Source organism: Megalops cyprinoides, chromosome 14, assembly GCF_013368585.1.
Source record: "Megalops cyprinoides isolate fMegCyp1 chromosome 14, fMegCyp1.pri, whole genome shotgun sequence".
NCBI lineage: Eukaryota > Metazoa > Chordata > Actinopteri > Elopiformes > Megalopidae > Megalops > Megalops cyprinoides.
This window is the reverse complement of record NC_050596.1, coordinates 5,094,449-5,238,627: the sequence shown is the minus strand read 5'-3', so window position 1 is coordinate 5,238,627 and position 144,179 is coordinate 5,094,449. Positions and strand designations below refer to the sequence as shown.

Sequence of the window (144,179 nt, the reverse complement as noted above, 5' to 3'; positions counted from 1 at the left end):
CAATGTCAAGTAATTAGTTCTACAAGCCTAAATTTCATAACAAAATCTGTGCAGATCTTACTGGCATCCTCAACTCGAATCCCTAACCAGTGGATTCATAAATCAGTACTGAATTGCAATCCTTAACCTCAACTGTGACGGTGTTTGGATGTGTGGGAGACTCTGGGTCCCACCACAGGGGGCCACACCGGAGCGTTCATGTCTTTTAAATGTGCTCCAGAAACAAATATGTGTTGGGGTTGCACGTTCCAATCATATCTCTTTGGACACTCTTGGTGTCTGCTGTGTAAGAGTGGGTGATGTACCGGAGGGCAGCTCTGTTTGAATTCGCCCAGCATGTCAGGCCCAGACACCAGCCAGCAGGAATTACTGGTCCGTTGTCTTACGCTGAAACAGGCAGCGTTGGATCGTCGAGAGCTCGCCGCGTGTGATGGATGGAGACAGAACGCTTTGCACATCTGAGGCAAATGGGGACCACGCCAATCACTTGCCGCACGCTTCCTCTCACACAGGATATCAGGCCTGGTTAACATCTCACTCACAAAATGAGCTGAGGTCTGGCTGGCTGGCTGTGCTCCCCCCCCGCCTCTGCCCCTTCCTCTCTCTCTGTATCCTGGGCTGATCCGAAGGGCACCACGGGTCCATGTGTTATTTCAAGGTGCGGCCCATGTCAGCCCAGCTCCCGTCACGGCCTTCTCCTTGGCAACCTGACAGCACCCCCCCAACCCCCCCACATATGGAATACATAAGCCCGGAATTAGAAACGGCAAACATTCCTCTTCACCCCCAACAGTTTCCTTGCTACTGCGCTGTACGCTGGCAACCTGCCACCTCCGAAGGGCAATTCATAACCGCGCGGAGAAATAAAACATTCGAGCAATACGCTGTCATGTACCGTGTCACGGCTGTTTTCTGAGGGAAAAAAGGGCGAGAGGGGAGGGCAGGAGGAAGGAACTCATTAACCCATCACACGTCAAGGAAAGTCATGAGGTCATACGATAACAAACAGCCCAGACGTCCTGGAGGCCCCTTGTGCCATGAACCGAAGGCCTGCCAGGACAAGCCCTGCCGGCGCTGTGGAAAGGTAGAGATCCTGCAGGACGTAAAAGAACACAGAGCAAACCCACTGGGATGGCTCAGGGGGGCATCACACCATTTGATCTGAAGAGGGTGTGAGGAGTTTTGGGGAAACCAACCACCAGGCAAATCCAGCCAGATTCATCTTAATACTGCTGATTGTAGTTGGCATTCTGAGCTCATAATCATAACCAAATAAACCTCTGTCTATCTTTGGAGTGTTGGAGAAGGTATCAAACTCATAATTTTATCAAATTTAAAACTGTACCTGCTCACACTGCCGTGGAAATGGTTGAATTAAATGGCTGTTAATTCAGCAACAAACCTTATTGCATTATACAGGATCTGGTTCCATTGTTCCGTGATTTCTAGCATTGGTAGTTCTCGTGGTGTTAGCATGCCTCTAAACTGTTCACAGACATATTCAAATGTGCTTGATAATAGCTTTCTTTTACAAAGAATGTAATGAGTATTGTAACATCATAACAAGCATGTTATACACATTTAATAACTGTTTTATGCATTTCATGTTGTGCGCTTGTATTTATGATTGGCCTGCAAGTCCCCCTGCGCAGGGTTTTCCACCAATGCACATAAAAAAGTATTAAATAATCAAATTTGGTATACACTCCGTGTCCGAGCGCCATGGGTATTCCTGGAGGAGGCCGTCACCGCTGGCGTATTGTCACGGCAATGTGGGGATGAGGAAGGGGACAGATAATGAGGAGGGACTGAGGGAAGGGGGACGCGGGTACGGCGAAGCTGTGAAGACATGCCCGGAATGTGCTTCCCCCGCCCCTTATTGACTCAGGACAAATATCCCAGCCAAGTCCATTATGTGAGGTGGAGCAGGAACAGGATGCTGGGATTGCACGCAGGAATGCGCCTGCTGAGCTCATTTTCACAACGGAGGTGGAGCTGTTTGTTTTGGGAGGGCCTGCGGAGCAGGGGACAGAGAGAAGGAGATAGGTCGTTACTGCCATTTTGAATTTTGGAAAGTCATTACATTTTACCATCCTGGGGGAAGGTGGTGGGGGGGTTACAACATTCACTGGTAAAAAAAAAAAAATCATTAAATGATGTTTTTATGATTTTCATAAAATGATGAAAAAAAACACAACAGCGTTCAGAATCCAGCATTACTCTTTGCGCCCAGCAACTAATATCAATATGTGATTGCATTAATATCGATATCTGATTGCATTAATGGTTATCTGTGCCAAGTCTGTGCTAATCTGTCTCACCAATCTTGGGTTTGAAGACACAAGGTTTATGTTCATTTTTATTCAGAGAACAGTTGGATTTGTTTGACTGAACTTCAATGGAGATGCTAAATAAAAAACATTGTGTATTGAATGTGTCCTGTAGTGCATGTTTTTATCCAATAAAAAGTGAGTAAATTTTGTTTCTTTTTATTTCTAAACTAGTTTTCCGGATTATATTCAATGCAATTGATTAAGACAAACTAGTTGATCAATTTATTGTGGTTCAGCCAAGAGCAATTATTCTTCTTGATGTTAGCTGCAACATCTGGCTATCATCTGTACAATTTTATAAAAATAAAGACACCCTTTCCTCTTCTCTCACTGCTTTTATCTTCTCATTGCAGTGTTTTCTCAGTTCTTCAGTATCATTTCACATCATTACATTTCCATATCCATCATTTTTGCTTCAAAACAAACAGAAAGAGTTTCTCATTGATTAAAGCTTTCTGAACTCCCATAATTCACACCCAAGAGTTCACTTAGCAGAGCAGGAAGTGTGTCACCCAGTGGTTACAGGCTGCAATTACATGCTGAGCATTTTCAATTTACACTACTTGCTCTGGTTTGTACAAGTCACTCTGGATAAGAGTGTCTGCTAGGCAAACACACTATAATGTTATGTGCCACCATTCAGTTTACTAATCCCAGACGCACAACATATGCTCTGTTTTTGAAAACAGAGCATATGTTGTGTGTCTACTACTACTGGTTCCATGGCATATATAAAATATTTATTGTAGAGTTCCTCTCTCTACATATACAGTATATGGTATACAAATACAGGGTATAAAATGGGAAAGACTGATAGATAGATAGATAGATAGATAGTTTACCTTTGAAATTACCACCATGATGTTTATGTGGCCAGCAATATCGCACCTCTCTCTTCCCATGCAAATTTTTCTGATGATGTTGAATAATGCAAACTATGAAAATGTTCAGAAGTAAAGTTCAGTCGTGTCGGTTTAATTTTCCTTTTGATGTCACGCTCTGGTTATGTTCTGTGTTCCCCTCCCAAACCCTGTTATTGGTAACCTCTTAAAAATGTATTTTGTGGCTTGTGATTACATCCCCTTCTACACTGAAATGAAGTGATTCATTTGTATCTTGCCTTTGAGTGGCTTTACTGTAATCAAATCTTTGAGTTCTAGGAAGGAGGCAACAGGCAAATGTTAAAATTCAAGAAAATGCAAAAGTTTTCTCAACATTAATGTACAAGGCCAGCGGCATCTCAAATCTCTCATCCTCCTGGATATCACACAGTGAATGTCAATGCTGGATAAAGATATCTGTATGAAAAGCTGAGCTGTGCTTTCCACCCGAAAGAGGCAATGACAGCTGCAACTCTTGAACCAAGTTCAAATCTTCCTCGCCACTTTGGGAACATGAGTACTTGGATTCTGGGGCAGTCTTTCTCCTGCCTATTCAGTTTGATTTATGTTGGATTTAAGTGGGAAGACAATGGCATTCCAAAAGGTTTGTTGAGTTTATACTCATTTGTGTGTAATGGTACTGGAGGAGCCTCCAAACTAGATGAAAGTACATTGGCTGTAAGTACTATGCAAGCATAAGGACCCAGGAAGCATATTCTTCCTTCTGGAATGAAAATGCCTCGTGTAAACACCTCAGTCGGAATGAATTATCCCAATCCGATCAAGAATTCAATCGGATTTAAAGAGGTGGTGTAGATTTCTGATAATCCGTTCGATAGGAAAATATTAGCCATGTAGATGCTCAATCGGATTGCCTTCTGCACTTGGAACTTTCTGCGCATGTTCATTACTCGAAGTAATGATGTATTGACGTTTTACTATGCATGACAGAGTTAAAAAAAATTAAAAAAAATGTGGTGACCAGAGCGAAAAATTGGTTGACGATGGAGACCATGCTTATGTTAAACATTCTCAAAGAATTAAGAATAGCCAAGTGACTAGATGGGCGCAAATCCTGCAACAATGAGCTGTTTAAGCAAGTTTGGCAGAAGTTTAATGAAGTGGGGGTAAACAGATCTAATGACCAAATTAAGAACCGCTGGAAGGGGCTGAAGAGTAGGTATTGTAAGGCAAAATCTGACCAAAACAAATGTGTAGCCCCTACCAACTTTCCATTTTTTGGCATAATGGAGGAAATTATGGGACAACAGCCGCTGGCTACCACAGTCCAACACAGTGTTGATGTTGGGCTCAGCTCGCCAAAGACACCAGAGGGTTCTGTCTCTGAGGAAAACATCTAAGTCACCTCTTCCTCCCACCTCACACACAGCACTTGTACATTTGAATTACGATTGTAGGCTAGATTTTTGTGTTCAATTTGCCGGCTATTTTTCAGGTTAAAGTCTAAAGAGATTGCTGTTTCTATTCAACATCCTATAAAGCAACCCGAGGTAGTAGGTATAGTGTAGCCACCAGTCTACTCTAGAAGTAACGTTAGTTGGCTAGCTAGAGTATCTATTCCAATTGTATGCTTGTGACATGTAAAAGCGCACAAACTATCCGATAGCTTTCATGTAAACAGTACGTTCCCGATCATCAATCGGAATGAATTCATTCCGAATGAAAAAAAAACGTGTACATGTGTAATGGGTGGAATCTTGCTGCGTTGTGTATTAGATGTTACAAGGGTCGGCGACCGAGCGAGTTTCAAACCGAGGTTCTCACTGCTCGCTGTCAACCCCTTTACCGCCAGCGTCATTGCCAGTTGAGCTAAAGGCAATTTGCCCTTAGCCTGTCGGCAACAACGCTACTTAATCAGGTCTCAGGGGAGTGACGTAGCTGCTGCAACCACTTGTTTACCTGCTACCCGCTACCTAAGGATTTACGCAGGACTCACACAAGCTAATCACTTGTTTTTCAAATTTATGTAATCTTATTTTTTTCCAAGAAATGAGTTGTTATTAACTCTATTAACTCTACTACACTCACCCCCCTTTGACCTCCTCTGACTCCTCAGCGACCACTGGCGGCCAAGCTGTGCTTTAGCCAGTGATCCGGGTCACGGCACTAATGTAACGGGTGGGAGTCAGCGAGCGAGCGAGTTTCGAACCGAGTTTCTCACTGGCCCACTGAAAACCTGCTCTGTTAGGCTCCTATACATTAGAACACTCGAAGGGGCCTGAGAATAGCAATCATGTGTTTTGACTGGAAGCCCCATGTTCGTTCGCGGGGTATTAATCACCAAAGGGATATCCAAGTCTTAAGAACACAAAAGACGCTGAGTCATTGTCTAGTCATCTCACAGTTGTCTGGCCAGCGTCCTCCCCTCCGACGCCGCTCTCCGGAATGAAAGAAGGGGAGCTCTAGGTATTACACAGAGAGGAGTCTCATCCAACACCTCTGTGGTTTCTCTCTCTTTTTCCTTTTCTTCAACTTTTTTGTGAGCTTAGGTCTGTTTCCATGGAAACCCTTTGGAAATGTCTGGAGGTTAGATTGCAGGCTTTTGAAGAAGAGAGACAGGACATATTTATGCTTTTTTTGGTTTCATGATCACCTCTGACCAGCAGGTGTGAGGGGGTAATGCTCATGTTAAGGGCAGTATAATCAAGTTTTGACTTAAGAAATGATTTTTAAAATTATTTACCACATTGATAGGGTTACTAGTAAGTTGCTGCAAACAATTAGCAGTGAATCCCCTCTTGTAAAATGGAGATGGTGAGCTGCACTTTGGAAACACGTGTAGCTCTCTTCAGTGACCCCCTGCCTTGCTCTTGTGTCATTACTGAGCATGGAGGCGCTATTACAGTAGAGTGAGAATTCATGATTCCTGTCCTGTTGGGCCTGCACTCCTGCAAGCCACCACCATCGCTCAGTATCAGGAGGGAGGTTGAATAGGATTCAAAGAAAACTCATTCATTGAGTCAGGTGGTCAAGTGTTTAGGGGAAGCCTGCAGTGTGGCCCTCCAGGACCAGGGCTGAGTAACCTCACCCATATCACCAGACATGACCAGGGTGCAGGGGGTGCACTGTGAACTCCAGGTGACCCCACATGCTTTCCCCCCAGTCTCAGATGGACAAGCCCCTTCCCTCCATCTGTTTGAAATGCCTGAAATGTGACTGGACAGTCTGGTCTGCCCAGCCTCCCCTGCCATTTCACACCCAAGATTTGATGTCCCCTTTTCCAAAAGCACTAAGTAGGGTAGTGGTTTAATGGCTGAACTTTTCATTACCCAAAACACACCAATGGCATCTCTCTCCAATGCCTGGACATAGTCATTCTGATCACTTGAAACCAATTCATCTGAGAAAACGGAAAGTTTGAATGAAATGAAACAGTTTGACAATTACTGCAGTCCTGCCCTAGGGGCGTTTTACCTATAACCTACAGCATTTTATGTGATTGTTATTTTGTTATTTGTTATTTTATGGTGTTATTTTGTGGTATGATTGCCTTTCAACAATACCTGGGCAGCCACTTGTGTTGTGATAGAACTGCCTCCTGCAAAAAGAGGTTCCTAAGAGGACTGCTTCAAGGGGGAGCATTCATGTGTCAATAGGGGCCTATTTCAGGGAGAGACCACCTCAAATCAACTTTGCTTAAGGTCCTAGCCATTTACAACTGTGACTTATTCCCCTCTCACAAAACAGAACCACTGAAGGGACCTACTGTCCATCACAACATACCAGAAAGCCCCTTAACCTCAATAAAACAGATGCTTATTTATTAAGCCTTTGATTGCAACTGACCTTAAAATGTCCCAGTGATCTGTAGTTTGTATATGACCTGCCAAATCTTGGCTTTGTGACCTCATAAACAAGACAACGGCAGACAAAGGTCTTTTGTTGCTGAAGAGTATTTTTAAGCATGTTTGGGGAAAAAGATCTGGGAGTTCCTCACTCAAGGATTTCTGTGACAGTAAATCATGTAAATACATCCAAGGATGGGAGATTCATGTCTTCATAATGATCCAGCCTGGATCAGATTATGCATCCATGCGTCCATTGTGCATCTTTCACATTCTGGGTTGTGACTGAAACTATTGTTGCATGCATACTTTAGTCAACAGTTTTGTTCCATAGTTTATTCAAACTAATAATCAGACTCAGAGTAGATAACAGATAATTAAATTTAAACTTGATGAGAGGGCCAGCGGATCTATTTGAAAGATGTTGAAAGATGTCAAAACAGTCTCCTAAGGGTCTTGAAATGCATTATACATGGATCATCATAGATCATCTCCAGGAAACAGCATGTGTAGCAGTGGTATTCATGCACAGACAGGCTGTCACATGTTGTAGTGCAACATAATGCATTCCAGACTACAAAGTACGGTGAAATCCTGTGGAGATGTAATTGGTATACTGGGTGGGGAAATTTGGATTGTGAGAATATGTACACACATCCCCACAAAATTGGCACCAAAGCCAGCTAGTGGTTGGAAGGCTTTAATTTGTCTTAGGTCAGGACCCGTGGTGAACAGATACATAGGATTATGGAAATGTATTCTTCTCTGCTCAAATGTTTAGCAGAAAACACACAACTGTCTTACTCTGAATACAACAAATCAGTTTGTCTGGAAAAAAATATGTTGAAGCAAAAAGCCTGTTTTTCAGAATCACGATTCAAGATTTTTTTTTTTTTTTAGTTAAATGTCTGCCAGCACATATTTGTCCTGTTACGAGAGGGCTGCGGCTGATCTTACAGAAAATGCCTACTCACTGGCTGCTCATCTGGATCAGTGCCGGTTCTGGGCTTTTCTGGGAACAGCCTTGTCCAAGGTTCAAACTGGCTCCAGGACTACAGCTTGACACGGGTCTCTCTTCCACAACTGGTTGTCTCGGTGAAATGAGCAACTTCTGGAGGAACCCTGAAAAACAAAGCAAAACACATTTTATGACTGAAAAAAAAATAAAAAAGAGAAAAAAGGAGAGAAGGTTAACGTTTCCTCCTTTTGTGTAATGCTGAGGCAAATCCAAAAACGTCTGTTTTTCAAATTTATGTAATCTCATTTTTTTCCAAGAAATGAAAGTTGTTATTAAATATTTTATCACTGCGTGTATTTGGCACCTTGAGTTTACTCAAGGAATTTACACAGGATAGAAATGAAAACATACAGCATCTGGAGGAAGAATGTAAAAGGGATGTTTCTGTGGAGCTGTATGCAGAGAGAGGGAGGGAGAGCTGTCAAGTAATGTTCACTTCAGGATGGTCAGTAACTGCACATGGACAGAAACTTCACACAATATGGCAGTCACTATCCAAAGTGAGATGCTACAGTGGTATCTATGAACAAGGTAAATGATAGCACAGTTTAGTGCACAGTTATGTAGTAACTGAACAACAAGATAGATAGCTTGGCCTTCCGCACAATAATATTGTAACTGCACAGTTACAAGAGAAAGATAGCACACTTGAGTGCACAGTTATATAGTAACTGTGCACAAAGGCAGAGGTAGCATGGTCTACAGCAAAGTTATATAATAACTGCACAAAAAGAGAAATAGCACAATCCAAAGGTACAATTATATCAGTAACTGTGCACGATAGGAGAGATAGCACAGTCTACTGCACAGTTATTGCAACTGCAACTGTACAGAGCAAGAGGGAGTAAGGTCTATGAATTGTTCACAGTGGGACAGTATGGAGGTACAGTAGCTGAACACAGAGAGAGGCAGTTGAATGGTTACTATGGATGAGAGACAATAACACGGTCATGCAACTGTGCATTGTAATATAGAGAGACCCTTCACACAGTAAGACAGATATGATAGCTGTACAGGCTATGACACAAACAGTCAAGACCGACAGTTTGGGCAGCCACTGGATACAGTATATGGTCTCCATACTAGGACCCTCGCCCCTGGAGTGTTTTGCCATTACGCTTTCAATATGTACATGCTTTGGACAGTAGGCATCAAACAAAATTTACTAGCAAACAAAATGGACATATAACAAAAAAATCCAGCCATTTCTTCTCTATATCCCTGCAGCTGAAGTCTCAACCAAAAAAAAAAAAAGGTTTTTAAACCAATTGCTAGCCCTTCAATCCCCTCATTTCTTCAATTACTGTCATCACCAGTAAAGATTTTTTAATATATTGTTTTTATTTTATGGATACTGGTTAACATCTAGCTGCTTTCATCCCCTTGGATGTGTGTAATCCATCATGACTGTTTTGTTGTCCAGGTACATTTGTGTGCATGTCTACTTCTCTATGGATGTGAGCAATGCCTCTTTGAATGCAGACACGAGAAGCCAGGCTGCGAGACTGATCTTTATTTAAAAGCTGTGTTTATTGACAGCTTGAGTGAGAAGCTATTGGCAATATCCATGGGGTAATTTACAGTAATCACACTCTGTGCCTCTTTAAAGTTCTCTGAAACCACAGCACTTAAGAAACACCTCATGAAAGCTCAGGAAATGAGCGTGGAATTTACAGCAGAGATGGTGTTCATTTCTCGAGGAACTGAGGATGATGTTAAGCAGAAACAGTTCTGCGGAGGATATAATACCCCATTTTATTTTTTTTTGCTGAAAGTTTATATTGTTATGTTCACACCAGGGCCTGGTTTGCAGATCCCCCCCCAGCAAGACTGTGGCTCATGGTTCAAACTTGCAAGCCCAGCATGCGTGCGGACGGGCGTTATAGCAACGCTGTTATTAGAACTGACCCTAAAAACAGGCCCAGAGTCACGTCTGGAAAAACCTTTGCATTTCACCCCCCACCCCCATCCCCAACCCATCCAGATGTGTGTTATTACAGTCTGTGGTTTAATACTGGAAGCCGGAGATGGACAACATAAAATAGGAATTAATACGTTTCGCGACGGGCAGTGAGGGATGTACCAGGCAAGGGCCATACTGGGACAGACAGAGCAAACAATTCCCATCATTCCTCCGACAACCAGAATAAACTGACACTCAGGCACATTCTGCTGCACACAGGAGAGACTGTCCACACGCAGCCGGTCTCAAAGTGCAGCACTCTGGACATTTAAAAGACATTTCAGTTCATTCTGGGATACACTTTAGTCCAGACACATTTCATTTAAAGGATGCACAAAACAAAACAAGGCACTTCTAAAATGCAATATTGACTCTGCACAGCTTGGGTTCAGGAACATTATGAGGAACAATGAATAGATTAAAGCCTTCATCAACAGGAAGCTTTCCTCAATCATTTGCAACAACAAGCCAATCTGATTTTATGTGACATGATAATTTGTTCAGTCAGAGCCAAAGCTAATATGGTAAAACAATAGTGTTAACTGAAAGCAAATTTTCACCATCCAGCTCAATGGATGGTGCTATATTCAGGCCAAAGGGTACCCATTTGGTCTGATGCTAAACATTCTGGAGATGTCTCAGGTTTTAGGTTAGTCATGCTGAAAAAGACATGATTTCCTTTTTGAATGACCAGTGCTGGTTAAAGGAACAGCCAGTGGGCCACAGTCTCTGAAATAAACACATGATGCTTGATGTATGAATTGTAACTGGTTGCAGTGAAGTAGCTACTGTGATGCTTATGTGATGGGCATATCCATCATATAAACATCACTTACATGATTAATTTCTCCAAAGTGGCGAGACACCAAAAAAAGGAAAGAAAAAAGAAAATGAAACAGCATACCAGTCTGTTAGTCTGTTGTTAGCCCATGCTGTGTCTCTGGGGAAGAATTCTTTCCCTTGGTCATTTGCAGAGTGTTGATTCATGGAGCCCAGCATGAGTCCTCCATCAGAACAGAGACTGAAAGTAAAGTTTTGACTGGCACACAGCATCAGAGTGTGTAATGAAGCACCAGGTACCCAGGAGTGTGAGCACACACACACACACACACACACACACACACACACACACAAGATGTTAAGTGAGGACACCATCCACCAGACGATGCGCAGACTCCCCACCATTCCCCATCAGACAGGGCAAACTCTGGACACTCTCCTCTCTCAGACAGCAAGCACAGGGCCCTTCACAGTGTCCGCGCTGCCCTTAAATATGCTCACTGCCACAGTGTCCGTTATTAAACAGCTGACTCTTCACACACCAAGTTCTTATGCTACTACTACATATTAAAATTAAGACTCAGGCCTGGATTCAAGCAACATTTTTACCTTTGACTATCAAAGAAAGGTAAGCAGTTACAGTTCTCTGCAAAAATGAATCTTTGACACTGATACATTCACTGAACACTAAATTGTGTGTCTGAAGAATGAAAGTGCCATTTTTATCTAATATTGATTTAATTGGTAGTCAAGGTTGAGGGAGAATGCTGTTAGAATACCAGCCACTGTGTAGGCGCATGGCTCAATGGTAAAGAAGAGTTTGTCTTTAGTGTTTGGACATTGCATGGATTAGATGGGGTATCAGTGCAACATCAGCACTTCTACAACAATACAAGTGCACATTATTTCTGTTGAGGCTGGTGGATGTGAACTACACGTTTAATTCATAATTTCGATAATCATCACTGGATGTCTGACCTCACTACAAATATATTTGTCTTTCCCCATGTCTGTACCAATGACACCCATGGCTTCCTTGAAAACAAACCAAAGACTGATTATATAAATTATTATTACAAATATACAAATACATTGTACAAATGAAACCCACTTGTAAAAGCATTCCACCTCAAAACCACTAAAGATACAGGAAATAGATACAGGAAAAACTGTACTTTGACAGTGTTAGGATTACCTCAGACACACATTATTAAAATCAGTACTAAAATCAATATTTCAGTCAGGGGATATTTAACAACATCAGAGCTACATAATAAATGAAGTAGTGGTCTAAACACAAAGTGGTCTAACAAAATAATTCTGTTAATGGTTTTACATTATATAGGTTGGTACAATTCATATTATATATTATAATGTATTTATTATGTATTGTAGTGTTTACTGTATATAATCCTAACCCTTTCCAAAGCAATACACAACTTATCTTTTACAACATCTATTTATACAGGAGGGTATTTAAGTGATCCCTTTCTCATGGGTGCAACAGCAAATCCCCATTATGAGATTGATTCTCCAAAACGCTCCATCACACCAATATACCGCTATGGAATGTAAATCATTTATTCAACCCCCACCTCCAACACAGCGGTTATACCCCCATGGAGCATAAATCATTTATTCCACCCCCCACCCCCACACCCCCACCTCCATTACACCAATATACCGCTATGAAGCATAAATCATTTGTGAGCCCACCCCTCCACCCCCTGCTTCAAATGTCAGGTTATGCAGCCAGCATTTCCAAGGGTTTATTTGAAAATACCAAACCCATGAGCACGTCAGTCTACATGTGATGCTCTGAGCTCCAGAGCCATTTCAGACACATATTATATAAATATTCCCAGGAGCTCTGAGCCAGTGTACACAGGGCCATGGCCTCCTCTGGCTCCTCCTGCCATGAATGCAGGATCGTTTTAACGAGACCATCAGGAATGTAAGAAGGGAATCTCTGCCCCCCCCCCCCCCCCAACTCCCATTAAAAGTAACCCCACATGAGGGGGAACTATGACCCTCTTTCGGGACATCCCCCCCGGCGCAGTGCCCCAACCGAATCGCACCTGTTAACATCTGCTCCTGACGATACTGGCATGCGTGCTCTCCATATGTATGGCATGAATGTGGCCTTTGTCCCTGTGCTCTGCTGTGAGTAAACCCCCTGCCACGCTTTAACTCAAGCATAATCCCGTTCCTCTTTTTAGGACATCCTTGATTTGTCAATTCTACTGGTTATTCTCAGACCGGCAAAAAATCTATGTGAACCACATGTTGTTGGTCACCAAGGAAACGCGGTCTACAAACATATAACCATCACATTTGTTAAAGTTCTGATTGGTCCTGGATGGCTGGTAGCCATGTGTTTCAAGGTGGCCTCACTCCAAGTAGTGGGTTGTTCTTATTTATTTAGAAAGGGCCCAGGTGAATATGGTGGGATATGTGCCTTTGTTAATTTCCCTTTGCATCTGAAAATGTAGCCACTGTCAAATTCTGACACTAAACTAATTAAGCTTATTAGCCAAAAAAGCAAAAAATCTACGAGGAGACGTGTCTAATGTTTTGTTTATCATTTTTCCAGTGGCCGTTACCAAGTCAATAGGCTTGAAAATCCAGCTTTCTTTTGCTACCTTAGAAACACCCAACCCTTGCCTGAGGTTCACATGTCTTTGCACTCAAAGCTGGAAGAATCCATGCTCTTAGGTACATTGCTGACCACATCCAGACCTCAGACCTGGAGGGAATCAATAAATCTGCAAGAATTTTGAGGTTATTTTCTCCAGAGAAAATAAGGACCTGCCTTCTTAAGGACCTGCCTTCCTTTTCAAAAATCTCTGTCTTTCACCATGCACATCAACAATCTACAGAATTTTGCAAGGTACTGTTTTCTTTTTTTGCAGTGGGCCTCATGCCTTTTGGGAAAATAATCAAAAGAAAGGTTTAGGACCTTGAAATATATAATCATTTCATTGTATCTTTACAGCAGCAGCTGGACTAACAGACTGGTTACCAGACATCACTGTCAACAAATTTACTTCCTTCAGATGAAATATGTGAGGTTTTGCTATTCTGTCAACAATATCTGATCTGTGATCCCATCTGATTAAATACTGTTATCTAGTGCTTAGTCTATAAAGAATTAACCTTCGAGAAGAATATTCTGTGGATGAGTGTAAAGTACTTATTTTCAGTTGACTAGGGGATCATATGTTTGATGTTATCTGCTCTCCTGCCCCCTTATTAATTTGTGGAACTTTACTTTTCAGCTTGAGTTGAATGCTGCCTGACTGAACAAAAATGGAGGACTGTTTGCACACTTAAGGGTTTTGAGCTGTGGAATTCTATGAAATTGGTCCATTAAGGAAGAAGTTTATGACTAAATGAGTCCCAGACAGATGAACGAGGGGAGAGAAAACAAAGTCTGAACATCAAGCCTCACTTCCACCAAATGAATTAGGGTGGATCTTAATGTAGGAGTCAGTCCAGACACCAGCTTCTGGAAGAAATCAGAAAGAATGACAAAAAAAAAAAAACACCATGCCAGAGTTGTACTAAACCCTACATGACAAGGTTCTGTTGCTCTCTTTCAGGTTCACTTCCTGTTTCCTCATTCACTTCCTGTGTCATGTCACCTTGCCTGAAAGGCCCTGGGCTGTTTTTCAGTGATAAAGTGCAGCTGTCTGACAGAACTGTATTTGTAATGATTCAGGGGAATGGCTCAAAGACGGGTGTGGTGAGGGAATATAAGGCTATACCAGTTCTATTGTGTAAAACCTGACCCATGTGTACTGAGGCTTAGGAATGACTAAGTGTGAATTACAGAAAATACTGCAATGAAAAAATCTTCTGTGAGACAAGGTGAGAAATGCAAGTGTTTTGTGAGGGGAGAACAGCTGTGCTGTTTTGTTATCCAGTAAATAAATACATGTGCCTTCAATTTTGATGTGGGGGAGCAGAGCCCCCCACACACATGTTGGAAAGCAAGCTTGTGTGCAGACAGAGTGTAAATGCTTATTCGGATGTTTTTTACTGTTATAGGTCTCTCCAGCATCATTGGCAGTGCTTAACTGAGCCTTTCGAATGCTGGGTTTACTGCTTCTCTCCTCCCTGAACTTATTGTTTCCAGAGGTCAGTTCTCATGAGAAGGCAAACAAATGCAGCGTGGTTCTCTTTGTATTTTCTGCTGGGTAACACAACCATCTCCAGTGTGCATTTTTCAGACAGCCTCAAAAAAGATTCACACCCGGAGAGGAACATGAAGAACTTTCTCATGTTAGTGTGTTTCAACATATTGGTCTTTTGTCTCTTGTGGGTAAGAAGCTTTCACCCCCAGTGTATTTGGATGAACTTTGATGTGCACTGAGTTACTGGGCTGAAAATCTGAAGAGTGTGATCACTTATTCACTCTCATTCACTCACACACACACTAAGTCTCTCATCACTCAGTAACTAACTTACTCACTAACATTCACTCACTAATTCACTCACACACTCACTCACTATGTCATTCGCGATTCACAAATTAGCTCACACACTTCAATCAATCAATCAATGAACCAATCACCAACAGGTCTGTCTATCTGTCTGGTTCCTTATTAAACACATGCATGTAGGTAATGAATCTACCTTTCTTTGTGTATGTTACAGTGAAGAGGAGAGGCATGTGATCTCAGTATGAACTTGAATGAGACATTGGGATAATGTGTGCTACCATTTGGATGATGTACTTCATATACAGTATATGTGCATTCCTGTGTTTTTTTAGTGATCCTATCAATTACATTTGGATGGAATTTCAGCAGTGAGTCAGAGCAGATGCTATGCATTCTCTGCAAATCATTCAACATTTATTAATAAAGAAAAAATGATAAGATCTGATCTGTAGCAAGTGATACAGTACAGATGGCATGTCTTTCAGTATACTGCTTTCCCATGACTTCTGAAATGAATCAGGCTGACCAATTACAGAGACCACAGGGCTTACAAAGAGACAGAAATAATAAGCATACAGTTCATTACGTATCATTACAACAGCATGGATTTATTGTAGTAGGCCCTGTGTCCTGCCTTGAAAGTAATGATCTGTTAGTTAGTGTTGTACGACTAAGATCTGCATATCAATAGCTGCTGCTCTTCCAGAGTTGCAAATGCCAGCCTTTGACCTCTGCCCTGTCTGATCATGATGCGATCAACTGAAATGTGCTGAATACATTCACATGGGATTCTAATAATTTTTCACTGCTATTAGTATCAGGTGGCAGGTATTTTGTATTCAACGAGGAAGAGTATTAGACAGTATTAAACAAACAGTATTTAGACTAAACAAAATACTGAGTTGTCATCTGAGCTCAGGTATGTTTTTTCAGAAGGGGGCTTGGAGGATGGAATGGTCAGTGCTGTACTCCCTGTCCCATTGTGGTGCTGATGAGCTCCCAGCATGCTCGCTGCTCCAGCCCTGTTAGCCTTGGCGCCGGTGCTGTCGCATGCGCCACAGTTTCGCGCTCGGCGGTTCGGCTCTGCTTTTGAGGCTGTATACTTTTATGAGGTTTCACTTGGCAGAAGGCGACATCTTTCAGCCACCTGTCCAAAACTAACAGGCTAACGTTACGCTTAGCAAGAGTGGAGGGGCTTTGCAGCAAAACGGCCGAAATGTGCTGGCCATTTCTCTCCCTCTCTCCCCCCCTCTCTCGCAGCACTATGCTCGGATGACCTATATTACCTTGCTGAAAGCAGGCGCCGGGCTCCCCACAGCTGTGCTCTACTGACACCTGGTGGGGGACACCAACAGCACACACACACTCGCTTTCTGTGTACACATGTGCCTGTGTGGGTGGGTGACATCACTGATTATTGGTACACATGATATCATTTATATTATAGTATGTCTAGCTTCTCAAGGAGTTTGATATTCAGTTTAATAGGTACAATCAAGGCAGAAAGGGTACAACTGTATTGCCCCATGTGGGAACGTACAGACTTCTGATTATAGGCCCAAGTCCTCAACTGTATCTGGAAGAGTCAGAGCTGGTAGCTGCAAGAGCACTGCACTGCAGCTGACCTGACCGAGGTCACCACACCAAAGAGCTGTCAGATCGCCCAGGAATTCCAGAGCTTCCAATGTCGCTCGCTCTCTGGTCAGAAAACAGGAATGTCTGCGAAATGCTGGGGAATTTCCCAGCGTCCACTGCTCTGCTCATTGGTCAAGTTACACAGTCTCGTCTCGACAGGCCTCCTCCTTCTAAGAAAGAACTTTAACAGAAATCTGTTACCTCAGATTCATTCTCACCCCGCTGGTTCAGCTCAGCACCAGAGTTTGGAGCGGTTGCCATATCAACAGACCCAATGAATTGAGAGAATAAACGGGGACTCAGCTGCAGCTTTATGTTGGATGTGTGTGCTTCATTTCAAACATTCCCTGCACACTGCACTGCAGGGCTGGGAGACATTCCCGCTGCCGTTCGCCGCAAATGCTACGTTTGCCCTCTCTGGATCCATCACAGTGGTCTGACTGCTGAGTTATGGTCGTTTTGCTTGGAGCGGGCAGCTAGACTTGTACGTCCACAGCAGGATTACATTAAAACACCCTCAAACCCCACCGGGCTTACAGCTGGAGGCATCTGTGTTGGTGCAAATCCCCTTAAAATTCAAATGAATTTGAATACCACGAAAAACTTCTCTTCCATCGTGGGGATGAGTTTTCACTGTTATGGCAAGAGGGCACTGTGACCCTCGACCAGTGCTGACAAGCCCGCTGCAGACACTGGGCAGTAACGTGGCTCTCAGTGGTGCAGCCTGGTTCTGGTTAAAACCAGCCATCAGATGCCTTTCCCTCATATGTGTTTCTGTCACACCACAGAATAACTCCCTCATTGACACCGGGCCTTGGAAAATGATGCAAGTAAAGTTTCCCTCTCTCATTGATGGTGCAGTGTGACAGACTGATATTGCACACAGTGAAGCATGATGGACACATTTTCATCAACTAGAAACTGTGTATAAACAACTTAAGTTGTCATGGTAATCATTTAAAACCTAGGAAGCCTCGTTTCTCTATCAAAAATATCTGTGTACTTCATTTAAAGCAGATCGATGTGTGTCACCTAGTCTGAAGAATGTCTTATTCAGAGCTTATTGTAAGGGGGAGAAAAAAATGTAGAACTTTTTATTAGTATTTATCTTATTATATATACATCTACCAGATATTTTTTAGGGTCTATATGGTTTTACCCCATTGATTATGTACTTTGGAGACCATTTAGCCTGAAGATTGCTATTGCAAATGCAATCCTGGACTTGAGAATTCAACAAATATTTTGGACGGGGAAGTAACGACTTCCTGACAAAACTGGCCGATAGTCCGACTGAGGGGGCGAAGCTGTCCAGAGGGGCGGCGGAGCTGTTAAACTAACCCGAGCTGAGGACACGCTGCTCCAGAGGCAGGCGCTAGGCTAATCCCTGACATCGACCAGTCAGGATCAGCAATACACCCAATCCATCAAAATAAGTGGGAACGCCCGCGGCACGGAAGGCACGCACTGTTCCGCGCGGCCGGACCGCGCGTCTGCTGCATTCCTCCTGCATGTTACGAGAGGCAGCCGATCAATCACGCCTCTCCGTTAGGAAGACAGATTATGCCAATTATAGGTGTTTACATTAGCCAGAATGCATATGATTGCTTGTGATTAATAGCCGTTCACATTAGAGACTCGTTTGGGCCGCTTAGCACTCTCCAAAATAAACTTGATTAATGTCAAGGGAAACAGCAGAAGAGACATTCTTTATTCTGAGAAAGGGTAACAGACACAATGACACAGGACCTGCCATGGACGTGGTTTCAGACAGTTGTGGACGAGTGTCCAAAAGACAGGAGACATTGTCTCCCGATGTTATAAAATGAAATACATTTTCCAGGTACAGTGCATTATTCAAACGTGTTTAGATGAAATTTCACCAGAAATAAAATTACTTTGACCACAGAGAGAGAGAGCAGAGGAATTCCTGTGTGTCTCACTACCCACAATGCTTTGGCTCTGGCCTTGCAATGTCTGCTTGGATGCAATCTCTGTTCAGGATTTTGTTTCTTCTGCCTATGTATTAGAGTTACTAATACATAATACTATGTATTATCTCTCCACATCGGACAAACACAAAAGCCAAAAATTCATACAAATACAAAATACAAAATTCATTCCAGGATTTGTTTTTGAAGATATAAATTATGAAATTCCTTCAAAAATGAAAAATGAATGAAAAATGAATGCTGGCTATGTACATGTATATACAGTATATAAATATGTGTGTGTACACAATACATATAATTGTAGATATACATGTATATGTCTTTATATTGTTTACAATATAGAAATGTTTATGTATAACAATGCTTCTTACAGGATGAAAGATGTTGGACCTCTACCATTCGTTATTGTGACTGGTCTTTTGTGGTAGAGGAGTTGCTAAATTTTAAAAGGGTCTATTTTTACTTTAACAGTGTCCTGTCAGTGCTTGTCCTCCTGTGTGGCATACAGAATGTAGCATTCAGAAGTGAAGGGAGGATAGTGCACTGTGCTCGTGCACTGTTATGGTATTGACGCAGTAAGTCATAATTTTTTCTATAGCAGTGGTAGCTTTGTCTTTCAAATTATTACCTCTTCTACAAAGAGGAAAGCATTTTCAGTTTGGATAGTTTCAGATTTCCTGCCAAGAAATCCAGAAAACAGTGATTTTTACACACACATGCACACATACACGTTCATGCGCACACACATAGAGCGGGACGGTAAGTTCAAATCCAGGTGTGTTCCTGCTTCCCCCTGCCAGTTCTTACCATGAATTCATTCCTTCATTCCATTGCATCGTATCTCAACACTGTTTTATTATGGCTGCCTCTAAGGAAACCATCTGGGACTCCTGAAGAATGCTGGCCCTCTGAAGCTTTATCTGGGCATAGGCCACTGAGCAGAGATCAGCCTGGGGGGAGGGCACGTCCTCTGACCAGGGTTCTCAGATTGGCCTGGGGATACGGCCAGTCCCCGCATGGCCGTCCGGCGAGGCCCTCGGCATGCAGAGCTGTCTAGTAAAGACGTCAAATGAAACACCAGGGGGGCGGCAAGGTTATCCAACATGCCTGATAATGTAGTGGCCATTCCCCGAGCCCCCAGAAAAAAAAGAAAGGAAAATTGTTGGTTTGAGAAGGAAACTGAATCCATGAGGATTGAAAGCTTATTGAGGCCGTGCTCCAGAGCAGAAGGAAATCAGATAGCCATCTAAACGGCGATGATTAGCTGTGAGAGGAAAGCAAAATATTATGGAGTCCTTGCGTGCTTTCGAAAATCGAGCACACTTCAAAGGGTGCCATCACTCACAGCTGAGCACAACCGGGCATTAAGGCAACCCACACACATACACACACACAAAAAATATTTCACCCCATAAATACAAAAGGGTGTCTTTCTTTTAGCTTCAAATTGATATTACATTTCTTGCGGTCAATAATAATCATATCCTTGAACTATCAATGAAAAAAAGTTGTCTAATGCTCACCAGTCCATCCTGCCAGATGCAGGGGTAAACCAGGTCATTTTATTATTAATGATGTGTAATTGTATATAATTGTATTGACCTCACATGAGCGAGTGAGATGGTCATGCACCCTTCTACCATCACCTTTTAGCACAGTGGGGAAACACACTGGCAGACTGCCTCCCAACTCCTCCAGGCAGAAATTCTTGCACTGTGCTCTCCAGACCAATCAGACACATTCTAATTGTGACTGCACTATTTCTGGAATTCATTCTTTGTGAAAAATACGACCATGCTCTGGGCATTGTAAATAAGATTAAATATAAGTGCAGAAAAATGTGATCCAATGCATGCATTTTAGAATGGCACATCTATACATGTATCTGTGCTGTCCCAACGAGATGCTGTAAGCTTGGTCTCCTGGGCAGACTGCTGGGCACTGTATGAGAAAGTGGATGCATGTATGATCTACAAGCATCAATACAATACAATAATCAAATCTAAAGGAGAGAGAGAGAAAGAAAGAGAGAGGGAGAGAGAGAGAGAGAGAGAGAGAGAGATGAAAACTGTAGAATGTTATAATGTGAAAAGTAGTATTAGTGAGTTATATATAAAAACTGACACTGAAATCCCCAAAATGAATCACCATTAGTTTGGACGAGTGATGCCATTGAAAATAATCACCCACATACTTTATGTGGCGAGTTCTGTTAACAACTGTGTTTTTCTTATTTTCAGTCTCCATTATTCAAGATACAGTATGATATTTGGGTATGTGCTGTGAGGGCTCTCTGTTTACTTTACCAGTCTCAATGAACCTATTCGTGATAGTAAAACAAACCCAAATACTCAACATCCATGGAGAAATGTTTCCTGTGCAAAACAGTTGAGTTTCTTTAAATGTATTAATACCAAACATGTGTCACATTTACTCCTACACACAACTGTTCCAGCATGACTATTAATTCTCCACATCCAAGTACTGCTGATGCTGAATTCCCAGCATGGAATATATAGAAATTATTTTATATATGTAATGCTTATTATAAATATAGAAATACGTCTTACTTGAACAGAAGTATAGCCTCATATAGAGCTGACTTGTATGATAGAGTTGTGTGCAAAAGCAGAAAAATACTGTGCTGAAACTGAAACAGAAAGAGAATTATGAGATGTTGAAATGCTTTTGATACATTTAACATTCAGACACTGTATTATTATGCTGCATTTTAATGTCATATACAGACTATCTTTGGCATGTGATGCACAGGGCATGTACTGCACAGGGCATGTACAGTAATATAGCAACACTTTCCTATGGCCTTTTCTTCATGAATTGCTTGTTTAAACCTTTACCGTGTATGCATTCAGGATCATCGCTAAATATTAAAAACCTTTTATTTGGATTTCCATTTTAACAGAGGAGAATGTGACATGTAAAGGTTAACAGTTGCCTTAAGAGCCCTCTGCAGATTCCGACAACCAGATGTAATTGGCTGCAAGTGTCAAACGCACCACTTATGTAAATAGTTTTCTTGGCTGCGTACTCCCAGCTTCTTCAGATGAATAAAAATGACCTGTTTTCCATACACAACTGCCTGTGACATGGCATGATTTTGACCGTGATGTCATCAAACAGTGACACACTCAATACAGCTTTGAACCAAAGTAAGCAAAAACCAAAACAACACAAAAAAAGTGGGGGAAAACACACCTTAAGTGTGAAACTGGCTAAAGGAATCCCTCTCATGATTGTGACAGCGGGACATTGATGATTTAAGACATGTTTCTTTAATGGCACTTTGAAGTCATGGCGCTGCACACATCTTCTCATGGTCTGTTAGCTCTTGTCTAGACTGTTGACTGCTGGGGGACAGGGAGAGAAGATTAACAAGATGTTAATGTTTGCCCAAAGGGACTGTTCGATGTGCTCATCTGTGGCAAATTTGTCCAGTGCTTCAGCTCGGGAATAAGGAAGTGTCCATCTGCCTGAAGGCAAACATTAAAGTTATCCTCATGGTACCTCACTCCAACATCATTTGGCCATCTCAATGACCAAGAAAGATTTGTCTTTGGGGTGTCGTGCATTCAGAAACTCCTTTTTCCATGGCGGAGAGCTTCCCAGGTCAGTCTTGAAAAGACTGTGTTGAAATTTGCCACAAAGCTCAAGCAAATCTCCCTTTTCAGTGTCACTCAACCTTTCACACCTGGAGTAAAACAGTTTCAAATCATTGTCTTATCACACATTTACTAGCTTCAGAGAGCAGTGAAATTGCACTAAAGTGAAAGATAGATACTTCACACAACTGATGTGTTAAAATGTCACATTATAAACATACACGACTGTTTATGACATCATAATGTATGTCAAAGAACAGTACACACTGAGGCAAAGAGGAAAAAAGGTCTTATAAAACCTAAGCCAAAACAAAGCTCTTGGAGTAAAACTAACTAAAAGTACTGAGGAGGATCTATTAATCAAAGATGAAAGAAGGAGTCAGAATAAGGACATACTGCGTGCCAGCGGATCAAAGTCAGTCTGGAAAGTATTTGTGATAATTTGAACACAAGATCTAAACCTACCGACCCACAATTATTACCAACTTCATTTTACTCCTGTGGCACTGAGAGATGTTGGCTTACTTCAAGGAAATGGAAGTGGTCTAGATATTATAAACTTGTTTTGTCTTTCTTGGAAGTCGCAGAAAGCTTGGCAAGATGGTAATCATTTTCTGGCCCCCTCATATCTCTCTTACCTCGACTGTCACCTCTCCAAAAATAACTCAAGATTCTTGGGGTGTTTGGGCCTCTCCACATTTCAGTGTCTCTGCGGAACATGATTGCCGTTGATTAAACGGGTGGGACTATCTGATCCAGGTGAATGCAGCTCATTTAATGGAATGGGACTAACACATAGATATGAGGAACCATTTCCTCACACAGATTGTGATTATCATGTGGGGAAACTTGCCAGATTTGTAGTACAGTTAGAAACCCTTGGACCATTCAAACCAGTGATACTTTTACTGATCTTGAGTTATATTAAGTGACATTTTCATTCTTTTGAGGCCGTTGTAAATATTAGTTTATTTTGTTTTGCATTAATTTTAATTTACATCCATGGGAAAATAATGAGCTGGACAGGCTAAACGACCTGTTCTCTTCATCACAAGGTTGTCATGTTGCTCAATATGCATGGAGACTCATGTGATGCTTATTCGAACATTTGAGTCAGGTCCACAACCAGGTTTCAGTCTCCGCCCTGGTGTGTAGCGTCATGTCATCTCGCTACATGTATGCCATCAGAGAGGTTCCCACTGCAGTCACAAGGTCAGATATTACGCTCCCATCAACCCACCTACCCCCATCCCGCCCACCAAGACCTGCATTTGATTTTTCATTACATTTACTCCATGAACGTTCACTGCTGGTTGACCGCGCTAATGAGACACAGTAAATAAGATTACAAGGACAGGGATGCAGGAAGAGATGTCCAGGATGTCTGTCCATTTTCTATTGAGTTTGAATAGATTAATCCCAGGCGGGTAATGGAGCATACATGAAGAATGCTGTATGGCACTGCAAGCATTCAGCTGACCGGTGAAATGTAATTCTTAAAAGGAACAAGTTTAACATTCAACAACCGCATTAACCATGTTGTTCAATGGAGTCTGCTCTCTGTCATGAATCTTCCACTGGCGTCATTACTGCTATGAACCAGCAACTGTATAAAATACATTTTCACAGGTGTGGAATAGGTCATTTGTCGTAAAATTTTGGAACAAAATTTGGAGGCACTAAACAAGCCATTGAAAAATAAGTAAGAGCGAGAAATAAACATGTGACTTCCCCCACCAGTGGCTCCATCCCCTTTCCAGCCCACACACCTTCTCCTCTGGGCAAACCTGATTGGGTTCATCATCAGATGTAATCAGAGTGGAAGTGTGGAGCAAAAGTTTACTGTGTATTCAGTAGTTCACTGTGTATTCGGTAGTTTTGTGTATGACCTTGTTTTGGAGTAGAACCTGGATTGTGTTTTTGACCTGTTCTCTGGACAGAACCAACCTTTTTGGATCTCCTTGGTTTCGCTTCATTTGCCCTTTCACATATTAAAAGGTTGTAATTGCTGTAGTTTGGATGATATTATGGTACACATTTTTGGCCGTCTTTCAGGTTATATGATATATATGTATTTCTTACTCTTAGAGCACACATACTCTCATAAGCATCCTTCCATTAGCTGTATCAATTATGTACAGTACCTGTGTACTTATAGTGAGGAGTAAAATTAATTTGTAGACAGACCATGGAAGTCTGCAGCACCAATTACTGCCACATTTCCTCTCCTCCACTAGATGGTGCTATTAGATGAGCTGTCATACAATGAACCTAAGCGCCCACCAGAGGGCTCCCAATGTCTCCCAACGGAAGGGGTAAGGCACTGTTTTGTTGCTGTTAAAATTTTGTGAAAGTGTCCCTAAACAATCATGTGTATCTGTGCGCTGCACTTTAATGTCTGGGTATGTAGTGGTTTGACATTTAGGTCTGGATCATTGTGAGGCACATTTGTCAGTTATTTTCTTTTAAATGATACCCCATCTTTACCCTTGGGAGCAGGTAGACTCCCCATGAGAAATGGTGCCCTGTGTTGGCTTTGCCTGAGTGCACTGACACATGCAGCACTAAGGTCAGTGGTAGAAGATCCTTGTGGTCCTTGCACTGATGTCTTTACTCTGTGTAATCCGTGCCATGTCCAAGTGAAGCAATAACACGGGTTCGACCTTGTGCTTTTCTACAACAGTACACACATGGACTCCGATTAAACTGTTTACATTGCTGGAATTCTGTTTTCTCCACTGGGTAAGAGATGTAAGCACAAAACAGTCTGCACTCTGTCCTAGGGCAATACAGAGAAAGACGCATCAAAGTCAAAGTTCAGTGTCTCCTGTGCTGCCGTCTCTCTCAGGAGCTGTAACCTAGGCCAGAGATAAACTTAACCCCACATCAGACATGAACACATTCACACTCACACAGCATTGCAGCCACAATCTCTCCATCTGTGTTCTTCTCCAATAATCCTCTTTAACTTGTTTATGCAAAATCATGTCAATCAAAAGCGATGGGTGAAGTGAGGTTATAAGCACTTCACACCAATGTCTCATGACGAGCATGGCACAGCCACACCCGCCTGCCCCCTGCTGTGCTAAGACCGTGTAAATGATGGAGTCTTGGGAGGTCTGATGTAACTGTCCGTGATGCGTTCACCTACTTGAAATGGCTTTCAATTTACAGGTTACATTGAAAAAGGAAGTGGGCTCACATGCTTTATCAAAACATACTTGATTGCAGCACTCCATCTTAGCTAGTCAACCTGAAAAGACTACGTATGTTTATGATATCTATACGTGAGGCAGTTCTGCCCTCCTTGCTCAGCGTACCAGGATGATCCCTGCTTCATGTGTCTGTGAGCCGAAAAGAACCAGTTACTCCACCAATCGAGAGAGAGAGACATGAAATATGTCTCTCAGCAGAAGGTTCAGGTGTGACAAGTTTTCTCTACGCTGGTTTAATACCTACTGACACCATAGTGATCGACAATTAAACTCAAGAGAAAAAAAAAACAAAAAACAACAACTGCATGGCTTACTTGTATCTCAGCTGTTTGAGGGAGGAGAACTCGAGAACCCGAGCTGTGCTGGTGTTAGCCCTGGTTATATATTCCATTAATAGCTGAGGGTGACACAAACATACAGCAGGGCCATGTCACAGCTGGGTGCTGTCGCACGGCAGCACTCTGATCCAAGCACTTCCTGTGACTCTTGTGATTCTGACAGCAACAGCAAACACTTTCCAAAGCTAGTGATATTTGTTCCTGCAGTGATTCCGTGGCAACCACGGGGGTGTGGGTGGTGGGGGGGTCTTTGTTGATTTTGTAAGCCCATGTAAGTGGGGAGGGGGGATTCTTTTCAAATATGAAGTCATCGGAGTGGTAGAATGAAAGAAATTAAAGGAGATGAGCTCTTAAAAAAGGATAAATACATATAGATGATCTTTCTCAGTTTGCATAACGTTGATTAACAACTCAACGTCATTCTGTTACACACAGCAGTTTTAAAATATCTTTATGACCAGTATTGAAGCATGGCAAACCCAACCAGTTATCTGTCAGTGACATGCCAAATTTCAGTAGCGGTTGGGCAAAATCTATTCATTTGGTCTGGAGGTTCTCTCTGTTCCTGACTCCCTCCTCTTGTTATCTGAACACTTCCCTCCTCAAATTCAAATGCTTTCAACAGAAGGGTTCAAACCCAAGATAGTGACCTACTTCATCAATATGGGTTAATGGTGTTACCTGTCACATTCTGTTAAATCTAAATCTGTACACACAAACAAAAGAGCACTGGTGGTTTAATAATTCCTCGGTACGATACCTCTGCACCGTTCAAAAACTCAAAATGCATATAATGCTGTCAAAATCCAGGTATATTGTGGTGATATTACAATGTTTGTTGTTCACAATGAAGAAATGGGTTTCTTCATTGTGAACCCTCTTAAACCCTCTTCACAGAAGAGGGTTTAACACAATTTAAAAAGAAAAAAAAACATCTAAAAATACATAATGAATTTTAAAACGTTCCACAAAATTGTGCGTTGCAGACTTCCGATGGAAGACGTAAAGTTGTCTAGTGAATGCTGTCTACTAATTCCAGGGAATCGGACTACAGCAGTGACAGTAACTGCCGCACTTTGGATCAGTTCTAAACATCGCTACGCTCATGTCTCTGTAGAGAACATCTGCGCATTCTAAGGTTTCCCACGTGCATGGATAAAGTATTACGAATCCACGATCCATCCACATCACACGACGCTAACTGACTCACCACGATGGCCACTGTGTTTGTTGCTGTTGGTTGCCAATGGTTAACCAGTTGCATCACCCTTGACTTTGTTTCACAGTGCAGCAATGGCAGGAATTCTGTCTTATAATAACAGAACCACCAATCCAGCAGCGTTTTTCCAATATCGCAGTCAAACGTAGGATCACGCTCCAAGGTATACTACTACTATCTTAGAGAGACTCAAGTCGCTCTTTTGTTTGCCGGCACACCTCAGGTCTATATAATTTAAAAATACCGAGGCAGGAAGCGAATTTATCTTTTTTTTGCGGTGCCCACACTCACCGGTCTCCCTCCGTTCGTGAGGTCCTGTTGCATTGTGGGAGCAGCGGAAGTCGAGGAAGTTGTACATTAGATTGGATGCGTTGAAGCTAAAAACTAGTGCAGAGCGAAAGGAGACGAGACGCCGAAAGCGTTAAATTCGGATCGGCGGAGAAATATCTCCCGAGGAAGAACTGATTTCAAAGCGGAGCGAAAAATCTGCGACTACTGACCTGCACGGAGTTTTATAACCCAAAATACTTCATTATGCAGTCGGACCGCAGGCTGGAATGGCCACTTTGGGGATGGTGAGAACGGGACCCAGCGGAGCCGGGGTGTTCTTCATTTCGACACTCACCATCATCATCATCTTCAACACGGGAGCCAGTCAAGCGCAAAAAGGTTGGTGCTTGCAGACCATAATCGAAGAACCTAATTAGCTAACTGCAGAGCAGAACCATACAGTGAAAGCGGCAGAAATTATGTGCGTTTTGCCTTGATCCATTTTGACACATTTTATACCGCTGTACCGTTAACATTAGTTACATGCATACGATGTTTCAGTTGTTTCGTAAAAAGTGTAACTAGCGAACTAGCTGTGGGTTCGATCGGAGAAACAATCACTTTTACAGTGTTGTCAGGGTTTGTTATTGCAGCCGAAATACCCGGGTTGCACAGAAGTATTTCCGAAACAGAGTTTACTAGCCAGGGTGATAGCAACACACCATTTGGCAAAGTTTTCGCAAACAGGGGGGAAGGGCCACATAAAGATAATTTATGATAGTGGCTGACTGTATTATGAACAAAATACCAGTTACATTAGTCTCAAGAGTATCCTGTGTAATCTGTTATTATAAGTGTTCATAGCACATCGTTTCTGGATGGATGCGTTTGATTGTACAATAAAGCCTCAACAGAGAAGTCTTAACTACACGTTGGGAATTTGGTTTTGCACGCCGTGTCTGTTATGTCAGGAGACCGGAGATTTGGGATATTCTCCGAAGCAGATCCGTGTAGAAATAACAGAAGGATGTCATGCAGATGATAGTGTTTTGTTCCGATTTGTCTGGAGCGATTTCGGTGTGTTATGTAATACCAAACTGACCGAGGAGTCATGTCGTGTCCAACGTATTACAGCATATGAAGTCGAACATGATCGTAACGTATTCGCAGCCTGTCGTTGTTGTAAAGTATTTGAGAATTCTGTTTTGTTCTCAGGGATATGCTGCTTGATGTCAGCTTATGTCTTTATTCTTTATCTCGTGCGTTAGTAAACCTGTTTTTCCCTTATTCATGCCTGCTAAGAAGGTCTATGTAAACTTAACAGACCCGCCTAATTCTCAAATCACAAAACAGGGAACAAGATTTCTGTTTGCATTGTTAGTTACATGTACCTGACCAAAACTGGCCTTTCAGTGAGTTTTGGCATATGTGTGATCTTAAGAGGACAAAGAGTGATGTTGGTGGTATGTAGTCCCAGATGGTCCTATTTTTTCTTAGAGCTTCTCTTTAAATCTTTAAAGTTATGATTTTTGCTCTCAGTCTTTTCTCCTAAGAGTGAATCACAAGTCTTAACATTCTTCCCTGGAAAGAAATGACAGCAAAAATCAAGAAGAAAATGAAGAGGTTGGAGAATCAACTTGATGAGATGAGCCACTGATTCTTTTCTGCAGTTTTCTTTTTTATAACTGTGTACTGAGAAGACTCTCCGTCAACAGAGAAGTTAATAGCTATGTGTGAGTGTTCTTTGGAAGTTTTACCCTTGTCCTGCTCAAGGCAGCTGTGTCTGTTGTGGTCGCCCTTGGATTAAATTATACGGAAAAACTCAGACCCTGTCTGTTCTCCAGAACACTTAAATAAATACAGGCAGTGGTCCGTCCATGGTCTGCACAGATAAGCTTGTATTCAGGAATGGTTTGCTAACCCACGCGGTGGCCTTGAGTTTGACTGCGTCTGCAGTGGAACGCTGTGGTCCTTTGCTCTGGTCATGTGCATCTCTTAGGACAACACAGCACACTGCCAGAAGTCTTAACAGGAGTCACTCCTCCACAGGTTATTATGGCGACGTCCGTGCAGCTCGGAGGAATGCGGGGTTGAGACCTCATTGTTGTTCAGCTGATTCCTTGTTTATGTGGCTCTGGTGAACATCCAGAGCACACCTGATATGGGGGCTGAGAGATGAAGAGAGGATATTGTGGGAGAAAGGGGGAGGGTTTGGCTGAGGCTGCAGGACTGGGGTTGAGTCTGCTGCAATTAGTGCACAAGAGGCCCTTCATGAATGTCCTGCAGCTTTGATTCATTCACTGTTCTTTTAAACACTTCTCTTGTTTGTGTTGCGTTGGTTTCATTTGACCACTCTGGTCTTGTAAACCTCAATTTTGAACAAAAATGCACTCTTCGACAAGCATAGAGTGTACAGAGTTTACAGAAATGTGGGAAAAAAAGTGTCCAACAGTTTAAGTGAAGGATTGTCTTTGTGTTTTTGTCGCTGAGAAGAGGAGTTGTTGGAAGTTGAGCCAAACAGCAACTGACAGTTCCATTCCACAGGGAGACTCTGCCAGTTTCTACATGGATGACAGAGAACCAAGTGGGATGTGTGTGCGTGTGCGTGTGCGTGCATGTGTATGGCCATGTGCATGTGCATATATGTATGTGTGTGTGTGTGTGTGTGTGTGTGAGTGTACATGTATGCGTGTGAGTGTGTGTTTGATTACTGCAGCCTTTCCACTGTGTGTCCCTTGCTTGTGGTCTTCACAGTCCAGCGCTGGCCAGGCATGCGGGAATCTCACACGTCACTAACCCCACAGCTGGGCCCCGGAACAAGGGGGGGGGGGGGGTCTGTTTTTCAGCAGAGAACATCAACAGGTGCAGAGGGCTCTGGCTGGAGCTGCAGCCCTGAGTGACACAACTCCACACCCTCTCCCCTAAATTGTCTACTGTTGTTGTTGCTCTGTGTCCACATGTCACTGTCCTGTGTAAAAAGACCTTTTGAGACATGTAATTCACATGTTCCTATATGCTTGTAGCGCATATTACAGTGAAGAATATGTTATAATAACAAGTAGTTTTTATGCTGGGATGGCTGTATAGCTAGTTGACTTAAATAAGGAAGGTTTTTAAAATCATTCTATGGGGGTTATGGGAGTTTCTTTAGGTAGCCCATCAGATGTGAAACATAATTTTTTCTAAAAAAAAAAAAAAAAAAGGCCTCTTGGATTTGAACTAGTGCCCCAGCATTGTAGCATTATGTTATATTATTATCGTTTAGCAGATGCTCTTATCCAGAACAACTTGTATGTTGCAACTTTTATGTGTTACTCACTTATACAGCTGGGCATTTACTAAGGCAAACCCAAGGGTACAGCAGCAGTGCCCCAGCAGTTGAACTAGAAAGCTTTCGGTTATGAGCGCTGCTCCTAATCACTATGCCACACTGCGGCTCATTGTAACCCCATAGTGGCCATGTCTTTGGGTTTCAGGGGATGGCTGTGGGAACACTGTCCTGGGCCCAAGCAGCGGCACCCTGTCCTCCATTAACTACCCCCAGACGTACCCCAACCACACGGTGTGCGAGTGGGAGATCCGCGTGGCCTCTGGGAGCAGGCTCCACTTCAAGTTCGGGGACTTCGACATCGAGGACTCAGACTGCCACTTCAACTACCTGAGGATCTACAATGGCATCGGGCCCAACAGGGCGGAGATCGGTGAGTGCCACGGGGGTGGGGTGTCTGTGAGTCCCTCCGCAGGGGCGCTGTGCCATCTGTCAGAGTGGAGGTGATGAAACACAGGCTGCACTGCAGTCAAATGGCCTGTGTCCCCTGGCCTGCAGACCTGCTGTTGCGTAACAGACTCATTGTGTCAGATAAAGCCAAAGCACTGCATGCATTCAGGGTGTTCAGAAGCAGACAAAAAATGACTGAAATTCTACTGGATAGCTGCCCTACAGCTGCTGTGTAGCATATCCAATGAACGCACGCATTTATTAGATTTACATTTACTTTTATTTACATTTATTCGTTTGGCAGACACTTTTATCCGAAGCGACTTACAAGTGAAGCAGAGTACAAGGAAGAAAACCATAAGGAGTCAAGAATATTAGAAGCGCTGCATGACCAGGTTTCAGTGGGTGGCCAGACAAGGTACAAGCTAGCTGGTAGAGATGATGAGTGCGTTAAAACATTAGATTACATTTTTGTTTATAGTTCAACAGGAAACAGTTTTGAGACATGAGAAATCCCTTTAGCTGGTAGTGTTTCAGGTGCTCAGGTGAGAGCAGAAGAGCTGTGTCTTCAGATGTTTCTTGAACACAGAGAGCGACTTGGTAGAATGGATGAAGTGTGGACGTTCATTCCACCATCGGGGGACAACTTCAGAGCAAGTTCTAGATAGTGATTTTGTGCCGTGATGTGATGGGACCACCAAACGCTGTTCGGTAGCAGAGCGTAGCATTCGGGAAGGAATCATAGATCATAGCTCCGCCCCAGATGTGAGCCAATCATTTATTAATGAGTAGGGGTGTAATGACACACTAATTTGTATTGATGCATCAATACAAAAGCAGAACTGTAGCTGTATCTATGTTGCAAGTGAGAATCGATCCATGTCATTGGTTTTTAAAATTTACTTTTACTCATATTAATGGAACAGCTTGAGTGAAACTTCGACAGTTCTTGTCTTTGAACGTTGAGTGTTATTTCAGTGGGCAGGGGCCCACCTACCTATTTCTTTAGATACATGCAAAACCCTATTTAGCGCCCTTGTTTAAATGTTGCGGTGTTTGAACAGCTACAGTAAATAGTGCTCCTGTGTTGTTGACTCATGTAGGTCTAAATTACATGTTTATGATGTACAATTTGCTATGTCACAAACTCACTCCATATTTAACACTTCAAAGTTAATCCAAAGTTAACATATATGTTAATATGTCCTATCTGCTGTGGCTGAATGAAAATGAGAAAGCAATTCTATTGATTCAGCTGGCCCAGTTTTATTTCATTTTCATAAGACAATCCCTTAACTGCCAGCCGTAGCATGGTCACTGGGTCCCACCAAAACAAAAAGCAGATTACTGTTCTCTCGAGTCATCCAAACAAATACAAATATAAAACAAACCTCACAACTCCACACACATTGTCATAGTTTATATGTTCATTATTAATACACATACTACACTATTTTCACACAATAGTTACAATATTAACAAGCAAAAGTCACAATAGACCTATTTATACACAACAATTGTAACAAACTACAGCACTTTTACAAACCTTGCTTTTGCACTAGACCATTGATCTAAAATTTCGTTGAAGGAGGTTGAACATACCACTTTGTTTTCAATTGATATTATTGAGAGATTCATTGAAGAGTGGAGGTAATTTTTAATAAGTTTCAATTTGCTGAAGGACCTCTCAGCTGAGGCCGCTGTCAGCAGCATTATCAAAAACACTCAAAAGCTGACAGTCAAATTTGTAAAACCAAGCTGAGATTTTTCTTGACAAGCAAGCTGAGCTTATCTCTGGCCTTGTTGACCTTTCAGAATGCGGCTTGCAGGGTAAAACCTTGTATAATATCCCTGCACTTGTCACTTGATTCAATTTCATACTGAGTGACACATTCTTCTAGTTCTTCCTTTGTCTTGTTATCCATGTCAGTAATAAAATGAATTTTTTTCTGAGAGATGCCTCAGATTTTGAAATCGGTTGCAAAGCTCACGGTTCAGTATATTAAGAATTACACTGAATACCGAGCACTTAAAATGTGTTTGAGGATCTTGATCTGATCGGTTGCTGTTGTCACTTTCATCGTGGAACCTTTTCTGTTTGCATCAGCACTTTTTAGTAAACTTTTTGACACAACTTTTTCAAACCCATATAGAAATTCTTTTAGGGAATCAATAAGCATAACAGCTATGTCTAACGATATTTGCACAGATTGCATTGAAATGCTTATGCGTGTGATCTCCTGTAAAAGGTCATATCAAACACTCAAATTCATCAGAAATTCCATGTGCACAATGTTGTTGGATAGTGCTTTTGCATCTGAAGGAATTTTGCCATCTTTGGACACACAATTTTTACAGGCATCAAGTATCCCCCCCAACTGATATTGCAAGGCTTTAACTTAGTCCAGCTTCGCCTCCCAACGTGTATCGCTCAGTGCTTTCAATGTAACGTCAACAAACTCGTTCAAAATGTCCCACCTCTTTACAGATGAAGATCGTGTACAGTCTTTGAATTTGAACACTCTCTGTTAGAGGATGCTGCACTAAACCGTAATAGATTAAGGCTGTGGTTACAATGAGGAATGAATAAGGTTTCTCGTTTTTCTGTTGTATTAATGCTTGTACATTGTGAATCCCTCTCATAAATCTGTCCACAACAAGTAACCTTGTTGTGGTTACAACAAGTCTAATCCCAAATTTTCAGTTTTATTGATCAATGTTTCTGCTAGGCCTTTGCCATCTTTACTTCATTTGCTTGCTAATGCAAATATAATCAAATATGACACTGCATGTTTGGAAGATGCAACTTTTAAAACATGTTCAGCCATTGTGATAATTGTCTTAATGAGTCAATAGCTCAATTAAACCAGGTAAATTGCCGCTTCTTGGGTCTTCTGATGCGGCTTTCTTGCCTCTTAGTGGCAAATTTATATGCAAATTTATACTCCAAATAATTTGCGAGAAGAATTAGCAAAAACAGTAAACTTTGTTTTTTGGAGTACATTAGCCAACAACGTTAAACTCTCTCCCCATTCAATAGGAGGTGATAGCAGTAAGCTTCAGAAAAGTGTCTATTACTCTTTTCTGATTTTGGATATGGACCTCCAGGGCATTCTAAAGGCCCTTTCTCAGCCATCATTTGCCTGAGTGAGTCTCTGATTTCATTGGGTGACGGCGAGTCTGATGGATTACAGTACAGTGCTGCACGTCTCCCCTCTCCTTCACTATTCTGGATGAGTCTGACAGAATCCCTGTGCTGGCTAGAATCCACTGCCCTGATGTCAGATGTCTAGATGGCCTTACTACCCTCCTTTCTAACACTGGAAATTTAGCAAGGCATATGTAGCTCGTCAGTGCCATACTCTACTTCAATCTGCTAGCTAGCGATCTTTGACGACGATGGAATTCTGCTGTGGTTGGATAACCCACACTACTCCCGGCCACTTGCGCTCCTTAATGAGTCTATGCTCATGACCGATAACACTCTGTGCTGGTACTGTACAAATCAAACAGTATATGCTATTTAACCGATTTTCATCAAAAAGGACTTTCCAAGCCCACTGAACATTGTGTGTTACAATGGTTACCATGTTTGTATTTCAAGCTTATTAATTTAACTTTTCTTTATGCTATTTAAAGCTTGCTTTGGTGCCCCCCTTCTGCGGTGCCCCCCTGCATTGCATGTGTTGCATACCCCCTTTTTGCACCTCTGTCAATGGGATACAGTGAACCAATGGTTTGATACACATTTTTTAAAAATATAAAATAAGTTTAAGATTATGTTGAATTATATTACATTGATGTTTGGTAACATGGCATCATATTGCATCATGTTAATGTGAAATCTCAGATATTTTACTTCAAATATATTGTTCTTGTACAGCATCTCAAGCTGTGTTGTTAAATGCCCTGTTTGCACATTGGAAATTGCTCTGGAAAAGAACATCTGCAAATATGTGGATGTATTGTAGTTTAAAGTCAGAGGTTTACACCCCTGTTAGGGAATGGGTGCTAACCCCTTGTCTCTCTGTGTTTGCTTCCAGTGAAGTACTGCGGACTGGGTCTGCAGGTTCCTGAGCTGATCCAGTCCAGCGGGAACGAGGTGACGGTCCAGTTCATGAGTGGGGTTCACAGGTCCGGCCGCGGCTTCGTCCTCTCCTACTCCACCACCGAGCGCCTAGGTACGAGGTGCCAGGCGCACCGCCGTTCCCCCTCCCCCACATCTGCCCACTTGTAAAAGCGGGCCCCGGGCGTGTCCGGTGAACATGCCTGGCGTTGTCCGGGGGCTTGTTTATTTGTAAGCCGGCAGCGGGAAAATCAATACAGATCGATGTGACCTCGGGGGTAAAGAGAGGCAGAGATGCTATCAGTGGAGAGACTGATGTTCCGCGGTGGGGTGAGGTAATTGGTCAATACCGCACTGGAATTATTCCAAATGCTTTTAAACTGAAGGAGGCCTGCATCTTTGTAGTGATAGACTGAAATTGTAGCTGAAGTGAAAAGCCTTTCTGAAGGATTGCGGTGAGGTAGATAATTTTTTCTGTTGCCCTTGAACATTCCGAACCCCGAAACAAGGACAGCGCGTATTCATCCAGGCTCTGGTCGGAAGCGGCTGAATCAGAAAAGGGCGAGTGGCTAGTCATTGTTGGCTGGGTTTCTTGTTTTTGTCCATCTGGGTTTACAAGCTCATGCGAATGTCATTAAAGGCGTCTTTTTTTTCACCTCCTCGTTGACTGGGCAATATGTGGGGCTATAGAGAGATGGGTTTTCGCTGTACACACAGAGGAGAAATAAACATCTCCAATAGACAGAAATTTCTCTCTTCTCAGAAGCGAAGGCTCCGGTAAGAGAAAGCCACTCTTACAGCACTCTGTACAAATCTAATAAGGATTCCTGCTGGGGAATTTCCTCCCATGTGAATTTCAAATGCCGTTTTGGGGGCAAAATGCATTTAATGGAGAGGTACAGATGAAGGAAGAGTCAGAAAGAATTTCTCTTTAATTTGACTTCTGTTACCATTTAAATGCAGAGGGGATTATCCATGTCTGATTTCCCAACTACAGCACATTAATATTGTTTTATCTTGACGTGCCTTCCTCCGAGAGGGAGATGGAAGGGTGATTGTGGACAAAGTGTTTGTGCTTGCAGAAAACCTGATCGGCTTTCTTTTTGTGAAAGAGAGTGGCATGCTGGGGAGAAGAATGGTGGAAATGAGGGAGTGGGAGGGATGATGTTGCTACAGAGTTCTGTCTTTCTCTCTGTATTTCTCCTTCCCTGCCCCTCCCTCTCCCTTCCCCCTCCCCCCACCTGCTCACTCATTAGCCTGTATCAGTTTATCACCCTGTGTCAGAGGGCTGAAGTGCCAGGTGATGGACAGGTGTTCCATTAGCTCAGGATCGATGCCCTGCTGGCCTTGACAAGGGGACGGGTTAATCAGAGGCTGAGAGTGCGCTGGAGGGTAGAAATTAGATCAGGGGGGTGGGGGAGGGAGGCGGGTTCAGCATGCAGGCACTGTTGCGCCGCTCGGTGCACATGCACCATTGGTTCACATGGGGGACAGTCACGCCATTCTTGTGTTCTCAGAGTGTAGCAGCGTGCTGTAGTGCTGTGGAGCAGGTTGCCACTAGAGTTCCAGGTGGGGCACTGCTGTAGTACTCTGGCCTCCATCCGATGATCCAGCTGTATAAACGGATGATGTGTGAAGCGCATAAGCCGCTCTGGGTAAGCAGCTAATGCAGTGTAATGTCCCGGCTCCGCTGTGTGGATGTGAGGAGAGGCCAGCAGCGGTGCGCTGGCTGTCCCGGGAGGGGAGGCGTTTCCAGATGGTGGTTATGGCAGAGACCGAGCTGGGGTAACCGCAGAGGCAGAGGGCGCCCGACCGCGTGCCGTTGTCAGGCAGCTGCGAGGAGAGGCCCAGAGAGCTGTTGCCTGGCTGGCGGGCCTCTCTGCGCGGGCGAAGTGCTGGGGTGGGGGTGTCAAACGGAGTTAGCACTGAGGCTTCTCTGAGGCGGTTTCTGCTGTCTGTGCAGCAGTAATATCACCCGCTGATGAGGCAAAGCAGTCTCTCACTGGAGCGGCTGAAGATCTGATCTGTGGGTGAAGGGTCATGTGGAAGGTCAGCCTAGTCAACACCTGCACTGGGGGGCAAAGGGCAAAGGTCAGTGACTGGGAGAGAGAAAGCACTCTGAGAAAAGGCTGTTTCCTGTGCAGGGGTGGTAGTAGATTGAATGGAGAGTAGTGTATTGGACAGTATCAAACCACAAATCAAACCATGATGCAAGCAACACAATTAAAAATACAAAAGAGTCAAGCAAAACCAGCTTGATTTCATTTCAAGGAGGATGTCTGTGGGGGGTTTGTGTTTGAATCTCTTCCTGTCTTGTTGGATTTCTCACTGGCTCGCTTGTGTCATGCTGAAAGACAACCGTGTATAAAATGCACAATACATTCTCCTCCAATGTCTGACGAATTGAAGAGACAGAGTGGGGACCATGTCAGCTTGCAGGTGGCGGGGGACATTTCGGGATGAGAGGGTGCTGTAACAGTGGAGGTTTTGCCCCCGTGCAGTTCCTAAAAGCAATACATAAGAGGCAGGCAGCTAATTGGATCCAGGCACATCTTAGAGAGCTGAGCTCCCCCTTACTCCTTAGCTTCAAACCCCAGGGAAATTTGGAAGAGACTTTTTCACCCTGTTATTAATCATTGGAGACAGGGGAAGCACCAGCTTTAACACACTCTCAAACCAAACACCGGTAAACCTGAAACAATGGGCTAAACCTCTAAACGAAGGCTGTTATCCTTGATTTTTGTTTGCAAAGCGAACAGGGTATGTGGTTTGGCAAATTACAGGTTCACACATACACACGCGCACACACACACACAATAGGAATATTATGTTTCATGAATTCCTAAATAAAATTTTCAAATCCTGCAGAAACTCAGTTGGTTGACTGTTTTGACAACATAACAGGGTTGTTGAGAGTTTTAGAGAAAGCTTAAAGTTAGCCTGGTTCTTGTTCATGTCTCTCACACACACGGTCTGCCTTGGCGGTATGGGGGGGGAGATACTGTGCACCAGGGCATCTGTTTGAAGTCCCCGCAGGGATTTGGGCGGCACTGGGGCTCGGGGCGTACCATGCGGTGGGAAGCACCCTGTTATCAGCCAGCGCAGGCATAACTCTTGCCTATGCGGGCTGGACCAGGACCAGCTCAGATTACAGCGCGGCAGACACTCCCACAGCTCAGTGCTGCAGAGGCACTGAGTAGGCACGCATCTGCTTCCCTCTCTTTCTGCAGGCTTTCACACTGCACTGCTGTTTCCAGGTTCATTAGCAGCCCTCCTGAATGTATCTACAGCCATTTCAGTCATCCATCTATAGCAATTTCATCTAGAGCAATATCAGTTGTGTGTCTAGAGCAGTTTCAGTCATGCTAGGCATTATCTAGCTTCTTGTTGTATGCTTGCTCTATTAAATGGATGGTAAGGATATGAACAATGTGTAGCTCATTCCGAAAGCCTCACTTTGTCCTGTGAACTGCACTGTATTCTCTGTTTTGGAAAGGATGATGTGGGTAGGGGTGGAGGTGGGGGTGGGGTTGAGAATGTCACTCATAACAGTATGACCACTGACACTGGAGCACTCACCCTTCATCAAAAGCTTTTATCCCCCTCCTAGGAGCAGAAGGTATCACATTACTGAGTCCCACGGGGGGCAGGGAGTTAGAGACCATCACTGAGGAGCTAGATAAGAAATGAACTGCCAGACTCAATCAAATCAGGATGTGATTTCTTTTAAAAGGGGAAGATAAAAGCATCAAATGAAATGGCGGGAGCTGAATGCTCTCTCTTAGCGGGCTGTAGGTTAGTGATTCCCTCTGACGCTGCTCTGCGGACTTGCTTTATGATTGTGTCTGTCAATGAAGAAGGGAAGCAGATGAGGTCATGATGCCCCCGTTTGAACGTATCCTTGCGGTTCAGGATTTTATTTAGCGTGTGGCGCAGTGCGATTGCTTATCAATGATGGCCATGCTCTCCATTTTTGTAAAGTATGGTCATTGTATACACTCTAAAGATAGGAGTGTATTATGTTGTGCTAAAAATACTGATATGCGGATGCAGAGTCCACTCTGAATGGCAAGCCCTGGCCAGAGTCATATAGGTAAGTGACTGTGTGGCAGCCCGCGTGATGTGAAGGCCGCCGTGACCGTGTGGAACGCAGGGGGCCAGATGCAGTGACTCACTGATTGCCCAGGCCTCCATCATCCCGGCAAGTTTGACTCACCAGAGGGCTAGCTGATGTGGAATTGCCCCTGAGGCTGCCGGCGAAGCCGCTGAATTCCTGCGCCATGATGGTCCTGTGGCGAAGTGGTCAGTTCAGGATGGCGTTGTGTTACCGGTCACTAAGCTGGGAGGCGATTTTTGGGCGGTTGTGTCATTCGTGGTGGGAGTCTCACCAAACGCCTCCGCTTTTGTCCGACTTCTAGCTACTCAGCAATGTGGGTTGCCGGTTTGAGACAGAGTGTTGGTTTTCATGAGGGAGAGTCAACAATGAGCTGATAGAGATGAAAGAGGAGCCCCCTGTTTGAGCTGTGAGGCCTTCCTCCTCCTGTTGTCTGATCCCCAGCTGTGCCAACAAGCCCTCCTGCTTTGTTTGCTGTGGACAGTAAAGTGAACGTGTCCAGGGCAAGGAACGCCAGCGTTCCACAGATGGCCATCGAGGGGGCGGGGGGGTGCGTAAAGCTGAATCCCCTGGGCAGCTGAAGCCATAAAGCCCCAGTTGTTTAGGCACGCAGAGTGCAGGCACTACCCTCATCCCTCATCAAGTGGGACAGGTCTTTAGCACTGTGCATTAATGTGTACTTACTCTTGTACTATTGGACTCTGTTCGCTTTTTAGATCTGATCACCTGTTTGGACAAAGGAATACATTTCACAGAGCCAGAGTTCAGGTAAGATTTTTTTTTTTTGGTCAACATTCATTTATAGGAACCAATCATACAAAGGATTATAGACATTATTCAGATCCCAGGGTTTTTGTTTTGTTTGATTGAGCAGTTCTGGAGCAGGAGAATTGTGTCATGCATGTTGTCACGCTTTCTGCTTGGATTAACATTAAGTGTTCTTACGTTTGCAGCAAATATTGTCCTGCAGGGTGTCTGACTGCCTTTGGGGAGATTTCAGGAACGATCCCCCATGGGTACAGAGATGTGAGTATGGCTTTGGTTCCAGTAAATCAGTGAAGAACCCTTTGTGTGTGTGCACCTCAGAGGGAATGCATGGGAGTGACAGAGCAGGCTATTAGTCAGCACTGGGGCCTCGGTCCGATAGGCACAGGCCTTGACTCCAGAGAGAGGGGGAGTTTTTTGGAGGGGGGGTTTCAGGTTCAATGACGCATACTTCAGCAGGGACTAGCTCAGCTCCCACCCTCCAGCCCCTGCCACTGTGGAATGTTCACAACACAGTACACCCACCCTGTGCTGCAGCCTTTAACCCAGTCCTCAAAGTGGAAACCGTGATACACAAGGGCTTCATTTTGGCTCTCAATTTAGTGCTGTCTTAATCAGGATCAACCAGCTACTAGGGAGCTTGCACCCAACTAATAAGGGTTGTTAGGTAACTGACTTAGTGGCCTTCTGCTTAGCTTCCATAGAGGAAAATGAACAGTGAAGCGAAAATATCAGTGTCGTGCCTCATGCCGTAAATTCCTGCACGGGCAAGAGATGTCTCTGCGTGTGGCGGGGCTGGCATGCTTCATGCACATCACTCACCTGTTGAGTCATTTGATCTGGTCTGCCTGTGTTTGAGTTTCTGGTTGGTTGACCCCGTGCAAACACAGCCCACGCCTCAGGCTGTGGGCCAGCCCCTCCTGCTGATGACCTCATGAAGGCCTGGCCCGTCCACGGCTCAAGCTTCAGGCTGTCAGTGGAGAGCCTCTGGAAGGTGACCTCATGCTTACTTAGCGAGTCACGGTCGGGTCACAGGGCTGGGCGGCCGATGACGAGACTCCCACAAGTCACTGTGGGGAGAGGTTAGCTAATTGTTTGGCCGGATACCTCGCTAATGTCGACCAGCTGTTGGATGCAGGCGAGTGGGCGCTGGCCAATCAAATCTAGGATTTAACCCCTTCCCTGCGGCATTCCTGCAGAACGGCTTGCATTGAGGGCCTGGCACACGGTTCTGTATTCATTTTTAGGATGGGAGAGCACAGGATCAGTGCATTTGCATTCTTCAATCCTAAATCAGTCCAGCACTGGACAGCCTGCTCCAGGCTGAACTCATCACCCTGTTTTCTTATGCAGACATGTAACTCAACATGGAAGAACAATATACTACACATCAACAATGACAGCATAACGTGGTCTTGGGCTTGACAATAAAGATGTAGCGGTTTTTTCCTAAGCGTTCATCCTGCATTTAACAAACACATTTTTGTGCAGCGGGGATGTGGTCCTTCATGGCTGGGAACACAATTGGAACCATCCTCACTCCAGGATGAAGTGGAATAATGTGATCGGAACATTCAACGTTCCGGCCACCCCCTAGTCCAGAGGGACCCCGCATGGCGTGGAAAAACGCGCGGTCTGCTGATGGGTGACTGGCAGACAAACGCGCGGGACATTTGGCCGACTGGCTCGGTGGTGGCAGGGGTTGTGGGGGGGGACCCGGGCCTTGCCAGACAAGGCCACACGTACTTGCTCACAGAACGGTTTCTCAGGGAGGCCCCGTCCTCTCTGGAGCAGGAGAGCCGTGGAAATGTTCCGCTGTGAGTTTCTTCTCTTTCTCAGCAGAGCATGGAAAGCGCGGTGCAGCAGAAGTGCCTGTTTATTTTGGTCTGTTAGCGCGGCGGTTGTGGGGGTGCTACTTTGCTAACCAGCAGGAAGTGGTGGCTGGCTGTGGGATGCCTGTACACTGAATGGGCCAGTGTTTCCGAGGGCCCCGGGTATGGAACCTCGCCTCTGTGGTCAGTCTGGCTCTAGGGTGTTAGCCACAGCCCTGCCAGCTGCTCTACCCTCCGGGGAGGAACCCAGGGAGCCATGGGGGGTGAGGTGGGACAGTGAGGAGGGGGAAGGGGGGATCCACTGGTCTTCCAGTAAAGCCTGAAGCCTCCCCCGTTCCCCCTGGCAGTTGACACTCATTGTGGAAACTGTGTCAGCTCTGATTTAAGCCGTGTCTAACCATTTACACCAAAGCCTCAACCCACATGCATCATCTCCCTCTTACTCTTCTGGAAGCTCACTGGCCTGCTCCCCTCAGCCTTCGCGTGTCACTGAGTTCCTGTGGTGAATCTTGTTGACTTTGAGCAGGTTAAATGACATCTGTGCGTTAAAAAGCGGTCGGTGGCTTATTATTCTTTCCAAACCTTGGCGGGGTTCGCCAGCTTGCGTCCTGCTGCAGGACGTGGTATTGTTCTGAGTCAGTGCTTTCTTCTCTCTCCCTTTGTGGCATGAGGTGAACCAGAGGCAGCTTTTGACAGGCAGGCTACAGAAATGAGCTATTTGCATGTATCCTCTTTGTGAGAAATGCCTGCATACTTTACCTCCATGTATTCTATGTACCTGTTCTGTCAGTACGCTTTACCTCTCCATAACCATGTAGCCACAAGTGACTAGCTAAAAAGCATAAGCAGCTGCTGTAAAACCTCTAGAGTGCCTAACAACAGGGTGTGAATAGGAGGCAGATTCATGCCCAGACTACATCTACAGCGAATGGAAGCAAGTCTGGAGAAATGCCTGTGCAATGCCTCCATTAAAATGAATGAAGCAGCTACGCTGGGTAGAGCCTTTAATGCCTGTCAAAATAATAGAACTGAGGTCAGTGCAAGTCTCCTTAATGATTGGAATGTCTCAGCAAATCTGCTGTTCTGGTTCCTATTGTAGCATCCTCTTGTGGAGGTGGGAAAATTGGTGAGGTTAGTTGTAGAATGCTAATGTAAAGCAGGAGGTATCTTTGTGTGTAATCATTATTGGGTTCAGTCAAGTGCGTTCTCTTTAGCAGTGGCAGTATTTTGGAACTTCCTGCTCACAGCTGGAGGAAGTGAAGCTCTGGGAGGTTCTGGGATGGTATCTGTGTGTTTTTGTGTGTACTTGCCTTAATGTGTGTGTGTATGTGTATTTGCCTGTGTGTGTGTATTTGTCTCTGTGGGTGTGTGTGTGTGTGTGTGTGTGTGTGTGTGTGTGTGTGTGTAAGAAGGGTCAAGTTGCAGGCCATGCTATTTCATTCTAGTGGCCATGCTGTTTTCCCCTGCATTCCCCTGCAGTGCATCAGAGAGAGTTTGAGATGTTTCTCTTTGTGGTGTTGTTGAAGACTCTCTGGCTTCCTGTGCTCTTACCTCACTGTAACCCCCTCTCTATTTCTGTCTCTCTCTGACCTCCTTATTACCCCTCCTGAAACCTTACCTCCATACCCTCCTCATGCCTCCACCCTCCTCCTTACCCATTTACCCTCTTCACCCCTTTACTCTCCTCCTTCCTCCTTTCTGTCCTTGTTACCCCTCAACCCTCCTCTCCCCCCTAACTGTCCTCCTCATCCCTCTACCCTCCTCCTTACCCCTATGACTTCATCCTTCCCCCTCTACCCTCCTCCTTCCCCTTCTAACCTCTTCCTTACCCCTATAAACTTCTCCTTACCAATCTACTCTCCTCCTTACCCTTCTGACTTCACCCCTCTGGTCCTGGCTTGGTCTCTCTCCCTCTCCTCTGCTGTCCTGCCCTGCAGTCCTCGTCCGTGTGCCTGGCCGGCATTCACGCCGGGGTAGTGTCTGATGCTCTGGGTGGCCAGATCAGCGTGGTCAGCAGCAAAGGCATCCCCTACTACGAGAGCACACTGGCCAACAATGTCACCTCCACCACGTGAGTGCTCTTACCTCACAGCCCCGCCCTGTCACAGCTCTGTGATGTGCCCGGCCATTTTGCAAGCCTCCACTTTCTCCTGCAGCTGGGAGAATCCATACACAATGCTGATAAAGCCTAGAACAGAGTTACAAAAGGAACATCTATAGATCTACAGATCGTCTCATAACAGATCATCTGATAACCACATACTCTCATAACAGATGATCTAATAACTAGATATTTGGCTCCAGCATTCCATCTGTCCTTGGTACTTCCTTGTTTAGGAGGTTCCACTTGGCGGGAGGTTCTGGTGCTGTCTGGGTTGCTATGCTAGTAGTCATGGACATTCTACATTAGGCCACCACTCAAGATATAAGAGCACTTACAGCTTTAACAGTGTGATGGACATTTTTTAAAAATTTAGTCAAGCTCTGTACCTGACACTTGCAGCTGTATATCTACTCTAGGCCATTTATACAGCTTCTTTTGACCTGGAATAATATATTTTATGTAATAAGTTACCTATCCTACAGGCTCATTTCTACACTGGTGCACTCCCTCAGAACCTCTGTCTCTTGGTTTCTGGGATCGTTATGTCCTGCCTGATTAGATTCTTCTCCTCCCTCAGCGGCCTTTTGTCCAACAGCCTCTTCACCTTCATAACCAGTGGTGAGTTTGACTCCTGCTTCATTATAAATGCAGCCTCGACGTATACTGTTTTACCTCTGTTGGATTATGTGCTCAACATAGTTCAACCCTGTCTTTGCTGTTGTCACAGCAAAAAGTCAGCGATCATATGGTACATTTTAAAATACTGATTCATTGAGCTGGATATTTCCTAAAACACTGTAGGTGAAGCACATTACTCAAGGGTGTACAGGTATAACAGCATAACAACAAAGCCCAACCAGTGGTTCAAACTCACAGTTTTGCGACTCTGACTTCAGGTCCCTTGCTACTAGTCCAACTGCTACCCACTATAAACTTCTGCACGCTTCCATACATATAATCCCTCCTCCCAAAGCAAGGTTGAATATGATCATATTACATATAATGAATTCCATATTTTGTGTTATTATATATCATATTATATAGATGATGTTTTTTTTTTCTTTTGACCTGGTTCTTCAGACATTTCTTCTCACTGTTTCTGGCTGTCCTGTAGGAACATGTAATGAGACATTCAAAAGTAGTGAGACACAGGAGTGCTTCATACATTGAAAAAACAGGCTGCCCACTAGTCCATCATTCACTTGCTTACTGAAGCCACGTATCCTGGGTATTTTATGAGGCTAACAGTTTTACATGTTAGCTGTTTGCACAGCTGAATGGTTCCTGAAGTAGTTTGGGCAAAACATCTCAACAAAGGGTTAAGCACCACATCACCCAGCCCTGCTCCCTTACCACAGAAACTCACACCAACATCTCCTTTCAGTTTGCAGTATTTTGTCCCTCCAGAAAGGGTTCTGTGCGGGCAGTTGTGAAGCACAGTAACTGTGTAGGTGCAGCAGATATGTATCAGCTCTCTGATCTTTCCCTCCCCGCCTCTCTCCCTTACACTGCAGGCTGCTATGGGACTCTGGGGCTGAAGGCGGGTGTGGTGCGCGAGTCCCAAATTTCCGCCTCCACCGTCTGGGAGTGGAGCGACGCTGATGGCCAGCCCAGCATGTGGGGGCCCTCGGGGGCCCGGCTGAAGAAGGCGGGACGCCCCTGGGCCGCTGCCCACAGCGACCAGCACCAGTGGATACAGGTTGACCTGAAGCGGGAGATGAGGATCACAGGTACACAGGAAGGGATGGGGGAGACAGGAAAAGATGCGTGGAGGAGTTGGAGAAAGCATGGCAGACAGTAGAGTCTTAACTATGTTTTTAAAGCAATTTTTACAGTAATTTATTATAGCTGTAAGTGTTGCTCTGATTGCTTTGTGTCAGTGCAGGATAAGAAGTGATAATTAAATGTATAGGCAAAATGATGAGTCAAGAGGGACTGAATGGCTTTCTCTTGTTAGTAGTGTGTTATGTTCAAAGTACAGTTTGATAAGGTACAAATGATGGATCAGTTTTTTTAGAAGCCAAACATAAACAAAATATCCCAACCTAATCTCTCTCCACCCCCAGGAATTACTACTACGGGCTCCACCCTCATCGAGTACCCCTTTTATGTGTCTGCTTACCGGGTTCTGTACAGCCAGGATGGTCAGCACTGGCAAACCTTCAGGGAGGCAGATATTGACCGAGACAAGGTAGCAGTCTGGGTCTTTGTGGTGTGTTGGTGCAGTTTGCTGTCATAATACATTATTTGCTTGACTTACTGATGCCCCTGGTGCCCATTTGAATGTATTTGGAGAGTAGCCCACAGGAAGACACAGGCAGTGGTTTCATTTTGTGTTTGTTGCCTTTTCTAAATGGCATTTTTATCTTTTCTGAGGCAATGAATTTTTATGACATAAAGACATGAATATAGAGGAGTCCCGATGAGCCTCACACCAAAGGAAATGTTCACAAATCCAGGCTATAAATTAAAGTCTCTGAATCACTTCAGTTCAGTCCGCAACAGCAAACAAAATGACATTGGAATCCAGGAGGGAGAAAAATAAGGAGAAAAACAGTTGTCAAAAAGCACTATCCCAAAAAAGGTCACCCAAAGAACTGAAAAACATTCAAAAAAGAGGTTCAGAACTACTTTTGCACACCAAATGATCTCTTACAATCCTGCTGCAATGGAAGCCTGAAATCCATCCTGCTCTGCACGGCTAGCTAGCTCTTGGAAAAACTGCACCACAGCCACAACAATACAAAGTGTCCCCTGTGGACTGGGAACACCCCAAACCATGGCCATACCTGCAGACTTAGAGGCACTTGCCCCAAAGGCAAGGAAAACATGTTTCCTTATAAAAGATCCTTTTTTTGGCAAGGAAAATATGTTTCCTTATAAGAGATCCTTTTTTCATTGTTATATTCATCATGATTTTATCTCATTTTCATTTCATTTCGTAAAACTCTCATATAATGCATGTTACAGCTGGACTTTTTCTGTTTCAATTTTTGTTGGTTAATTTTCAGGGGGTGAAAATGCCCCAAATGTGGCTCTCTGTTGGTTTGCTGTGTTGCGTTGAGTCTATGAAGCCCTGTGATAGCCCGGGAGACTGATGGCCACTTAAACTCCCCTGTGCCATGAGCTCACCCCTGTACGAGCTTGGAAGTATGAATCATTTAATGGGATCCTGCGAATGACGTGCTCAGCAACAACGCAGCACTTAACGCTCTCCACTGTGTCATCACGGCCGCCTATCTGCGAAAAACGAAAACATGCACAAATACATCGGGGGTGATGTAATCTCTCTCTCTCACACACACACACACGCACATGCACATGCACACAGACACACTCATACACACAATGGAAATGTTTGGTTGAGTTGTGTCCAGTCCACAACACCCTCTGACACCGTGTTTTCCTAAGAGCAGATGTGCAGTAGAGGGGAGCTGTACTTTTTCTCAAATGATCGGTAATGCGCTGGTAATGTTCAGGCCCCACTGCAATGGAATGTTCCAGCTTTTTTGTGATCAAGTGCTCGAGCTGTCTTGATTTAGAGTGTCCAGGCTCTCTTGATTTGAAACGTTAAGGCTCAGTTGCGTAGGCTCTGTTGTGTAATCTTGGGTGTAATTCTATCGTGGCCTCAAGAGGTCAGGGGTCGGTGTGCCTGTGATTCCCCACAGCTGCCTCTGCGATACTTACTTTGGCGTTTTAAACTTTACTACTATTTCACCAGCAAAACATAATTCAACTGAGGGCTGATCTCCCTACAGCATGCAACACAGTAACAATAGGACAGAGCACGGCATATACACACAGTAACAGTGAAAAGCACAGCATATACACACACAGTAACAGTACAACAAAACACAGCATATACACACAGTAACAGTGTGGAAAAGCACAGCATGCACACACACTAACAGTACAACAAAGCACAGCATATATGCACACACATGTGTAATGAACAGTACAGTTTAATGAGGATGACTGTTTATTTCTGTATATGTCATACCTTTCAGTGACAAAAGTTATTTGTGACTTTCTTGGCTATTCACTTGTTGTGTTTGTTTTACTGCCAGATTTTCCAAGGAAACATAGATTATCTCCATGAAGTGCGCAATAACTTCATCCCACCGATCGAGGCGCGATACGTGCGTGTGAGCCCCACCCAGTGGCAGCAGCGCATTGCCATGAAGCTGGAGCTGCTAGGCTGTCAGTCGCATACCAATGAGGGAACCTTCAGACGTGCTCCAGAGACAGGTACGATCCCCACACACCTCCAGGGGTACTTCAGAGCCAGGGACTATCTTCACGCAGGTGAGTTACCTGCCAGGTGAGGTTCCCACGCAGAGATGTGAACAGAAGCTGTAAAACCTGGACAGGTTCTTTTGCCTGCCTGTTTTGTCATCAGAATCAGATATTCCATTGAATTCTATTGACTGAATGTTCTTAAGCTGATTGGCCATTGTTGTGGGAATCACATGCATTTTCCATAGGTGTGTGTATCTTTTGGTGTGGGTTGGGTAGCAATGAATTCCATGGACTATCTAGTTTCAGTGCAAGTCTGAGTCGAATGCTCACTTCCTGTTCCTTCATTTGGTTCACCAGTGAGACCCCGAATCTTCCGTCCGTCGCCCCCAAAACTCAGCACCAACCCCCCACTCCAAAGCGACAAGACCACTCTCACCCCGGACATTCGCAACACCACCATGACTCCAAGCGACAGCAACAGTAAGAACACCCCCCTTGTGGTCATCCCCTATGGCTTTTCCTGTATCTCAGGGTCTAACCCCAACCTTAACCAGCCCAACTGTATGATTCCTCAGGTGTGATACAGCGTAATATACCATTTGAAAAAGAGACAATGAGAGCGGTAACTGTGCTTCTTGGGCAGTAGAGGGTATCAGTGGTCCTTTTTGAAAGACAGGCAGTGTGGGTTTACCCAGAAGTCACTGTGGTGGAGGCAGGAATAATGTCTCTGGTTGTGGCTGCTTCTAGGTGTGGCGCTGGCGGCGGTGTTGGTGCCCACGCTGGCCATGGCTCTGACTGCCCTTGTACTTGCCCTGGTTTGTGCCTGGCACTGGAGGAACAGGTGAGCGTCTCCTCAAGCGGGATTGTGTCAGTGTACACCTGCACAGGTGAACCCTAGTGTCACGCTCTCTCATCTCGTCCACAGGAAGAAGAGCACAGAGGCTGTATATGACCTTCCACAGTGGGACCGCACAGGTAACCTGTCCACGTTGATTCAGAATGCTGTTCTGTTCCAGAAGGGCCTCTTATAGGCACTCCTAGGTCACAGTTAGTATGTCACAGCAAAGGTTATCTGTGTGGCATTGTGGGAAGGAGCAGGGCTCATAACTGACAGGTTGCTGGTTTGATTCCCCGCTGGGACACTAATGTCCTTGGGCAAGGTACCCACAGTTGCCTAGTAAATATTCAGCTGTATAAATGGATAAAATTGAATCTATGTAAGTCACTCTGGATTAGAGAATCTACAAAATGACAGTAATGTAATGTAATCTGTTGTCCAATGGATCTGTCTTCTCTCTGTTTCTTGCTCAGGTTGGTGGAAGGGCATGAAGCAGCTTTTGCCCTCCAAGATGTCAGAGGGGGAGGAGTCAGTGGTGCGGTACAGCAGCTCTGAGGTGACCCGTTTAAGAGGGAGAGAGACCGCCCCTGTGCTGCTGGCTGAACCCGCAGGTACGTGTCCTTGCCTGGAGTCTTTACTATTTACCCTCAGTGCTTAACGTTGCAGTTATTTCAGGTAGTGGGTGTCACCATCTCCCCCTCACTCTGATCCCCCCTGCAGAGTATGCCCAGCCTTTGGTGGGCGGGGTGGCCGGAGCCCTGGGACAAAGGTATGCTGAGTCTGACCAATATGATGCCCCGCTGACGGACATATACCACGCTTACGCCCAGCCCCTGCCCACCTCGGGGCCGGAGTATGCCACGCCCATTGTTCTGGACATTGCCGGTCACCCGGTCTCAGGGCCTCTAGGACAGGTGTCCGTGTCCACATTCAAAGGGCATGGCCCTGCGCCCCTCCTCCCGCGGACAGACAGTGGCCGGTCAGGAACGCGCCCTCAGTATGACACGCCTAAAAACATGCCGGGACAGGCCCTGCCCACAGACGAGCTGGTCTACCAGGTCCCCCAGAATGGTGCCCAAAAAGAGACTGAAAACAGCTGAGGGAAGCTCACGATGGGGGTAAGGGGGACCGCGAGGGGGTGACCCCCAGCAGACCCCTGACTAGACGAGCGGGAAAACACCCACACTTGGAGTAGGGCCACAGGGGATGACCACACCCCTAAAGGTGGCGGCCTGCTTGGGTCCTGCACGCACACACTGCCTCTATTTATGGTTTGATATGGAATATGTATGCCCATATGTGCACAGAGTCCGCCTTTTACGATATAGTGCCATTCCAGTCCTATCACTGAATCATGATATGAATGTTCACCAGGAGAACTCTCACTGCTGTGTCACAGCACATACTAGACTATAATTATTGTGTGTTTTGTTGTTTTTTTGTGTACAATGTCAAACTGTGAGGACCTTTAAACACTTTGTTTCTTTCATCCTTTCATCCTCTCACACACCGAAATTGTTTGTCCACACCTGAGTGCATTGGACTCAGAGTGTGGTTCACGTTGGCTTTGGCAGCTTCTGTTCAGAGGGTGAATGCACACTCAACCTAACATGTTTTCCCAGACCGCCTTCATTTCTGATCTGTAGACTTATATTGCACCATTTCTTTTGGCCTGTCAAAGGTCAGAGGTCATGCTCATGAGAGGGGAATGGGTGCTCCTTGTTTCCTATCACTTGTACCATGGTACCATTTGTTTTGTATGTTGTTGGAAATTTAGCTGTATCATGGCTGACAGATGAAAGCATGTCAATTTGAAGATATTTTATGTCTTGGAAATTATAGTGTCTAATGCCAAAGTACAAAAAGTTAATGGCTCACTAATCCTTGTCACTCAATTTTTAAATGTTATTATTTTTTGAAAGCAAGACATTAGTTGTTTTCAAAAAATAACACTATTTAGTTTTATTCACTTTCATCTCTTGCTGATGAAAAATGAAAGAAGCATTTAACAATGTGTGTGAGGCCACCAATGAGGTGGATGCAAAATTTGATTCCCAGAGGCTGGTTGCCAGGGTGACAAATGGGGTTTCCAGGAAGCGATTGCACTCATTGTGAAGGATATTTCACCTAAAGTGACTGGTGCCAACGCCAAAAAATCACTCAAGCCTCATTTGTGTCAGGAGAAGATACAGTTATTAGTGTCCGTGCCAAACAAGATACATCATTTAATGACTGATAATTGACACAATTTTCAGTGTTTTATATCCTGAGAGACTGGTAGAGATGGACACATAACACTTAAATTCCAGTTTCACTTGCATAACGGCAGTTTGTATGCCAAAATTAACTGGCGTGTTAGGCAGTCTTGTTAAAAAAATTGTTGATTTTTTTGTATTAGATCAAATGTTGGCTAAAATTGTTTGTCTAATTATGCATGTAAGAATGCCTACCCAGTATGTGTTAGTGTTAATATGATATCCTTTCACATGTAGGTGCTAAATTAATGAAAATTGACATGCTAGTGATTCCACCAAAATGTGATATCTGTGGTTAGCACTGACAGGGGTTCTGCAGCTGTAGAAACACTCAAAAAGTCATGTTGGACTTAAACGTACGGTACATAGAAAAACTAGAGGATTGTTGTCACTGATAATGATGGTCTTGACAAGCCAAAACAAAAAAAAAGAAAAAAGCAAACACAAAAAACACAGCTAAGCAGGCTAGTGAATCTTTCCCTTTTTCCCTCTTGTCTTTACATCTACATTACACCTGGCCTTCTACCAGTGGCTGCACAGTTGGATCTCAGCAGGTGTTAGGCTGGGGTTTCCAGTAGAGCTTACTGGTGTGCCAGGTGTCAGTGGTGTTCTGTGTATGGGAGTGAGGAGGAACACAGAAAGGCCCCTGCTTCTGAGTGAATCCCTTCACGAATGTATCTCCTGTTACCTCGGCATGTGCTGTAGTCACTCTGTTTGTGTTTGCTGTTATAATGTGTAGAGTGTATAGAGAAAAACGCCATAGTCGGTTCAATTTTTTCTTGTTTTTATTTTTATGTACTAATAAAGTTTTAAGGAGATCAACAAGGTGTTTGTTTTTGCTGTTCTGTCAGAAACCTTGCAGAATTTCTGTAGTCAGTTTTGCAGTTCTCTGTGTTAGATTAGACCTTTGAAACTGGTTGCAGAAAATCTTTTTGCATGTGTTTGCATGATGTTTTTTATGAATTTAGCTGCAACACATGATTTGTGCATGTTGTCCTTTATGTAAACAGGCTTGGTGGGGCCATGAGGGGCCATGACCCTAACAGTGGGACTGCTGACATAAGTAGAAGTTTTCTGTTTGAAAATTTCTGTTGAATACTAAAAAGGCAATGAAAATAATCAGATAGCAGGAATGAGAATTTAATGAATGTACAACTGACATTTTATAAATGTATAAAATGTTGTTTTATTGTTTATAGTACATATTATAGAATCTGATGTCGTTTTATGTTTACAATGCTACTGCCATCATCTGGCTAAGTAAGGCAATGACAAGCTCACATTCTTTCTTCTGATGGCACATAAGAAAGCGTTAATTGGTATGGTTAGTATATAATACAGATGGTAAAAACCTCCAAAATATAGAATACCGGTCAATCAGAGTAACCAGCTATAGGATCTAAAAGCAAGAAGCCTGTGTGTTGATGAATTTTACATTTCAAACTACTGAATGAATAAACCCCTTTGCTGATATAATCTGGCAATAATTGAATGATGTGCTTTCATGACCTCAAAATGCTTAAGACCAGATACAGAATGCCATGCCTGCAGATACTGTGAGGGCTTCTGTAGCCATCCGATTCATAGCATATCTCTTTTTCCCGTGTTTTCTACACGTTTTCCAGAAATAGATCCCTCTGTCTTTTACTCTTCCATGTTTATGTCAGTGTTCACAGGATGTTAGGATGGATGTGACTTCCTGCTGGGAGAGCATACACATAACAGCACCCATCAGTGGGTGGGGCTTCCCTTTAACCAAACATAGCATGCGCAGAGATCCTATGATCCCCTCTTATTTGTGTTCATAAGCGTGTAGTCTTTGTTGGTTAAAAATGACTTAAAAGCAACCCACATACCATTCAGACAATGGATTATGATCAATGAAAATAGTACAGCACAAAAAAAAAACAGGAAAACAGAGTGTGTGCTAATGTGACTGTACCTCATTGATCTCTGGGGAGTGGGCGGGGCTTTTTTTTACAGAGGCGGCTCCATTGTCTCCCAGCAGATGGTGCACTACCTACATGGCTCTTTGTTCTCAGGTACCCACGGGAAGCATAAAAACTACTTTGGCCTCAATGTGGTCTGACGATAAATAGTTAGAGTTGCTATGGCCATTGCCCCTCCTCTGTATGTTGTAAACAGCAAATTCCTTCTTTTGTGTTAGCAGCTACTAAAAAGGTGATATGCTGAAATCAATGCCAGCTTGGTTTGCACATGCTAGTATGAGCGCTTATTTCCACATGCATTAGGTAACACTCAATAATGGTATTTTTGAGTGAAAGCAGAAAAGTGTAAAATTTCGCACACAACAGTCACACACTCCCAAACAGAGCGGTGTGCAGCCTACACAATCTGTCAAAGGACAAAGGAAGAGGAGACCCATGTAGTCAGCTCCCTCTCTAAAGTGTTTCATTTCATGGTGCTGGTTTCTGGCTGCTCCATGTTGTCATGTTTCACCTGGAAGAGAAGGGCTCTGCCATCAGCATTCACAAATCTTAACCTTGGCCAAACAAGGTGTACCTTGTGGTGCATTGGTCTGTTATTTATAGCATACATTGATGAATTTATGTTAGCATGGAGTTGACTGGCTGAAATTCTTGATAGCTTGTACCATTTTACACAGCTGTGGATTTGGCACACCATTTGACCGGTAAATCTATTAGTCTTCTCAAATCTGATGCCACCACGACAATTGAACCAATTTTAATTCTCTGCCTTGCTGAAAAAGAAAGCAGCTGTTGTTAGTTTTAAAGATGAATGAACTTTCAGAGAAGGCAAATGACAATGTTGGCAACTTTAACTGTAAATGACAAATAAAGCATGGCAACGTTGCCAAACATCTCTTTGTTTTTGACCACTGCCACTAAATTTTTCATTTTAAATTTCACTGGGCCACATTCTGTGCATGCTGGTGATTCATTCTTGAATTTATTGCTTGAATTGTGTACAACAGACAGAATGGATTTCAGAGGATCAAAGAGAATTTCAGTAACTACATTCATAAAAGATCTGCACTAAAATTCAAAGCATTCAGCATACTGAATCAAGAATCAACCAAGAAGTTCCTCTATTTTCAGAAAGGCTATTGATAAGATCTTAATTTGTGACAGCAAACCCAGAAAGAATAAACATTTTCAGTTAAAATGGATTGCACTCTAAATTCAACCTACAATTTAAAAACAGGTGTGAATATAAAGAGGATTTCAATAACTACATTCATGTTATTCATTGAAAATGGTGATGTTTTAGAGTTAGGTATACAGGACCGATATCAGAATAACACCCTTTTCACTGATGAAGTCAGCATGCTGAAATGTTTGAATTTTCAGTGTCATATTTCTGAAAAATGTTGGATTCTGCATTTAGGAACTTGAAGACATGAAACGGATAATTATTGTTATCCGCTGTTTCGAGCTGGCCATGCCATTGAGTTATTTGACAATGTATTGACAACACTTTTTTTCTGCAGCTGCTGTATAAAACTACAATGTCCATTCCATGTTTTCCCCAGCAGAGGGCAGCACCTTACTCAGGCACATCCACCCAGCCCCTGTGCTCAACCTACAGAATCACACAGTCTGTGATGGTCGGAGGAGAGGGGTCACTTACGAGGTGCTACACTGAACTGCACAGGGCCTGCTCTACCTTAGTAAACTGCAAGCATTGTGTGCGCTGTACTGGGAAGCAACTGTATCATTGCTTCAGAAGGTGAGGGCATCAGGATGAATGTAAATCCTGGTGTCATAAGCATTCCTTTGTAGTTGGTCAATCTTAAATATGGTCCACTGTGTGGAGAGTTGGAGATCTGTTTGCAGTATCGTGCTTATGATAGTATAGCACGCTTTTTGAATTCCCATAAGTTGATTTATAATTTAAATAAATTAAACCCAAATGTGCATTGTTAATGTCTAATGTTTAGAGCACAAGTAACTGCTAGAATCGTGAAATGGTAATATGTGACACCAAACTTAGTAAAATAGCAAATTGAGGGTGGTGGTTTAGATAAACTGCATTTTCACACTACACCTGCGGGTGATACTAACAATAGCAACGTACCAGCTCTTAAAGCTCTGCAACACTCTATACTATCCAACATAACATTGCTCCCCTTCCTGGGTTTTTCATCATCTCCATTATGTTTTATGTTTGCTATGATCAAAAACATTAGCTTCTTTTAGAAACCAAAATAAATAAGGACTAAGGAATTATACAGCATTTTAGGGGGTATTAGCAGTTTTGAGCAAAAAATGCAATCAAATTATTTTGTTCGGATAATATGAGTTTAGAAAACTGATTTACAGGTAGGTATCACTATCAAAAGGTAACAATACTTGATTTCTTGATATTGAATCCAGTTACCCTTTAAGGCCCAATGTGCACTCAAACATCAGTGCAAGAAAGAGGAAAATTAGCTATCAATGAAAGCTGAAGCTCTTCCTCTGCCTTAGCTGGTTTTTCTGTCACTCTCTTCTTTCCAGAATCTTCCTCTAGTCCTTTCTTTCACACCTCAACCGTCTGACATTATTACATAACGACAGCCTACACCACTGACCTGCCCTCTGCCGTCGGCCCAGGCCTCTAAGATACCTGTGTCTGATGCTGAAACACTGGTAGAAAGGCCTCCAGACTGCCCCCTCTGCCCCAAGAGGGATAGATCCTCATTTATCACTACCACAAACAGGCATACATAAGGATTCTGTTATCTTAGGCTCTGAGTATCGATGGCAGCAGGAACGCTCGCCAGCCTTTTTAACTGTTCTGGCCTCACAAGCTCTCATTCCTCTGGGCCTGCTGCTTCCTACAACACCATCTGTTCTCAAAGGAGGGAGCAAGCACAGAAATATAAACACGGGGTCACTTTGAGGCAGCCGGCGGGGGCCGGTTTGGTCCCTGTGCCAGGCCATGTTGGCAGGCCATGTGAAGGGCCAGGGGGAGAGAGGGGTGGAGTGCTGAATCATAAATACTTCTTTTTTTAAAGTGTCCTAGTGGATGGAAGCTCAGGGTGGCGGCCAGGAGAGGGACAAGGGGAGGAACGTCCCGCGTTTAGCCTGTCTCCCTGTGCCCCTGGAATCCTGTCGAGGGGGCTCCTGCCCTGTTAAGCACATGTTGCACTCTCCCAATCACCTCAGCTGGGTTTGGGTGTCAAACTGGTAAACACTGTAAACCTCTCTGTTACTGTCCATGCAGGGGTCAAGGTGCCACAAAAAAACAAACGACTTCAGCAAACTGGAGCAAAGAGATGGGGGAGAATATAAGAACAGATTAGATTACTGTGCCATGAAGGAAAAGTAATTCATTTTAAAATCCATTTTACCCTCTTCTCCATCCTATGAATCTTCCTAAAGCCTCTCCTTAGTGATGTTGTTGGGAATGTGCTGTAGGACATGTGGACGTGACGACATGCATTGTCAGGGTGATGGAAGAGTCTCAATCCTTGCTTCGCTGACCATGATGTCTTTTGGAGTGCGCTGCCCCTAAAGCCTCCTCTATAACCCTGCAGAAGCAGTGTTGGGGCCCCAAGGAGAGGAAGTTAATGGATTTTCAATAAACACTGAGAAAAGCTGGTGGGATCACGGCAGCCACCACAAACAGCCAACATACGGACTCATGACGGGAGGTGCACACAATTACCCATGGCCCGTTCTCCCTCATAAAAAGCTCTTTAGTGCTGCGTCTGCTCCCTGGAAGGCTGTTCCAATGATGACATTTGATGACAATCTTTTGGAGGCAGGTGGTGGATGGCCTGGAAAAGTGGCCCAATATTGACTGAGATGTGCCATGTGACCCCCTTGCTTTGGTTGCAATTGGCAGCTGACCACACAAGTACTGACTCCTCGTCCTCATTGCAGTTGTTTGTCGCCCGTAATGGCTCATGGACCAGGGTTAGCTGTTGGTGTACGTGTGTGCCTTGGGTGGGGCCCAGTCAAGGATCTCTCCCAACACACAGCCCCACTATGGTGCCAAAAGCACTGCCTGATGTAAAAGTGTCAAACTAGTCTTTTTGCATGGTACTTTTGGTCTGAAAACAGGATATAGCTACTTAAGGTGTTGCTTGGCTGACATTCTTATCCAGAGTAGCTTACAGTTTACACATCACCCATTTATACAGTTGTATATTTACTAAAGCTATGCAGGATAAGTATCTAGCTCAAGGGTAAAATAGCAGTACACTACTGTGAACTGAATCAGCACACTTTGGATTGCAAGGCCTACTGCATCTCATGTGCAGAACCCTGTGGCCAAACTTCTGGTGTCTGAAGTGATTTATTCATTTTGTTACAAACAGCCAGGGTAGAAGATCACTATGGGCCCAGATCAGGCCCAGGAAGTCCTCATTAAACACCCCTGGGAGATCTCTGACCCTCATAGCTGTGAACAGGGAGTCCATCCCTCTCCTCTTTCCTTCTCGACCCTGTGTGGGGGTACAGTGGGTTCACCAATGAGCCTGGGGACCAGAATAGCAGTCCCATTCCCCTGGCAGTGGGCACTGGGCAGGTGGAAAGTTCTGACCCTGCACATTCAGAGAGCAGCGTGCTGGTAGCTGCCAGGGGAAGTTCTCTCTGTGATGCTTGGGATTAGTGTCTGGTTACCCGCGGGGGTCACCGCGGACAGGGATGGACAAAAGCCAGTTCCACCTCACTGCACATGCTCAGCTCTCTCACCGAGAGTGGTATGAGGAACCAATCAGGGCAGCACACTACATCACAAGTGAAATTTAGTGGTACCTGCTTGGTGAATTGAGCTTCATTAACCTGGCCTTTTCTGTACTGATACATTCACAACGGACAGGTAGCATTATCAGCTCAACCCTGACTTGATCCTGGCCTCAGCTGACATTTGTTCTGAACTTTGGATCACAGTTAAATCCAAGTGTTTCTTCTTTTTTCCACAAACACTTATTTGCAAGTTCAGTGACCACAAAAAGGAATGAGAAGTTATTTTGTGTTTAAAAGCCGTGAAACTGGCATTCAACATAGGCTTTAGTTTCTGTCCCTTTTAAAAATACTGGACACAACAATATTTCCAGATCAAACACCTCCTCAGTGCTTATATGGCACACTTTAGCACCAGGATAGTGAAAGCAGGGCTGTTGCTCCATCAAAACACGTGAGCTGTGGGCTTGGACACCTTTAAATGCACTCCCTCAGGGAAAACCACAGTGGACGCCACAGAAAAACCCAAGACAGCATTCTACCCTTTCATTCCTAGAATCTACGGGATAGCCGACAATGACGTGCATTACCCCATGAATTCCTTACACCACGCCCCCCTATGACAACCTGCCGAAGGGGTCACCGGCTCGCGTGGGACACAGTCTATCCAGATTGCATATGAGAAGATTGAGGGGATCGTCTCCTAATCTCCTGTTGAGCTTTAATGTCAGTAACATTCCATAAGAAACTCCTGTCAAGTGCAATCATTCTCGAATGGGGAGCAATCCTGGAACTACTGATGTGGGGAAGTCTCACTGATTTATCGTAGGCCCCACATGTGTTCTTTGTTGTTGTCTTCCACTAATCTCCTGAGTAATGAGCTTAATTGCACAGGGTAGCATCTGGTGGGTACAGTTCATTACTTCTGGCCATTTTGGTGCATTCCTTTATTGGTGTGGTAGCAGCACGCGTCTGCTGCAACTGATCTGCCAGATCCAATAAGCTGTTGTGAACTGATCGTCACCAACAGCAATATACAAAGCTGAACATGTCTGAAGTAGTAATAATAATCAGAAAATGAATTCAGACTGTGTGATTAGCTGTAAAAAATGAGGCAGAAAGTGTAACTTAAACCCAACCAGTTCATTCTGAGAGCTGTATTGTGTGATGACTCAGAAATAGCCACGGGGTTTGAGTGACACCCAGCGTGAGTGTGTGACATGTTGCAGTTTACCATCACTACAGACCCTCTAAAAAGACCAATTAGTGTCCTTCGAGACTTTGGCTAGGCGTAGTCTCCATGGGAACTGTGGCCACATGCAAAAGGCGGACATTGACAAATTGAAAAGAGCACAGATCTTGAATGGAAAATTGGATCTTTTATTTATGAAGGCCACCTATCTGCCCCTCTGCTGACAATTTATGGGTGAAGGGAGAAGGTAGGGTTGACTGACAGCTGGGACCCTCAATGCCTGGTGCAGGGAAATAACTCCAAATATGGCTTGCTCTTTGCACCCCTGCGATCCTCATGGGTCATGCACCATGGCAAAGTCGCATGGCCCGCCGTTTGCAGTGCCTGCTGTTACTTATAGAGTTAACAAAGGGGGCAAGGCCTCGCGAACTCTGCTTGCCTCGGGCGCTAGAAGGGCTGAATTACAACCATGGCTCAGGGGGAGAAGGGCGTCCAAGAATCAGTCTTGAAGGCTGCCAAGAGGTGCAAGTCAGGATACGCTCCCGAGGAAGGGGAAAGAGCAGGGGGCTGGGTGCTGAGAGAGCCCTGCTGGAGGAGTATCTAGATTTTTACAACTGACTGTGGTGTTTTTACTGCGTGTCGTGAACAGCAGTAAAATGAGGTTTATTTAGATAGTTTCTGGAGGCAGAGGGAAAACAAGGTGAAATGGATACAGCAGTAACGGAGTCGCGAGTCAAAGCTCCAGGCATAAATTCGAGTGCCGGAGTGACATGTACGTGTGTGTAAGTGTGTGGGGCAGGCCAGAGTACCCACAATGCAACGCGGTTGCATTGCAACACGTACACTTGCCCAATGTACCCCTGTGGGACATGCGAGACACAGGTTAGGATATCTGCCAATGAATGCTCTTCAATAGCAACATTTTTAATATTTGCGCTAATGGATTAAGGATTTTTGAGTCAATATTTCAATATTAAGAATGGCTGGAAAGTAATTTCTGAAAAGCTTTGAGACAAGAATGTGCATATTAGGACATAACACATGTTCCCTGGAATTTTTCCCACAGGTTTTTCCCTGGAATTTTTCCCACAAGTTTTTCAATTTCCACTTAGTACCCCTGTATTGACCAGCATATCCCTGTATTGACCTCCCTGTATCAACCACTTTGATACTCTTCTTTCCCTGATTATCAAGCCACTGCCATCAGCGAGATCCGGTGGATCCAGTTTGGATCAGGTCAACCAACTGGCCACCATTTTTGTCTCTTTTCGGGTGTGTGCTCACGATGACCTCAGCTGCATGCAGCATCTTAATAAAAGCGCTCAGGTCATGACCTCTTGCAGTGTCGGCTTTCCTGAGGTCCATCCCCCTTGCAGGAGTCATGACTACTGCCGCTGTCCATCTGTGTAACCATAAAGCCACAGCCACCACAGTTAAGAAATGTAATTGCAGCCATGTTCACTGCAGCCTGGGATGTGGGTGGGGGAAACACAGTGAGTAAAAGTGCATTATAGATCGTTTCATGACAGGTCCCCAATACCAAACAAAAGCCACAGATCAACACAAACACTCAATATGTCCTGCAAGCCACATACAGACACATACATCATATTTTGTCAGTATACACCTTCAATATACAGTATACAGTGCTTTAGTGCACCAGGTCCTGCCTCTTCACACATACTAAACTGACATTAATTCACCATTACGTATGGTTTCCCCTTGAAAAACACAGCAGTGTCCATTCCTCTCTTTCCTTCTCTTGCTCCACCATCTCTCACACCCCCTTTCTCCTTCTCTCTCTCTCTCCCTCTCTGTCTGCCTATCTGTCTGTGTCTGATCTTTGCGATAAGAACATATTTTAATCCTCAGTCTATTTGCTGGGGTCTTATTTTGTTTTTTTTTTTTAAATTTTAACTAAGAATGACTGTTGGGCGCTTTTAATTAGCAAACAGATCTGTCTGGTCTTTAGTTTTAAGAAGGCAATGGAAGTGAATTCTTTCTTTATTGCTTGCTTGCTAATAAAGGTGAATTAAAATGGAAAAAAATCTCTATCTCTCTTTCTCAACCCCTTCACTCTTACTATCTTTTCCTTCATCTGTCTCTTCCTCCATCTCATTTTCTCTCTTTCTCCCTCTATCTCTGTCCATTTCTCTTCCTCTCTCTCTCTCTCTGTCCATCTCTCCTGTGACAGGGCCATCTGGGCAGGGGGTAACAGCAGAGTGAGGCGAGGAGTGAGGCCGGCGTGTTAAATTTAGCAAGTGTGCCTATTTCCGCCAGGTCCCGTCCCCCTTCCCCTGTCCCTCTCCCTCCGCCCCTCCTCTCTGCTGCTCCATCCCTGTGACAGTCCTCTGTCACAGACCAACCCCCGTGTGAATCCTACAGGAGAGCAGAAGCAGTCGGACAGCTCTGTTTGCCCCCCCCCCCACCCCGCCCCCCTCTCTCCCAGACTCCGACCCTGCGCAGATCACACCGAGGCAACCTGAGGACACAGGCGGGGAGGGCAATCGCGGAGCGAAGGACACGAGACAGAGAGAGGGAGAGAGAGAGAGCCAGAGAGAGAGCGAGAGAGAGCGAGACAGGGAGCGCGTTACTGGATAACAATCCCTCTCTGCTGGCAGGAGGCGAAGCGACGCTCGGTGGCGGCACTGGCCAGGAATTTACTCCCGCTCCGAGATCACAAGGAGGTAAGACTGTAGCTACAGCTGGCTCCGACCGTGCCGGGCTGCAGGAGGAGCTCTCCTCTATGGCTTCCCTGTCTGCCTCTCATTCATTCATTCATTCTCTCATTCACATGTCTGCATATCCGCTGATTCATTCACGGCTTCTGGCCGAGCATGCTCACGACGAGCAGGGGCAGAAGGGAAGTGGGGTTGCCGGGTGATTTTGTGCTTTGGTAACTGGGTGCTCGCTGCAACTGTGTGAAAGAGAGAGCGAGAGGTCCGTATCTGTGATATCAGAGAGAGATATCTGCATCTGTGCTATTTGCTTAAGAGGCAGGGTCAGCAGGTAATGCTCACAGCTCTGTTTCAATGATACCGGCATTTTAGCAGATTTAGCTGAATGAGTGTCATTATAGCAGCGCAGCAGGACTGGCAATGGCCAGAGAGATTTTATGACAGGTCAAACAACGTAGAGCTTATTATTGCTGTTTTTACCAAGTGTGCTGCAAATTGTGTGTCAGAGGCACAAAATCAATCCCATACTGCTTAAACAAGGGACAAAGTACTGTGAAAGATATGAAATCTGTCTCTCAGTGTGGAATGTCACTTCATACGCAGCATCTCGTGTTCAGTGTCAAGTAGCTGGCAACGCTGAAGGGTGCTTCTGAATGGAGAGTTAGGTTTTTCACCTCAACAACAACGGGCTACCCACTGTGATAGCGGCTTTCCAAAGGCAGCGCTGTGTATGGGCAGTCTGTAAATAGCAACGTGCACACGTACAGCTGCGCTAATTGTGCTGAGAGCCTTCGGAGGCTGCGAGGCCCAGCTCGCGCTAGCAGGGGTCCCCCCGTCTGTCAGCCCGGCAAGGGCTCGAGTTTCAGGGCTTTCGTCGGGCTCGATCTGGCCCTGTGACCTCAGGGGAAGATTGATGCCCCCTCGAGTACACCGACACTGTTCGATGAGAAACCCATGTGGGTCGCAAACCTGTGACCGAGCGGAGCCCACGTGCCCCGTGTGGCCCCAGGGTTTAAGGGAGAAGCGAGGAGCCAAAAGGGGGGAGCTGCTCTGGTTCTGCTGAGGACACGTGGTTGGCTGGCAGCTGGAATGAAGGACAAGTCTGCTCAGATGTGTGTGGCGGACCATAGTGAAAAAATTGCGGCGTGGTCATAGTTCCAGTACCAATGAGGTGGAAACTTGTAGAAGCGGTCCAGCATATTCTTTGAGACTTCTACATGCAGTTTTCTCTTGTGCATACATTTCTTCTGCATTTGATCTGTTCCTTCAATTCTCTGCAGCACAGAGAGTCTGTGAACAGGAGGTGTTTTTTTTTTTAATCCACTAAGTGCTAAGGCGCAAACAGAGGGGGTGCATGTTAAATCTCCACTGTAATCTCCTTAAGCAAACACAGCAAAGAGGGCCAGCCCTCCACAATATGGTGAGAGACAGACCTACTGGTGTGGGGGACTAGGAGTCTCTGAGAGACACATGAAGTCTACACCTGTACATGCATGTGTACTCTGTGTGTGCATATGCGTGTGCGTGTGTGTGTGTTTTCTGGTGTGTGTATGTGTGTTTTCATGTTTATGTGTAGTGTATGTGCGTGTTTGTGCGTGGTGTGTGTGTGTGTGTGTGTGCGTGTGTCTACATGAGTGTGTGTGTGTGTGTGTGTTTTCATGTTTGTGTGTGTGTGTCTGTGCATGTGTGCGTGGCCGTGAGTATGTACGTGGTGCAACTGGGGGAGGCTTTGAGGAAGGGCTGAATCAGCGAGGACTAGAATGGATTAGAAAGGAACTCCAGTGACCTTTCGGAATCTGGAGAGGGGGAGGGTTTGTTTTGCAGACAACCATGGTTCTCTTCCAGAGATGCAGGTTCATAAAACATCTGGTGTTTTATTTTTCCCATGTCCACTATGATTTTATCCAATGGTTTGTACAAAGTCACACATAAAATACTGATGGATTTACTGTTCTTATGCAGAAATGGACAGATAGAGAAACATCATCAGGGCCTTGGATTGGCCCCAGGCTGACTGACAGTTGTGGGGAAGTGGGACAGTTTGGTGCTTAGACAGGGACTAATCACACTTTCTGGCACTATGGGTGTCTCTCATGCTCAGACAGGTTGATGTTTCATCCTAAAGCTTGCACAGGAGCTGCAGAGCAATCTGAGTATCAGCGCGGAGATCATCACCTTTTCAAAAAAAAAAAAAGATACATGGTGAACAAACAATTAAAACGTGTTGTTGTCATGGACACTCAATCTTCTCTGCTGGCTGTGCCAGTGAAGGAGGCTTTGGGCTTCATTCCCTGAGGTTGTTTGGCTGCCAGTGCTTGGCATGGTCCAACAGTCTCTGTGACATAAAGTCAGAGAGCAAATGGGGACACACGAGGGACCACAACCGTCCCATTCCATCAGCCTCTGCCATCGCAGAGAGCCCTCAGCAACTTTCTCGTCTCCCCCCCTTGGGTTCCTGTGGAGCGGGCGGTGTTCTGCCATTGCTGCACCCAAATGAATTCTAGAAAAGTACCAGAGGGAGTTTAAAAGGCTGGACAGTGTAGGCCCTTGCCTCCCTTCTATTTAATGAGAAAAAAAGCAGACCCTGTTTTTAATCTATTTAAGGTGTCTGTCTATTCCACTTTCTATTGTGCTATGCCCGTGGAGGCACGGCAGAGGTTGACTGTGAAAATTTGGGGTAAAACCAGACCAGTGTGGAATGAATGCAAGGCTTTCCAGGTCCTAGCTCACTTAACAGACTCACGCTCATGGACAAACAAGGCCCCACCCCGGACAGTCTCTCACCACAGCCCAGGGACCATGAAACACAGTTGTTCTCTCATGGTGTTAACACTGCAGTCAGGCTGCACCTCTTTCCTATGCAAGCAGATGAATACATACAATCCTGACAGACATATACATTATATAGACCCATAAACTTGCTGAATACTCTAATTTGAGTCAGATCCATTGTCAGTTACCATGTCAAAGCAATGCTGTTTTTGATAGTGGGGTGTGGATTTGTGACATTGCATTGTGGGAAATAAAGTGGTGAGGCAGCCCATGTGGCCCTGGGAGATGTGTTGGGGGTATCGAGGGCGTGTTCCCTGTAGGGCAGCGGAGCTCCCTTTTAGATCAGGGATAACGTTTCCTCACAGAAGGCCACTAGAGCGGGCTCTGGGAAGTGAGCTCTATTTATAAACACAAATAAATGCTTCTGTAAATCCACCCTGCACCCTAGCCAGACACGCTGTATAAGTGCTGTGAGATGGCCATTTATTATTTTTTTCAAGATTCTTCTTGTAGTGCATAATAAAAGATGTGGACTCCAGGAGCAAAAATTACTTTCAGGATGCACAAAACACTGGCTTCCCCCGTGACATACGTGATGTTGAGATAAATCAACCAGCTCTCGCAATTACCACTGCCACAGACACACACACACACAGGCACAGGCACAGGCACAGGCATGCACACACACACACACACACACACACACACACAACAGCGAGGGCGACAGGCGCACATGCATGCGTGCACACACACAAAACAGCGAGAGGGTGACAGGCACACTCTGTGTTTATAGGACACAGAGTGAGGGACTGATGCAGAGCATTGAAAGCAGTAGATAAACTGGCCTTGGTTTAATGCCGCCAAGCGTTTTGCCAGGGGAATCCAAGCCTTTGCATTTCAGCATGATGTTATGAATCCTGTCTGTAAACAGGATTGTCGCTTGGTTGGCTGGTCATTTGTCCCCCTGGGTCACAGTCTCCTTCACCACACATGTGTTCTGCAGGTCTGTGCTTTTCCTACGGCCGACGCACTGAGCTGGGCACACCCAGTCATGCGTCCCAACTGATCTTGTGCAATAAAATAATCACATCCTTAAAAATGTTTGGTTTGGTGTCTTTTGGTGCTTTTATTTGTGCATTTGATGCAGAAGACGTTACGATCTGTATGACATTTTAACATTGTCTGTCGTATGTTGAAATAAACACTTTAGCATTAATCTGGGAATACACACACCCAACAGTCAGTTGAGGTGCTCCAGTGGTGTACTCGGTTGGGGTCTGCCAAAGATCTTTGGTATATACTTTCAATAACAGCTGACACTAATACTACATGTTTAATCAGGGACAACAGATATCATCATTAGGTGACTACATGCTACATGTGGAACACACTGTGTTAACTACAGGTGACAGTTGGCTGCTAGCCATTAGCGACCCACCATCAGGTGTATGTGTCTGGCTTTAGTGTGCGGACAATATTCCATGTGCGTGACTGCTTCTGTTCGCCAGGCCGAGGTTGTGTGTCCTCCAGAGAAAACTGGTAACAGACGTGGGTCACTCTGTTCCCTCATACTGGCCCTTTCTCCCTCTCAGTTTGAAACCTGAAAAAACGTTACTCTGTTCAGCAGGGGAGCAGCAACAGTGTGACTTTTAGAACCCCCCACTCTCAGCTCCAGATGCAAGTCTCAAATGATGTCACTGATTTATCATCTTTAATGACTAAGCAAGACCTTGAAGAAATGACACCACCCCTTACCCCCCATCCCCAAGAAAACTCTTCTCTGTTTGTGCTACATTTTGGAGGCCACAAGCTGGCTGTCAAGATTGAAATGACATTTACTGTGAAGACAAAGTGTGATGTGTGTGTGTGTGTGTGTGTGTGCATTATGCCTTTTCCATTAAAGCACATCCAGAGCTGGTTTCATCCAGTTTGTAAGTAGTTTACATTACATTTGTCATTTGACTGTTACATGTGGTTTCAACTTGGGATGAACTCACAGCTTTTGTCTATAAGTCTTAAAAGTTAGCCCCAGAAAAAGTTTTAACCACGTAAATAAACATAACAAGACTGTTGCAGAAGGTACATCTAATCATATGCTTCTCTTGGCTTTTAATAAATAACCCAAGATGCCTTTTTACTCCAAAGTACAGTATGCACTTTAATGAAGCTTAAGATGGAATCATACTCATGTGAATTAGGTGTCAATGGTTGGCGCTTTTCCAAAAAAAATGTCTTCCACATCTGGTTAATTCCCAGCTGGACAAGTTTTTTTTAGGGCTAAATCAGTGCAGGTCTCAGGTCAAAGGTTGAAGCCTGTTAATTGGCTAAGGTATTCTCCATTACTTTCCCTTCTTTGAAGCCATGCTGCTAATTCTGAGGTCCTAAAATTGACAGTTGGCTTATCTCATCGCTGTGCTCGCGCCTCGCTCTGGCATTCATCAAACGACTGAGGCAAATATCGAGCTATTTTCTGCCCCACTCAACATTCGTCCATCCCCCTGTATTGAAGGGCGCTCTGCTGTGTACAGTGTCGGTCTTAAGGGCGAAGGAACAGCAGAACACTGTAGAACATTAGCTGTTAGCATAGCATAGCACAGGGTTCACATGGAGTGGGCGTGCATTGGGGGGGGGGGGCAGAGATTACACACACCCAGTTGTTTGATTTACAGACCTTATGAGCCTCATTAGTGAGAAATTTTTTGCTCAAGGTTTCCAGGAGCTGGCTAGAACACCCTGTCTCTTACTGTCCTGCATTTGAACTAGGACCCTCCATCATTTAAGAGGGTTCAGAGGAAGATGTTCCCCGTGGGAGGGGTTACTCCTGGTAACAGCTGAGACACTGAACAACATCAGTGCAGGGAACCTGACAAACAGCACTTGTGATTCAGTGAGCTCCTGATGGTCAAAAGCAGTGTGTGCTCTTTCACAAGAGTCTCCTGAGGGCTGAGTGCACCTAAAATAACCTTCCCACATGCAACCTCTATGTCACTGCTCCTCAACAGAAATCAATGGAAGTGAACAAATTTTTTAAAGAGCTAATCAATGCTGCTGGTCAGACAGCAGGCCTGCACTCATTGATTCACACACAGCCATCAGGGCACGGAGTGGACTCCGTCACATCCCAGGAAGCTCCTTGCCTCCCTAATTACTGGAAGTTTGTTCAGCCAGTGATGGAAACAATATGTGTAGCAACTGGAAAACGCGAGGCTCGGTGACAGGTCAATCAATCGCACAGATAGATGACCAGGAACAGCAGCTGGAGGAGGCACTTTGATCCCCCGCTGAGAGAGACAGACGCACATGTCTCCAACCAGCCAGCCTCCTTAACCCCCCCCCCCCCCCCCCCCCCAAACATCTGTGCACTAATCTGCTTAATTGAGGAGACAAATGCTCTGACCGAAGCTCTTTATCGCTGCAAGGATAACCAATTAGTTTGATTAAAGCTACCATTAAAACTTGATGGATTAGACCATTTAATTAGCATTCTCTCTTCTTCCAGAACAGAGCTGAAGCAGGTGCCTCAGGAAGCTTTCAGTGAGAGGCGACGTGTGCCGAGATAGGGAGTTTAAATTCCAAACTCAGGCTGCTTGCCTATAAAATTTGCTCATTGGTGAACCCAAAGAAACATGCATTCCAACACTGCCCCACACTTACATTAACACAAACCTTTTGTAGTTTTCACTGACAATCTAACCACAGAGGGCAACTGTCCTCTTCACCACACAGCCAATGTGTATTATTGCAGTGGCTTTGTCTGCGAAGGCAAAGTAAAATAAGCACAACATTCACGTGACTACTATGCCCAGGGGTGTAGACACATCCAAAACTCACAACCCATGACCTCCCTGATCCTCAAAAAGCTCATGAATGGGTAGCTACCCTGGGTGTGGCCACTGGAAGGGCATCTGTCGCTCCACGGGAAGATGAGGTGGGGATATCGATCCCCGACCGAGCTGTTTGGATCACGGGCTGATCGCCTATACTGCCTCCACTTATGCACATAAACACTGTCTTCAAATCAACAGAGGAGGCCCAAGAGGGGAAGTGTGAGAAGGGCCAGTAAGAGTAAACTAAGAGGGTGAAACTGTGCCCCATGCTCTCTATCTGTACTACTGTGATGAGTATGTAAGGGCAAAGAGAGGAGGGATCGATTAGGAGACATGTTGGGAGAAAATGCAGGTCCAGTTGTAGTATGGTTGGGGTAAATACTTTAATGTGGCAGCTTTATAGCTGTGAAATGTGGTGTGGCTGGGGTACTGTGTCACCAATAAGTAATGGGTTTCAATCACAGGTGAAACATCATGTTTATGCCCTCAAGCAAGTACAGGATTTTGGCTATATCCAATACAACTCCAGCTGTTTAATATACAAATAAAAAGTAGTGGAAATCAGTATGATTGCAATGTAAGGATATTACTGCTGTATGTGGTGTTGGAAAAATGTTTGGATAGGTGGGAGGCTATTCTAAATTCTAAATGCGTGCCTGTGTGCATGGGTGTACCATTATAGTATAAGGTCTCAATGTGAGATTCATACCCTACAACAATGTTTCACACCCCTGCTGTTACAGACAACATTCTGATCAATTATAGTGAAACCAGCTGCCATTGATCTGAAATCCTTTAAAGCAGACAAAAATGCACTTGAATGCATATTCTTTCCAGACATGAATAATCTATCTTGAGTCGTTTTATTGATTCACCCTTTGTGGATCATTAACTCTTGGTTAGTATGAGACACAATCCAATACTGATTTAGCCCTTGCATCCTGTTTTCAATAAGGTATTTAGAATATTTGGCAATGCACGAGAAATGATCTGTGCTCTAACTGGTTTTGCAGCCTGCAGAAAAAATTGATTGCTTTAGAGAAAGTGAAAGGCCTGAATAAAAGTGTACAGATTTTCAAACTGAAAAAGAACACTGATTGTGACAGTGCAGTTTTGTCTAATTCCCCATGCAACATGAAATATACTGTAATGTATTGAGAAATATGTTGATCAGCCCAAGAATATATTGAAAATATATTAATACAAAAAAATATAGCAATATACCAAAATGGCAATAATTCACATATTTATTGATTGAGCTACAAAAATATATTCTCTAAAATACATTATCAATATATTATTTTTCTGTATGGGTTTAAGAGATTTTTTTGTAGGTAGTACTCATAGCGTAGTCACAGTATGGTGGGAAAATGGGTTCACATACTGCTTGTTCGATACCAGGATACCTGTCACATTTTCAGGAGATAAAATGACATAGTCCTGCAGATGGTATAGTTCTAAGATATCAAGCTTTAGAACTCTTAAGTCCCATATGTTTTGTTTTAAATCTAGGTTAATCCATGTTCTAAAATGATATCTGAGCAGAAGAACATGGAAGAGAGCAGTCTAATGTTAAAATATTTTTTATAATAATATTCGATAGATCCCTGACAGTGAAACCTCCCTATTTAGACTTTTAACACTCTCTGGAGTGTTGCCCTAAGAAGTTAAATGTAGGTGGGTACTCTGGAGCTGGCTGGTTATTTTGGTACTCTGCTCCTTTGCGCCAATTGTGTCTCACAGCTGGGAGGTGTGAAACATCCATCTAACCCTTTGCAGGATAGATCCACACAAAAATATATTGAGAGTATATGTTAGAGAATATATATTTTTAGCTCAATCAACATTTTGAAAATATGTAAATGATTGCTGTTTTAGTATCGTGCAACATACTGTATTTCTGCTTTGCATTATATTTTAAATGTCTCTGTAATATATTGTTTGATTGAAGATATTTCTTAGTACAGTGTTTATCAATCCTACTCCTGGAGGCCCACTGTCCTGCATATCTTCTATCTATCCTTGCTGCTTGATTAAATCAGGTGTGCTAAGCTAATCAAAAGTGCCACTGATGAGTTCAGTCAGGTAGGTAGAGCAAGGATTGATAGAAGATATGCAGGACAGTGGGCCTCCAGGGGGAGGATTGAGAAACACTGTCTTTGTATATTTCAATATATTTCACTTTCGTATGGCAGGTGTGTGGGAGTAAGGTGCGCAGAGTTGGGACTGTTCCACGTTCTGAGAAACACTGAGAGCTAACAGAGGCGGACCATTCTGTCACAGTGAGTCATAGAGATGGACAGCTAAGAGGGCAGAGAGTCGTGGAGATGCACTGATTAGAGTGTGTAGAGTCACAGGGATGCAGCTATTGGACGGTATAAAGTCACAGGGATACAGTGATTGGATGTCATGGGAAGATGCAACAATCTGAGGGAGTTGTGGAGATACAGTACTCTGTGGGTGATGATGGAAGAGCAAGGTTTCATCAACCCCCCAGATGGGTGGGGATTGTGCTATCAATGACTCACTCCTTGAACCATAGTGACTCATAGTGTCACCATGGAAAGCAAACACATTTGATTGGTTACTGTGAGTCAATGATTGGCAGCCCATGGCTGATCCACCTGTTATTGAATTCATTAGACCTCACTTTCATGTGACTGGCTGTGGGTTTATTCTGTAGTCAGAATGTGGCAGGCGTTAATCCAGTGAACTCATCTCTTCTCAGACGCTCATTCAAGACACTTGGTGTCAAATTATACACATCCAGGCTGTAACAGAGCTGGTGACAAGAGGGTGAACCGGGAGGGGGTTGGGGGCAAGGTGGGGAGTAAGGCTGGTGTTTCATGGTTTGGAGACCCCTGGCAGAGTGTGTTGGTGTGGATGTGACCAGGATACAGCTGAGTGAGAAATGAGAATGACCCAAAGGTGGGTTTGGAAGGGTGAGAAAGTCTTTAGCATCTGCTGTGGTTTGAGCTGTAATTATTGCTATTGTAGTTTTTTCTACATAACTGGTTGTTGAAGAGATCAGAACAGAGAATACCCGCAGGAAAAAAAACCTACAGATAAGGTTTAAACATTATTCCTTACTTCTTATGTGTTACACCAGATGAGGTAATAGGAATAACAAATTATTCAGAGATACAACATACTACAAGAAACACAGAAACCTAGGCCCTCAGTGTATGCTGTGGACTTCAGTGCTCAAACAGACAAAGACATGAATGCATGTACTTTTGAAGGTGGCTCCTAGCACAGCTATTAGATGATATGTGAAGATTTGTGTGTGTGTGTGGGTTGGCCTCAATACAACAACATATGCACTCTAAAATAGCATCCCGGCTTGCCAGTCATCTCAAGGTAACTTGGACTTGCCAATCATCTGTAACATTAGCTCATTTCAGACCAAATCTAATTGCCACCCACCAATCACCTTCAAGTCTGACTGGGGGTGATAGAACTGGGGTGAAGGAACTGAAGGAATAAGGTATGACTTGTGCCAGGAGGACAGGTGTGTGTTGTAGCGATCTGTGGGTCAAATGATGAGGGTACAGTAAATTGTATGTGCTAAATAAATTTATAGGGAGTAGAACATGTATACTTGATCTATGCTGTACAGTAACTTACCTAGCACTGCCATCTACTGGTATTCCAATAAACGCTATTCTTCAGAGCAACATTTGCAAAAGCACCACCAACCTGCATTGTCTTCATTCACACAGCTGAATATCTGTCTGTTGTAACACATCAGTTCAAGTGTGGATGGGAACCAGCTTCAGGTCCACTTCCTCACCCTTGCCTCCAGCTGTGACAATCTCACAAATTGTCACTGGTATTAGATGGTAGCATATACAGGTAATGTGTAAAATGTAAAAAAAAAACACAAACCTTCATGAACAAAGGTATAAGCTGTTAACATGAACAGTTTTCCAATACTTCAGAAAGTTGCTTTATTCCTATGGTTTAGAATTACAGCACAAGAGTAAGGATTTTATATTCAGGGGTCAGTACAAGGGAGATATACAGCACCAGTAGGGTTCTCTAGTGCTGTTCTGTAAGAGATGTGTCAGATTAAGGACAGAGACAAACACACATGTGATGCCTACACACACTACACTCTGTGGACAGTGTTGGAGGAGCTGGGTCTTTTACAGTGCTATTGAGAGTGACATGAGCAAGGGCTGTCTGGCCTGCTCTGCAGACTGACGCCGGCAGCTGCTGCAGACTCCTCTGGCACGAGTACCACCGTTACAGTAACCCAAACCCTGGTCAGACCCTTTCATCCCAGTCACCTTCCAGGAAACACAACATGGTCGCTTTCCAAAACACAAGGGCCTATAAACATGAACAACTGCTGCCTGAGGAATCCGGGACACGGTGGCTTTTTTCGTGGGCTGTGGTCCGTGCTGGGTCATTTGACTATCTGTTGTGGGGCTCGTGCTCAGATGAAGGAGTAGCTGAATGTGAACTGAAGTGGTTTACTGGACAGAGGTGGGACAGGTAATTATCATGAAATTGACTGCAAATGGTAATTTTTTTTTCAAAAGTGATAAGAGCATCTCAGGCATTCATGTGCTCCCTCAACACATCCTGTCTATCTTCCATGGGCCCCAGAAATGTCTGCACCTACAACCCCTGCATTTACAACACCCTCTGCCCTGCCACAATCATAGAAAACATGTCATTAAGATCCTGTGCATTTCACTGGAGACACCCTCACCTGTCACAGCTACCAGACTGGTTTCAAGGGATACATTCTACTTCCTATTTCAAATGGAGTCAGTGTTTTTTCTTTACCTACAAGAGAAACCTAGAGAATGTGTCTCAAATCCATGTCTGAAAACTGTGTTGAATTCTCATGCCCTAGTTTGTAGTTTCACTGTCAGCTGTGTGTTGTTATATAGTGTCTCATTCTCACAGCTCAGAGACCATTCCCCGCAGCTAGAGCGAGCATAGCCATCACACTATGCTTCCCTTATTAACCTGACAAATGTCACAGGAAGCTCACGGGCATTCAGGTCACCCTCTGTCGTTCAAGATAAGTCTGCTCTGTCACAGATTCAGATGCAAGCAGCGAGCCTTTACAGTCCAGAGATCTGTTGTGTGATTTTCCTTGTGTCTCTCTCATACATTCACAGGTACACACACACACACACACACACACACACACACACGCACGCACACACACACACACACACACACACACACACACACACGCACACACACACACACACATGCGCGCCCCTCTCTCTCTTGGGCCTGCACTCTCAGTCCACACAGTTGGATGAGGCTGTGTCCCGCCAGCTGTATCAGACAACAGGACCATGTGATGCAATTCCCATGGCAACCACGCCTCAATGCAAGCAAGCAGGAGGCCCGCTCCAGCTCGGGTCACAGCGGAAACAGTGCTCACCCACACATCCACATCCCCCAAGAACATCCTCCCAGGCCACTCCACACTCCCGAATCTGGCTTCCGCAGAGGCACAGGTGTGCTGACATCCTGCACCACCCGGGGTGGACCAGAACCAAAAACCTCTCTTCCCTCATTTTCAGCGGCCCACTGGCTTCATCATTGGCCACTGAAAACACAATACTTGACAGAAAACATTAAGCTATATGATTTGCCTTTGCTGTGTTTTTTTTTTTTTTTACAATTTTTTTTTACTCAACAGCTTGTATTCATGTTGTTTTTGTATCAAGTCATCCTTCAGCTCCACCTCCCTCCATGCTTTTGAGTTCACATTTGGAGCAGGAGTTACAGCTATCTTAAAGCTAAATTACTATACCTTACTATACATTCACTTTTACGTTACTGGTTGGTTTACCATGTACCATCTGGCTGAAACACAGTTTATTTACTCTGAGGAAAACGGCTAACCATTGGATTCACTTTTTTAAACAAAGAGCCCCTTTCATTGTACCTTTTCATAAAGAATGTACAGTGGAAATGTAATTAGCTTACAGCTCCAACTGAATTAGCTGGCAACAAAGAACGAACATTAAGAACATTATCTACAGGGTAAGACATTTTAGCTACTTGTAAGTAAGAGGACCTGTGGAAGGGAACATTTCTTGTGGTGGCTGTGGTATATCGTTTGTAGCATACAGAAACACCTACTGTCCCGTTTACACAATGTCCGAGGCCACAGTCTTGCTTTTATGTGACAGCAGCAGTCTCAGGGGATTCCTAGACTGCAGCTCTGCTGCTTCATGCTATCAGAGTGAAAAACCTTTTCCCCTGGGTCACTATCGCTGTATTGGTTTTTACCACTTCATAACTGCAATGATAAAGGCTGGTTGCAAAGGCACTAAAGTCATGTGTAGGGTCAGATCAGATCATGTCAGATCTGGTTCTCGGCTGGTTGCTCTTTAGTGGTCAGCAGGCTGCTGTGTGCCTGTTGAACTACACAGTGATCTTCATTTCAATTATATGACTGAGGGTTTTGAGGGTTTTGAATGTGTGAGAAAAAAAAATCACTTTAATAATTTACTAATCATCGTCATAATTAAACCTGACCACAAATGTTTCAGTGGTATGTGAAGATCCCATCATTTTGGACAGATGAAGTTGTAATTCAACCAGCGTCCCAGGGGTTCAGAGGAGTAGGATTCCCACCGTTGGCTCTGGTCATTTTCATGATAAGCGGGGTGAGAACTGTCACGTGACATGATGTCATCCACACTTATATGACCATCTGAAAGAGATCAAAACAGTGCTCGTCTGACCCAAGCACCGCTGGGACCTTTTCAAGGCTCCCTTTTTGATGTGCAAAAGTGATTGTGCTCTAAAGCTTGCAGACAGCCATACTTTATAACCTTACTGAGACGTTCTGACCAGCTCTCAATTATGACTGGCTCCCGAGCACCATGGGAAATTACAGCCCTCTCCCATACAGCATCTTACTTCAGTGCTGTGGAATTCTAAAATTAGTTTTATGTTTCTCCAGGGTCGACGTGATGCTGTGGGGGGTGGGGTGGTGGTGGGCGAACGCTGCAAGAGTTTATTTTACACGGCGTCCATCTCTGAAGTGGACTGCCACTGCTGTCTAAGGCCTCTGGTTGCCATGGTGATCAGACGGTCGTTTGTAAACACGGCATTCCGTATCAGATGGGACAGCTTTGTCCACTTTCATTGAAGGGCCTGACTTGCTATAGCGCTTGTACTACTGGTATACTCACTATGTGCAAATGCTGATAGTAAAACCAAAAGCACTGATATCTTTACTGATTTTATAAACAGTAGTTATTCACAATAAAAGTTAACAGAAATGAAAAAACCTTGATTTTATGCATATGTCTATATATTGAAATGTTAGCTATTTGTGTGCACAATTACTTACATTAGACACATTCTGAGTCATTTGCATGACTGTCATAATTAACTTAAATTCATTATGTAATGTGAATTTAGAAGATACTGTCCATGTTCAAACTGAGGTTTGAATACCATAACCGTCTCATAAAGGGGTTCTTTCCACAATATTTCATCACATTTGACCACATATTATAATAACGTACAGTTGGATTAAATTAAATGAACCAATATCTTCCTCAGCATAAATCACATTTTACTTTGGTGTTCACTGGCGAGCTTGCATTTAAACAAATTGTTGTTACACATAAATTATGCCGATGAAAAGATGAAACTCCCATTCATCTTTGTTATTTAGCTGTTACCATAACTTCCCTTTATTGCTTAGAATCAGAGCATCAATCAAAGTTATGCCTCAGCCGATGTTGAAGCTAAAAGTGTTCTGATTTGCTGGCTTCTTGTGAACATTCATAAAAAGGGTGTGGTCTAAAAGAAATCCATAGTAAGCACAGGAATACAGACTGCAAGGGAACTCCTGTTACTAACTGGAACCCCCTCTGGATGGAGGGCAGAGGGGCCACAAAATCTGATTAACTGCTGTTAATACAATATCTGTCCAAAGCCTTCAAAGAACACAAACTATATTGACTGGACTGTGCAAACTACTTCACTGTTTGTGGCATGGAGGACTAAGATATCTGTCACTAGAGTGCGCTGACTCCCATTGGAGAGAGATTCATTCCCCATATGTACTGGTGGATAGCACAGGCATACTGCACTGCTTTGGCAATGCACCACTGAGTTCATATCACCAACCCTGTATCAGTGCTCACTGCATACAGGTGCCTAAACTCACAGGGCCTGTAAGAATGTTGCCTACTAGTCCTGAAGTGGCCTTGATTGTCTCTCAGCAGTCTCATTACTACTTTGTCATTTTGTGCATATATTTAAGTGTGTATATTGCTCCCCTCTGCAACCCTGTTTGGTGGCCCACTGCATCTTTGTTCCTACAAAACTCAGTTTCCAGAGGAGTGTAACACTCAGTTTCCTGAGTTCCTGAGCTCCATCAAGTCTGTCTCTGATAGGCCTTTGTGCTGTATCTCTGTATTGCTCTGTGCTCTGATAGACAGATATTTTGAGCAGGACTGCTGTTCAGAGGGAGCTGTTCTGTCTTTTGTGAAACATGAAAAGAAACACTGTTTTTCACTCAGAGCTATAAAAGGGTGAAATGGAATATTTGAACATTTCAGCTACTTAGTTACTTTTGCTTTTACAGTTAGGAGAATGGGCTTATTTATTTCAGGCCTTGTATCACTTACCCCAAATGGTTAATATCTGAGGCTGTCACATGTTTTCAAATGGTGTGACCGCTGCTCAGTGGACAAGGAGGGTGACAGGATGGGAGAACGGGGGAAAGGGTATGCATGGAGGTGAGCAGGGGGCACTAAATAGGTCATCTCTCTGAAACTGGCCTCAGTGATCCATCATACTGAGCCATGGCCTGGAACCAGCACAAGGACGCAGAGCAGACGAGAGAAGAGGAATGCGCCTGTCAGCGTGATACATCGTCAACAATATATTATTACCGACTGAGTTACAGGCTGTACAAATGAACTGAGGAGCCCTTCACCGCAGGCATTATGGCAAAGAAAATCTAATAACAAATAATGGATAGCTCTCATAAATCATAACGCCAAACTCATCTACAGTTACACACTGCAATGCTGCATCGATCTAGCGGTCCTTCTGTTCAGTGGGAGGGTGCTTTGTGCCGTAACATTTCTCTGTGTTTGCTGACGTTATGAAGGGAAGTTAAGCGGTCATCTTTCTTTGTATTGCGTTGTTTTTCTGATCTATGTAGAGGCGCAGGGACTGAAATGATGGTTTTAAGTGTCTCCAAGGTCAGCGAGATGTGATTGTGTGTGGGGGGGGGGGGGGGGGCAGGGGATGGGGAGGATGTGTGTGATACTGTGAGTTTATTTTACACAGTTTCATTGTCCAAAGTAGGCTACCACTTTCCTGCCTTAGGCCTCTTGTTGTCATGGTGATCTTATGGCCGTTTATAAATATGGCATTCCGTATCAGATGGGACAGCTTCGACCACTTTCACTAAAGGGCCTGACTTGCTGACTTGCCTGATGTGCTTGTACTACTGATACACTCACACTGTACAAATGCTGATATTAATATCAAAAGCACAAAAAGTATGGTATTGACATCTCTGTTGATTTCTCTCCACATCTCTGTGAATCTGCCTTCTCAATTAGTTTATACAGTTCTGCAAATAGTAGCTGGCTTGTAATTCAAATTTTGATTTCCCTGTAATCAAACTTTACAGCAAACTACATAGCTAACTACATTTCCAAAGCTCTAGGATCAGAAATGCCAAGCCCTTGTAGTAAAAATTCAGCAAAACCATAAAGTTCACATTTCCTGGGTTATCAGTTTAAGATTTTTTTTAGTTTTCATGAGGAAAAACATCATGGATTGGCATACCCTGTATGATCAGCATCCCAACTATTGCTGTACTCTGCTATCAGGACAGTTCAGCGTTCATGTTTTTGTCTATCTTTTGTTGTTGTCCTGCCTATTTGATCATTGATGTATTGTGAAATCCCCCAAATGGCCTACGGTTCCGATGCGTGTGTTACTATGTTTGGTGCATTCCAAGCACAGTCCTTTATTTCTGCCGGTCTGTATGCCTGGTTTCAAGCTCTTTCTGCTCTTTGTTATCGCTTTCATTCTGTCACACTCCCAATTTAGCTGTGTCCATCTGTTTTGTGGAGTGTCGTTCTGTTTGATCCTGCCTATGGTAATAATTAATTGCTGTGATTATGTCAAAAGTGTGGCGATTGACTTTCCGTGCTTTCCAAAAATCCGTGTTTTTGGGAGCACTCTACAACTATACCAATGTGCGGTATGGCATGCAGAATGCACTGGAGTGATGGAATAAAAAGGAGAGGGTAGCATTTATGTCTTTCCTTGGCCCTGAGTCTGAGATCTGTGTGTGTGTGCATAAGAAATATCAGATTTGGCTCTGTAATAGGGATCATGGCCACGTCTGGTTATCTCTCCCAGCAGCAGGAGCAGATAAAGGCGGTATTTTGTACTGACTCATGACTCAGACTCCTCATCATCCCACTCTTCCCTTTTTTTTCTCTCTCAGGTAGCATATTTTTGCTATTCGGGTCATTTTATCCTCTCTTCCCTGTGTCTGCATCTGTTATATTAGCAGTATTCTGACATCAGAAAGCTGGAATATGAGTGTGTGTTTCCTACATCCTCACCTTGCATTCCTTGCTTTAATGGCCCATAAATAGTTCAATACTTTATTATAGCACTTAGAACAAGGAGGGCACTGATTACCACTGAATCTTGCTAATCTCACCTCTCCAATACAAAGTACAGGTAGTACTATTCTTTTAGTAATTACATAATAGCACATGCAGTATGCCATTTGTTTGATGTATGTATAAAGGGCACAAAATGCCTAATTCCTCAACATTAACTAATGCGCTCCCTTTCATTGAAGGGCAGTGTTTGTTGTATGAACATTTTCAGCTGATGGGTTTCAATGCAAAGCAACAGCGGGCTGTAACCCAGACTGGCTCAGGCTGATAGGTGATATCACCTTCGTGAGTTACATTGGACTCTGGCACACAGTCACACAGGCTCATAGCACACTTCCTCCAGGGCCTAGCTACCTCACCCTGCTCTCTGACAGCACTGTTCTCTGCTGACATCATTCGGTTTCGTGTGTTCAGGTCGTTTTTTGTCTTCTGACTTGAAGTTCAATAGCAGAGGGCAAACTTACAAAAAAAGAAAAAAAAATTACAGCTAGCTATATACAATATGCATGTAGTATTTGTATAAGGGCTGGTGGCAAATAACAATTCTTCTGATTTGAGATTATTACAACAACAAAAGGCTCTTTGATGCCACAGAGTGCATGAAAAGCTAAAATACTAAAATTTGTAAAAGGATTGATTGGTGATGTACTTTGGGGTTAAAGACAGGGAGAGGGCAAAGCCAGCAGGAGAAGAGAAAAATTAAAGCTCCCAATGTGGGCCAGGCTTTCACTTGTAAAGCAGAACAGTCTCTCTTACACACTCTCTCTCTCACCCCCCCCCCACCCCACACACACACACACACACACACACACACACACACATACACATATACACACACACACACAAGTTTCACAAGTGGCTAGGATTCACTTAGATTGAGCTGTCCAGAGGGCTATGTGCACTGACTGACAGGCTTTGTGGCTCTGCTGTTCTGTTTCTCTGTGTCAGAAAAATGAGGCTTCACATCTTAAAAATGCAAGCTGCGTGGCTTTCCGTGCCGACTCCAGTGCGCCATCTAGGGGGAGAGCAAGGGGCAAACAGGAAGGATGGTTTACAGGATTAGGAGGCGTGTGTAATCTTTCTTCTTGCAGCGTAGTCTTTCACTGCAAGAAGAACAATTACAGCCATTCTAGAATGTGGCTTGGAAAGAATGGAATTATGCATTTTTACATATGCAGTACATTTTTCAATGTGCATTGTTCAAACATTCTTCAAAGAATATCCATTAAATGTAGTTCATTGTCACTCAAACACATTTTTACAGGGCAACATGCATTTCCAGGCAGAATCAATTAATCAATTAGTTCACATTGATAATTACTGACACAGTTCAGGTTGAGTGTTTTCCTTAATGGTGCAACACTGGTACTCCACTCATGGTTTGAACCGGTAACCCTCCAGTTACAAGCCCAGCACCTCCTTATCTAATCACGCTGCATCTCAAACAATGAAAAATACACATAAAAATAATAACGTTTATATTTTTGCAGCCCATTTGGAAGATATCGATGCCCAGCTTGTCGAAAACACAGTAGTGGCCTTATGGGCTGCAGGGCAAGGCTGAGCTCCACACATACACATGTGGGAAGATTACAGTGGTCCGATCTGGAATGCCTTGGCATCCTCACTCTCTCTACTGTATATGCTTGTCTCATCATACATACGTAATCAATCCCAGTAAAGCTGCTGCATGCAAACTAAGAGTGCTTGGGCATTTGTGAGATTCAGTTCTCCAGGTATGCAATCTAGCATGAGCACCTCATCATTCTCATTCCATGGAAGCAAAACCAGTTGGAAAAAAGCAAGTGTTTAATGCGAGAGGACACAAATAGTATGAGGTCATGCAAAAAAAGCAAAAAAGCTTTGTGGCCCCAATTGAAAAAAAAATCAGATCATGAGTGAACAGTATAGTATAAAGGGACAAGCAAGAGATAGTGAGGGCTGAGTGCTAGCCTTCATAATTGTCATACTGTTGGCTGAAATCTCAGGGCTGACATTGATTTCGTACCCTTGAACAAGGTATGCCTCTGAATTTTTCCAGCAAGTACCAAGATGCATATTAATTTAAATTATCTGAACTGATTTTCTAACTTTGCTTTCTTGCAACTCATTCCTACAAAGATGACTGATCAAGAGTCTTGGAGCTGCTTTATTGCCAGGATTATATGGTACTTGCAAACATTCGGAATGAAACCCATGGTCTTGAGGTTCCAAAACACACCCCGCTCTTTCTGAAAAACCATTCCACTCTTACTGAAATTTTTGTGAACGTGCAATTGATAGATCACAGCAAATCATTAGCAAATTTTGAAGCCAAAGTCAAACAGTGCTCTTCATGTAACTGAACATGAATTGGAAATGAAAGTAAAACAGTTACTAAAGTACAAATTAAAAGTACTGACACCCTCAAAATTGGCAAGCAAACTCTTTCTTCAGTGATTTTATGGTTCTTTTTTAACAATGATTTCAATAACAAAACAAAATAAGGAAAAACAATGTCAATAAATAACAGGCAGCAAAAATCCCAGTGTTTCACTGTTACGTTTTTATCACAGATAAAGTAGGACTGGTCCACAGGTGTGCATCTAAAAAAAAAGTGATCAGTGATTGAGAACACCTATGATGACATTCAAGTCAATTACTCCAATTAATCCTCTAGTCAATCACATGCGTTACAAAGTACTCAGCAGTCAATTAAGGGGTCATTGGTATAATCAGTAAATTAATCAGTGAATAATCTACACCTAGCACTGAGGCCCTCATCCCAGTTCCTCATTAAAGTGCAATGGAAGAATAATAATGAAATGAAAAGTCACGTAAAAAAATGCTGAGGATGACAAATCAAAGCCAAGTGTTGTTAATTGCTGTAAAACAACAGCTTTATTCCATTCAGTAATGGCTGAGTGTCTCATCAAACACTCTTTCTTAACCCTGCAACGATATGGGAGGAGACAAACCTCCGGTCCCCCTGCACTCTGAAAATCAAGATTTGACCAAAAAAAAAAAAAAAAACCCAAAAAGATACAAAAATAAAAAGATAAAAAAGATACCGTCACAACATTGCACTTCATATGGGACACTGACTGCTGCTTGACTTACTGCAATGTCTTAATTTCTCTAAATGTAGAAATCTATTAATAAAAAGGTCCCTTTTGATATAGGAGAGGATAGTAATAAGAGTCATATGTCATACTGATAGCAGTGCAGCCATTAATGCTCCAGCTGTATGGTCATAGACCTTTAATACCAGCGTAGTGCATGCTTTAATGTCTGGTAATAGCCAATTTATTAATTGGAAAGTTTATGGACGAAATAAATCACACACAGTTACAAATGCATTGCAAATGGGTACTATTTGAAATAACTTGTGGAGAAACATTAAGTTGTGTGACAGCTTGCAGCGCAGGGCATACATATAAAAACAGTAATATACTGAGTTGTGGAATGTTTCCTTGGTGGCCATCCAGGATGACGAAAAGTGTTTTAAGTGAGTCAATCCAGGGACACTCTTCATACTCCTCAACCTTGGCATGTAAGAGTGCCACAACATCTGTTTGCAAAAATAATAAATAAAAAAAAGCAAAAAAGGAACTTCTGAATGGCTCGTGAAGATACTGGCTGCCCACCACAGCAATCGAGCAGATGTTCTGCTAAGCCCACTCCTCCAGGAAAAGAAAAGAAAGGCTCACAACACCTCCAGCTCCCATCTCAGACCCAGATTCCAAACAGACAGGCAATCTCTCTGGAAAACGGCAGCTGGAATTTGGGATCCAGGGGCTTGCTTTAGCTGGGCCAGTCGTTGTCCCTCCAGTTTAGATGCAGTGTGATCCATCCTTCAGAATAAAACCTCTCCACAGATGACCTCTTTTCTGTCCGTCAGAGGCCTCACATGCTCATGCTGGCAGCTTTGAGATGTGAGGGAAAGAGCCAAAAACAAACTGAAAAAAAAACCAACAAAAAGCTGTTCAATCCAATCTGACATTACATTCCCCCTTTGGTAGCTACCAGCAACCAGCATCCTCACTAGATAAGAACACCCTGGTTATAGAAATCTGCCTCGACTGCATGCAGGGGTAATATTTTAGACCCATCTGGAGAAAGCAGAATATATGAACTTTTCAACTAATGGGACATTTGGAAAATTTAACGAGCAACCTTTTTTCACTGCATATTCCGAGGTGGGTGTGTAAGGTAATGGGCGAATGTTCAGTGTGTTTCAAGAGTATGCATGAAGCAAGTACCAAATCAAAAGGAGTATATACATATGACATATTATTACATTACATTAGTCTCTGCAGGAGGCCCAGATGTGTGACATATGTTGCCTAGTAAGGATGACATGTGACCAGATGATGTGGGGACAATTTTGAAGAATAAGCATTGCTACAATACCAGTATCATTGCAGGGACCATTAGCTCTTTGAATTGTGCTACTTGTCCACCAAGTTTCTATGGTAGTTATCTGCACAGACAGCATGGGACCTCTACAGGAAGCAAGCTGTGTATAGTCCGGCCATGTGACACCATCTATGGCTGCTATCAGACAACATGGCAATCCTATCCTGTCCTTTCTGCTTGGGACGGCTAAATAGTGTGACACATAATTTCAGAAACATCATAGATTTGTGTGTCTGTCTGTGTGTGTGTTTGTATACTTCTGTTCCACGCTAGCATGTGTAGGTGTGTGCATACATAAATGCATGTGCATGCAGATTGCATGGACCTTTCAGTACCTGTCAAAGGTATCTGAGAAATCCCCCACAAACAAACACCACTATTAGGTCACCTGTTGGCAGCAGCTCCTGGTCTGATTACAGTGCAGAGGAATGGGACCTGCCTGTACGGGTTTCAGCTGAGAGACACCTATGAATGACTGACCTGTTCAGCTGCTTAAATCACAGTTCAAACTAATGATTGGGTCATACTAGGAGTGGTCCTATGTAACACACTCCCCAAGGGTGGGATGTTGCACTTTGGAGCAGTGACCAACTCAAAACATCATACATGTAAATGCACTCTGTACGGGTTTGAAGATGCCCAGTAAGAGGACAGGATATTGCGGACCGAAGCTACTCCCTCTGTGCTGGGAAACAGACTTTTGTCATGGGCTGGCCCCAATGGTTTAGAAATGAGTCAGTTAAATTTGTTTGTTTAGAAGATAGTGTTTAGCTTTCCATCTAAATTTAGCATGTGCTGAAAGGAGCAAAGCAAACAACAGTGCTTTAGCTCTCGGGAATGTCTTTCATGTTATCCAGGTTGTTGGCCATGTTTCCTTGTGTCTGTGCTCCGAGTCAGACAGAGTTGAACTTGAATGCCACTGTAGACATTATTATTAGCAATAGCAAAGGCCATCAGCCCCATATGGTCACTAATTAAGCTTTTGTGTTTTGGCAAATACCCCTCTGCTCTCTTGGCAAGCTGAAAGCCTTCAGATGAATTGTGCTGAATTGTGAGAAACCCTGAAAGCATATAAATAGGCCACTGTTAATGTCCTCTCTCTTCTTTGAGAATCTAGCCAAGTGATTTGTTATAACTTAAAAAAGTGTACATCATGAGCAAATTGTACCTGACATCATCCACATCCTTAATTCATTTGGGCAAACACTATCATCTGAAGTGCATTAACATTTTGAAGCCATTTTGTACATTGTTTGTGGAATTTGCCAAGATTTTTCCTAAGGTACATGACAACCAGAGGTCTCCTGTGATAAGTACTGTTCCACATTATTACCCAACAAAATGAACACCAGTCTCTGGGCCATTCAGATACTTTAAAATGCTGACCCTGTGATTGTATATCTAAACACTGACTACTGACATTGCCAGTGGCCGCAATATTTACTCTTAAATCATGGAGACTTATCTGAGCAGTGACAGTTTGAGACTGATAGAGAGATTTGGAGGCATGCCAGGCATTACAGCAAAAGCTATTTTAATCCAGAACAAATACACAGAAAGTAGCACTGAAGCCTCATGGGTCAATCAAAGCCTGTCAGCTTCTGAAACATTAAATATACACAAACACTGAGGACATACAAAGAAGGATATCCACGAGGTATTGAACTATGAACTCTGTTCACATTCACTAGAGTTTCTGTGGAGGGTATGGGCTGGCTGATCAACTTGAGAACAGAAGGGTCTCTGAATCACCTCTTTGAACAGCCCAAGGGCTGTTGAGTAGATTATTAGTATTGCCAAACTTGTGCTCAGAATGCACAATGCCTGAAGACCCCTATTTGCTGACTATGGCAAACTGATAATGTCTAGAGAGCTGATAGAAGGCAGAAAAAGTTTAGCTGCTCCAGAGAACTCAACTGGAGTTTGGAGAGTTGGTAAGCAGCAACAGTGAGACCACACTACCTTAGGCCCAGTGTGTCTGCTGTAGTGATACTGGTTTAGCAATGACATCATGCTTGAGTTGTTCTTTGCCCCACTTGTGTATATATACTCTCTCTCTGCAATTGTTCTCACATAATGCTGGGATATTGCACAACTGATGATATAATGGCCTTGGGAGCTTAATAATCAAACTCCTTTTAACCATAGAATATACAAGGATTGGTCTGTACAGGTCTTGGGCAGGTTTGCTTGCAAGACAGTTCTTTCATTGAATAATGTCTTGTAAACATGCTGTTGTTTAAATCTCATAAATCATTTATCAACTGACCTAATTCATTGCCTTTTTTGTTCCTGTTTTATTATTTTTTTAACTGAGTCAAAGGTTCATCCTGACCATGTTCTTGTTCAACACCTGGAAGACTGTAATCCTCATTGAATTGCTCATTCTTACTTCTCAGCCCATTGGTCTCTGCTCGTGCCTCTGTGGCACACTCATAAATCTAAAATGTTGTTCCCCTTGCAGGTAAACAGCCATGCGTTCCCGTAGCAACAGCATGGAGAACACAGCCGAGACCAAGCCGGCGCAGTGCAGGGTGCACTCGCGGCGACAGAGTTCAGGGTATGAGGATCCCACGCGGGGGGGTAGTGGGCGAGTGCGGCGTGAGGACACGGGCACCGTCCTGAGAAACCGCCGGGGAGAAGGGCGTGGTCGTAACAGGACAGGGGGCGGGTCCACAGGGAAGGGCAGGGACCTGTCCCGGGACGACCTCCTGTTTCTGCTCAGCATGCTCGAGGGCGAACTGCAGGTGAGGCACGTCCGTTGGCAGGCTGCACCCACCCAAAAACTGACTGTTCACACGTGTAGTCCTAGCACTAGACTGGGGCAACCCAAAAATGACCCACACTAACATCAGATGTGAATTAGAGACTCCAGATATGTGGAGGTATTTTTTTTTCTAGAGAGCAGATGACATTATAACATGAAGGTAGAGTTCACTTTCATCACAGAAACATTCAAGTAAAGGTCAATATTTTCATTCTTTTGATTGATTTTTGCCAGGTCAAAGCTCACAGAAGAACGTTTATACAAAGAAATAAATTAAGGTGGGAGCTATTAATAAAATGAAATCTCATGGAAAAATTCTCAGCATTTTTACAAAACCAAAGATTCAAGATTTAAGATTCAACTTTATTGTCCATTTGGTTTAAAATGGAAATTTACTGTTAACAGTTTCTAACAACTCAGTAATAAATACCAGACAAAGACAGCAGACAATATGACACATCATAAATTAAACACAATAAATACAGTTAGATTTATAACCTGCCTCTTATATATATAGTAATAGTAGTAGCAGTTATAGTAATTAGTATAAATATAAAAAATGGAAGGACTCAGGTTAAAAGTAGTGGTGTTTCCAGCTGGTTAGAGCAGTAGAAAAACTAAAGAGCATTTAAAAGCCACATGGGAACTAATCCATCCTGAACATTGCTCAGCCTTGGTGACCCTGCCATTTCCCCTCCCACCACAGGCCAGGGACGAGGTGATCACAGTGCTGAAGGCAGAGAAGATCGACCTGGCACTCCTGGAGGCCCAGTATGGCTTTGTCACCCCACAGAAGGTGCTGCAGGCCCTTCAGAGGGACGCCATCCAGAGCAAAGGGAGCAAGTGGCAGGAGGATATCTATGAGAAGCCCATGGCAGAGGTAGGGGGGGGGGGGGGGAACCATTACCTGTCAAAAACAAAAATGGAATCAAGTACCACGTACATTTTCACTGCTGTACCATACACTGAAAGACTAAGGCTGTGGCGTGTATCAAGATGTGCAAGGTTTTAGCTTTAACTTCATTTTAGCTGGTTATCGTTAGTATAAACTTTGTGTGCTCAAGAAAGTTTGCAAAAATATCCCAATTTGTACATTCAATGTATAACTGTTAAGATTACATGAGAGTGTAATCACCCAGTGTGTCAGTAACATGCAGGAGTAACTGTGTGATTACATAAGGAACAGCCAAGCTGGTTATCAGTGAGAAATATACTTTGAGGCAATGATGGAGGAAATTGTAGGAGACCTTCCTAAGGATTCCCTGTTCTCTGGTCTGTCATTGTTTGTGTAATGACTACATTTCCCAAAATACCTCACTCTTATCCACACCTTGAGATAAACATCACTCTACAGGACAGGACAAGACACACTACAGTGAAGACAGTATACACTACAGTGAAGCATAATGGCTTTGCTGCCATCGGCCAATGTGTTGCCATACAGCAATATGCAGACAGCACTATATTGTAGCAATAAATTAAATTCTGTAGATTAGCACTGAGGTTATTTGTAGAGAACAAACTCTCAGAACAATGAACAATGATGAACAAACTAAATTCCCACAATTGATCCGATCTCAGTTAGTGTGATGTTTATAGTCAGGCAGTTGTACATGGCATCACAACATCTAAGGAAGTGTTGGAACAATTCTTGTGCATTCTTTTAAATTTTGCAACAATTACTGTGGTCACATTGCTAATCACACCAGAGGTCATTAAACAGTAGACTGTCCTCTGTGTGCTTCTTCTGACCTCTAAACTTATTTGTTTAGGAGTTTCTGGCTGACAATGAGGAATTCTTGAAAAATCCATGTTCTGGTTCTACTTTTAGCTCATGGCTAGAACACCATACTCTGTGCTCCAGCCATGCATGTGCTGTCTTTGGCCATCTCCCTTATGCATATGCATGATGAGACAGCAAACGACATTGCTTTAGCAATGACAGAGACATAGCACTCAATGTTAAGGGCACCAAGCTGACTATCTGCCCAGTGTGTAGAACATCTGTGGTCTCACTGCCTAAGGGATGCTGACCCTCTCCCTGCTCATGTACTAAGCAGTCCTGAGACCGCACTGGGTTACTGTGCTGTTGACTAAGAGTGACAGAGAAGTTTCATCCCCCCAGCTGGACAAGCTTGTGGAGAAGCAGCGGGAGACGCACCGGCGCATGCTGGAGCAGCTGCTGCTGGTGGAGCAGTCCCACAAGCGGGCCCTGCGTGAGCTGGAGGATGAGAAGAGGAATCACAGCGAGTTCATGCAGAAGAGTGACGAGTTCACCAACCTGCTGGAGCAGGACCGCGAGAGGTCAGCCATCTTGAACATCAAACACAAAGAAACCCACACGCACTTTCCATATGTGCTGGTTACAAAGATGCAATGCACTTACACACAGCACTGTACACACTAACATGTACATGTTTTCATTTGAGTGGCCCTTGGGTTTTTTATTCCCTCTGCGCAGCGCTTTGTGACAGCTTGGTTTTGTAATGGATCTTGGCTCCACATCTATTACATAAATCTTGCCAGTTGACTGATGGCTATTGTGAAACTCATGGGTTAAGAGAATGGTATATTTGTTTATGACATGTGCAGAAATGTATCTCCACAATTAACTCTATTTGTGGAATACATTTAAATCAATGGAACAGCAGCTTGTTAGGCACAGAAACGTGTGCAGTTCCTATCAGGTATACATTGAGTTGCTGCATTGTTGGACAACACATTTTTGGTATGACAAAGGGTGGAAAGCTCGTAGGAATTGAAATTGGTTGGTTCTGAGGTGAAAGTAACACAATTCTACAGATGTGCACTATAAAAGTATAAAAGAGTATAAAGGTGAGCTGCAGTGGTTTTGTGCTGTCTGAACATGGTCACTGAATGAAGATCCACATCTATCTTCACCACATCATCTTAGGAGGTATAAATTTTCCATACAATCAAATTGTGCAGGTTGCGTTTGATGTGGTTATAGCAGTCGGATGTGACTGTGATCGTTAACCCGCTGTGTGAACATCAAAAACAGGGAGAAGAAAGGCGGAGATGGGGTGGAGGGGGGATGCTGTAAACAGCTGATGCAGAAAGGAAGTGGTAGTGTGGAAGTAGTGGAAGTGTGATTTTTATAATTGTGGATGGGTTTGATTCATTGTGTTGGGGTTGTCTACAAATTCTCCTACTGAATCTTTGCTTGGAACTTCAAATTGTGATATACCGGTGTTTTGCGTTTCTCTGTGTACCTTTAATCATGGGCTCTGTATACTTGATTGCACTTTCATATGAATGGCTTGGAAGATAAAGCCTAAACAGTATAGTATTTGAGACACATTACACTCCATTCCTCTTGGAAACAATACCATCTGTGCTATAGAAATTCCAGTGCAAAGGAAAGGGTCAGGATTCTCATTTTTGGCCTATTTCATGCAGCAACCGTCTACTTACAGTCACGAGAGTCAAGGATAGAGAATCCAATGTACCTGTAATGTCTGTTGTTAAAGGGTCTGAATCCCCCCTCCTCATTTGGAAAATATCTCTTAACCTACTACTTGCATGTGTATTTGAATTTGTCGTTGGTGTTCCACCTGATCTTGGCAGCATGGGGTCGCCTCAGGTCTACCATGAGAAAAATGACTGCCCTCTTGGGTCTCCAGGCACTTCAAAACATTAATTTTCACTCCCCCTGAAAAAAGCAGCCAATGTTAAGTGCTTCATTTGTCCAGAGCTGGCGAGGACAAATTCTGGCACACTCTCCACGGTGCTCGCTGGCTCCCGAGCAAAGGAATTTTTGTGTTCTGCAACATTTCAACAGCACACAATGCCCGGAGCATTCCAGAAGCTTAGAATAGATCCGCGCTCCACAGTAACTATGCACTATTTCAGGGATCGATACTTGCAAATACGACAAACCTCACGCTTGTGCTTGTCCCAGATTTTCCCTCCAGCCTTTAGACAATGCTTTTGCTTTGTTCAGGGAGCAGCGTATCTCATTGCTGATGTTGCATCCGTGCTTGACAGTTTCTTCCCTTGTCCTAGCCCTCCCCTGGAAGAGTAACACAGGCACAAGCTTGCGGATGCCTCAAAGAAGCTGCTTTGACTTTAATAAGGAGCAGATTTATTGTTGGTGGATTTTTTTTATTGGCCTTAGATTACAGGCCGCTTAGGGTGAGGATTAAACACACATTTCAGAGCGGGATGAGGTATTTTTACTCAAAACCACAACATGACAGTGGTTATGTAGAGAGACTTCTGGCCTGCACAACACGAGTTCTTATTAGACGTGGCCACAGTCATCATGGACTTCATGGACTTCACTGACTTTGCTGTTTCATCCTTCCTCCATCAGAGGGGAGGACGGATGAACCCTGGATCAAGGTCTAGAGAAACAAATCTAACATATTGGTAATTAGGAAATGGGTAATGCTCCACATCCTGTAAAGCTTAACTTTCACTTCTTGATCAGGTATACCCAGAAATCCCATGGTGTCTACAATGAGGTGTTAAGGTATTTCTGTATTTCATATCCTTTCTAAGCGGTTCAAAACCAAATGGCAGGAACAAAGTGTTTCAGGAATATGGTGCATTGGAAATCCCTAGACCACAAATCATACAACTGCACCGTGGCAAGGCCTACACTGAAACATGCCGCTTTGCCAGTTGGCATTCTTCTTCCTGCAGGCTGTACTACAGATCCTGAGAGGCCTTCGTTTGCCAACTCTCAGGCTTTTCTGTATGGATGTTTAACATTAAACGCTGTGATTATAATGCTGTGCTCATGTTAAGAAGATTATTTTTGTTTGTGTGAGAGGCTTGGGAGAAAACTGAATTGGTGTGGCTGTTCTGATCTGTCTGGTGGAGTAGAGTGGGCCACATGCGATGACTCAAACTTGACCAACATGTCTTTGTGTGAGGTGCTGTAGAGAATGTGAGTTATACAGACAAACCCAGAGTGAGAAAGACAGACAAGAGTGTGGCCTGAAGCCCTGGTCCCAGAATGAAACTGGACTTCTCTTTGTTCTTTTCTTCTCCTCGTTTTTTAGTGTAAGAGTAAGAAGTAACCCACGCTGGCAGGTTCTCTGTGCTGAAATTATGACTTTATATGGCCATGTCAGCTAAATCTTGACCAGTTCTTGACAGAGAAAATGAAGGCCTGAACAGGGAGTTTTGACATAGTGTCTGCAGAAGTATTAATCAGTGCAAATCTTGCGGTGGTCTAATCACCATGCTGCAGGTATTGCCTCCTGTCCCTGTTGCCTTAGAGAGATTACAAACACTGATTTATATCACAGTGCGGAATGAGACGAGCTGTGGAAAGTGGCCACTGTGGTCACCGCATTATCTGGGTTACGCAGCGTATTTGGTTTGGCAGTACAAGCTAGAGGATTTGCAGTGAAACACGAAGCATTTCAGGAAGCGCGGGTTGCCATGAAAAATAGGCCATGGTCCAAGGTCATGTTAATTATTCTGTGTGAGAAAAAGAAAAAAAATGAAAGATTTATCCAGGAGAAAAGAAACACAATGTCTCTGAGTAGCATTAATCACCGATAATGTTCAACAGGATGTCAGGTTGCCCCAGAAATGACTGGAGCCCTGCTCTGGCCCGACAGGAGGACATCCAGACTTTTGTTCCTCTGCATGTGGAGACCATGCAGCCGTACACTTATCAGCGGAGCTGCGATTTAACACGCACCCCCCCTCGGCTCAGCCGTGGAGCGTGAGGGAGAGGCACTCCATCACAATGCTTGACAGGTGTGTAATTTAAAGCCAAAAAATGTGCCATTTTTCTTGCTCGTAATTCCTGGTTATTTATCTGGATTATCTTCACAGGATAGTAATTATTCATGTACCTCGTCTTAGAGTCTCTGAGGTGGATTTGAAGGCAGTGCAGACTCCTATCAGCTTCCAGAATGCATGGCTGAACATCACAAATCACCCATCGATACGAACGCATCTGCCATGACATATGTAGTAAGCTCTGCAGGGAGGAACATGTATCTGGGCGAATGATGACATCTCCACATGTTTACCATGTTTATCTATCAAAGTGGCCATCTACTAGCTATTGGACAGGGTTATAGAAGCTCGAAAAAGGAAAAAGAAGCTGTGCAGAAACTTTAATTTATTACTTGTTTCAAGGAAAATCAGCTTTTTAAACTACTGATCTTTAATACAAATCAAATAAAGACAGACGTAATGGCAGGAAGGCATAGCCTCATTGTCACAGTAGCAACTGCTTGAATTCTTATACTGTACTGTACCAGGAAAAACAGTAGTGCCCGGCATGGGATTCAGACAAAATACCGTCAAATTTTGGGTGAAGCGCTACAATCAACCCAACCATGACACGCTAACTGAAAGACCTGTGAATGTTATCAAAAAATGCACCTAACAAATGTGCAGAAAAATGCTTTCTCCAAAAAGAGGCATCCAGCACTGTTTCCTCTCCAGATGTTAACACTGCAAAGGCCTACCGCACCATTTATGGACTCACTGTCCAAGAACGGCAGCCTGCATGTAGCTTCCTCCTACTGTTTTAGGGACGGCCACTTCAAAACATTCTCCAGGAAGGCAGAGAGCACAGACGACCCAAACAATGTGACGGGGAGAGCACTTATTGCCCCTTTGAAGAGAACAACAATAACCTCCCTTATCAAAGCAGCAGGCCTGTCCCCAAGATCCCGCTGACTTGAAGAGCGCCGCGCTGCATCGGTTTTTAATTTCACGCTCGTTAATCTATTGTTGTAGGACGCATTATAAGGGAATGTAATCATTTCCTTTCTGGTCCCTGGCACGGATCGCCTGCGATTACATAGGCAGACGGCTATGTGCAGCGGGAGTTGGGAGCGGACGCCAGATCTCCCGGTACTTTGACCTCATTTCATGGCTTCAAGCCTCCGACTGTTGGGTGACCCTTCCCTGGAACCCCCCAAAAAGCATGTTAATTCGGTGGTGGTGGGGGGGAAGGGGAGTGCTGTAGCAGGCCCCCTCTGATTAATTGACCATCGAGTCATGTCCAGGCAGCTCGGACCTGATTACCTCACCTTGCACTGCATATGGCTCCAACCGGGTGTGAGATAGGGAGCCTAACTTCCAACAGATGTTGCAGAAAACATGGCTCTGACGGCACGCATGCCGTAGCTCTCTGAGTCCCCTTTGCTCTTCATGCGATGCGAGGGCTAAGTGTTTTACGATTTGGTTTCCCCATCTCATCCCATGCGTAGCATCCAGCCTCTTGCACTGCATAAATCAACCATCACTGGCTGAGCTCGCATTCATTCACATGGGGGAAGCCTTCTGATGTTTCACTGTATTACATGCTCTTCGACTTTATTTTATTCCACCCAAGCTCTAATCTGTAATTAAAACTAATATCTCTGGTGTGTTCTCCCCTCAAGAAACACGGGGCTGTAAATGTTGAAGTGGCAAAAGAGTATGATGCTAGTGTGGGTGATGTCCAGAGACTTCAAAGCCGTGGTGCTCAAAACCGCACGCCTGATTTGGTCTATGGTGAAAAGGGAGGCTGCTCTGTGTCACTTTTAAAACTGTCTCCATCTTTTTTGTCTCTCTGGAGAGGAGCATGTCCTGGGTCATTTGTGATCTGACTGACTGACCTCGCAAGGTGTTTTTGTCCTCAAGGTTTTTTGTGAATTGATATTACTTATTTATTTATTTATTATTCATTTATATTATAAATTATTCTTCAAGATGAAACAGTGATTCTATTTTCATAGCATAACAGCACTGACAGTTACCAAAGATGAACACAGGAACTAATCCTCTCTATACTTAATTAATTACCTCCTTTCTGAAGACATTATATTTAATTTGCCAGTGTACTGATAATAAAAAAGAACCAAAGTTCCTGAAACACTTGACAAAACCACATAAAAATATAAAGCAGAATGAAACATCTTCTTTATCATGTATGCAAAAATGTGAGACAGCAGATGTAACTATCTCTGTTGCCAGCATGGGCCAGTTTGGAACAGCAATGACATTACAAAGACCAGATGTACCATGCACCAATACTTTCTGAAATATCTGTGCAAAAACTAGTGCAATGGCTACTGGCAACTCTAGATTTTATTCCTACAAGTTGTAATTGAATGTGGAGTTGCTGTTATTCATAGAAATGTGGAGAACAGCTACCAAGTACTTGCTGATCAGACACTTTCAGAACAGTGGGAATTCCTTCCCACAGACAGTGATTTTTAACTTAAAGGGTTAACCACCACCATTTGATCTGACTTACTCAGGTTCCAGCCAAGCAGAAAGAGACCGGTCCCCCCTGTGGTTTCGGCAGCCTGCAGAGGAAATTGAAGGAATCCCATGTATAAGCTGCAAGTTCCTGTAATTGCTTTTTACGCTCCTAAAGTTTCAGGATTCAAACTGATGTTTCCTGTAAACGAGAGCGATTGAGACGGAGATGCCAGTGGCCACCCACAAAATGAAACGGTGTTAGCTCACTACGAAAACATAAAAAGTTGTCAAGGCCAGACTAATATCCCCTCGTGTCTCTAAATCTTCCTGCAAAATGAATTAGAACCTTAAAACTAAACCACTTCCTACCTGTGGACCACTTTTTTGTACAAATTATACTATGCAAAGACAATAATAATACACTGTATCTGCTAGAATTTACCTCGCCCACAACTAAAGTCTAACTGTTAGGTGCCATCAATAAGGGAATAATATGATCAAGCCGATTGACAGTAACTAGACAGAACCTTCCAGCCAGGTTTGCAAGAAGATAGTTTGATGGTAGCAAGGTGTGAGACTAGATTTTGTTTTCATATGGCAGTGGAGGCTGAATATTGCTGGAATTAAACATCTCTGGTAGAATTTGATTCATACTGTGAAATGGCAGTCTTCCTGAGACCACACTGGACTGTGGAGTGGCTGATTCTGGTACTGTTCATACTTTCAGCTTTATACCCAGGCAGCAAGGTTACCTCATTGTGGTGATGACATCATGTAGATCGGTCTGGAACATTCCAACGTGACACCTTCAGCCCCGGGTGACTGATTACTCAGACCCTCCTTCTTTTGAAACAGGAGTCTGAATTCTGATTGGTTATCTCCTTTTGAATCCCAGACTTTCAACTTTTTATAGCACATGCACACCCACATACTCTCGCACGGACATATGCACGCACACACATGTTCTCAGGCTCTGTATCTGTCAGTGTGTGATATGAAGCAAGATGTTGGAAGATCTTCCTGCCACTTCTCCTAATGTCTGTGAGATATGATTTCTGCATGTTTACTCAGAGAGAGGAGGAGAGAGAGATTTCTGAAGTATCTGCCCTCAGCTGACAAAGTAGTTTACAGAGCCTCTGGCCAAAATGAGAAATGACAGGGAAGTCTACAACATATATAAGTAATATTACATCTGCATTCTAAGGATTGGTTGCTTCCTACAACAGCCACCAGTGTAAGCATGCATGTCAGGTGAAGACACTGCATAACATCATTATGCCTCAGGATATGGGTTAGTTTAGGATATAAGAAATATAACTAATACAAATGGATTCATAAATTCAGTCATTTATACCACAGGAACTGTAGTATGAGGAAACCCCAGTGCAGACTCTGACCAATCCAGTGTCCATAACAGAACCTGGACCTGTTTTTAATAGAAATTACCTTTTTCCAGAAAACTTTGGAATTGTCAATTGAGCATTGCCCTCACCTCTTTGTGATGTCTCCAGCATTCTCAGAGGAAGTTCTGAAGTGAACCCCTCTGACACCCTTACCTGACTTCCTTGCCTGTGGTCAAGGCCTATGCTAGACCCTACATATCCCATATTGCTCCACAAGGGAGTCAACAAAAATTGCAGAATGTATGCATATCTCATTGGTGACAGCCTAACAGCTTATATGAGCCTGACAATTTGGTAGAAGGCACTGATGACCAGTCATCATAAGGGACCCTGGTGAATTTAAGCCTCCACTAGCTCAAGTGGGACTGAACCAATTATGGCTTCATTGGTTGACTGGTACTGGCAATGTCTGGTCTGTAGGCCTCAGCTAGCACTCAGTGCAAAAGCTTTTCCCTGACTGAGATGCTCAAGGGAACACTTCCTTTTAACCAAGACCTTTTTAATGCCCTTTTCCAAAATGGCTGTCTCATATTCACAACAAAATAATCAAAATCTAGTTGTGAATGTTCAGCAGCTGCAAGGTTAATTTTCAGTCTCCCCTGTTTCAAACTCATAATCTCCCACTGTTGTACAAGTGCCACTGCAGCTCCATACCAGAAATCTGCCTTTGAACATAAAAAATGCACAACAAAGGCTATCCTTGAAACAGGACCACCTCCTGGAAGCAAAAATAACCATGTGATTCACCATGGTGAGACTGTGGTGGTGAGAATATCTCTTCAGAGCCGTTAAATAAATGCAGTGAAAACCAGACTTGCAAGAAGTTTCTACTTTTAGCTTGCCCCTGTCTTTATCCAATGTGATGATATCGTGCATGGACCAACAGGAAAATGTGACATAGCTCCCAATTGGGACACACTCCAGAAATAGCCCTCCTGACCTCTGTCCTCCTCAGTTTTTTCCAGTATTTGTAAAAAGGTGTATGCCTATGCTTTTTAAGACATACTCTTAAGATAAAGTCATAACCTATGGAAATCACCCTGGATAAGCGCATCTGACAATCACATAACATAAAGGATGAGGAATACCTGGGCAATTTTTGGGCATAAGGATGAAGGAGAGGGTCCAACTGGATGTCCTATGTAAATTTAGACTGCAGCTGTGGCATATTTAATTGCTGTCTTAATGAAATACAGATAAGGCTGTTTGCAACATTACATTACATTGCATTCATTTAGCAGGCACCCATATCCAGAGCAACTTCCAGCACAAAAGAACAGAAGTGCATCCATTCAAGTTGAATGAGCAACAGTCTCAGACCAGGCTAACAACAACCCCAAACCAGTGAGTATGAACATAGCATTATTTCAGCCCTACCACAACATAACTTGTGCAGTCTGACACAAGTTAGACAACGGAAGCCAATTATACTACCATACATCACAGTCACTAGATCACAATCCAAAACACATTCTGATACTACATATAAAATAAACAGCAAGTAGTACAAGCAACAGGTGTTAGGGAGTGGGGACTGAGGTGGAACCCAGTTGCAGTCTGAAGAGGTGGGTCTTCAGTCTGTGTCAGAAGATGGAGAGTGATGCCGCTTCCTGACCCCTGTGGGAAGTTCATTCCACCACTGAGAGACCAGTACAGATACAGATCATGTCTAAGAGGAGCCACCCCGTCCAGATGGGACAGTCAGTTCCCCCATGGCTGCAGACCATAGTGATCTGGGCCACACATATGGTTTGAAGACTGATTGTAGGTATGTAGGGGCTGTCTCATTCACTGTCCTGTATGCCAGCACCACGGTTTTGAACTTGATGCGAGTGGTAACAGGAAGCCAATAAAGTCAGGTGAGGAGTGGTGTAACTTGACTGCAATTAGGGAGGTTGTAGTCAAGTCATGCATTCTGTATTAGTTGTAGAAGTTTGATGGCACAGGCAGGAAGACAAGCAAAGAGGGAACTACAGTAGTCTAGGAGTAATAGGACCAAGCCCTGAACTAGGAGGTGTGTAGAATACATAGTGAGGTAAGGGTGAATCCTTTGGATGTTGCACAAAAAGACTCAGCATGCCCATACTTTGTAATGGTCAACATTATCATCAGCAAAGCTGGGACAGGGTCAAATATGGCACAAGGCAACTCCATTTAATCAAATGAATCCAGAATTACAAGCCATGAATTACAAATCACATGTAAAATCCTACCTCAGTGGTTCTCTGAACGCAACCTATGTTTGTCTCGGCACTAAAGAGAACCGGATCAGGCCATGCCAAAGCTGAGATGATTTCATAGAGAATGACCTCATAGTTTAGACACAGTCTATGTAGCGTGCTGCTTTAAAAGTGCGGGGATACAAACATACCAAACATAAGCTTAATTGGGCATCATTTTAGCCAATTGAGAAAATTGTATGTTATGAAATGAAGCGAAAACAGCTATCAGTTATCCTTGTAGACATCACAAAGAAACCTTCATAGGAAATTTAAACATTCAGCACAGCCTGTTGAGTTTACACAAAGAATATGAAATGATGACAGGAATCCCTTTCATTAGCGACCTCTGCAAAAGTAGTGCTGAAAGGTGAACCATTTAGAGGAATCAAGGCAACACATGTCTCACTTGCCTTTTTATACACATTGATTGCTTATACTTGATTACGTAATTCAGGGAAGTTTTCCGTGAGCTGGATGAATAATGGAGCTATTAAACTGGATATGTACGTTTTATTTCTGTGTTTACAGCTAACCACTGAAATATATTGCATAGTGGATCTAATGTGACTCACACTGATACTGAAGATGATAGGCACACAGAGTATTTTACTGTCTGCTGTCTGTAGAATTCATGTGCATGCTGTCCAGAGTCCTCTCACTATGGTAAGTAGGCATACTGCGAACATCGACACACATACACACACACACACACACACACACACACACACACACACACACAGTCACATTCATGCAGAATGGGCAATTTTGGGTCTGTATCTCAGGAGACTGTTTTTCACTGTTTTACATTCCACTGCATTTGTTAAAAAATAGTGTGGTCATCCTCAATAAACATCAAATAGAGAAAATCCATCAACAGCAGCAACAAAAGACAGTATATGATGCACACTAAGCATGTGTCTGTTTGAGGGAGTGTGGCTGCCAAACTGTTCCAATTAGGCCCTGGGCCTTGTCATTGCATGGCGTAATGCGATTACATATCTCTGACAGAATGCAGCGATTAGCCGCTCAAACCACATAGGGCATACTTCAAGCCCATTTTTTCCTGCCTTTTTTTATGAGGAAAGGCCTTGTAAGGAATACCCAGGGATTAAAGAGAGATCAGTACTGGTTATCAGACTGGATGGCGTCTCTCGAAAAAGCACCGGGCAGATGGTGTGTGGAGGAGAAAGCAGGTCCTCGGGACTATGGAAACACAGATGAATCATGGGTAGTTCAACGCCTCAGCTGCAGAAAGTTATGGCACACTCCATTCGGGGAAGGGGGGGGGGGGGGTCAGAAAGTGGTTTTCTTTGCAATCACAAAAGAAACAACATTTATCTATTGAAAAAAATGTTTTTCAAGACCTCACATCTGGCTAACAGCTCCTTGGTTTTCCACACAGCGCTCACTAACACATGTGTTCACCATATAAACTACATCTGCTCCTGAACTCTCTGCTTTGTAGTCCTCATCGGAGGATACTGACACCTTAACGTGCATTTCAACACTTAGTACTCTTCCCTCTCTTTGAGCGGGAAATGCACACCCTATGAGATATTTTGTACTCTTCACTCTCATTTAAGGAAAATAGGCATCTTATATCCTGTGTACTCAGAACATAAACATCTAAAAATGAACACTTAATGAGCATTCAAAACTGGACTGCAGAACTCCTAAAAATTCCTCATAGCAAATCTGATGCATTTGCTAACCTCTACTTCAGAGGAGAAGTAGTGCTGTTCCTCCTCCGTGGTGAAACTCAGTAGGTGTAGGAGGTCATTGTGAGAAGAATGAGACACGGCGTGGAACATTCCTGTGTTCCCAAACCATGGCTCTGGCCAACAGGCATGGGGAAAGCACCACTGAAACTGCGGCGTGCTGAGGAGGGCAGATGATTTAGTGGACACGCCGCTATTCGCATTCCTGCACGGAGACAGTGGACTCACCCACGGGGCCACATTCCTGCCCACAATCCACTGCTCCTGGATGCTGCCCTCGGGCGGGGCGTGGGAGACTTCCTCAAGAGCCCTCGGTGGACAAACCCAGAGACCTCTCTTCTGAGGAGCCTTGCCTCTTGTCACACCATTTACATGGGCCTGCGCTTTTAGGCTCGAATTTGGCTCACATCTGGAGCTGAAGCACTGAGCTCCCCGCACCTCTGAGGCATGGCATCATTGGCAACATCTCCACTCCTATGATAAGCAGTGCAGTTTGATTTAAAAAAGACTTGTGACTATTTCAACATCTAGCTGCGATTGGAAAAATAAATAAATAGAAAAGTCTTATCTAAACAGGTGAATTTTGTAATTTCATGGTTGAAGGAGTATGATAGACATCTTTGTGACAGAGGCATATCAAATACACAAGCTACATTGCAAAAATGCATGTATCAGTGACATGGTAACTATTTCAATGAGGATATTTCACAACAAAATGGACAGAGTGCCAAAAATATATATTTTGGGGCAACATGCTGGAAAATGTCCTTAATATTCTACTGTATTTACATGATAAATATTCAGTAATCTGACCGTTTCAGTTTTTTGTTCTTTTATTTGAAATCCCAAGAGTCCTCAGTGTCCAAAAGTCATCATAAGTCTGGTGTCTGTTTGGATAAACCCTGAGGCTGACCGAATCACAGTCTTTATCCTGCAGAGAATGCCAGACCATCCCCAGGCCCACAATCAGTAATACTCAGACTCTAGACTCTTAGAGGAATCAAATGCTTTCATCTCTAACAAGGTGCGTAACATCTTGTGGAGCGTGTGAACTGTGAAGGTCATGATTGATTGATTTTCTGTGTGCAGTCACAGAGTGAGTGTCATTTCCACAGCGCGCCTGGAAAGCGTTTCTTTGCAGGTGACCTACAGCGAGTATCTGAGCTCTGTGGCCTTGTGGTCTCCGGCTGTTTAATCTTGTGCTGGAGTGACCCAGTACTGTTTGTCTATCTGCAGCCCCAGCACAGACTCATCCCTGAAGGACAGGAAAAACAGGGACAGTATCGCCCTCAGCCTGCAGAGGCGGTGATGTAACGCACCCTGGCACAGGGCCATTTGATGATTTGCAGATCTGACATGGTGTTGGAGATACTCGGAGGGGGCATGGGCCTTGTTTTCCCCCAAACAATAAAATAAATTCCCGAGTTAATGTTAATGAACTGCATACTGTCATACTCAATTACTTTCATTTTTACGAGGAGAAGAAACCAAAGCTTGGGCATAGCCAGTGCCTTCATTATGGTGACAGCTGTGGGTTTCTCGTCACAATAAAATAAACCTGCTGCATTATTACAGTGTGCAGGTTTCTCTTCCTTCTTTTTTGTTTAGAGTTTACAAATTATCTGGCACCTTGTTGCCGGTGTAGCTGTGTGTCCTTTCTCCTTTGACTGCGTAATTCCAACTAAAGGCGCCCTTTTTATTCTGTATTAAGAAAAAGAAAAAGAAATAATTCATATCTTGTTGTGGATTGAGGGACCAGGGAGGAGACAGCTGTGTCTCTGTGGAAATAAAGTTTGACTTTCAAGAAAGGACAACACCAATGCGAGGAGTGAGCAGCTGAGGACTCTTTACCAGAAAGGAAAGGTTTCTGATTTATCCCACTAAAACAGTTGTTAGGGTGGATATGGTTCTTAAATTATGGTTTGGCACTGCACGGGAGAGGATGTGTTTTTTTTTCTTTGTCAGACTGAAAGGAAACGACAGTGTGAACTTGGACATTTGGTCCGCTGAGCTGGCAGCTGCTCGTGTCTGCGCAACACACCCCCACCCCTGCTCTGGGCCAACATCATGTCAAGATAGCAAGTAAATTAGAGGGGGAATTGGCATTGTTTGACCAGCTGAAATTCCTTATCGTCCTCAATGAATTCTCTGGTCGGCTCCATCCGAGTTGCATTAAACTTCAACCCGAGCTCAGCAAGCTTTGGTTTGCCAATGATCTCCATCTTCTGATATCAGCAAGAATGCAGGGTTATAAAGCACTGCTGGGATGGTCAGAGGGTAGCAGTGTGTTCCAAAAAAGATGCAAACAAAAGGAAACTACTGACATGTTGGAAATACATGGACCGAGAAGTGTGTCTGTCTAAGACAGGATGGGAACCGTTGGAGGGAGACACTTGTATGGATTGAAATTAAAGTGTCTGCATGACAAAAAGTGGTTTAAGATCAATAGAATTATGAACATTCAGTTCGCAAACCACTTTTTAAAACAGAGCCTGTTAGTACCAGCTTAGGTTTCTAGAAACTCGAAAGTCAGTCTTTTCTTTAGTCTGCATCAAATGCAATAAGTGTAATTCTCTTAACAAATAGCAAAAATACAAGCTAGCTAAGAATACAGGGTTATTACTCACTTTAAATAAATCAAATGTATGTCAATTAAAAGTACATGACGTTAAACATGTATGTTAAAACTTGAGTTAGAAACCTAATCGTTACATATATGTAGGCTACATACTAAGGGAAGCATAATGAATACTCCAAGTAGCTTATAAATTGGAATAGCATTCACTCCCCATCCTTAACTCCCTCCTTCCTGCTAGAGTTAGCAACAATAATAATATAATATAATATAATATAATATAGTAACATAAGAGCTCCTAAGGGGGTGAATGTGGAATTAGGAGAAAGGATGTGCAGTTTGACATTATTAAAGATGTCATTACTGGGACACCCCTGTCCCCTTTCAAACATTACATGCTTCAGAGCATGTGACCTCACATGCTCCCCAGTGGAGTGGCACCTGCTCTCCACACCTGACAACACGCACAGATACACCCTGCAGAAACAGCCCCCTTCAGAAGAGTTAAAGATGACAGCATAGCCAGTAGCTTAATCACATAGGAAATGTGCAGACAATCTACAGACAGTTACAGGATAACAGGCCCAGCCACAGTATATTGGCTTCCTTTTAACGTCACCCAGGTGAGACAGGAATACGGTGCTTATTATCCAGCAGGTCATTTCCTCCATAAACACACACACACGCAGACACACACACACACATACACAGTTTCTGCAGTCTGTAATGAATGGGAACACTTAAACTTCATCATTTACGAGAACCTTAACAGTAAACATAAATTTTTTTCCTTGAAGGTCTTAAGCTTTTGCAGGCTGAACGTGGCAGGAAGCCATATTGTCAGTATATCCTGCTTGGTCTGAATGCAGCCTTTTGTTTAAACAAGGGCAAGTCATTCCTCTGATTCCTTTTGTCATCCAACAACACTCCCCCTCAGCACTGGGAGTAACGCTGTGTCTATTTCTCCACTTTATGAACCTAAGAACAAGAGAATCAACACCGAACCACAAGGCGGGTCCCACAGCCCTGAGGGGAGATGTGAATGTCAGTCATAGACTGAAACTTAGAGACCCTTATGCAACTGGTGGGGGTCAGCTGTCTAGCAGGGAAAATGGTGGGAACCAGTTATTCGGCAGGAGGACCACATGGAGAGGAGAGTGGCCAAGGCGAGGAAACTGAGGGACCACTATATCTAAAAAACTTTGCTCTCAAGGAGGGGGAAGGTACAGGTATCAACAGACTCTCTGCCCTCAGATTTAACCCCCCAAATTTAACACTAAATGGTCAAGGTTAGGATTGAGAGTAGGAAAGCTGATCTTAGAACAGTGCAGAGGCCTCCAGAGAGGGCTGGGGTTTACACGTTTCCAGTCCCTCCCTAAATCAAACGAAGCAAAGGATTACTCAAGTGACAAGTCTTCGTGCTGCACGTCACAGTGCTTCTGCTGTGAACATGCTGAAGTGGAACATTGACATTAGCTAAATATTATCTAAATAACTGTAGCAATAAGCCATGGCACTACCTTTTCAAAATAATGAGCTCACATTTCTTGCAATTATTTTCAGTGCAATACTAAAAGCAGACACAATATAAATATGATGACATTCACACCCGCAAAGGTGTTCCATAATCGTCCAATTATCTGAATATAATATATGTGTTTTCAATAAGGCCTTGGTGAAATATGATCATGGCTAGTGATAATTTTACCTATGGCCTTGTAGCAAAAGTGGTGAAACTAATAAAGGAAGCACTTACAATTCCCATACAATAAACTTTTGAGCATGGCCATGCAGACATTGCCACTGAAGTGCTAATTTATGCTGTTTGAAACTGAACAGACTCACCAAGCTATTTGGAGAAAACTGCACAAATGTAAGTTGAATTTTGTGTCTGGCATAGAACAAATCCAAGTACAACGTTTTTTGAGAACGCAATTCAGAGATTTTTGTGGAATTGGTTCCTGTTAGATATTAAGTCACGTTGACAATCCCGATGGCCCAAACTACTGATCATTATAAACTTCATGATCGTAACATGACTTTTCAAAAACTCACTGCCTGGCAAATGCAGACCTGCAGCAAAGTTAGCATCACATATGAAAGCAGCAAACTGAATGTGTAGAAACACAAAGGCAGCACTATAAGGGAGGGAAACAACCTGCCATGTGCATCACTCCCTTTCGTCTTGGACGTAGACTCACTTTTGGTTAATCTTTTCAAATCTTCTCTCTCTTAAAAAAAAATACAAAACTAAATCTACATGACACTGGGCCTTGAGACAATCCACCTTCTGAACTGCAGATATCCCATCATGCCTCTGGTTTGTTTTTCTGAATTCTGAATTCACTGGCCTGGTGTAATGTGTCAGAGAGGGAGAGAGGGAGAGAGGCAGAAACATGTTGTGTGACATCACTTGTAACATTCAAGTGTTAAGACATGAGGGTATGAGCCCAGTGGGAGCCCGCACTGGAGCTGACCTTGCCTCAGCCAGATTAAAATGATGAAATTCAACCCGCTGTCTTTGAGTCCCCCTAAAAACTTTTCACGTTTCATATATGCAGAGAACACGGGGTCAGGCGCTGCTGAGTAGCAGGAATCTTTATCTCATGTTCAACGTGCTGGGGCCCCCGAAAAGGGATTGCACTTGGCGATGAAACGGGGCGCCATGTGGAGATTTTAAGGAGGGCGGCGAGGGTGGGGAGAGGGGTGGATGGCGTGTTATAAGAGAGTCTGTATAATTTAGGAAGCTGCAAAGTTAAGGTACTTAGAGAGCGAACTGGGAAGTATCAATGTCAGAGTGAAGAAAAGTCGAGTTTTGGCACTAATCTGTTATCGGGAGGGCTGGCGCGGAGCCTGTGCGCCTAAACTCATGCGCTCCATATGGGCTGCTTCTCCTGTCTTTTCATTTCTCATTTGCTTCACTTTTTTAGTCTCTTGTTTCATGCACCCTTCTGCATCAGGAACATCACTGAAATACACTGCCTAAGACTTGGACACACACACTGAACACAAATATAGCCTTTAATTTGCAATTAACCTATGCAATCATTACACATGAATACCATGTATGCTGTAGTGTTACATGAGTCCTATAAAACTCATACACAAACAGAAAATTGACCGTATAAATTCTTCCTATAGTTTGAAAGAATATTCTTCTTTCTCAAGCATTATCATTAGACACCAGAAAGGTTGTACCACAATGTACACTGACCAAATATTTGTTATTGTACCTTGAAGCGGTTCAAGGATGTGTATGATGAGTCCTCAGAACAAAGCGTATGTCCAACAGTACTGGAAAAAGAATTTTAGAAGGGAAGTTAGAACACATGTGGGGGTAGGTCTTGGGGTGACAAGCATTTGGGGTGTGCTTTAAATAGTACTGTGGAGTTATCAAAGTGCATGTGAAAAGTACAATGGGAGAAAATGCCCAGCAGACACAGTTGTATGAACAGCAGGTAAGTCAAAGACCACCTCAGACTTCAAATCTCTCTCTTCTGGCAGTCTGCCTACTAGCATAGAAGGCTAACGAAAGCCCTTTCACGATTTCCTAGAGTGCTCCCTGCTACCTGCCTTCCAGTTACATGGTGTTGTGTTAGTGTTGTGTGTGAGACAAAGCCAATGTCCACTGTGACCAACTGACCACTTCCCTGACCAACTCTCTCCTCAGTTGGGTGCACACACACACACACACACACACACACACACACACACACACACACACACACAACAAGAGCATACAAGCAGGACATGTTTTTTTATTTATTCAATAGTCTCATTGTAAACTAATTGTTATATATGTTGAAACATAATTTATCACACTAAAGACCTACCTGCCTGATATCACTGAAATGAGCAGCAGAGCTTACAGGGGAGGGGAGGATATGTCCTTGTACTGGTAAAGGCAGTGTAAATGTGAAAAAAAAACAAAAAAAACAAAAAAACAAATTGATCCAGAGAATTTTAAAGCCATGCTCACCTTCTCCACCCTGACAATGCCTTCCCACAACAGATTTGGTGACTGCAATGATAGTGTGCAACAATTTAATGGCATTCCCTCAGAGACCGAAACAAATGCAAACATTACAGACTGAAAAAAGGACTCAGGCAAGCAGATGCATGTGAAGAACAGAATGAAAGACTGCTTGAAACTGGTCCATGGCTTGATCTTTAATTTTGATTAAAGTACACCATGATCTCATTTCTGAAGAGCAGACATTTAGCAAGTAATGCACAGTGTGATCTCACTTTTTAAACAACCTCATAAGTTGCCTAAATGTTTAAAGATTCCCCAGAATGCCTACGGCACATTCACACCCACTCTGTACAATACCCTATTCTGTGTGCAATTGTCGGTGGCACAGATTGTCACTAGATAATAAATGTAAGTGCATTCAGACGTGCATATCTTGCAATGACAGTTTTCAGTAGTCTTTCATGTAATGCTCTCAGTGCCAATGGTAGCCATTACAAGCCTAGCATGGCTGCCAGACAGTTGAGGCCTATCTGCACAACACAATCATGTATTTGCCCTTCTCTGTTTCACTCTTATATATCCAAAGTGTGACCCAGATCGAGCAGCTGTCTAGTCTCTACTCTTTTACCCTGGGGAATGGGACATATTGTCTCAGGCTCAATCAAAATGGCCACGCTCCAGACAACAAGCCTCTGTTTCTCAGGGGACCCATTTGGAGAAAGTGCAGAGATCCCCTCCTCCCCTCCAAGGGGGCCTCCACACAGACCCTGACCATCTGCTGTTTCTTCTCGTTAAGGTGAGAACAGAATCAATCCAGACGATGACATCACGCGGCCTCGATCCCGCGAGCCCGCAAGCGCTGAAATATATATGGGAGGAATTCTGATGTGGGTCCAGGCGTTCCGTCTTTGATTAATAAGAGAGCGCTGAGCTCCACATCAGGCAGCTCCCATCCCGGCCTCCCACGTCCCCCTCCGAGGGGTTCGTCACGATTACAGGCTCAGAGGCTAATGGAAGTTTGATAAATTCAGGAGCAGAGTTAATAAGAACAAATAAAAGAATGATTGGCCTGTGCTTCATGCTCGGTGCATGCAGCCTGGGCAGGACAGGAAAGGGAACAATCGGGTGAACTCCCTCCAGGATCTCCGCGGGGCAGAACTCCAGGACGGGGATGAGGTCATGGGTGGACCGGACCGGGTCCCGATCGCGGCCTGTAATACTTAAAAAAAAAGACAGGCCCGTCCTGGCCAACTCACAGGGACCACCACTGGACTTCTGCCAGGGAGTTTCACTCCTTAAATCAACCGCTGTCGTTCCCAGCAAACAGGGGGGTTTACATCTTTATCTGTGGTCTGGGAGGGTCCGGAGAAATCCTTGGCCTGCTCCTACGGAAAATCTGAACAGGCGGATCTGAACGATGGATCTGGGACAACTGCAGCTGGAATGACCACTATACATTTAAATCCCTGGGTTAATGCTTAGGAGGTGCTGTCTGAGGCTAGTCCCTTCACATAACCCAGTATCTGGCCACACCTTAAACAAGAGACTACTGTAACATATTGCTTAAGGTTCTGACCTTATAATGAGGAAGACGTGGACTTAAATCTTAGAGGGGTTGCTGTTTGAATGTTGCATTTTAAATCTAGTTGCTTCAGTAAATGATCCCTTGTGTGTGTCTGTATATATATTCACAAGTACAAAATTATCATATTTTTGATAAAATTCCAAAAAATGTAAGATATTTCTGAAAAAAAAATCTGTAAAGGAAATATTTGCCTCTTAAATCCTTGCCTGTGCTCACACACCACAGTGACAAACAGCTGCAGAGCTCATCAATGTCAGAGGCTCAGAGGACTCTAAATTGGTACCTTAGAAACAACACAGGATCCACAACTAAGCTAACATTACTGAGGAGTTTTCCCCCAAAATGCTGAGGAATGCAATGCAACGTATTATCAAAAGTAGGGATTGCAGGAATGGGATATTCATCTTCTGGGCACTTCAAGCAAGGAATCAGTAAGAGTAGAGGGTTTAGATGCTCAGTTATTCATATACAGTATACATTAATTTATATACTGCAACCTATGTAAATAACAATAAGCAGATGCTCTTCTCCAAAAAAACTTACATTGGTTACAGTTTAATTCATTTACACAGTTGGATATTTAGTGAGGCAACTGTGGGCTAAGTACCTTGCCCAATGGTACAACAGCACTGCCCATTTCAGGGAATTGAACCAACAACCTTTTTGGTTGCATGCCCTGTTCTTTAACACTATGTCACAGTTCTGCCTGCTTATAGGCACAGATATAATCTCTGGCATTCTCTGATACATATAATTAGTAATCACATGCAAACAGCTGCACCATCACTAGATTACACCACAATCTACCAGCTAAAAATATGTAAAAATTCAAACAAAAACAACAGCGCAAGAGGTCTCCTCAGTCCATGTAAATTTTCTGAATACCAATGTGATGATGCAGTGTCATGAGAGACATATTTTACCCTTAATAGGACATCTATAAACGCCAGCAAATTAGAAAAATAATTCAATCAGAAAAGGCAGGGATGGATCAGGAAACCATTTCCATTTTATAGAGCGTGTCTACACTGTGTTTACGGATCATGCCCCGCTATTTGGCTAAAAAGAAATGGCAGGACATTGCTCCCATTCTTTTCCTTCTCGGATTTAGATGTCTTTTAAACAACCCCAGACGACGCCCGGATGCGGTAGCCATTAATAAGAGTGTGGCTTACATTAGCTGTAATTTGACCACCTGCCAGTCTGCAGCCCTTTGAAGCACAATAATTCTGACTGAGGAGCAGTACAGTACCTCTGCATTGTATCACAGCATTGGTTGGAGAGGAACCCACTCTAAAGGAACTTGGAAATCAAGCTGGCAGAGAGTGCTGGGAACCGGTTCAGAGAAAGAAAACAGATCCGAGGATTTTAATTACTGTTACACCTCCCCAGATGCTTTATAGTGGAGTGTACACCGCAGGGGAAGCAAACACTAGATTTGTTGCTGGTGAGAGAATGCTGTAATGGTCAAGCTTGACTGTAGCTGCAGTTAAATGATGCCATTTCCTATACTGGAGGCCAGTGGCAGCCAAATGTGACCTTACCAAGGGGCCATGGACCTTTAGCCATGCCAAAATCCTGCTGCCTGTAGCATGGGAAAACAAGGTTAGGTTCCTGGCAGAGGCATTGTGTTTCCACCTCCCCCCTGCTCTCCACAATATGAAAGAACTTCATATATCAAATTTGCAAGCAAAACTAAAGCAAGAAATGTTCTGTGTAAATCAAAAGGTTGACTGGGCTTCATCATACAGCATTTGCACTAGCATTTAAGACAAAAAACACTATTAAATCTAAGGTACAGTATAAAATGTCATACACTTTAGAAAGGCTGCTGTATGAAAACAGAACATTCTCTGTGCCCTTTGAAAGTTGGGCTTGAGTTGTTTGAGTGGAAATGGCTGTCTTCTGGGACTAAACAGTCTCACCTTAATCAAAGAGGAGACGGTCGAGGAGACAGCAACAGGAGGGATCTGCTCACCTGACAGCTGTGCTGGATTTATGTCTTTCATTTTCAAGCCTGAGGAAGCTCCATAGCCCTGGCTGGGGCTGAGCTAAAAAAGATTCAGATCTCTGTAAAATCTAGCACAGGGACCATTTAATCTCCAGCACATCAGCCTTCACAGAAGAGGGGGCAGGGATGGTGGGGGGGAGCAGGAAGTGTGCTGAACAGAGCCATCAGGCCCATCAAAAGACGCCAGGAAACTGCCAGGCTCTGGAGCCGGTGTCATCTCGCTGCGGGACGAGCGAATCGCGGACAATGAAGAGTGAACCTCACACTAACAAAAAGCTGTAAAAGCCATGGTGGAGGAGTCCAACTGGCCTCATTCCTGTGGTCTATTTGGCCGGGCCAAGACAGGGCTCCCCCCCATGCCAGGACGTCTCCAGCTCAAGGCCTGGCAGTAAATCTCTTGTTCTCCTGTAATTGCATGAGGTTTTTTTGGTTCTAACTTTGAAATTTAGAATGCTTGTAGAAACATCCATGACACATCCTCGAAAGAACTCCTGGACATCAAAGCACAAGCACTTGTGAGGTAATTATTTTCAGCTGGTCTCGGGGGACAGCATAAACACACACTCCTGCCCCTTCGATTAGGTTGAGAGACCAGAAAAAAAAAATGGCAACCATTTTGGGAGGGAGAATAGACTGTCCCACACTCACTTCCAGTTAGCTTGAGGGAGTCAAATCTTTATGAGGTGATGGCTATGTTATATTACACTTAATTGTATCCTGTCTGGCTTTCAGACTCAGATTAAAGAGAGATCGGTGTAGCTTGTAAGGCTATGATCTACGCTGAATGATTTCACGCCGTAGAACAGCTTGTTTTGTTCATTATTGCAACTGGCATAGCAAGTCGACTGCATCCATTTGTTTTTTGTAACTCAGGGAAGCTTCATGCAATAAAAAACACTTCACGTTAAGTAATACAAGAGCCAGGATCTTCAGTGAGGCCCCCTTGGATATTGTGTAAAGGGCAAAGGCTTAACGTTGAGGCACTGTGCATTGGCTGGTATTGTCATAAAGAGGCGCTTAGGAAATTTTCAGCTTTTGGATTTACTGTGAAATCTGAAAAGTGGGGTGTGCCTGCTCTGCTTTGGGTGGAAACTAGGAAACTATTTCAGGGGATCTGTAGCAAACCACAAACATGACCAGGCCTTATGTCCAAGAGTGGTGTAAAGAATATAGTTAGGAGATATGTTTTTTTAAGAATCCTTTAAAAGAAATTGTAGACAAACAATATATTTCTATATATATATATACATATGTATGTATATACACAATATATTTCAAGGCATATTATCCTACTAGCCACAAACTTGTACCCCTCTGCTATCACACATGCACAGACACACACGTACAGTACCACTATTAAACTTGAAAAAAGCCAGTCAGCTGAAAAATAAGAGGAAGTGACATCATGCCCCATAGGTGCACGAGGCCCAGGGGAGCTGGCCAGTAGCAGGGGGGTTGGTAAAGACCCTGTTTAGGGGAAGGAGGGCAGAGGCAGGCATGTTCCCACCCTCTGCATGGAGGGGCAGCCAAGGTCAGACACACTCTCACAGACACAGACCGGAACTCCCTGCAGGCGGCCATTAGTCATGCGAACGTGTGGGGAGGGGAACGTGCAATTTGTTCCCTGCTACAACTCATCATTGCAACATAGTTCCACCTCATCTCTCACGACACACAGAGAGAAGGGGAAACACAGTTGGTGGCACCATCAGGGCAAATTGTGCAGATGCTGCCAGATATGAACTCTTTGCTTTCCTGTGATTTCCCTGGGTCAGGCTAACATTAAAGAAATGAGCCTAAGAGCTGCATAGATGCATTGCTTAGTCACATGACCATTAGGCAATCATGCTGAAGCTACAGATTGCCATGTTTTAAAAAGTTTGTTGCCACAGTTTATGTGTGCAGGTTGAGAGGGTGGTGGTTGGAGAAACACCCTCTTACAAACATCACAGACATACACTGGCTTTACCCATCTGGCACTGTTGATGTGCTCTTGCACAAGTAGTTTATCAGATGTTTGAAAACTCTTAAATGGTTAAACGTGGGTTACCTCACTTACCTTCACAAACACAGATACAGCGTAGGCGCTGGCCATTGCACTCATCTTACGGCAAGACAAACAGCAGAGACATGGCCAGCTGCTAAAAAAAGGCTTTGGCCTGTGCTGGCCTGTTGCATCTGCCCAATCAGGGAGGGCCTACATTTGGAACTGGGTACAAGGGGGAGTGTACGCCTGGCCTGGGCTGCGGCAGTGAGCTGACTCAGAGAGAGAGCGCGGCACTGGGCTGTATGGATCTGATTACAGGGCGCTGATGTCATCCCGCTCAGGTAATTAGGCCCAGGGCATGGATGCACGCACGAACATGTGTCTCCCCCAGCACGTCCACAGTGGATACAGAGGAGGTAAGACTACACAGAAGAAAGGGGACCTGGGGAGAAACCATGGAAAATGCCAAACCTGACCACAAATAGATAATCCTGAAAGCTTTTGCAAGTCTGGTTTGTCCCCTGTCCTGCTGCATCAAATCAAAAAGAAGGGGGGGGGGGGGGGTGCAGCAATCACAGACTTCAGGGAGCACACCATTCTTTACATGACATCAGTGTTTACTTGAAATACTCCAAAAAAAATTCCACCCTAATCCTTTAGAGAAAAGAGAAGTATCATTCACACACAAAAAGTTACATAACTCCGCTTTATGTTTCCATGTTCCTCTTTGGACAAGTGATGACGAGAAGTAGGTAATCTGAGCTATCTGAGTGGTGCAAAGTGTCTGCAATGGTGGAATTGCCATGGTGTCGTATGGCAAAGGACATCTGGTTCTGCAGCGAGGGACTCTGGGAATGACCGGAATAGAGGAAAAAAATTATTCAATTATGATTCTATATTGAGGAATTTGTTTAGTTCAAGAGAAATTGCTCCAAACATCCAAGTCAAATACCTAACGGTTTAGCCGGAGACAGATTAGACACTCTGTTTATGTTTCCACAAACTTTCCGAAACAAATTTAGAACTCTGAACAGAGCAGTGGCTGATGGGATTGGTTCCATATGTTATTATCACCCTGTTATTTTCCCCCCAATAAGTTACATTTAAATCTATACACTGGAACACATAATGATTTTTTTTTCTTGTAACATTGATGAATGACTTTTCAGTCCCTGACAGTGTCACTTTGTATTAATGAGTCATAAATTTGATAAAACATAATTAACATATCTTAATGTAATTAACATTAATTAATTGTTTCCAGAGCCTGTCCTAAAGTAGTTAGTGCTCTCATCATCATAAATTACTCATTTATGATGATGAATTCCCATCAAGCATAATTTAATGCTTTCAAACATTAATTTGTATCACAGTGCATGTTGTGAGGTTATTTGTAAGGGGTGAGTGGTGTATATTAGGACCTGTACAGCAAGAAATGCTTAGAATGTTTTAATAATGTACTAATTATGGATAACTTCATGGGGATTTAAAAATATGAGGTTACCAAAATATACCCCTTGCTGAAATAATGACCCTGGCCTACCATACGTAAATGGTATATAATGTAATGTAATTGTACAAAAAATGTAAAAAATGAACATATTTATATACCATGTAATGGTATATAAATATGGCTCTTCACCCCTTTGGTTTTCCTCAGGGTCAAAGAAGTCAGCGAACCCCCCAACCTCACCTGCCATTGACCTTCTTCTCAGAGCATGACATTTAAGATTGAACATAAGGTATGGATTTCTCAGGACTGATGTGTTAGGCTTGGTGTCAGACTGCTGAAGTGCCAAGCTCCCAAAAACTCTCAACAGCATCAAGCAGGTCTGGAAAGGAGATTTACACGCTGAGATTCTAGTCTTTTAGTCATTAGTTTAGTCTTTTAGGGTCCCATCTCGCATGCCAAAATGATTTCAAATAATGAATCCAAAACAATTAGTTACCTGAAGTGTAGGTGAAATCTGGGCCTCCACTAATGACAGCTGCCATTGGTAGTAAATGCCTTAATCCATGCCAAGGAATCATGGATGACCAATTGCACCACGGTTCAAGAAGGTAACATTAAGGAAGAGCTGCAGAGTGAGTAACTGAGTAAATAAACCAAAGTGACTGGATCGATTCCTTACACTCTGACTTCAGTGTGTATGAACATTAAAACTGTGAAATGTTCATTTTTGAAGAAAGAGTTTACTGAATATTTTCACTTAGCCTGCTGCTGCTCTCTGGCCCAAGCTCTTAACCTAGATCCAGACGTGAGACATAACATTCTCGTGATTTCAGACAACTGGCATTTTCATGAAGGCTGTGCTTGCCTTGCTGAGCTGTTGAGGACTCTGTTCTCCGTGCTGTTTGCTGAATTGCTGGCTGTTTCAGTGATTTGACTCAGTCTCAGTGCAGGGTCAACAAAGAGAGGAAACACAAAGCTGTAACTGGAACTTGAAGAAGGACACGTACCAAACGGCCTCTGTCCAAATCCTACTAATTATTCTTTTTTTATTTAAATGACCCTAATAGTTCCTTCTAAACACAACAAATGCTGCACTCATGTAGGGGCACAGGGTGAGGCACATCCCCCAATCATCTGGATGGTAATCTGGATATTTTGCATACTACTAAGTCCCACAGAGCACTACAGTGTTCATTAGACGACATGCACTACCCCACTAATGTCATCCAAGTGACTCACAGACCCCTGACCAGTCATAGGCTGCCAGGAGAGCAGTGTGACAAGGGGACCCTAGTGAATCCACCCACCACTACTATCGGTGCAGCAAAGCCAATTTGATTGACTGTTGTGGGCTTCTGGTCATTTTTGGGACATGGTGACATGGGCTGTTTCGAGGCACTTGAGTTAGAGCATTTAAATTATTGGTTTCAAGCTATTTAGCACTTATTACTTTTTCCACTGGGGTGCTATACTCTGAAATTCAGAGAAAGCCTTGGGTTGCATGTGTGTCCACTATCAGGCATTGTTGTTGAGGAGGTGCCATCCAGGAAATCTCTGGTTATGTAAATTATCTGCTGGTGCTGTTTTACTGAAAACAGATGACAGAGCTGGAGAAAGGCACATGCAAAAGAATGTGATGACATCATATGACACAGATGATGTCATCACATACAATTCCCAGATGCACATCTATATTTCACCCCCGATATTCAGATGTATAACTGCACACAATAACATCAAACTTGCATTTGTGCTTTTGTGGGTAAACATGGATGCTCCATGGTGGGGGCTGTGCTTAGAAAGGAGATTCAAATGTGCTCCCTCATACTCTGATGGACCAGGTGCACCTCTACATGCAAGACAAAAAATTTACCATTTTTCTCCACTTTCCACAAATCAGTGCCTGATATCTAATGTCTATGGGAAATTGCCAAACATCCAACTGAAATTGTTTCCCTATATTGCATGGTAAGTCAATGTTTCTGTGTCAATTTTTCTAGGTAGGAACACCTCCCAGGTCCTCTGTCTCAGGTTCTATGGTGGACACACGTGTAGTGCTAACAAAGAAGGTTTTTCTAGTTGCTGCTGACCTGACAATCACCTGGGTACATCAGTGAAGGCTTGTTGGGTAGAGGTTACTAGTGGCACTAAACCTGGAACTAGAGCTGTACATATACATCCGTGATATTCAGATAAACTGGGAGTGCCATTATTTCAATGAGTTGGCAGGACACCTGAAAATAAGACAAAGACAACTGCATATCAACATGAGCAATGGTATGTGACTATGGGCATAAAGTGTCCTTACAACTTTCCAGATTAATGGTCATACAAGGGATGTTAGCGTCAAAACAGGAGGGAGTAAAAAACAAAAGTACAAAAGTATTTGATTTAGGATCAGAGAGACTGTTAACAGGTTTGCATGCAATACCATAGCTAGTGCAGGCATTGCCAGAAACCCCTTTCGTGTTTGGGCAAAGTCAATTGCCAGTTGCATCCTGTTTGCTGGTGTGTTTTTTGGGTAACTCTTTGAAAGTTCCCTTTCAATTTGTGAGAACACAGTGAACACCTCTGACTCGCTCTCATCACAAAGTCTGGCATCGCTGACCAATGAGGTCATCTGGAAAAGAGGAATGATTCCCCCCAAACAGACACACAGACACACGGACACACACACACACACACACACACACACGCACACACACACACAGACACACACACACAGACACACACACACACACGCACACACACACACACAAAGATAAAATTCAGGATAAATAAATATCAGGAGTGCTCCTCCAAGGAAATCTCTTATGAAACAATTTCCCAAAGTTTGTGCAACAAAAGTTTATGCAACAAGATGGCCCATCTTTTGGCAGAAGTGCGCATGTTTACGAAAGACAAGCACACTGATAGGCTCAGTACAACATGCAGCTATGTCGCGGCCCACTTTGACTTTTTTCCTCTCTCCCTTTGGTCAGTTAATGACATTCCTCACTGGGAAACAAACAAAGGAAACTTAACCCTTTCCTCTCCTTTCTTCTCTCTCTCATACACCGGTGTCTCTCTGGAATGTTAACAGAGAGACCAGGTATGTCATCTGAATCAGATGTCAACCTCTGCACCAAGTCCTCTACTTTTCTAGCGCAACTTTTGTCTAAGGTTTGGTTTAAGAGACAGGGCACATGGACGCTCCACCAGGAGGCAGTGAGATCCCACACACACACACACACACACACACGCACACACGCACACATGTTACTTTTTCTCCCCCCCCCCCCCCTCTCTTTCTCAAACACACACAATTGCACACACCCCGCTGGAGGCTGCACGACATAAAGTTCCATATAAGGGCATGCTGATGATGTAATGGTCCATAGGCTGTAAGCATGCGGCAAGCACATCTCTTATTGTTTCGTTTCCTCACTGGAATGTCCATATCAGATGTGCCGGGAGAGAGGAGACTACAGGCAGCAGGGAGAGGGGCTGTAATCTGTGAGGCTGCACAGGCGCGTGTCACAGGTAGGGAGAGTCTTCTAAACAAAAACAAGCACTTCTGTGTGATTAATATCCCATGTGCTAGACTCTGAGGATCTGCAGGAGTCATTAAAGTTTGCTCTGTATCTCAGCAGTGCTCTGTCACTGTGCTTGCCGTGAACTGCAGCGATTGATGTAAGCTGTTTTTTTCCCAGTGTTCTTTCTGCGCTTTTATAGTTATTTTCTGTCCCTGTCAAATGAGCTATTCGATTCTGTCAATGCCATTTAACAGGGATCGGAAGCCCTACGCTGTGCCTTTAGCTCTTTGTGATTATTTTTTGATGTTGCTGCTGTTAATGTTTTTGTTGCTAGGACCTCAGACAGATTTACTCAGAAGAAAATCTGACTTTGACAGCTTTATCAATGTATAAATGAATCACGCCTGTTAGTAAAATGATAAGGTTCCTTTCATGTTATTTTTGGTAATCAACACTAAATTCAGCCTATTCAAATAACTGGAAGAACAGTAAATGTTTAGAGTTTATCTAAGAAATAGAAATGTTTAAAGCTGTTGTGAGCTTATCCTTTGGAATTATCTTTGGGAAGTTATAATTATTATTGTCATAAGCAGTAGTGTTCACAGAAATAGCAGCAGTTTTGCTGTTGTTGTCTATATAAATATTGGAGAACTGCTATTTTTTTACATTATGAAGTTTAGACTTTATGGAAGAATGGTTTCACAACTGCAGTAATAAGTCAGTTTTAAAAGTATCTAAACTTAAAGAGCTGCTATAACCTCATTTCCACTCTAAAGGCCAACATTGTGTAGATCAAAATTTAAATACTGGCTTGAATAATGAGGAGAGTATAAGTCTTAGCATATTTCCCTCAGTCAGCTGCTATGACAGATGCACTGAGCAGCAGCACTGTAACTCATACCGTATGGGCCTTATAAACGCTTTGGTTTCAGTTCGCTGGCTGCATGCACTGTGAACGGGCCCTGTCCATGCCCAGGTTGGGCGCTCCAACATTCCTGACAACGTGCATGATAAATCACTGTAAGGGAGAATAATGAAAACGCTGACCGCAGATGTGCCACGAATCCCGGCCCGCACATCGCCGCTCCAGCCCCATCCCTCTCTCCCCATCGTGGGAGCCCCCTCTTCTCTCCCATCGGAGCTGCAGGGGAGCGGCTGCTGATCCTACCTGTGGCCATGCACACCTGACACTCACTTGGTCTCGGCTCCCTCTGTGATCCTCCCCGCCAAGGCCACTGAAAAACACACTCTGCATTCTTTAGCCACAAAAACATTCTGGGTGGGAAAGTTGACTGTGCACTGCATGCTTATTTTTTAATGTGTAGCCGATTGGTCACTGTATTCAGATCTCATGGATTATTGAAATTGTGTTCACATCACAGTTCAACTTCTACTTACTCATACTTATTACTTTTGTTTTTGTAATGTTTATAATAATTATGTTAAATCTGGTTCTTTTAGTCCTCACATCTAGTCTGCTAGCTACTGTATTGTGAATTAATATTAGCACTATTACTACTGAAACTACTACTACTGCTAATAGTAATAAATGTGGAGCTAGCCAAAAGCAGTAATGAGTTAACGATTTGCTGTCTCCTTGTTAATGAGCATGAGCAATGAGGACAGGACTTCCGCAATTAGATAAACTTCAGTGTTACAGTATATCATAGACAAGCCCCTCAGACTGGCTACTGACCAAAATCAAACCAGCACTCACAATACTTGAATATACAAATGTTAATGTTTTTCTTGTGATTGAGGTTCAGCCTGCTGTATGATGGTTAGCCTGAGAGGCTAATGTTCGCAAACAGGCTGGCATTCTGACTGCAGCTCCAATAAAGACACACAAATGGACAGGGCGCATCTGTTCCGCACCTGGCTAACCCATATGGTTCAAGCCAGGGTGTGCTACTGTAAAATAGAGCGGACATTCAAGCCTTCCACACACTGTTTACTCATAGTGTTTAATTACTATCCTACTATCCTACTACTTACTATCGTAACGCAACCTGTAACATTTTGAGCTCAGTTTGACAACTGTTAATTACACAGCCTGCAAAATTTTAAACTGGTGTTACCGCTGAATAATCCAGGTAAATAACTTGTCTGAGGGTTAAAAGAGAGCAGAGCATGCTACCTGTGTTCCACAACACCTGCTCAAAAGCCCTGATTATGCTTCTCCACGGTGCCCCCTGCTGGAGAAGGCAGATACCCACCTAAACATTGTGTAGGCCTAGTATTTATCATCCAAGAGGGTAGACCACACTCACCCAATCAACCTACCTACCTCCAGCCCAGCACACCCAGCACACATAATCACACAATGCAATCTCAGCCTTTTGAAAATGAGATTGTCAGTCACGATGGTTGCCAAGGAGAGGAGCAGTGGCAGCAACAGGAAGTTATGTCAGCATGTGGCAGGCATTATTTTAGAAATTTAACTTTAGGAATCTGATCAACAGCTTCCAGCAGCACCTCTGTAGTTCAGTCTTGTTGATGTATTGAAATGCGAGGCGAGCCCATGGTAACAAACAGCTAATTACTTTTTGTTGGCAGATAGTGGATGATGTGAGTGGTACATGTGAGTGTGTGTTTGTGTGAGAGAAAGCATGTGTGTGAGAGTATGTGTAAGTTTACACGTGTTTGAGACAGTGTAGTGTCGAGAGTGTGGTTCTGTGTGTGTGTGTGCATGTGTCTGTTTAGTGTAGTGTATGTGTTAGTGTATGTATATAATCGTCATGCTCAAGCCCTTCTGCATGTCAAACAGAAGACCAGCTGCCATTTTTCTTTGCTTTCATCTGCCCCCATACTGTGTTTCAGTACATATACTTTTCATATAGAACTGCAGTAGGAAACAAGCACTACTGATTTAGACCAACAGATAAAAAATACAACCATGGTATAATATTTGAGTACCAGTTAGCCTCCCACACAATTACCCAGATCAGGTGGATCCTTGATGTTGCTCCAGTACCTAAAAAATAATCAGTACCAAGCGCACTGGTACTGATGCATCCTGCTCTGTCAGTGCCAAGGCAAGACATGTGGCTGCCAGCTTTACAGTGACCAGACTGGGCCTGAGGCAGCCAACTGGAAGAGCAGCAGCATATAATGTTTTATAAAAGGCCAAATTTCCCTCATTCCCTGAGCTTGACAGAGGCAGCTCTCATAGTTCACGTCTGATCTTCTTCCCTTGAATGGAGGCAGACACACAGTGCCGTTGGAAAGAGTTTGACCATCTGTCCTTTGTGAGGACCTTGTTTTTTTAATTCTTTTTTCATTCTAGATTTCACTGCAGCTAAGGGCAGTATTTCCTCTGGGGAGCTTCTATAGTTTGCAGGAAACATAATTACCATCTATAAAGAAGAGAACATTTAAGTGATTAGAATCTTAAGGAGTACATACCCATTTCCTCTCAAGGGGCATGACCCATTTTAGTAAAAACATAAATTAGTAGAATTTGTCCTTTTTCCATGCCCTTTAGACAAATCCATCAAACTATGAGGCACAACATTGTTAAAGTAATAAGGAAAAAACATACAGATACTTTTGACAGAAAGGCATGGTATTCATATACTAATTTGCATACTAGACTATTCAAAATAGTCCAGTTTGATTGTCTCAAAATGGAAATGAGTTTATGAATGGATTTACATACTTATTTGAAATTTATTTCTTAATTTGTATTGGTGGACCTTTTTTTGTGGAAATACACTTAGTTTTTCAGAGTGTTATTAAGGAGTTCACAAGGACAGCTAAAGGAAACTGAAATTCAAGGTTGTGTGTGCCAGGAAAATTACTAGAAAAACACACCAGTAAATATCAAAAATACAAAGATTTGATGTGTTGATCCTACTCATGTGTTAGGAATTGAATTATTAAGATGACATTGCTGAATGGTGCCTCTTCTGTTTTTTTTTATTATTAGTTGGGGAACAAATCTGTACTTTGAAACAACAGGATCAAATTTCAGCCATTGACACAGAGTAGTGACTCACTGTGACAAAAGAAAATGATCAATTGAAAACAAAGAAACTACTGCACTTGATTTAAATTCATCATTGATATCAACCTAAGAGTACACACACACACACACACACACACACACACACACGCACACACACACACACACACTAGAAAATCCAAATATATTAAGTGTCTGTCATAGATGTCATGTGAACTTTGGGAGTGCTGGGAAAATTCTCTGTGTACACGGTCAGCCTGTAATTGCTTGTGGAAGAAGGGAAATTCCTATTAATGAAAAACTGGGAGGGGGTAGTGGTGATGGTGGGGGGAGGCTAGGGGAGGTGATGAACCCGTGAATTATGGGATTGTTCCATGCCAATGGGGCATCCGTGGAGCACTCTGGCAGCTGGACCGTCTCGAGTCAAAACATCCTCTCCAATGCTGGCAGTGCTAAGCAAGCCAGAGAATGAGCTGACTGCCATGACCCCATCTCACCCACTTCTCTCACATGCACAAATGCTCATGCACACACACAAGCAGACATGAACAGTCACGCACAAACTAACATGTACACACACACACACACACACACACACACAAAGACCCACTATACACACATAAACACACACATACACATACACACAAGTGTATGCACAAAAGCACTCACACATAAAGACATATTGTGACAAACACAAATTCACATGGACTGTCGCACACAAATGCTCTTTCTCTCTCTCAAACACACACTCACACACACACACACACACACACACACTCATTCACATCCACAGCTCTCCTCATATATAATCAGGTGTTAAAAACCTCCTACCCATAGTGAAAATGTGGATACTACTAGTACATAACATCTACCCATAGTCCTTTAAGGGAAGCCATATAAATCTCATGAACCCAAACAGAATTTAGATGAACACTTCAGAAACGGTCTTCTGTCAATACAAAATTCATATTGATTATTCTGGGAAGCAGTAAAATACTGTGGCATTGATCTCTGTCAACTACTGAGTGTCACAGTTTGGATTGTTTCCCCCACTGATTCTAGTTTTAAACAATATCCTGTAGCTTAGAATACAAATACATTTTTGGTAAAATCATTGCTACCTCCTTTTGTAAAAGAAGTATGAAAGGATTCTTTGCTGGCACTGTGAAACAGCATAGAGCGAGAATGTTCTCCCTTGTGTGGTTCGCACGGACACAAAGCCAAAAAAACTAGCCTCAGACAAAAGCTTTAGACAGGGAACAATTACAGGCAACAGCGGCTCGGGTCGGCTGGTCGTGGGCCAGCCGCTGCCTTGCGTCCCTCTGTCTGGCACACGGGAGTATCGGTTTCCCTGCTGAGGAGCCCACTTACAGCTGGGAGTGGGACGGATGTGGAAACTCCGAGTCAGCCCATACTGGGACTGTTAGGATTTGAGTTCTCATGCAGAACCCCAGAGGGGTGGGGTGGGGTGGGGTGGGGGGGTTATGGGCAGCAGTGTAAACACTCACCCAAACCCTGCGCCTGAAATAGAGCTACACCTCAGCCACATACAGTCAGGGCATTCCTAGAAAGAGTTCCCTCACAGACAGGATTCAGTGGCCGCAGCTCAGTCTAACCACACTGCTGCTTGTTTTTCTCTTTTTGCTAAACTTTTTGTGATGCAAAATCTAGACAATGGTACCAAACAAACAATGCTGCAAACGTAATTAAAAGCGCATTTGGAGTGGGCAAACCACACAGTGCATGGCTTGCATTGATGTTAAACTGCTCAGGCTTATGATGGCGTGCAATCAAAATGAAGAGCAAGGATGTCTACAAACATCCACTTTTTTAGATGTTAGCTAATGGAAATAAAGCTGGGGGAGACATCTTGCCCCTCTGTTTGCATTAGCTGTACAGAATGGAGTATGAGAATTGATGTGCATCAAGGGACCAAATAGCTGTACAAGTACATTTCAGGCTCCTGGCCTGGGAGCTGTACAACACAATTATATTTATGATCTATTGAAGTTTCCATGGCATCAAACAGCAAACACCTAGCTAGGTCCCAGTAATGCTGGTCCGGTTAAAGCAGCTGTGAGTCCTTAATACGAGTGCTTTAAACTGTTTTATGTCACAGCGATTTATCATTTGTGTGTGTGTGTGTTTATGGTGGGGGCTGGAGATAGAGAGAGAGAAAGAGAGAGAGAAAGTGTTTAATATCAACTATGACTGTTCCATCCCTGGGTTTCTTGGCACAGTTATGGGTGAAGGACAGTTATGTAGTTGCACAAACAGCTCAAGCTTCAGTGGTCGTTATGTGGCATATATGCATACATTTCAACAGTAATAATCATAGTGTAAATGTCCGCGACTTTTAGTGATGACATCTGGTGATATCATACTGAAGAGAATATGCTGAAGAATATCATATGCTGAAGAGAATTTCTACTCCAAGCAATATAAACTGTAGTACCCTTTTAATGGACACAAATCTCATCCAATAAAGTTCAAACCTTTCTTCTTCAGGTTAAACAAGACTCAGATGGGGATATATAACTAATAAGCAAAAGTAAAGTATTATAAAACTGAACTCCAACACATTGGCAAATGAATATGAAAATGATAGCACATTAAATATGTAAGAGCCATAATAATTAAAAAGCCTCCAATTTCTTGGAGCACATCACAGATATGCAGATCCTATAGAGAATGTGAAGTTGACATCACGCCGTGTTGAATTTTGTTTACCTGCCATCTTGTGAGGATCTCTCTGCCTTTCTGTTCGTGAGTTGGAGGCTGTGTTTTGATTTTCTGTCGTGATTCTGAAAAACAATGGCATGGTAAGTCAGTGCTGCTGCATCAAGAACTGCCATAGTAGGTCACACCATCGATCAGGGAGAAAGCTAGACAATAGAATATGTTTTTTCGCCTTTCCTACATAGAAAAAACACGAAGGGAAGCAGGTTGAGGAGGTGACAAGAAGACGCTGGAGCTTCTAGGGATTTATAACTTTTAAATGCACGCAGTCCAAAAACGAGATAATTTACAATGTCCGAGCGTGTGAGTAGAGGTAATGCATCGGGGTCTGTAATCCAGTCTTGGGCTGCCAAGCCATATGGATCTACAGTATGTTATTTTTCGTTATTAGCTTGACCAAATACCGTTGCTTGGCATTGCGATTTAATTTCTCCCGGTGGGGTCCCTTTTCTTTCTCTTTCCCCTTCTCCATCTCTTCCCTTCTCCGTCAGATTTGAATGATTTAAACAACTTTTTAGCCAAAGAAAAAAAAAGGTATGCAGGTAGCCACCATAGCAGGCACAGGAAAACAGAGTGCTTTCCTCACAAGATGGCGTCCCTGTCCCAACATGCAACATGGCATGACGTGTCTTCACATTCTCTATACAAACTATTACACCCAAAATGTCTTAAAGCATAGAAACTGTCAAAAACAGGAGTAGGAGATTAATGCAACTCTATCTTTACATAAATTACAATCACGTTATATGTTATATGTTAGAATTACAATAACCCATTAAGAATTTCAATAGTACCCATTAAGAATTCAGCTAACTTAGAGGCTAATCAGATATTTAAATATGAAGTTTAATCTATTATTTACTCATCTTTATTTATCTGTTAAACAGTGGTGTGTGTGGCACGTAGGAATCATCCACACTTATTCAAAACCTATTCAGCCCAAATGTGCTCTTTCCATGTTTCTTTCTTTCACAACTTCCTGTTTCTGATTTGTGTTTTTTTACAGATTGAAATTGCTGATTGACCAGGAGAAGGCATACCAGGAAAGGAGAGAGAAGGAGCACAACAAAGCCGTCAGCAGGCTGAAGGAAGAGCTGGCCAAACTGAAGTCCTTCACACTGCTGGTGGTGGACGAGCAGGAGCGCCTGACGGAGCAGCTGGCCCAGCAGAGTGAGAAGGTCCAGGACCTTACTGCCAGTACTACTCAAGCCCAGGAAAAGCTGAGCTCCACCCAAGCCAGATTGCAAGAAGAGGAGCACAAAGTCTTCCGGCTGGAGGCAGAGCTACGTGACCAAGCCTGTCGCTTCCACCAGGAGCAGGAGGCCATGACCGCCAAACTGACCAATGAGGATGCTCAGAACAGGCAGCTCAGGCAGAAGCTAGCTGCTCTCAGTCGGCAGCTGGACGAGCTGGAAGAGACTAACAAGACCCTGCGGCGGGCTGAGGAGGAGCTACAGGAGCTCCGGGACAAGATCAACCGTGGCGAGTGTGGCAACTCCAGCCTGATGTCGGAGGTCGAGGAGCTAAGGAAGAGGTTGCTGGAGATGGAGGGGAAAGACGAGGAGCTGATCAAGATGGAAGATCAGTGTCGGGACCTCAACAAGAAGCTGGAGAAGGAGTCCATCCAGGGCCGCAGCCTGAAAGCAGAGGTGGACAAGCTGAACCACAGGATCATGGAGATGGAAAAGCTGGAGGATGCGTTTGGCAAGAGCAAGCAGGAGTGCTCCTTACTCAAATGCAACCTGGAGAAGGAGCGGAATGTGACCAAACACCTGTCCAATGAGCTAGACTCCCTGAAGAGTAGGATCAGGGAGTTGGAGACCATGGAGAGCCAGTTGGAGAACACAGAGCTCTCGTTGAAGGAGGAGCTCACTAAGCTGAAGACGCTGACAGTCATGCTGGTGGATGAGAGGAAGACTATGGCGGAGAATCTCAAGTTCCTGGAGGACAAGCTCCAGAATAGCACTGGCAAACTGCAGGCTGAACAGGACAAGGTGACAAATGTGACCGAGAAGCTCATTGAGGAGAGTAAGAAGGCCCTGAAGTCCAAGGCTGAGCTTGAGGAGAAAATGTGCATCGCCACCAGGGAAAGGGAGGAGCTCAGGGCCAAGCTGAAGGCAGAGGAGGAGAGGAGCAATGACCTGCAGTCCAAAGTCACCATGATGAAGAAGAGGCTACAGTCCCTGGAGGCTGTGGAGAGGGAATTCCTCAGGAACAAAGCCAAAGAGGAGCACATCAAGCTTCCGGCAGTGAACCGTTTCCACCAAGAGGACAACAAAGTCAAAGACCTGACACAAGAGGTGGAACGGCTGAGGCGAAAACTCAAGGAGATGAAGGTGGTCGAGGATGACCTGCTGAAGACAGAGGACGAGTTTGAGTCCCTGGAGAAGAGATACTCTAATGAGCAAAAACGAGCAAAAGCCCTGATGGAGGAGCTAGAGGTTTCCAGGAAGGAGCTCTCCAAGTACCAACTGGCAGAGAAGGAGGAATCAAACCAGGAGCACATCCTTTATAAGCGTCTGAAAGAGGAAGAGGCCAAGTCAAGCCACTTAACTCGAGAGGTGGAGGCTCTGAAGGAAAAGATCCATGAATACATGAGCACTGAGGACTCCCTGTGTCGCATGAAAACAGACTATGCAACGCTGCAGAGGAAACTAACTCAACAGGAGGTGAGGAACAAAGAACTAGCCCGGGAGATGGAGAACCTCACCAAGGAGCTGGAAAGGTACCGCCGCTTCAGCAAAAGCCTTCGGCCGGGCATGAATGGGAGGCGCTTCTCAGACTTGCACATGTCCTCAAAGGAGGTTCAGACAGACACAACAGACATCCAGCCCCCCGATTACAAGAGCCTGGCTCCCCTGGAGAGAGCGGTGTTGAACGGAAAGCTGTACGAGGAGAGCGACCCGGAAGATGACCCCAATTATAATGATGACCCCGCTGTCACAAAGTGCAGCCCATCCCTCCTCAACAACATGCACAATCTGAACAACAACATTAGGAGGTCCAGGGTACCCTTCCCAAAAGGCAAGGAGAGCTACTATCCGATCAATGGTAAGGTTGTGCCCAGGCAGAATGGGAACCAAGGGGACGTAATCCTGACACACACCCCAGGGCAGCCCTTGCACATCAAGGTGACCCCCGACCATGGGCACAACACAGCCACCCTTGAGATCACCAGCCCCACCACAGAAAACGCACACTCCTACACCAGCACGGCAGTTATCCCCACGAGCGGTAGTGCACCCCCCAAGCAGCGGATCACCATCATCCAGAATGCCTCCATCTCTCCACCCACTAAGGCCAAAAGCTCAACCTCTTCTGAGGGGCCCTGCACCCCAGACAGGACTGTGTCACCCCTCACCATGGCCTCCTACTCCCGGGCGATGACTCCGGAATCCTCTGGGTCCGTCACTCCAGACCGGGCTATGTCGCCCATGCAGATTGTGTCAGTGACCACCGGGGCCCCAGAGAGGTCCCTGTCCACAGAGCCTGTGGAGGTGGTGGGGGGGCATGCTGTATTCCGGGTGACACCGGAGAGGCAGAGCAGCTGGCACCTGCAGAGATCCAACAGCTCCGGCCCGAGTGTCATCACCACCGAGGACAATAAAATCCACATCCACTTAGGGAACCCTTACATTCAGGCCATAAACAACACGCCCCGATCTTTGAGTTCATGCCACACCCCTGGCCAGGAACACAGAACTCAAGTATTAACCAATGGTACCCCCACTAAAGGAGGCAACAAAATCACCAGTAGCATCACCATAAAGCCCACCACGTCCCCCATCCCAAGGCCTTCACAAATTAAAGTAAGTAATCTCTACGATTGACTCCCCCCATCCCCACTGCAACCCCCCCATCCCCACACTGAACCCCTATCATCCTGCACCCAGCAACCATTCAATCCAGCCCGGCCTGACCCCATCCAAATAACCTCCTAATCCCATCATCCTCCATGTATCCCTTGATCACATGTCTGAGAGACCTGTTAAAGAGTTTTTTTAGTTTGTTTTGTTTTGAAGGCATTTGTGTGCATGAACTAAGACTCTAAAAATGAAAGAACAACAAACAAAGAAAGAAATCTTTATCAGCCCATGAAGCACTATTTTTACCCTGGGTAAACTCATGTGTGCACTTACTGTATATGCTCAATGGCAAATGACCATGATGTACTAAGACTATTCACTGATGTCCTGTCTTGTGTCTGTATTTCATTTTCCATGTGACTTGCATTTTGTTAAAGTGGATCTTTTTTTTCTAATTATTAAAATAACTAAACATTCTGGGTTTTGTTTTATTTTCTCCATTTTTGTCTTAATTTTTATGATATTTTAACAAATGAGTTTTATAACTGCATGAATAATAATGTGTTTATGCAGTAAACTGCAAATAGTTAACAGGATTCAAAACACATTTTTCACCTGAACTGTGGATGGCATATTCTCCCTATTTTTGTGTTAAGGAAACTCAGATTCATGCTGCATACACAGAATATGCTACACCAACTGTAGTAATTAATTCCTAAGGTATCAAACTTTCTCCAAAGAGAATCTATTTCACTGAATGTCAAATTCAGTCGACAGGAACATAATTTCTGTAATTACTAGCAAGTTCTGAAGTTGCAAATAGAGAACTACAAATTCTTACCAATTCAGGTGACATTTCACAGATTCTTCATCACCCTGCTTACTTTTTGTATATTTGAAAATCTAAAACATTTCTGTAAATTGGTAAATATTTGTGAGAGAGACATATTTTTTATCAAGGGCTTATTGAAATATTTATGTGCAAGATGATATCTCGACAATGGAAAATTTATGTTGACTCTCAGGGTTTATAAGGGAGGAGAAAGTTGAGAATTCCAACATGTGTTTGCTTGGCTGACTTAAATTCATAGGGTGATGTCATGGTTTCTCCATCTATCCAGAACAGACAACCAGGGACTGTGACCATAGACCTGCATGAGTGAAATTACAGCCTTCTATGATAATGCATTGACTAAAAACAGCTGAAGGCAATAAAGGGTTTGGAGCACTGGGCAGAAAAAGGATGAACTGCAAGGAATGAATAGTTTTTGTGATTGCATCCTTGCTGATTAGAAGTACTACACATCTCCACGTTCATTCAATATGGGGTCTAGCCATTAGACAATGCCACAAAAGTCCTGATCAATTTATTACATTACATCATTATCATTTTGCAGGTACTCTTTTCCAGAGCAACTTCCATAGGTTGCAATTGCAGAGTGAGAACATGTCCCACAAATTTTAGCAAGGCTCAGAGCGCCCTCTTAATGATGGAGTTATGTGAAAATGAACTGTAGCTAACATATCTATCAGCATGAGAGAGAGGGGAGCTTACAAATATAGCCATTGACCTGCTGTTCCAGGTCAGAATAGCAAATATACTCATCACTTAAAAAAAGTACTGTGTGAAACTGTAGGCCAACTGCCAAAATGTACTACATATGAGTATATTGCATCAAGAAAACAAAACAAGACCATAACAACCATATATAACGGAACATTGATCCCATCCTGGCTCATTATTTTAGCGATATCTATAATAAAAATGACACATGACACTTCTAATGAGATAAAATCCACATAAAATATGGCACTACTCATGCATCAGATACAATAAACATAGCACTACTTATAAATTAAAAACAATAGTAACAGCAATAAAACTGATATTAAGCAAGAAAAAGAATATGAAGACTTCTGAGATGGGCATAAAAAATAATAAAAAGCAGATTCAGATGACAGCGCTGTATATCTGGGGTAAAACGGTCACTGTGTTCAGTTTGGTCTTGAAGGATCCAAGGGTCTGTGATTCTGAAATTCTGGCAAGCTATGCCTGCCATTAATAACTCCACCTGTCTCTGTGAAGGAAAATTTTCTAATGTCAGTGTGAAATATTTTACCAATTTCCATACATGCCCTTCTGTTGACTTATCCATTAAATACAGTGACTTCCATGGTCCACCTATTGCATTTAAAGATTCTCGTAAATCCCAAAAGATTTCAAATGTCATCCTGAATAAGCCTCTTGACTGTAGAGAGTGTGTTAAGTATCCTTCTGTTTAAGACACGGGAGCAATTTTGTTTCACTTTCTTTCCTACAGAGTTCTATGTTCAGAGTTTTTATTTTCGGTATCTCTTTTATACTCTGGTGACTAAACTTGTACTTCACATTCCAGACTTGGTCTAACTTTGGCAACGAAGTGTTTCAGTTATACTCTATATGTTATATATAATAGATTTTATCAAAGTTTATTAATAGTTCCTGTAATATCTACAGAGTTCAAGTGCACAATAAGTTCATAATAGCTACTGTTATATTTTTTTGAAAATCAGGAAGTACTACATCATTAGCCTGATGAATGAAAACTTTTTGTGCCCCCCCTCAAAAAAAAAAAAAAAAGTCCAGGGGATTTGCAAAGCACAAAATTCCCCTTCAGTAATAGTTTCCTGGAAGAGCAAAAATCCCTTCTTGCATATTAGCAGTATATTGCCTGTCTTTCAGTCTTCTGGAATTTCTCCAGCTACCCAGGCTCTAGATTTTATATTGTTCATACATTATGCTCCTTAAAACATTTTGTTTGTTAATTCCATCAGGAATAACTGTCTTATTTACATTGTATCTGAACTTTTTCAGGTCCTTTGGAATTCATCATTTCAGTGTCATCTCTATTACACTTCCTCTCAGTTCTTACAGTCAACATATTTGTAACTGGAAATGTTATCTGGAATGTTATGCTCAAGACCTGACCTACTGTAATTTCTGACTCTTCTTTTTCCAAAGATGTTGGAAAAAAATCATTTAGTATTTTTGCATCCTGGCCAACTTCAATTTCAAAAGACCTTTCAAAAACCCTTTTTTAATCCTGAGAATGCATTTTACAGTAGCCTGGTTTATTACTCCAAATTTTCAATCATATTAAAACTGGCACATGGATGAAATGATAATTGCTAACCACATGCTGTTTGCACACATGGAAATGTATGTACATGCTTTCCACACCCTTGGAGTGGCTAGATGTCATTCATCTTATGATTGCTTATTGATTTTTCATCAGCTAGGTTTGTGGTGTCTGGCTCCACATTCCTTGCTTGGCTCAGTGGGTGAAATCCTAGCACTGGAGGCCACAGCAGGGCTTGTGGCCATGTTAAAATCAAACACAACAGTCAAATGCAGGTGGGAGGTGGCCGATTTTTTTTTTAACAGCATCTCACTTTCAATTATATGAAGACTTAGCACAGAACTATGCAGGCACACAGTGGCAGTGTCTCAGGCTTCTTTAAGGCACATTATGAGAAGCTGTTCTCAGTGAATTCTTATGACAGTGTGAGACAAAGCTTACTTGATTGTAAGCAGCTGCCCTGCTGTTAAGGAAGAATGTACATTGAATTAAATTCACATTGGGAAAGATATCAAAACGAAGCTGTAAGCAGAACAAAAAGATAAAACCTGCTCCCAGTAAAACATGATCTGCACAGGGAGGATGTTGTTTATGGTGGAAGGATACTTATATTGTTGAGGGGTAAATCTGAGTAAACACTGCAACACTGAAGTTACAGACAGTCCTCAATAGGTCAAATTGTAATACGTTTCTTAAATCCATACTCCCATGCTCAAAGAGCTTGTCAGCTGGACACTGCATCCACCTGCAATTGGACAGTGAACTGGGCAGGACAGACACAGTCACACACATATGCATACAGGCAAACAGACAGACAGACACACACACACACACACACACAGATGTAAACTCTCAATCAATATAAAGAGCTGGCTATACAAACCGTTAAATTGGTTAAAGCTGGAATCTGTGCAGTTGGGAAACTCAATCCCTCCTACAGATAGGCCACAAAGAGGAGCATAGAGAAAGTAGCAGACTAAACAAGATGCCATTCACTATGGGGATCTCTTTCCACCTGTCTCTGAGGTGTCTGCTCTTTCCTTCTGCGTTTGATTACCTTAGACAAGGAGCACCCCCAATTACACGCATACAAGATGAGTGTTCAGAAAGGAAACGTGCAAACATACAAGTTTCCAATTTTCCTGTGCAAGCCTAAACCAATATCATCAGACTTGCACTGAGGGCATGGCACAGCTAGACTGATGCCAAAAACCATTTGGCTCGTTGCGGTCTGACACATGACAAACTCTTATTTACCAGAAACAAATTATATGGATAGCGTTCCCAACCACAAACACATTCTTTTCATTCAGGCTTTTATTTTTTGGCAATGTCCCATAATCCCAATTCTCTGCCTGTTTAAGCAGTGATACCCTTGGGACACTCCAGAGTATTCCTGGCTGCTCTGTCCTTGTGGTCACCATGACAACAGGTATAAAGTGGACTCTAACCAAATAAACCCAGCAACGGCACCAAATAAATCAAGCAACATATGAACAATGGCACTGTCCCTCTTGCAGGTTTGCACTGTATGTGTAGTCTATAATTAAGAGACACCGCAGACTTGTCAGAGATCATGGCTCTTCTCTGCTGCTGTTTACACTGATGGATTGAATACTGTCATAAATACTATGTAGACATATACAATATAAGGATATAAGGAGACAACTGGGGTGCACCGAGGTCTGTCTGGGTATGCATGCATCCCTAAGTACCACCATAGCGCCGGGCCTGCTTCAATGCCCCCCGCCCCCCGGTGCGCACACACTCTCAAAAAAACACACCATTTACATTATGTCCCCAGTATCACTAGACTTAATTGCCTATGACAACTTCCCAGGATTGATTAATTTTCATAAAGTAAGGATTTTACTTTTCTCTCTCTTTTTCCAGAAAACACTGCCAGCACAGCAGAAAGATTTGCAGTATGGCTATGAGAGTGAGAAAAGTGTGAGGAGCATGAGAAGAACATGATACCAGATGAGATCAGAATGAGATCAGAATGAGATACACAAAAGAGCAAACTGGGAGGAGAGTGAGACTGAGACGAGCTGGAGAAGCAGGACAACAGCAGAGGAAAGTACGAAAAGTATAGAGGAAGTATAAGTCAACAGATAGATTAAAACAAGCATGTAAGAGAGAAGGCTAACAAGTGTAGAAGTGTGAGGGAAGTGTACCAAGTGTAGAAGTGTGAAAGAAGTGTAAAACGTGTGAGAGGAGAGTGAGATAGGTGTGAGAGAAGGGCAAGATAAGTGACATAAGTGTGAGAAGTGAAAAGGGAGGGTCAGAAAGTGCAAAGCATATCAGAGACAAGACAGAGGCACAAAAAAGTGATAACATGCCCCATGTATCTCCCTCCATGTGTTCCTGTTGAGACATTTAAATTTGGTTGGTCGGTGTAAAGGCATAAAGACCTTTGACACAATTGTGTCAGATTTTCCAAATGGCTGGTAAATGCTTTTTTGCTGTCAAAAAAAAAACATTGCAAAGGACTAATTTATATCTTGATCAATTTTGTTAAGCTTGTTGCTTGAACAGGTTCATTTTTTTGGTTTCTTTTGTAAACCCAACACTTCAACACTTACAGGCACTCTTAAAAAGCTGTTCTGTGCTGTGACTGACTGGCTGCTTTCGGCACAGCCTATGAGCATCACAGGAGGGAACAGAGATGCGGAGGTGAAATAAAATGATGTAAGAGTCTGCAATTTTTAATGCGTTCCATAAACTACAACAGCAACAGAAAGATTCTCAGAGTCACGACATCACGCAGTGTGTAGGGAAACAGCCTTCGAAAGAGACCCAAGGCTGTCTCCTTCCCCAACACAGTATGTGAACAACCACTCCATCCCAACTGCCCCCCCCCACCCCCCCACCCAAGCATCAGTCCAGTGCTGGAACAACTCAGAGGTGCAGACAAAGGAACACACATGGAGCAGACAGGATCCAACTGGACACATTCCTTGGTGACATCACTTGCCCGGACAAAGCATTAAATGACAAACTCCCCCCGACACACCCCCGACGCGCCATGTTGGCATACAGCACGTTTGCTCACAGGAATGCCCTTTTGTTAATCACTGCCAGAACCGAATTTGGATAGATTTTTGCCAGACTTTTCTGCGTGGTCCTGGAGTCTGAGAGTGAGAAGAGACCCTCTCTTACAGTGCTTTCAGAAAATCATTTCACCCCAGATAAGTTATATGCTGTTAACAAGCACTGACTTGGTCTCTTTGTCTACCCACACGGTATGTGCACTCTCTGCACTCTGGGTATTTTCTTTTGTGTCCTCTTGTGTTTTATTATCAATAACTTGCTGGACAAACAGCTCTCTTGACCTTTGAGATTTTGGGACACAGCTGGGTTTGCTGGTAAAACAAAGGACACAAAAATGGAATGTGTGTGATTTTGTGGCAAACAGTGTGGTGATGTTAACTTCATGAACACACAACCTTGCGAGCTGTGCCAGGTCACGCTCAACCATTCTCCCACCTCCCCCGAGAGCACTGAATCAGCTCTTTCATGGTAGGAAAAAAATGGAGGAAAAGAGAAAAACTGCAGATTATTAATGATGGGATCAGAAGGGGGGTGGCTGATGCTTTCGTTCTGCTCATAGGCGCTTGTGGTCCTGTGCATTCTAGTCGCATGTGTGAGCCTGCAGAGATTAGTTGATAATGGAAGGCAACTGTCTACACGCTGCAACGCTTTCCCCCCCCATGGTGTTCAGTTGATGTGCCACACCAGTCAAAATTCAATCCTTTGACCTTTCACATTAAAGAGGGACAACAGAGACTCAATGTGTGGCTTACCTAGCTCAGGCTCTGAAAGCTGACAACACACAGAAAAAGGATAGAGCAGAAAAGGAACTGGGGGCAATGACCTACTAGGTCTGATTAGCATTTGCTCTGGTGTTTGTTATGTGTTCCACTGTCATCTTGGCAGCCTGACATTCTAACAGCCGAAACCATCATCCCCTTCCATGAAAGTCATTACGGTTTGTTTTGCCTCAAAAGTAAAAGCAATGAAACATGGCAGAAACTCCTAAGTATCCAAACCACCACAGGCTGCAGTCTCCCGCCCAAATCTGACAGAGATGGAAAGCAGGGTGTCAATGCTGGCCAAAAAAGTTTCTGTACAAGTGTATAGCACCCTCTGCTGGAAGCAATGTAGTAGTAACATGTATTATTCTATGATAATGACTGGCATTCAGTTGGGAGTTTACAGGCTGTATAAAGTGAAGGGTCTTATATTATGTCACCAGTTTATGGACTACGTCTCGTTGACAAAACAATGCAATAGCTCTCACTTCAGGAGAAATGGCCAGAATACTAGTTAGCTGTGGGCTTTTCAGCCTCTACAGCAATGGTTCCCCAGATTTTAGCAGAATGCAGATGTTTTTCAGCATGTGTTCAATTTCAGCTGTGGCAAAAGCCCTGACACATCATAAAGATTTTCATCTCCTCATTTCCTGTCCTTATTGGAAATATGTTGTTACTGAACTGCAGGGCTCTGATCCCCTCCATCTGAAAGGAAATGATGGTGCTGTTTGGGCAATGACTCCACCCCACTCTTCAGAGCAAGCCTGTGTGATGCTCTCAGGCCATGCCATGTTGTGCTGGGCTTTCTGTAATTCTTTTGCTGCGTGTTGCTCCAAAACCTTTCCCCCGCCAGCCTTTGATGAAATCTGCTGACTGCTTGTTTTTTTTTGCCTTCTGCCTGTTTCTAGATCCCTCTCGAAGCATTCCGGCGCCCTGGCCCGACGAGGATCCCCAAACCCAAAGGCTGCGGCGCCCCCAAACTAATGAACAACCCGCCAGCTTTCGGGCAGTGCAAAGGGCAGCCCCACACCCCGCTACAGTCTGGGAAGGACCCGGGCGCACGGTGCACTCCTGGCAACCTCAATGTAGTGAACCGCCCGTCCAAAATCTGATACCTGTGCATTTGAGTTTTCACTGTGTTTGTTTGCCATCCGCTGCTAGGGGCGGAGACTGGAGACTTTTAGCAAATGACCTTTCTACCAGCAACACACACACACCACTAATACAAAATGTGTTTTTCCACTGTTGGATGTGTCTGTGTATAGTATCAAATATACAATCAACTGAGGAATGAGGAAGCTAACTGCGATGCATTTACTTGGCAGAAAATGGCACAACACTTCCACAAACTGTATGATCTGGGCTAAATAACCTTAGAAAGACTCAATTCACAAATAAAAATGGTCTTTTTTACACCAAAGCACTAGACACATTTGTTACAGGTCAATGTCAGGAGGCAGAACTTCCATTAAAATGCATATCACCATTGTTTTGGAGCCCAGATCTGCATTTATCACATAACTAGTATATGTTTTTGAACAATCACAAAATGAAAAAAATAACGTATTCCTATTGTTTCTGATGCACTCTCACATTTTTTGTCCTATGGAGTACAGAATGTAATGATAATATAACTAATAAATACTGTCTTTTTATTGATTTTCTGAGTGTGTTCTGTCATGCATGTTTATATTATGTCATTTAATAGCTCTTAGCATCTTTAGCAGACCAGAGTGACTTGCCATAAAAAGACAGAGAAACGTGTATCTAACAAAATTGCATAGACAACTACGCATGCAGGACACAACTGACCATATTCAAACATGTATCACCTTTAAACACAGCACAGGGATAACTAGTGTATTGTTGGAAAACTTGTGGTTGAACTAATCAGGGTAATTATTTTATAATGCATTCAACTCTAGATGCCTGATATGCTATAATCATGTTAGTTATGAAGTTTTGCAACTTGCCAGTGCAACATCGCCCTCCTCTGGAGGCTTACTATATTTCTCTTGGAGGTAATTGGAACTCCACTTAACATTTCTGAAACCAACCTCTGTAACAGCTAAAAATATCCTAGAAATATTATACATTTATATCATTAAAACTTTATACTGATATGTTTCATTATATTTTTATTGCACTTTTCACGAGGTGCAATGTTATTAAGAAGAAATGCTAAAATAAAAAGAATAAAAATAAACATTTTTACACAAAATGTCTGCCCTTAATCAGCAGTGGGCATTTCAAATCATCAGATTTTCATGAAAGAATTTTTTGGATTTTGTTTGTGCCCATTGCCCTCACACCCCCAAACAGCTGATTATGTTCATCCAAATGCACATTTTATACTGTATGGTACTAATAAAATCGTCCTTATCATATTAATTCATTTAATTTCATCTCATCTCATAATCTTAATCTTCTTCCTCATCTTCCTCAGCGTTCTCTACATTCCAACTACATCTATTGTTTTCATGTTCAAAAAAGTATTTCTGTGATCATTTTTTCCCCATAGTTATGTTAAGGTTCTCAAAGACTTTCAGAGGGTAAACCAAACAACAGGGACATAATTGGGGGAATGATACGGACAAAGTTATTCTACGTGACAAACACCATCACATTTACATTTATTTACATTTGAGAATGATTGTCTCTGATTGGTTATTGACCTACACATTTATTCTGCTTAAAGGCAAATATTTTAAATAAGGCTGTATCGTATATTTGCTTTTTAAATAATTTTGGCTGAAGAAGCATTGTCAAATATATATATATATATATATATATATATATATATATATATATATATATATATATATATATACAGTGTAATGTATCATGGAGGATTAACTACAGTATTCCTTTCTTCACCTACTCCCCTCTTTAAAAATCTTGATCTTAAAAACACAAACATTTACTCTGTGATCCCCAGTTAGCATGCTACCTAGAACACTTTTATTATCCATTATTTTATATGTTATTTTATAGTTATTTTATAACTGGGATAAAGAAACTAATACTTGAACAATTGGGTACAGTTGTGATTGATTTAATAGAAATTCGTGTCTACTGGAGTAATGTGATTGGTTAAAGCAAAATGTGAAGGTTGCATTTGCAGTGATTTATTTGGCTTGGAGGGATTGCGCCTGGCCACAGCCCAAGGTTGTGGACCCTCCCGTGGGGTCATCATAAACAGGGAAAAGAAAGGGGTTGATGGGATGAAGGAGGGATATTGTGAACTGTGGGGGAAAGGAGAGGAATGGCAACATCTTACCCTCTTGTTCACCCTCTCATGAAAAATATCCCACAGTCTAAATTAGCGTCTAGACCTCCAGAGGGACCAGAGGGACCCTATCTCTATAGTACCATGACTATCACATCCTCACAGGTTAACACATCCGGGGAGTGCCATTAATGCAAAGAATACATAGGAAAGATCATAAGGTTAACAAAAGGACAAGGAGGCAGTACTCAAAGAACCCTAAAGAGTAATGTGAATAACAATATAAATATATTATTGAAAGAATTTATGCAGTTGCATGCTGTCTTCACACAACAGTGAGAAGAACAATGCATTCCAGAGGAGGAAGGCCATGTCTTAATGAAAGCAGATTTTGATCTCCAGTACCTAAGTGTATAGATTATTAACAATCCCACAACTCTGTGTTGGACTATATCTTTTGCTGATGGAAATTGGTCAATGTTCCTCTCATTATTTGTAAATGACAGTGTTTCAAAGGGTTGTGCTATTCGTGCTAGATGTCAGGGTAAAGTATAGTGAGATTCCATATTTAGTATGACTTGAACAAATCTGTGTTGATGTCCTTTTTGTCTTTTTAAAGGTTACATTCTGAGAAAACAATTGTTTCTCTGAACCTTAATTAAATAGTTTAATTTAATTTTCAGTTTTCATTACAGTGCATTCTTATTGGAGAATATTAGCCCCATTCCTAGGTAGCTGTGGCTGGACTGCAGGGTGACACAACTTTATCAGAGTTTACGTCACTCTGAGTCTTATAAATACACCACTGCTGACAGATGGTATGTGATCTGGGCCCAGCTTTCCCTTCAGAGACTCTTTAGGGGTGTTTTAGAATGTGGGAGGTGTTTGTGAAAATGAAACTGCCAAAAACCCCCCTGTGGCGGGAACTGCAATCTCAGGGTCCACGCTGGCGCGGTCCTGCCACTGAGATTGGAGCGGATCACAGAGAGAAATGAGAAGTGCTCCACAGAAAAATGTTTGGCTGCACTCGTAATCTTTAAATTCTAGAAGTGTGAAAAAAAAAACAAGAGAACTTGAGCAGATAACCAGGATTTCAGGCGTGGAAATGAGCTGTTTGGAGGCCAACGGCCTGTCAAAGTATCTAATTGTCGCCACGAAAACTTTTCTCTGTCTCGGAGTCATTTTTGTTGTTTCATCCGGTACTCTAGCTCCTATCTGAGAATGGCGCTTCCAAAGAAATTCAGAGAAGCTCAAAGACACCATGTCATGCTTGTAGGATCTTTTTCTGTGGATATTTCTTCCCCGCAAGGCTTATAAGCCGAGCAAGCCTCCTGTGCTCCTGCCGTGGAGCAGGGTGCTCACACAACCCTTTCATCGAGGCCCATTCTAAAGAGGATTTAAAAATGAGCTATTGATTATGATCCCTTTAGCTCACGAGCACCCATCATGCAAGTGGCAGGTGAAAATGGAGGAGGGCTTACATTTTTTCTAATCCTGTTTTGCATGAACGGAAAAAATCTGAATATCCACATAAACAGGAATAAGTTTATATTTTCCTTATGCTATTTGCTTAGCGGACGCCCTTATCCAGAGTGACTTACACAACTTACATTTTTCTTACATGTTATCCACCTGTACAGGTGAATATTTTATTGGAGATATTAGTCTAAGAGTTAAAACTCTTTGCATATACAAATATGGTAATACATACTGTGTTCAGTTTAATGATAAAAGAGCAATTATCCCACAGAGATGTTATTGATTAATGTTTTCTTAATGATAGAGACACTGGGCTAGATTAATCCTGCCTTAAAAGAACAAGTCAAAGAGGAGAAACATGAGTGTTTGAAATGGCGGTTGCTATGTATATTTCGTGTGCTTAAGGTGAGTACAATTGTTAAAAAGAAGCCCATGGTCATGCACAATCAAACCAACAATTACTACATCAGAATTAAGTACTTGGTGAGCAGAACAGCAGTGCCCCACCTGGGAACTGAACCAACCATCTGACTACCGCTTGTTACCACTGGGCCACACATCACATTATTTTCCTCATATACCATACTGCACATATATTCAGGGTTTAGTGTAAAGGTTGTTGTTTTTGATAGAAAAATATACAAAAGGTCAGCAAGGAGGGCCGGAAGTATGAAGAGAGGAATTTTTCTGTTGTGGAAATGACCATCTTATCTCTGGAGAACTGTAATGGCCAGAGGAGCGAGGCCCACATCGTTATCTGCCCAGCACTACACGGTGGGAGAGAGGAGTGACTCTGTGCAGAATGAATTCCTTTTGTTCTCCCTTTATCTCTTTATTCAAGGTGAGGGTCAGGCCTGTTTGTGTGGGCCACAGTAGCATTGTCTATTATTGGTTGACAGCAAGGCCTGAATGTAATGTGGTCATATCACTATTATGACCTTAAAAAAACATACATATACACAAAGTAGTATATATGAACATATGAATTGTTTCATTGATCTCAGTTTCATTGTAAAAAATAAACCTGGACTGTGGATCATATTGTGACCTCTGTAAGTCGCTTTATGTAAGTCACTTACTTATGTAAGTCACTCTCAATAAAGGCGTCTGCTAAATGACAATAATGTCATTTAGTGATATGTAATAATTGTAATTTAATTGATCTCTGGCTAATAAACAAACCTGTTTGACATCTGTGCTCTTTCACCAATCGTATGAGCACGTGAGTGGGTGTATTCTAGGTCTAGGTCTTACCAAGCCCCCTGTCATTCAGTTTTTGTAAGATCAGTGAACCAGCAGCTGGCTGCGTCTGTAAAACAGTGATAAGAGAATGTATATGCGCATCCACTATTAATGAGGTCCTCAGCTGACAAACACTATGCCAGATCTGACAAACAAACTGCATCTGTGTAAAACTCCAAGTGCTAAACTTTTCATAACGTAGCCTGCAGTTAAGATATTCCAAAGAAGAAATGTGCTTTTAAACGTATGGCTGTATTTAAAAAAGCAAACAAATAACCAAAAATGTGCTGCAATTTGTGACTTCTGACATGAGCACAGGCTGATCAAAAATATAATTGTGTGTCTGGTTGAGGCTGTCATTGTAACAGCCAGAGAGTAAGCTTTTATTACTTTTCAGAAGGAAATGCCTGCAGTACAGAGGATTATAAAAATGGCATTCAAAATTGATTCCACAGATGTTGGTGCCAGATATTAGTAATTCAGTGCTGGGAGCACCTTAAAACCCAGCAGTTAATGAAGCCAACAGCAGGACATAATCCTGATCTCTGACCTCTTTGACATAAGCCTAATTGGACCAGGATATTGAGTCATTTCTGACAATTTTATACATGAGGAAAAAGACACCTCTCGAGAGTAATGTTTTACATCATTTGGACTGTGGAGAAGTTATTGTTCCATCAATACTGTACTGAATGTTTCAACTAGTTTGCTAAAAAAGAAGGGAAGAGTTATATCTGGAACACAAGCTGTTGAGCAAACAAATGCCAGTTCTATCAGGGAAAATTGCATACTGTTTGCTTTTTATATTTCACATTACTTTGAAATTATGAGCCATTTTAATCAAATTTTCAGAGCAAAGCCACATAAGACTAATCACTAAAGTAATTCAAGAATGTAAAAGCAACTGTACTTTTCTAGGAGTAGCACACATTTAGTGAGCAGAGTAAGACACTGACTCATAAGTTACATACTTTTAATAAAAAACTCATTCCCAAAAATTAATCAAATTAATCATTAAAGGAATAATAATAAAAAACGCAGTACACCATATGCTCTACCTCTCTCTAGCCACACACCAGTATATGTCTCCAGCCAGAGAGGTTAGGTTTGTTCACCAATAGCTGGTCTTTTTTGTTGATAGGCCAAATGAAAAACAATTGAAGATCCTTGAGATATTTAACTAAACATATTGACATTCACTACAAAAAACATTACCAGCTATGGTTTAAACTATCCAAGGGAGAAAGTACATATTTTTTCATAAAGAATGATAGTAATGTAAAATGACAATAATACTGAGAAATATGTGTTCAGCCAAAGAATATATTGGAAATATAGTTAAAATATATTAATACAAATTATAAATATTTTGTACCAAAACAGCAATAATTTACATAGTTTAAAAATATTTATTGAGCTAAAAATTATAAATGTATTCTATATATACAGTATCTTGTATGGGAACTTTGTGGGGAGAGGTAAAGGTCCCTTCTCCACAGTTCTTTTTTTCCCATTTGTGAATGTTTGGCTATGCTATGTGGACTATTGTAGACAGAATCTCATATTTATGCCATTATGTAGAAAGATGAAACTTGTTTTTATATATTTATATATTTTTTTCCTTAAAAATGTACTATTACATTTCAGTCTCAATACCACTGCACTGGGAAATGTCATAGTGTTCACAAATAATGCATTTTAAATACACAAATGAAACATGGACACACAGAAAGATTTATAGCTGTGTTGAAGGTCTTTTGACTCATCATTATAATCATGCCTTTGAGCCAGACTAGGTGTATAGATGGAGTTTATTGTATAAACACTTCATTTAGGCTGAGAAGATGCACCAGCGGCCACAGTATTGCTGTGAGCTTCTCAGAGACTCACGAGCTGTGAGACATTGCAAGAATCACAGCCTGAGCAAACAGCAAGTCCCCTTAATGAGGAGCAAACTGCAGACAACATTGAGAAAGAAGAGAGCTCCTTGGGTAAACAAACACAGGAGTTACACTGAAGTTACATTTTTTGTGGGGGGGGGGGGGGGCAAGAATATTAACAAAATGAAAAAACAGGTGGAATAAAAATGATTTGGAGTGGAGTTGCAGCTTCATCCTCCACAACTGAGGGCAGGGGAGACTATAGCAATTTAAGCAACAAATAAATTACCAGACTTATTTGGCTAGACTGTGATGCACAAAACGACTGCAAAAAATATTCTCAGGTATTTGTGTTTGTCTTTTGTGTTCCCTGGTCTCAGGTGTCACCCTCAAGTCTCCAGAGGTTCAGACCCCGGTAACTGTATCGGAGGATCATTCATACCTAATCAACTGGCCATCGCTGAAGTTATTGGTGAGCAGACTGAGGTCTCCTCTGAGCCAGCTGTGCTTTGTGCAGTTGTTCGTCTCCTTTTAAAACCTCAAAAAGTTTGCCATTGGGCCAAGCGCATTTGAGGCCCTGTGACAAAACGATCGTTATGGCTGAGACAATCCTGTATCGCTGGAGCCTCTGTTGCCTGTGCCAGCCTTAAGGAAAAGCGTGGCTAAATGCCACCGTTCCTCCGCCAGCGTCAAATGAACAGCGCCTGTAAAGAATTGCCCGAAGGATTAAGAAAGAGAAAGACAGACAGAAGGAGGAAAGGTTCTTCCTAGCGCATCCCCCCAGCTGCAGATTCAGAAAGAGCAGGAGTTAATTTGTTGGTTTTGTTGGAAGCAGATGTGTCCCCACTCTCCTGCTAATGATTGAGAGAGAGAGAGAAAAAGAGAGAGAGGAGTTTTATTTTTGGACGACACTGGATATTCGCTTCCTAAAAAAAGAGAGGAAAACCTAATTACATCTTTGAGCACGCACAGCACTAATTACCACTGCGCCCACAGAGACTTCTCTCTCAATTCACTCTCACTAAGCTACTTTGTGTTGCTAATGCCTTCACAAAACAAATACCACTATATCAAAATTGTATCCATACTTTTATATGTAAACAACTGAAATTTAGGTGATGATGTGCAGGTTTTGTCTAGGAGTCTCTGTTCTGTCTTGATCCAATTTTCCGCAGTGGCTTCAATGCTGCAATATTTTGTCTGTGTCCTGTGGTTTCCTCCGCGTTGAACACATAGAGAGATGTTAGGCTCACAGCGGTAGCAAAATGGAAAAATGGGACAGTTGAAGGCTAAGACTGACTTTGCAATTCATATATAAAACAGTCTTTGATTTTACTCTCAAGGACAATCCTTTTTTTATTTTTTTTTCAACGTTTACCTGAATAATCGCATTTGTCTGCACATAGCCCAGACACAAGGGTGTTCACTGCGGTGATGAATTTGACTTTGAGCTCTGAAGCATACTGATTCATATTTCACCTTTAAAACGGCATAAACACAAGAGCACAAGAAAAAGCATATTGCCATACAAGCTCTTTTCATCGCACAGCGTGGGGCCATGGTCCTGCTGTTCTTTGTGTCACCAGTGAGTGGCGCTAATATCCCAGTTGGCCTAGAACCAGAGCCTTTCATCACATTTTCTCTGCCCTTCATAAGTGAGTAAGTAAGTAAATAAATAGGACAAACCAGCTTTGGTCCATGTTTCTTTAACAGAATGAGACAATTCTTCAATAGAGACAAATTCTATGCATTTTGGGATTTTCCTAAGACACCAAATTGCAGTCCACTGAACTTAGTGAGAAGGTCAGTTTGGGAGAGAATAAGGCACTGTGAGGAGTCGTGTGGACTGGTGTTAAAAAATTGTTACAGGAAAGAAATGTTAGCTCACTTTGTTTAGGAGAGATCAGCACG

General features: G+C 43.3%; 2 protein-coding genes across 2 annotated transcripts; both read left to right on the top strand.

Annotated features, from left to right (window-relative positions):
• The first annotated feature begins 27,213 nt into the window (after nt 1-27,213).
• On the top strand, nt 27,214-52,178 carry dcbld2 (discoidin, CUB and LCCL domain containing 2). The gene is made up of 15 exons (XM_036544967.1): nt 27,214-27,874; nt 30,952-31,176; nt 35,237-35,374; nt 40,090-40,141; nt 40,327-40,399; nt 43,908-44,041; nt 44,652-44,692; nt 45,589-45,804; nt 46,141-46,265; nt 48,142-48,322; nt 48,671-48,793; nt 49,061-49,154; nt 49,239-49,288; nt 49,625-49,762; nt 49,872-52,178. The coding sequence occupies exons 1-15, from the start codon at nt 27,763-27,765 to the stop codon at nt 50,249-50,251; spliced, it is 2,082 nt and encodes a 693-aa protein (XP_036400860.1). The 5' UTR covers nt 27,214-27,762; the 3' UTR covers nt 50,252-52,178.
• Nucleotides 52,179-61,798: 9,620 nt separating this feature from the next.
• On the top strand, nt 61,799-135,745 carry LOC118789521 (filamin A-interacting protein 1-like). Its single transcript, XM_036545988.1, has 6 exons — nt 61,799-61,941; nt 86,058-86,340; nt 87,067-87,240; nt 88,486-88,664; nt 124,705-127,507; nt 135,347-135,745. The coding sequence occupies exons 2-6, from the start codon at nt 86,068-86,070 to the stop codon at nt 135,548-135,550; spliced, it is 3,633 nt and encodes a 1,210-aa protein (XP_036401881.1). The 5' UTR covers nt 61,799-61,941; nt 86,058-86,067; the 3' UTR covers nt 135,551-135,745.
• The last annotated feature ends 8,434 nt before the right edge of the window (nt 135,746-144,179 follow it).

Coding starts and splice junctions, on each gene's coding strand:
- dcbld2 (XM_036544967.1), top strand. CDS start 27,763: ATGGCCACTTTGGGGATGGTGAGAACGGGACCCAGCGGAGCCGGGGTG. Junction 27,875..30,951: donor AGCCAGTCAAGCGCAAAAAG/GTTGGTGCTTGC, acceptor TTTGGGTTTCAG/GGGATGGCTGTGGGAACACT. Junction 49,763..49,871: donor GCTGCTGGCTGAACCCGCAG/GTACGTGTCCTT, acceptor TCCCCCCTGCAG/AGTATGCCCAGCCTTTGGTG.
- LOC118789521 (XM_036545988.1), top strand. CDS start 86,068: ATGCGTTCCCGTAGCAACAGCATGGAGAACACAGCCGAGACCAAGCCG. Junction 88,665..124,704: donor CTGGAGCAGGACCGCGAGAG/GTCAGCCATCTT, acceptor GTTTTTTTACAG/ATTGAAATTGCTGATTGACC. Junction 127,508..135,346: donor CAAGGCCTTCACAAATTAAA/GTAAGTAATCTC, acceptor GCCTGTTTCTAG/ATCCCTCTCGAAGCATTCCG.